At 42.7% G+C, this 107,479-nt stretch overlaps 1 protein-coding gene across 1 annotated transcript; it reads right to left on the minus strand.

Moving 5' to 3' along the window:
- Nucleotides 1-31,947: 31,947 nt before the first annotated feature.
- ETV5 (ETS variant transcription factor 5) lies at nt 31,948-87,922 on the minus strand. Its single transcript, XM_036851279.1, has 13 exons — nt 87,777-87,922; nt 84,540-84,658; nt 84,317-84,404; nt 84,137-84,184; nt 83,993-84,043; nt 60,711-60,840; nt 59,530-59,817; nt 49,092-49,351; nt 46,635-46,694; nt 42,476-42,544; nt 42,158-42,327; nt 37,373-37,474; nt 31,948-34,442 (listed from the first exon to the last, which is right to left on the minus strand). The coding sequence occupies exons 2-13, from the start codon at nt 84,582-84,584 to the stop codon at nt 34,221-34,223; spliced, it is 1,533 nt and encodes a 510-aa protein (XP_036707174.1). The 5' UTR covers nt 84,585-84,658; nt 87,777-87,922; the 3' UTR covers nt 31,948-34,220.
- Between the last annotated feature and the right edge of the window lie 19,557 nt (nt 87,923-107,479).

Raw genomic sequence — 107,479 nt, forward strand, 5'->3', positions numbered from 1 at the left:
AATGAGAAGCCCGCGCTCCACAACAAAGAGTAGCCCCCGCTTGCTGCAACTAGAGAAAGCCTGCGTGCAGCAATGAAAGACCCAACCCAGCCAAATAAATAAATAAATACATTTATAAAAAAAAAAAAAGATGTAAGTTAAGCTAAGCTCATGTAGGAGTAGGGTGGGCCCATAATCCAATATGACTGGTGTCCTTATAAGAAGAGAAGATACACAGAGAGAGACACACAGGGAAAAGGCCATGTGACAAAGGAGGCAGAGATTGGAGGTATGCGTCTAGAAGCCGAAGACCACCAAAGATGAGACACCAGAAGCAAAAAGAAGAGGCGTGGAACGGGTTCTCCCCTCCAGCCTTTAAAGACAGCATGGCCCTGCCCATGCCTTGACTTCACACTTCCAGCATTCAGAACTGTGAGACAATAAATTTCTGTTGTTTTAAGCTATGCAATTTGTGGTACTTTGTTACAGCAGCTCCAATAAACGAATACAACTTGGATATGTGCTACTGTATTGGTATATTATGCACATTATAAAACATATATAGAAATAGATATTGAAAACGGGTAAAAATGAAAAAAACTAATATTTGAAAACAATTTTATCTTGTTTCCTGCATGCAAAAAGTTTGAGAGCAATAAGACTGAATATTTGCTGCTTTAAAATTAACTTGTTTTGGAATATGTTTACATTTTCAGAAAAATTGCAAAGATAGTACAGCGAGCTCTCCAGAGCCCCCACCTGGTGTGGACCCGGTGGGTGGGAGAGCACAGTGCCTCCCAGATCAAAAGGCAGCTTGACACCCCCGAGCACTGACCTTGGAGTAGCAGACCAACGTGAATGTCTAACGCAGCTGCCCACCATCTTCCTACCTCTGTTTCCTCATCTGAAAACAGGGATGATAATACCTCCCTCATAGAGTTGTTGTGCAGATGAAGTAAATCCTAGCTTATCCGGTGCTAAACGACCCTGGAGAAGACATCTGACTCTTTAAGGCACAGTTTCCTCCTCTGTAAAGTGGGGAGAGTCATACCTTCCCTATAAGTTTATTAAGGGCATGCGAAGTTGTTTAACTCTACGCCACCGGCTCTTGGTTCTTCCCGTTCTTTATCCGACATGTTTTCTAGGCTTTTCCTTAAGCAGAGTACTTGATTGCGGTGCTAAAAATGCCAAAAGGCAGATCAAATATCTACATGGTATGTTAGGATGCACCAGGAAAACTTTTGTGAGACATACAGCTTGTGGCACTAACAGTACTGAGATGTGTGCATGTCGGGTCGGGGGCGGGGGTGGGAGAGGGAGAATGGCGCCCCCTTAAGGACCTTCCAGTCTTGAGATTCTTTGTACCTACCAAGATAAGCCAAATCCAGGCTTGATGCTTTTATGCTGGGAGTAGTCCTCAGCTCTGTCTGGAAAATTCCAGGAGGAGGCTTCTTCAGTATATATGTCTGAGAAGAGCTGATTTGTTCTAAAACGAGCAAGTGCGTGGGCTGCTACGCACCACTGCTCCTCGGCACCGCCCCGCCCCCACTTCTGCCAGCGCCAGTCTTGCTTTCCGCTGAGGAACCTCTGCCACCCCCGCTCCTTTTCCCCCTGGACTCCCTCAGGGGGAGGGGACACTCCCAGGGTCTGGACTTCAGCCCTTTTCTCCTCCTTTTTCCATGATGACTAAGATCACAGAACACTCATTTTAGAGCAGGTTGTTCTTAGATCGTTTAGTCAACGTTTCTCAATCCTGGTTATACTTTGGAGTCTCTTGATGGAGCTTTTAAAGCATACACACTCCTGGGTCCCACCGTCGGAGATGCTGGGGAGAGGCCAAGGCATTGGTATCTAAAAAAAAACTCCCCAGGTGATTCTAAAGTCCAGCCAGGATCGAGGACCAGCCCAGGGTTTCAGGCCACCTCTTGCTGAAGGCAGATGTCTTGTCCCTCTTGTTTACCACTGTATCCCCTAGCAACACAAATATTTGTTGAACGAATGATCAAACTTACTCCTTGGAGCCCTGGGCAGTCCCTTGGATGCCATGGCCGGTTGGGGAGATGAAGGCCAATTTCCTGGGCTCCACGCCCTCATTTTTATCTGTTAATTTTTTAATATATACTTCCAGGTAGGATATGGAAACTTGTCATTTACTATCAAGTCTGGTGGTTTTAGACAAAAAAACCCAGAAAATTTCTCCTGATGCAGCAAGATGGCCTAAGAACAAGCGTTCTCATGATAAAACTCCAACACATGTTCATTAATAAGAATAATTTAAGTTTAAGAATAATTTAATTACACATTTATGGAGTTCAATACAACACTATAGCCATTTTTCCTACTAGACTTTATTTTTTAGAACAGTTTTAGATTTACAGAAAAGTTGTTAAGACAGTACAGAGTTCCCACATACCCTGTACCCAGTTTTCCCCTACTATTAATTTTTTACATGAGTAAGGTATATTTATTATAATTAATGAACCAGTATTGATACATTATCATTAACTAAAGTTCATACTTTATTCAGATTTCCTTAGTTTTTACCTAATGTCCTTTTTCTGTTTCAGGATCCCATCCAGGACACATTACATTAGTTGTCATGTATCCTTAACACTCTTCATGGTTGTGACAGTTTCTCAAATTTTCCTTCTGTTGACGGCTTTGACCAGTTTTGAGGAGTACGGGTCAGATTTTTATAGGATTCCCCTCTATTGGAATTTGTCTGTTTTTCTCATAGTTAGGTTGGGGTTATGAGTTTGGGGGAGGAAAGCCACAGAGGTAAAGTGCCATTCTCATCACATCATATCAAGGGTATGTACTATCAACATGACTTATCACTGTTGATGTTGACCGTGATCATCTGGCTGAAGTAGTGTTTGTTACGTTCCTCCACTGTATGGTTACTCTTCCCATCCCTGCCCTTTTCCTACTGTATTCTTTGGAAAGGAATTGCTATGTGCAGCCCACCCTTAAGGGATGGGTAGTTAAGTAACCTTGCTTGAGGGAGTATTATCCACATAAATTATTTGGAATTCTTCTACTTGGAAGATTTCTCTCTCTTTGTTCTTTCTTTCCTTCCTTCCTTCCTCCCTTTCCTTCTTCCTCCCTCTCTCCCTCCCTCCCTTCCTTCCTTTCTACTTATTCAATCATTTATTTATATCAATATGGACTCTGGATATATATTTTATACTTTAGGTTATAATCCAACACTTCTTTATTTATTTTTTTTACTCAAATTGTTCCAGCTTTGGCCATTGGGAGCTTTTCCTGTCGGCTCTGATAGATGACCAACTTTTTTTTTAGTACTTCTTTACTCTCTGGCATAACAACATGCTACAGGCTCATCATGCATATTTCCTGCCAGATTGTAGCCATTTAAAGTGTATTTGAATTGTTCTTGTGTACTCCTTAATTTCAGGTTAATGTATATTTTTCTCAGAATAATTTAAAAATTTAAAAAGTATTACAGGGAGATTGGTTCGAGATTGTGGAGTAGAAGGATGTGTGTTCACTCCCTCTTGAAAGAGCACTGGAATCACGACTAAGTGCTGAACAATCATTGACAGGAAGACACTGGAACTCACCAAAAAAGATACCCCACATCCAAAGATAAAGGAGAAGCTGCAAAGAGACAGTAGGAGGGGCACAATCACAATAAAATCAAATCTCATAACTGCTGGGTGGGTGACTCACAAACTGGAGAAAACTTATACCACAGAAGTCCACCCACTGGAATGAAGGTTCTGAGCCCCACGTCAGACTTCCCAACCTGGGGGTCTGGCAGTGGGAGGAAGAATTCTTAGAGAATCAGACTTTGAAGGCTAGCGGGATTTGATTGCAGGACTCTGACAGGACTGGGGGAAACAGAGACCCCACTCTTGGAGGGCGCACACAAAGTAGTGTGTGCATCGGGACCCGGCGGAAGGAGCAGTGACCCCATAGGAGACTGACCCAGACCTACCTGCTAGTGTTGGAGGATCTCCTGCAGAGGCGGGGGGTGGCTTTGGCTCACCATGGGGACAAGGACACTGGCATCAGAAGTTCTGAAAAGTACTCCTTGGCGTGAACCCTCCCAGAGTCCACCATTAGCCCCACCAAAGAGCTCAGGTAGGCTGCAGTGCTGGGTTGCCTCAGGCCAAACAACCAACAGGGAGGGAACCCAGCCCCACCCTTCAGAAGACAAGCAGATTAAACTTTTACTGAGCTCTGCCCACCAGAGCAACATCCAGCTCTACCCACCACCAGTCCCTCCCATCAGGAAGCTTGCACAAGCCTCTTAGATAGCCTCATCCACCAGAGGACAGACAGCAGAAGCAAGAAGAACTACAATTCTGCAGCCTGTAGAAGGAAAACCACATTCACAGAACGATAGACAAATGAAAAGGCAGAGGACTTTGTACCAGATGAAGGAACAAGATAAAACCCCAGAAAAACAAATAAAGGAAGTGGAGATAGGCAACCTTCCAGAAAAATAATTCAGAATAATAATAGTGAAGATGATTCAGGACCTCAGAAAAAGAATGGAGGCAAAGATGGAGAAGATGGAAGAAATGTTTAACAAAGGCCTATAAGAATTAAGGAACGGGCTTCCCTGGTGGCGCAGTGGTTGAGAATCTGCCTGCCAACGCAGGGGACACGGGTTCGAGCCCTGGTCTGGGAAGATCCCACATGCCACGGAGCAACTGGGCCCATGAGCCACAATTACTGAGCCTGTGCGTCTGGAGCCTGTGCTCCGCAACAAGAGAGGCCGCGATGGTGAGAGGCCCGCGCACCGCGATGAAGAGTGGTCCCCACTTGCCGCAACTAGAGAAAGCCCTCGCACAGAAACGAAGACTCAACACAGTCATAAATAAATAAATAAATAAAAGAACGTGAATTTCTAAAAAAAAAAAAAAAAAAAGAATTAAGGAACAAACACCTAGAAGAATTAAAGAACAAACAAACAGAGATGAACAATACAATAACTGAAATGAAAAATACACTAGAAGGAATCAATAGCAGAATAACTGAGGGAGAAGAACGGATAAGTGACCTGGAAGACAGAATGGTGGAATTCACTGCTGTGGAACAGAATAAAGAAAAAAGAATGAAAAGAAATGAAGACAGCCTAAGAGACCTCTGGGACAACATTAAATGCAAGTTTTAATGCTGTCTACAAGACCCACTTCAGACCTAGGGACACATAGAGATTGAAAGTGAGGGGATGGAAAAAGATATTCCATGCAAATGGAAATCAAAAGAAAGCTGGAGTAGCAATACTCATATCAGATAAAATAGACTTTAAAATAAAGAATGTTACAAGAGACAAGGAAGGACACTAAATGATGATCAAGGGATCAATCCAAGAAGAAGATATAACAATTATAAATATATATGCACCCAACATAGGAGCACCTCAATACATAAGGCAACTGCTAACAGCTATAAAAGAGGAAATCGACGGTAACACAATAATGGTGGGGGACTTTAACACCTCACTTACACCAATGGACAGATCATCCAAAATGAAAATAAATAAGGCAACAGAAACTTTAAGTGACACAATAGACCAGATAGATTTAATTGATATTTATAGGACATTCCATCCAAAAACAGCAGATTACACTTTCTTCTCAAGTGCTCACGGAACATTCTCCAGGATAGATCACATCTTGGGTCACAATTCAAGCCTCAGTAAATTTAAGAAAATTGAAATCATATCAAGCATCTTTTCTGACCACAACGCTATAAGATTAGAAATGAATTACAGGGAAAAAAACGTAAAAAACACAAACATATGGAGGCTGAACAATACGTTACTAAATAACCAAGAGATCACTGAAGAAATCAAAGAGGAAATCAAAAAATACCTAGAGACAAATGACAATGAAAACACGATGACCCAAAATCTATGGGAGGCAGCAAAAGCAGTTCTAAGAGGGAAGTTTATAGCGGTACAATCCTACCTCAAGAAACAAGAAAAATCTCAAATAAACAATCTATCCTTACACCTAAAGGAACTAGAGAAAGAAGAACAAACAAAATCCCAAGTTAGTAGAAGGAAAGAAATCATAAAATCAGAGTAGAAATAAATGAAATAGAAACAAAGAAAACAATAGCAAAGAGAAATAAAACTAAAAGCTGGTTCTCTGAGAAGGTAAACAAAATTGATAAACCTTTAGCCAGACTCATCAAGAAAAAGAGGGAGAGGACTCAAATCAATAAAATTAGAAATGAAAAAGGAGAAGTTACAGCGGACACCGTAGAAATACAAAGCATCCTAAGAGACTACTACAAGCAACTCTATGCCAATAAAATGGACAACCTGGAAGAAATGGACAAATTCTTAGAAAGGTATAACCTTCCAAGACTGAACCAGGAAGAAATAGAAAATATGAACAGACCAATCACAAGTAATGAAATTGAAACTGTGGTTAAAAATCTTCCAACAAACAAAAGTCCAGGACCAGATGGCTTCACAGGTGAATTCTATCAAACATTTAGAGAAGAGCTAACACCCATCCTTCTCAAACTCTTCCAAAAAATCTCAGAGGAAGGAACACTCCCAAACTCATTCTATGAGGCCACCATCACCCTGATACCAAAACCAGACAAAGGTACTACAAAAAAAGAAAATTACAGACCAATATCATTGATGAATATAGATGCAAAAATCCCTAACACAATACTAGCAAACAGAATCCAACAACACATTAAAAGGATCATACACCATGATCAAATGGGATTTATCCCAGTGATGCAATGATTGTTCAATATATGCAAATCAATCAATGTGATACACCATAGTAACAAATTGAAGAATAAAAACCATATGATCATCTTAATAGATGCAGAAAAAGCTTTTGACAAAATTCAATGCCCATTTATGGTAAAAACTCTCCAGAAAGTGGGCATATAGTGAACCTACCTCAACATAATAAAGGCCATATATGACAAACCCACAGCAAACATCATTCTCAATGGTGAAAAACTGAAAGCATTTCCTCTAAGATCAGGAACAAGATAAGGATGTCCAGTCTCACCACTATTATTCAACACAGTTTTGGAAGTCCTAGCCACGGCAATCAGAGAAGAAAAAGAAATAAAAGGAATACAAGTAGGAAAAGAAGAAGTAAAACTGTGACTGTTTGCAGATGACATGATACTATACATAGATAATCCTAAAGATGCCACCAGAAAACTACTAGAGCTAATCAATGAATCTGGTAAAGTTGCAGGATACAAAATTAATGCACAGAAATCTCTTGCATTCTTATACACTAACAATGAAAGATCAGAAAGAGAAATTAATGAAACAATCCCATTTACCATTGCAACAGAAAGAATAAAATACCTAGGAATAAAACTACCTAAGGAGGTAAAAGACCTGTACTCAGAAAACTATAAGACACTGATGAAAGAAATCAAAGATGACACAAACAGATGGAGAGATATACCATGTTCTTGGATTGGAAGAATCAATATTGTGAAAATGACTATACTACCCAAAGCAATCTACAGATTCAATGCAATCCCTATCAAATTACCAGTGGCATTTTTTACAGAACCAGAACAAAAAAGCATAAAATTTGTATGGAGACACAAAAGACCCCAAATAGCCAAAACAGTCTTGAGGGAAAAAAACGGAGCTGGAGGAATCAGCCTCCCTGACTTCAGACTATACAACAAAGCTACAGTAATCAAGACAATATGGTACTGGCACAAAAACAGAAATATAGATCAATGGAACAGGATAGAAAGCCCAGAGATAAATCCACGCACCTATGGTCAACGAATATATGACAAAGGAGGCAAGGATATACAATGGAGAAAAGGCAGTCTCTTCAATAAGTGGTGCTGGGAAAACTGGACAGCTACATGTAAAAGAATGAAATTAGAACACTCCCTAACACCATACACAGAAATAAACTCAAAATGGATTAAAGACCTAAATGTAAGACCGGACACTGTAAAACTCTTAGAGTAAAACATAGGAAGAACACTCTTTGACATAAATCACAGCAAGATCTTTTTTGATCCACCTCCTAGAGTAATGGAAATAAAAACAAAAACAAACAAATGGGACCTAATGAAACTTAAAAGCTTTTGCATAGCAAAGGAAACTACAAACAAGCCGAAAAGACAACCCTCGGAATGGGAGAAAATATTTGCAAACGAATCAATGGACAAAGGATTAATCTCCAAAATATATAAACAGCTCATGCAGCTCAATATCAAAAAAACAAACAACCCAGTCAAAAAATGGGCAGAAGACCTAAATAGACATCTCTCCAAAGAAGACATACAGATGGCCAAGAAGCACATGAAAAGCTGCTCAACATCACTTATTATTAGAGAAATGCAAATCAAAACTACAATGAGGTATCACCTCACACCAGTTAGAATGGGCATCATCAGAAAATCTACAAACAACAAATGTTGGAGAGGATGTGGAGAAAAGGGAACCCTCTTGCACTGTTGGTGGGAATGTAAATTGATACAGTCACTATGGAGAACAGTATGGAGGTTCCTTAAAAAACTGAAAATAGAATTACCATATGACCCAGCAATCCCACTACTGGGCATATACCCAGAGAAAACCATAATTCAAAAAGACACATGCACCCCAATGTTCATTGCAGCACTATTTACAACAGCCAGGTCATGGAAGCAACCTAAATGCCCATCAACAGAATGGATAAAGAACATGTGGTATATATATACAATGGAATATTGCTCAGCCATAAAAAGGAACGAAATTGGGTCATTGTTGAGATATGGATGGATCTAGAGACTCTCATACAGAGTGAAGTAAGGCAGAAAGAGAAAAACAAATATCGTATATTAATGCATATATGTGGAACCTAGAAAAATGGTACATATGAACTGGTTTGCAGGACAGAAATAGAGACACAGATGTAGAGAACAAACGTATGGACACCAAGGGGGGAAAGCGGTGGGGTGGTGGTGGGAGGAATTGGGAGATTGGGATTGACATATATACACTAATATGTATAAAATAGATAAATAATAAGAACCTGCTGTATAAAAAATAAATAAAATAAAATTCAAAGATTAAAAAAAAAGTATTACAGAGGTGTGTCAGACAGTTACAGATTTTGTGATGTTGGTCAGCTTTTAAAATTCCTAACTTGTGATTTCTTTCCATGGTTGAAATAAATATAATTTTTATACCTAATTTAATATTCATAATTTTGCATATTTTTCTTTTTAAACATTCCCCTAATTATAAAAGTTTTAGACCCTGGTGAGCCCATGGTGCCCCTTGGCTGCATAAGTGAGCCAAGACACTTAGGAATTAAGTCTAGGTCTTTAACAGTCAGGGTCAAGAAAAAGAATGATGAAATATGGACATGGGAAAAGCTGGCCATCCCATGGGCCAGGACAGCTGAGCCTTCCCTTAAACAGGTTGCTGACCATGGGCCTTTGTTAAGATAAGATCTGCTTTGCCAATAATGTAACTTCAGTTGTTGTATTTATTTTACTAAGCACATGGTACTAGTGATTCATTCAATAAACATTCAGTGACAACACTGCCTATGTGTTAGGCATCTTGCTGGGCATAGCTGGAAATAATAAGTAAGACAAAATCTTCAACTCCAAGGAACCTACACTGCAGAGAGTGTGATAAGATAGGGAGGTATATAGATGATTACCAATGGAATGCGACAGGAGCTCTGGGGCCATAAAATTCTTCAGGAGAGACTTATTCTTTCTTGAGGGGTCAGAGAAGGCTTCATAGAGAAAGGGATATTTGGATTGGGTCTTGACATATGAGTAGAAGTATGCCAGGCAGAGAAAGGGTCATTTCTGGTAAGGGAGTAGGGTGGCTGTATTAGTAAGACAGGGTTGTGAAAGGGCCTGCCAGGGACATCAGGACACCTAGGGGATTCAACGAGGCCAAAAATGTAATTGTGATTCTTCAGTATCTTTTCCTAGATTAACAGTTCCTGTGCCAGATTCATCTTTATAACTCTAGCACCTTGACAGTTTACAGTGAATAGTAGGTGCTCAAGAACAGTTGTTCAGTGAATAAAAGAAAACATGCAACACTTGTTCTAAATTGACTTCTTCAATGAATGTGAATATTTGGCTATAAAGATGTCCAGTATAGCATCATATGTAATAATAAAAATCTCAAAAGAATCTAAATTTCCAGGCAAAGTGGATTGGTTAGACAAAGTGTGGTATATTTATTAATACAATAGAATTCAAAGTAGCTAATAATAACAATAAAGTTATATTTGGTAATATGAAACAGTAGTTATAGTATATTATTGAGTGGGAAGAGGAGATTACAAAACAAAATAAACAATATGAGGCCAGTTTTGTAAATTATGTGTATGTGTGTCTGTGTGTGTGTACACACACATTCATGAATGTCTATATATGAAAAATTTGGAAGGATTTTTATAAATAAATTACAGATTATTTCAATTTTCTCCTTTTCCCCCCTAATTTCTCTATAATGCATATACATTAAATATATAAAAAGAAAAATGTTTTTCGAAGACTCACATTTTGGCAAAAAATGTTTATTGAAAAAACATAAAATAGTAACTGAAAGAGTTCCCTATTAAAATGCTGATACTTGTGCAGGTACGGGTGTATGCATGTGTATACGGTGTAGCTATATCAATATTTTAACACCTTGTTGACTCACATTGAATGGTCTTTTCCTACGCATCGTCTCATTTAATCTTCACTACATGCCTGGGTTAGAGGCCAGGATGGCATTATTGTGGGTGAGAAGGAGTAAGTGTTGGTAACCAATGCTCACAGCCTCAGTCTTACCTGTGTGCAGACAGCTGGTAACTGATTGAGCTGGAACACATCCATAAGCCTCTTGACTCCAGGGGCCAGAGCATTTTTCTTTATTATTCTAGAGATTATCCTGGGAGAGGCAAAAGATAGCCATATTAGTAAACCAGGGCTTTTTCCTGATGTCATAGCCCTTAAAAATCATGCTGTAGAGTATTTGATGATATGCAAACATTTCCATAAAAATTCTTAAGTGAAAAAAGCAAATTACAGAAGTATGATCCCATTTTAGTAAAAAACTAAAATGTTTGCATAAACACATGAAAAAACTTGAACTAGGATATATTGTCAAGTGCAAAATGCTAGATGCAGTACATGTAATATGCTGCCTTTTACAGTAAGAGAGGTGTAAAATAAGAATTTATGTTTGTATTTGTATCTTCATTAAGGAACAATAGAAGGATACACAAACGACCAAAAGTGTTCACCTACGAGGGTGGGAGTGGGAGAGAAACATGATAGAGGGAGGAGGGGTGGAGACAACACTTCTTAAGGAATATCTTTTAATTAATTAATTAATTTATTTTTGGCTGTGTTGGGTCTTCGTTTCTGTGCGAGGGCTTTCTCCAGTTGTGGCAAGCGGGGGCCACTCTTCATCGCGGTGCGTGGGCCTCTCACTATCGCGGCCTCTCTTGTTGCGGAGCACAGGCTCCAGACGCGCAGGCTCAGTAATTGTGGCTCACGGGCCTAGTTGCTCCGCGTCATGTGGGATCTTCCCAGACCAGGGCTCGAACCTGTGTCCCCTGCATTGGCAGGCAGATTCTCAACCACTGCGCCACCAGGGAAGCCCAGGAATATCTTTTTAATACCACTTTGATTTTGAACTATTCAAAAACCTAAAATTTAAAAAATCTAGTAAACATACCAAAATGCATATTTTTGGGTGGTGGAGAAACATGTAATGTTTATTTCCTTCTCTTGGTACATCTGTATTTTCTCAGTGTTTTACATGTGTAAGAAAAGGAGTTATTTTAAAACCATTTCTTCTAAACTTATTAAAGTCTTTGTACCCTTGGTTGAAAAGAGGACTTGAACGAGATTTCTAAAGGATTTTGGGAAAAGGGCATTCTGTAGTATACTGTAAATGTGAATTCTTTTTTCACCTGAAACTGTTTATTACTTTAGTCTGCCAAGATACATTCTGGACCTGGTTTCCATTGTAAGAAAAGCAGTAGTCCCCAGAACTCCTCCTAGAATTACATTCAAAATATGGCTCCAGCTGAAAGATGAAATGCAGATTTCCCACTGAAGGCCAGTCCTCCCCACCCTCCACCGCTGCATGTTGATTCAGGTAATGCTTTAAAAAAAAAATCCCTTCCCACTTATTCTCAGGGAAATGGAAGAAGTCTAATCCAAAGATATTCCCTGAGCTGTTAGCATTTTTGATTGATTGTGAATTTAATATATTTTTAACTCAATTCAAGTGCTTTTCTCTCAAGAGACTGCTCCTCTGTTTCTGGTCTGTGTTGCCTGAGTTGTAGGCAGTGAAGTCTGGCTGGGTGTTTGTGGACACATTTTCTGGGCAAGACTATTTGAGAAATACTGACATTTCCCCTAGCTTTCTACTTAGGCATCAACCCAGTTTGTCTCCCCATTCCTGTTGGGGCTCCAGTCTCTTTCTTGGAAGATAAGAGTCTGCTTTCGTCTTCACAGTCTCTCTCAGATTTTTTTCTTTCTCTCCTTCTCCAGACTTGTCTCTATTCCACAGCCTGGGTCTCTGCCCAGCCAGCTTCCAAACCATGCTGTCTTCCTAAGCACAGAGGCCTCTGCTTCAAATTTGGAGGGACCTCAGAGACTTTTTAGTTTGCAAATCAGGAATTTCCTCTACCACATCTTTGCCGGAGAGTCCTCCAATGTCTCCTTAAACACCCCTAGTGACAGAGCTGACTACCTTTCAAATCAGTTGTCCATCCATCGCTGGTGTCAGAAAGCTGTTTTGTAGGAAGCTGAGAGCAAGCCTGTGGTCCTCTTGTTTGTCTTTAGTTGATTTCTGATCTGGTCTGAGAGAAGGAGGAGGGGAAGAGAGGTTGTTGCCCAGCCTGACCCAAAGGGAGCGGGCCCAAGACTGGCACTTGTCCACAAGGCAATGGGGGGCAGTGGGGAGGGGACCTGAAAAGAGCTCTGAATTTGGCCTCAGGAGACAAGGCTTTGTCCCAGCTCCATCTTTCAACTACTGACCTAGTTATCTCGGGCAAGTCATTTGTACTCTGAATCTAGTTTCTCTCATTTATAAAAGTGGAGTTGTAGAAATAATGATGTCACAAGGTTAATGGGAGGATTGAATGAAATCATGCAGGTGAAAATGCTTTGTACCTAAAAAGAGTTTTACAAACAAGAACACAGTTACCATCTAAGATGCTAGATGCCTAGCTTAGTGAATCTGTGAACCAGCCCAGCCCAAGGAGTTTACAAAGTGGAGAGTTTTGGGATTTACTCTGCCTATACCTGTGTGTCATTGGCAGAATCAGCTCATGGCCACTGTTGGCTTTCTCTGAGGGGCCAAGCACATGTGATGACAGAATCTGGGCAAGTCAAAGACTGAAGGATGTGAACTTCCATCTGGTATAAAATGTTCATTTTCAAGATGAATGAGAAGGATTGGTGACTTGCCCAGTCACATAGCTCAATAATGGTGGGCTGGACCTTGATCCCAGGAGTCAGATTTCTAGGCACAGCTCCTGGAAGTTTTCCTGACAGAAGGGCATTTGGTGTTTTGGACAGTGCTCTTTTCATTGTTCAGGTCTTCCTGGCCACTGTAGCAAGTTTAACATCTGTTCCCCATCCATTAAATGGCAGTAGCATCCCCTTGTCTTAAGACAATCAAAAAGGCTCCTACACATCTGCTATGGCTTCGAGGGGACAGTACCTCCCCTGGTCGACAACTTCAGTGATAGCTCCTATAAAACACTGAATTGGGGGTTAGAAAATGATGTTTGCCATTAACTAGCTCTGTAATCTAAAGAACTTTAAGTCTCCAAGCCCTAGTTTCCTCATCTAAGAAATGAGGGAGTAGGCCTAGAGGCCCTCTGGAGTCTCCTGCATGCCTCTGTGCTCCCGGCCTCCCCTTAGCCTGCCTGCACCTGAAATACCTCCATCAGTGAGCCTTGGTGGTTAGGTCTTAATAGCATGAATGATTTGTGTTTGTATTTATATAAACCGTTCTGCATTCTACATGTATTCTACACGTATGGAATGTGTATTATTTTCACAGTCATAGTCATTTCCTCATTCTTTCTATTCTGTTTCATTTTTGCTCTTTCTCACCCTCTTGTTCTCTCTCCCCTATTCTTATGCTGTCCCCTCCACCGACATCTTCCCATTGGTATTTAACTATGCTCAAGTTTCTGTCGTTCATAAAACCAAAAAAAAAACCAAAAACCCCCAAAAACCCCAACCTTTGACCAACTTGTCTCTTTCCTCATCACAATCAAAGCTGTTTAAGAATTACAAAAATAGTACAAAGAATTCCCACATACTCTTCACCCAGATTTCCCAAATGTTTGCATTTTATATTTGCTTCCTCTCTCTAATTTAATATAAACGCATAAACATGTTTATATTTATATATATTTTATTTTTCCCTTTCTTTCATTATGTCTTTGATTTCTTCTTATTTCCACTATTTTTCCAATGTGTTTTCTAACACATGGATTTATTCTTATATATATTTTCTTGAACTATTGCACATAGGATGCTCCTTTACCCCTACTTAATTTTCTATAAACATAAGTACAATTATCAAAATAAGAAAATTAATATTAACATATTATTTAATCTGCAGACCTTATTCAGATTTACCCACTGTCCCAATAATGTCCTTTATAGCAAAGGAAAATTCTGGATCATGCTTTGCATTCATCTGTCATGCTTCTTTAGAAGAGTTTTTGATTTTTTGTTTGTTTGTTTGTTTAAATCAAACAGTTCCTCAGTTTTTTCTTTGTGTTTCATGACACTGACAGTTTAAAAACTGTAGTGGCCAGGGGTTTTTGTTTGTTTGTTTGTTTTTGGTCTGGTTGTTTTTGTAGAAAATCCCTCAATTTAAGTTTGTCTGACGTTTCCTTATGATTTGAATAAGGTTATACTTCTTTGGGAGGAATACCACAAAAGTGATGCTGTGTTTTCTCAGTGCATCATACCAAGAGGCACAGGATGTTGATCTGTCCTATTATCGGTGATATTAATGTTCATCACTTGGTGGTGTTAACAGGTTTTTCCACTATAAAGTCACTACTTTTTCCATTGTAATTAGTAAGTATCTTTGGGGAGATACCCTGAGACTTTGCAAATATCCTGTTAGCCCTCAAACTTTTCACATACTAATTTTAGCACCCACTGATGATTCTTAGCTTGAATTAATTATATTACCATAATGGTTGCCAAATGATGATTTTCTAATTCCTTCATTCCTTCTACATTTATTAGTGATTTAAATGCATGCTCTTTTACTTTTGTCAAATACCTTTTCAGTGTCTATCATATTATTTTTCCTCTTAGGTCTATTAAATTATACTGATAGATTTGCTAGTATTGAACCATCCATGCGTTCACAGAGTAAAACTCGCATAGGCTTTATTATTATTTTTTAAATTAATTAATTAATTAATTAATTATTTTTTAAAGTAAATTTATTTATTTATTTATTTTTGGCTGCATTGGGTCTTCGTTGCTGCACGTGGGCTTTCTCTAGCTGTGGCGAGCGGGGGCTACTCTTCGTTGCGATGCACGGGCTTCTCATTGCGGTGGCTTCTCTTGTTGCAGAGCACGGGCTCTAGGCGCGTGGGCTTCAGTAGTTGCGGTATGTAGGCTCAGCAGTTGTGGCACACAGGCTCTAGAGCGCAGGCTCAGTAGTTGTGGCGCACGGGCTTAGCTGCTCTGTGGTGGCATGTGGGATCTTCCTGGACCAGGGCTCGAACCCGTGTCCCCTGCATTGGCAGGCGGATTCTTAACCACTGTGCCACTAGGGAAGTCCCAGGCTTTATTATTATTTTTAAAACTGCTGTTGGGTCTATTTGTTAATATTTTATTTATGATTTTTGCACCCATATTTATAAATTAGATTTATTTATATCTTTTGTATATTCAGTTTGTTATTTATGTGTATCGATATTATATTCTTATTATGAAAACCATTTACAAGGTTTCTTTTTTTTTTTCCTAAGCTGTGGAACAGTTTAAATAACATTGGCATTATCAACTCGAACGGCTGGTAAAAATTCCCTGTGAAATTCTCTGAGTGTGCTGCTTTTTGAGGGAGTAGCTCTCTGATAAATTTCTCACCTCTTTTTCTGGAAATTGGTCTATTTTTATCTTATATCTGTTCTGGGGTTGATTTTAAAGAATTGTATTCTCCTAGAAATGTATTCATTTCATTCAGGTTTCCGAAGTTATCTGCATAGAATTAACAAATTAGTTTCATGATTTTTAAATTTTCTCTAATGCTTTGTTGATTTCTCCCTTGTCACTTCTTATTTTGTGAATTTTCACTTTCTCATTGTATCAGTTTTGTTGTTGTTGTTGTTTTTCTGCTGTAACAAATTACCACAAACATAGTGGCTTATTATCTTATATTTCAGTAGGTCAGAAGTCCAACTTGGGCATCACCAGGCTAAAAATCAGGATGTCCACAGGACTGTGTTCCTTTCTGGAGGCTCTAGGAGAGAAGCAGATTCTTTGCCTTTTCCAGTTTCTAGCGGCCGCCTGCATTCCTTGGCTTATGGTCTCCTCTTTCCATCTTCAAGCCAGTAATGGCAGGACAAAGTCTCACATGTCTCTCTGACCCATCACCCATTGTTACCTCTCTCTCTGGCCTCAACCAGGAAAGGTTCTCTGATTTTAAGGACTCATGGGTTAGGTTGAATCCACCTGGATAACGCAGGAAACTCTCCCCATCCTCATGTCCTTCACCCCAATCACATCTGCAAAGTTCCTTTTGCCATGGAAGGTAACATATTCACAGGTTCTAGGGATTAGAGTGTGGACATCTTCGGGAGGTCATTCTGTGTGCCATACACTTTTTTTTCTTAATAAGATTGGTTAAATTTTAAGCTATTTTTTAAATTTTATTCATTTCATCTTGATTTATTCTTATTTCTACTATTTTCAGTTTCCTAACACATTGGTTTATTCTCTTTCTTTCTACTTTTCTATTCTTTATTTTGTTGTTCTTTTTATAATTTTGGAGTCATATGCTTAAATTAATTTCTCTTCTATCTTCTCTATCAGTACAAATAAAGATATGGAATCTCCTCTGCACATTGCTTTAACACTAGGTTCTGATATGTTGTTTTCATTATTATTGTTTCTAGATAGATTACACATTTAGTTGTTATTCTCCCTTAAGCCTAAGAAATGTTTGACAGAATTTTAACATTCTTTTTATTTTCTGAAGGTGGAAGGGTCTTTTTATTTTCTGATTTTCTTATTGTTACTGGTTTTATTGTACATTGATCTGAGAATGCTTTCTTACAGCCTAACACTTAGTTGAGTTTTGTAAATGTTTCATGGGCCCTTGGGGGGGCTGGAGAAAGTATTCTTTTTTTTTCAGGGTACAGAGTTGAAATTTTATCTACCAGATTCCTTACTAATAATTATATATATATAAGATCTTATCTATCATTGTTTATCCACTTGACCTGTCATCACTGAGAGAGGTAAATTTTCCTACTAATGTGTTTGTATCTATTTCTTCTTGTATCTTTTATAATTTATGGTATGTAATGGTTGTTATATTACTTGGTATATAGATTTTCATAACTATTATGTCTTCATTGTGGACCTTTCTTATCTCATTCAGTATGATATTTTTGATGTACAAAAGCTTTTAAGGTTTTACGTGGTCAAATTTTATCAATATTATCCACTACGGTTTCTGTGTTTTGGGTCATGCTTAAATAGGCTATCTTTACTCTCAGCTTTTAAAATTATTTAGTCATGCTTTCTTCCAGTAGTTTTGTGGTTTTGTTTTTTACATAAAAAATTTTTTAAATCATCTGGAATTTATTTTGATGTAAAGAGTAAGTAGGTGCCTCCCTTCACTCCCCAACCTTAGTCTTTTCAGATGGCTTATCAGATGTCTAAGCATCTTTACTGAATAATCAGTTTATAGAAAACATCTGTTGTTTTTGCCTCCTGCCCAGAGTCCTTTGACTCTTCTTTTAATAACAGGCCCTCGATTTTCCTCGGGGAACCACCTTTCAGTCCATACGATTTGTTTGGAACTGACACTAGCTCCTGCTCCAGGGTTGGGTATATAAATCAACCTTGGTATCATTTCCCTGGCCATGGTTATTGGTTCAGGGCTGGGGTATGATCCAAGCTAAGACGATCAGAGTCAAGATGACTCAGCATTAAGACTTTTATTGGTATTATTTCAGAAGAGATAGTCTTTACTGTTGGACTTGAAGCTGTAAAAGTGTAAGCCTGGGCTTTCAGGGACTACCACCATGTGTAGCCCAAGAATGAAACTAACCCAATGAAAAGCAGAGTCTGTGTGATGGAGACTAGGTACTGATGAAATTATCTGAGCCTCTGGATCCAACTGTGTCTTACCCCTGGACTTGTCAGTGATCTGAGCCAATTTATACATATACAGCTGGAGTTTTCACTTGCTAACAGAAGACCCTCTAAATGAAAAAAAATCCGCTAACTTGAAATAATGTTTTTTATCATATATAAAGTTCTGATATGAGCATATCCCTCTAATCTGTTCCATTGACCTATTTATCTGTTCTAAGTTTCATAAATTAGAGGAAATTTGTTTTCAGATAACTTTTGTTTAGTTAGCTCAATGTTTAAAAACATTTTGAATTTGAATGTTGCTGTGAGTGTTGGCTGGTAACTGATTTTGGCTGCCCCCTTCTTCAGAGAATCATTCTCGACCAAATAGGAGCCCTCCCACCATGGAGGCTATGCCCCCTGGCCACCCCAGACGCTGCTAATGACTGACTGGTGGGCGTGGCATAAAAAAAGGCCAATTCTCTTTTCTCAAAGTGAGACTGTGTTCTAGAGCATTCTTGCTTAGCTTTCTCCCTTGCCCTTTCCTACTGCCTTTACTCCTCCTCTCCTGAGAATACTTCCCAATAAATCACTTGTGCAGAATCCCAGTCTCAGGCTCTACTTCTGGGGCACCTGACCTAAGAAAGAGGGAATTCTTTTCAGCTATCGTCAACACTCATTCCTATTCTCAACACTCACTAACTGGAAGGAGTAGCCTCTCTAACAACTGAAGCAATGCAGATTAAGGATGTTAATTTTTAAAAATGTATCTCAAAGTTTTCTGGATCTACTCATCTTTCAAGGCATACCAGAAAATCAACATTGGACAGTGGCCAATGGGTATATTTATTTATTCAGGCAAGATTTTCAGAGGATGATCAAACAATTAGGCGAAATTTAGTTGAGGAATGGGCTGCTTATTAATTATGAGTAGGGAAAGAGTACTTTTTGGCATCTCTGAGTTAACCAAGTGACCGAACTCAGCATCAGTTACATCAGGGCAAATTGACATCATGTGCCTCTTGAGGTGATGTGATGATAGGAAGCACACAATAACACATTAAGTAGCAGTCCTGCCAAAAATGTTTAACCTGAATGCAATCATGAGAAATCATCAAATTCAGCTTGTGAGACTTTCTACTAGACAATAGGCTCAGAGAATGTCCTTTCGCTCAAGAGCTTGCACTTTTCACTTTTCGTTGAAAAGTACATACATAGGTAGGAGGATAGATGAATTTAAATATTCACATGTGTTCATTATATTATTCTTACAGCTTTTCATAGACTTGAAATAAAAAAACAAATTTGCAAAGGAAATAAAGTATTTTTCATATAAGCACACAAAAATGTATTCTATTTAAAAATCTCACATGCTTGCAAATTTGGTGTCCATCATTCAATTAAATAGTTAAAACCTATTTTGTCAAATCATATTGTGAAATGTGCATTACGATTATAGTCAATACTCATCTTATTTCAGCTTATAATAAGATTTTCCAGCTCCTATTAACAAAAAATAAAATTATATGCTAGCTGCCAGACCAGTTAGTTTTGTAACATATATACCTTTCTTTTTAATTAAATACATGGGAAATTTAATCATAATGTCTAATGAAATAAATGGAGCTATTTTGGCTTTTTAATGCATTATTTTATTGCATTATCCCCAAAAGCTTTCCACTAGAGTTCAATATTCACATGAACACACATTTACTGAAGTGTGAAGTACACATTACTTGCCTTCGGTAATAGTCATCCCGTTAATAATTGATAACTTTAGCCACATATCACACTGGATAATTAGAAGATAATGAATACTACCATTATCATCTTGTTTTGATAACTCCAATATGATTAATTATATTCGCTCTGCATCAGTTTGATCTTGACCTGACTGCTTTTAGTAATCTTTCTTACATTATGTGCTACAAAATATATTATTCCAAGCTTTTATATTGTTTCTTAAAATTTTTCCTAACACATTTATTTGATTTGAAAAATGACATCAGACTCCTTCTGACAAAAAGTAGTACATAGTTGGGTTTGGCTGATAGGTTTGAACATGAGGCCCAGCTTTGCCAGAGGTGTTCTAGTAAACATTTTTCAGAATGTTTAGTACTGAATGATCTAAATGGAACCTCTGAAGTTTTGATAAAATAGAGGTAAAGCATGCGATAAAACAAAAGCATTTAAAAAAAATACTGAGTAATATGGCAGAGTATGAAGTGGCACCCATGATCCCTGTTTCCTAGGATTCCTGCCTGTGTGTCATCCTCTCCCCATCCCTCCCTTGAGTGGGTGTGGGACCTTGGGATTGCTTCTGACCAAGAGAATACAGCAAAGATGATGGGATTGAGTGATTGTGTTAATGTGATTATGTTAGATGAGGTTGTAGCACCAGTTTTGTTAGGAGAGACTCTTTCCCTTGTGTTGAAGAAGCAAGTGGCCATGCTGGGAAGACCCGTGTGGCAAGGAGCTGAGGGTGGCCCCTAGCTGGCAGACAGCAAAGAACTAAATGCTGCCAACAACCACGTGAATTTAGAAGTGGATCCTGTCCCCGTTGTGCCTCAGATGAGACTGCTGTCCCAGCTGACACCTTGATTGCAGCCGTGGGAGACCCTGAAGTAGAGGACCCAGTTAAGTCATGCCTGGACTCCTGACCCGCAGAAATTGGGAGAAAATAAATGTGTGCTGTTTTAAGCCACTGTGTTTGTGGTAATAGTGTTGTGCACTAACAGATACCTAAAACAAATGGCAAAGATATGTTGAAATCCATATTTCAATATTTAAACTTTTGGAAACTATCAGATTAAGTACAAGTCCAGGTGAAAGAATTACAGACATAATGAGCAGCAGTGATTCTCAAACTTGAGCATGCATCAGAAACACCTGGAGGGCTTGCTGGTAAAACACAGACCACTGGTCCCACCCCCAGAGTTTCTGATTCAGCAGGCCTGGGGTGGGGCCTGAAACTTTGCATTTCTAACAAGTTGCCAGGTGATGCTAATGCAGCTTGTCTGAAATCCACACTTTGAAAACCACTGATGTAGAGGCATTTGGTAGCTAAGTCTTGGTAAAACTTTTTTGGTATACTCATCAGAAATTGAGAAAATGATTAGATTCTAGTAACTGGTAACTTTTACTTTTGTAAGTTAAATTGTTTTCAACAGACCTAAGGAGCTGTGAGTTGATAGATCATTTAAAATAATTTCTGATGAAAGATCAGTATGTGAATTTTGGCATATAACTTGGAAAGACTTCCAAGAATGGAATGGCATTTCTGTTAAAAAACACATACACACAGCTCCTTCCAACTCCTTCCATTCCTAAGTACTTGTTTAAGTGAACAAGGTATATTGGTTGGGGTAGGTTAAACTGCTGTTTCAAATGGACTCAAACATGGTTCAAACATCGCCAATGTTATTTCTTAATTGGCAGGTGTTCTGCATGTGGTGAATCAGAGACCCTGGCTTCTTCGACTAGAGGAGAGCATGGAGGAAGTACACATGCTTTCTTAATAGCCCTAGCCCATAAATAGCACACGTTATTGTCCCTCAGTGAGAACTAAGTGACATGACCACTGTAACTATCTGGGTCCAGTCAAGAGAGAAACCACGAAGTAATTTGAATAGGAAGAATTTATTAACTGTAACAGGAGATTGGAATAACAAGAGATTGGCAGTTCAGAAGTAAAGAAATAGCAGATAAAGAACAGATACTACTCACAGAGCTGAGATAGGGTGCCCAAGGAAGGGTCCCTCCTTCTCCTCCACCCTCAGGGCTGAGTCACCCTTGTTGGAGAGGTGTATTTGAGAGCCCTCAAAATCACACTCAGGTTCAATGATTTGTGAGAAGGACTCAAAAAACTCAGAAAAGCTCTTGTACTCAGGGTTATGGTTTATGAGAGTGAAAGTATATAGACTAAAATCAGCAAGGAAAAAGGCACTAGGGCAGAGTCCAGGGGAGACCAGATACAAGCTTCCACTTGTCCTCTCCCAGTGGAGTCGTATGGACAGCATTTAATTCTCCCAGCAACGATGTGTGAAAACATTTATAAAGTACTGCCAATGAGGGAACCTCACCTGAGCCTTGCTGTCCAAGGCTTACTGCCCACATGTGTGACCTTACTTACTCAGTCTCCAGCCCTTCCAGAGGTCAGTTGATACTGTGAGGTCCAAAGCCTCCCCTCACTCTCCACATAAATCACATTGTTAGCATAGACTGCCTGCATGGCCCAAAGTCCTAGTTAAACGAAGTTACCCTTCTCAAGCAGAATATTCCAAGGACTTAGAGGTTAATTCCCAGGAGCCAGGCAAAGGTCAAGCTTTTTTTGGAATGTGCAGGGTTTGGACAATGTAAAACTGCAGTAGAGGTCATGGCTATGGCTCATTGAAAGGCAGAGGAATGTCTGGCTGGTGGAACTTGATGGAAATCCACCCTTTTGGATGCCAGAGAAAGCTGCTCAAGGCACTTTGCTACAAAACTGCCTGGGAGGGTATGATGCCAGGGGAGCTGCTCATTGCTGGGTGCTGCTGGCTACTGTGCATTGCAGGAGCCCTCACAAGAACTGGAGAAGCTATGAGCATGGCAGGGGGCAGAGGCACTCTGCTACAAAATCACCCAAGATAAGTGGCACCAGAGAAAACTGCTGGAAGCTGATTGCTGTGCACTGCAGTAGCTGGACACTGGAGAAGCTGTGGTCACATCAGCAGTCTGCACACAGGATCTAGGAAGTAAACCCTCTTCTCCTTTAATGTCACACCAGTGCCCTCTACTGACAAAGCTTCAGTGCCAACTAGCAAAGGAAAGATGTTTAAAGGGCCCAGATCCATTTCACAGAGCAAACAAAAAGGACGAATTTGAGCTGAGAGGCAATAAATTGACAACCGGCACAGCCAACTACAAGGGATGCTGGGGAATGTAGTCCAGCCAGATATCTGGCTGCAACCTTATTACCAAGAGAGAAGAAGAAAAATGACTTTGGTGGACAGCTAGCACTCTGTCACATGATATTTCTTAGCACTTACTTGAAATTGAAAATCAGGAATAGAATTGATGCTAAACCCTATCTCATTCTTGCAATGAACAAATGGAAAAAACAATAACACTCCCACCCCGATGAGATCATCGAGAGATTTATTTCTGATAAATTTTTACTTTTTCTGTTCATAATATACATCAGATTTGGGCTATATATTTATGTTGTCTTGATCAATTATGAACTAATAGTTACAATAATCACTCAATACAGAATAATATTTAACTTGTAAAGCCTTATCATCAAAGGAAATTATTTAAAATAAATTTGTTGTGTACAAGTATGATAAGTAAGATATAAAAGCAGGATAAAGACGTTCCAAGCATAAAAATATATTGGGATAAAATTTGGGGGGTGGGCACACATGGAAATATGGATCAAGAATAAAAAGGAATGACAAAATTCGGGTTAAGGAAGAGATTGTGTATTTTGGTGATAGTTAATGGTGATAATTTAGTGATGTGTGGTAATTACATTGCTGTGTATATAGAATCCATTGTTAAATTGGACTAATTATAGTTTAAAATGTCATAATTTGCAATATATTGGAAATTATATACTTTTCAACTTTTAACAATGTGATGGAAAATATTAAATGTCACTTAAAATAGTGCTAAAGGGTGCCTTGCTTTTCAAAATTCTTTTAGAGGTATGTAAGCAAAAAAATGTGAAAACTACTGATCTAATTCATCCACCTTGGTACACGGTATGTAACAGGTGCTCAATAAATAACATTTGAATAAAGAAAGAAGAGACGGGAATGGTAAATAGATGTGTAAATGTAAATAATGCCCAGTGTAGACAGAGGCTGTAAGAACCAGGTAGTCCCCTACTGATACAGGTACAAATTAATACAATCTTTTTGGTGGGCCTTTTGCAATTCATATAAATAACCTTAAAATATGCCTACCCTTTGCCCAAACAATCTATCTTCTGGGAATTTATCCTGAAAGTCACATATGAATAAAGATGCATATTACTGTATTTACTTGTTCAATAGATATTTTACAATCATCTACTCTGTATTGGAGAGAAAGCAGTAGCAAAATAGATATGGTCCTGCCTTCATGGAATTTATAGTCTATTGGGGAAGACAATCAACTAATCTTTCAAATAAGTGAATAATTCAGAATTGTGAGACGTGCTATGAAAAAAAGATAGCGAGTGCTGAAAAAGTATACAATGGTAGAAAAGAACATATCTAGGAAGGTCAGGCAATTAAAATTATTCACTTAGGACTTCCCTGGTGGCACAGTGGTTAAGAATCTGCCTGCCAATGCAGGGGACACGGGTTCGAGCCCTGGTCCAGGAAGATCCCACCTGCCGATTCCTGCCTCCTGACCAACACTGGTGCTTCCCCATGTGGCCTTGTGTGGCCTGCTATGCCTCCTGCTTCTAGGGATCTCTCTATGGATAAGAGAGAACTTTAAGCTAGGAGCCGTGTGGACGAAAGGCTCTTGGTGCTCCAGCCAGGCATCAGGGCCGTGCCTCTGAGGTGGGAGAGCCAACTTCAGGACACTGGTCCACAAGAGACCTCCCAGCTCCGCGTAATACCAAACGGCAAAAATCTCTCAGAGATCTCCATCTCAACATCAAGACCCAGCTTCACTCAACGACCAGCAAGCTACAGTGCTGGACACCCTATGCCAAACAACTAGCAAGACAGGAACACAGCCCCATCCATTAGCAGAGAGGCTGCCTAAAATCATAATAAGGCCACAGACACCCCACCTGCCGCGGAGCAACTAAGCCCGTGCACCACAACTACTGAGCCTGCGCTCTAGAGCCCACAAGCCACAACTACTGAGCCCACGTGCCACAACTACTGAAGCCCGTGCACTGCAAGGAAGAGTAGTGCAGGCTTGCCACAACTAGAGAAAGCCTGCACGCAGCAAGGAAGAACAAATGCAACCAAAAATAAAAAATAATAAATTAATTTAAAAAAATTATTCACTTATTTCCTGGATTAGTAGATTGTCTTCAGCTGCGGAGACCTTGGAATTGGGATTAAAGTATGTGTGGAGGTTGAGCTGGTTGGAGGTTAGGGATGGACTTGGAGGCAGTGTAACATTTCAGGTCCAGGGAACAGTTTGCCTCAGGGCTGGAGCAAGAGGGAGCAACGTACAGTTGAGATACCAGAAGAAGGCCAGGGGCACTCGAACAAATAAGGGAGAGAATTGTGCAGGGTGAAGCTGAAGAGATAGGCAAGGACTTGCCTTGTAAGGCCAAGTTAAGGATTTTGGTTTTATCCCAAGAAATGACTATACGTATTTTTTGGAGGAATAATTAATGTAAAATAAAATGCCTACCCAACCCTTGCTACCACTTTCTGATCTCTATCACCATAGTTCATTCTTTTTTTTATTGCTGAGCAGTATTCTGTTCTATGGATACCACATCTTGTTTATCTGATCTCCTGTTGATGGACATTTGGGTTGTTTTAGTGCCTAGTGTGAATAAAGCTTATATAAATGTTCTTGCAGAGGTCTTTTTGTGAACACATGTTTATCTCTCTCATGCATAAATACTTAAAATAGAAATTGCTGGATCATAGAGTATATGTATTTACTTTGATAAGAAATTGCCAAACACTGGAGTACTGCCACACTGTGTCATGCCACATGGCTTTCGAGGAGCCACTAAAACTTTCTGTGCCTAGACCTCCCCATCTGTAGAATGGGGTCAATACCACCTACCTCACAGGGTTGTTGTGAAGACTTAGAAGAACAATGTCAAATGGTTTTACTACTTTGGCGAGAGAGATGGCATAAATGAAACCACTACTTCATGAGTTACACAAAAATGGACATTTGGTTCACTGTACCAGATACCGGAAATGTGTGTTCAGAAAAGCATTTTACCAACTCAAAATATTACTTATTTGTAGAAAAAAGAGAAATTGCCAGTTTTCCAGAGTGGTTGTATCGTTTTATAGTCCCACAAGCATTGCATCCTTGCCAACATTTGGTGTTGTTAGTCTTTTTAAATTTTAGGTGTTCCGGTGGGTATCATTAAAGTCTCAAGAAGGGGAATGACTTGGGCTTAAAAAAGAATCCCTCTGACTACAATATGGAGAAGGGGTGGGAGTGGGATAAGAGTGGATGTGGTAAGACTGTTAGGTGGTGATTGCAACAGTCCAGGTGAGAGATGATGGCAAATTGGTTATGGCAGTGACGACGGAGATGGGTCTGAGAAATATTTAGAAGGTAAAATTAATAGGAGTTGGCTGCTAGTTGGGAACACTAGGAAAAGCCCAAATTGTTATTTTTTGTTTATTTGATTTTGGGGGATGAAGATCACTTGGCTTGGTTTTGGATATATATTTGTGGTGCCTTAATCTCCAGTAAAGGGGACTGCTTAAATATGTCATATTACATATGTACTTTGGGATAGCATGCAGGCAGGTATTGTAGGAGAATATTTCATGATATGGAAAGATGTTCAAAATATATTGTTAAAAAATAAACTTCAAAACTACGTACAATATATAGTATAACCACATTTTCCATTTGAATAACAGTACAGAGAAAAGACATCTGAAATGAAGTAAAGTGTTAACTCTGATCTCCATGTTGAGTTTTCAGAGTAGTTTTAAATTTGGGCTATGTCTTTTTCTGTTTTTCTACAAAGAACATATGCTAATTGTGTAATATGAAAAAAAGTTATTTAAAAAACACTTAACATTTCAAAAAAGAAATTTAAGAGCACAAAACAAGAATAGAATCTCATAGGGATGGGAAAGGTGTTGGTAACAGCATCCTCACCTCTTCTCCTTTATCCTCAAGTGGCTCACCCTATACCTTCTGGGCAGGATACCTGGCCGGGATTCCTAAGCCTCTCTCAGATTTTGAGAATCTGAGAATGGAAGGGCTTAGTGAGAGAGACTGGGCTGAACTCAAACCCAGGATTTTGGAATCCATGGAGATTTCTCTGATCCCTGTCCCCAACTGAGAGTAAACGCAAACCTCCTTTGGATTCCAGTAGTATCAACCAGTTCTGTCTATTATCTCTCTCAATCCATGGAAATGGCTTGTGTGAGTTACCCGTGACCTCCATTGTTGCCAACTCAGTCCCCATCCTCACCCTACTTGACACATCAGAAGCACCTGTTGATCTGCCTCCTGGAAATATCCTCCTGGTTATCCCTACTTCACCAGACACTCTTTTGCAGTCTCCTCTGTTCTTCATCTCCCCAACCTCTTAATCTTGGAGCGTCTCAGGGCTTTCTTTATTCTCCCTAGACCTATTCCCTTAGTGATCTCATCCAGTCTCAGCTTTAAATACTCTCTTACATACTGATGACTCCTAATTTCTCTCTCCAGCCTGGATCTCTCCCCTAAACTCCAGACTTGTATATCCAAGTCGACATTCCCATTTGGATTTCTAATAGGCATCTCAAAGTTATTTTGTCTAAAACACAGTGCCTCTTCTTCCCCTACTCCCACCCTCCATTTGTCTTCCTCAGGCTTTTCCATCTTAGTAAATGGCAACCTCACTCTTCCCTGTACTCAGGCCAAAAACCTTGGAGTCGTAACTGACTCCTTTCTTCCTCTCACTCTGCAATCCAAAACCTACTGGCTTTACCTAAAAATACATCCAGAACATGACCTCCTCGTGCCCTGGTCCAGACCACCATCTCGCCCCACCTGGATTACTGCAATAGCCTACTCCTTGGTCTTGTTTCCTTCCTTACTCCCCTGCAATCGATTTCAACTCATCAGCCAGTGATCCTTTAAAATATAAATCAGATTATGTCACTTCTCTGCTCAAGACCTCTAACAGCTAAACATTGACAGAGTAAATGCCAGAGTCCTTAAAAAACCTACAGGGCCCTAGATGATACATCCCCAGTTACTTTTCTGACTTTCTCTCTTACTGTGCCCTGTCTCACTCCCTCTGACCCATTGTCACAGGCCTTGCTATTCCATAAATAGTCCAAGCATGTTCAAAGTCTCACGGCTTGCTCTTCCCTCTGGCTACATGCTTTCCCTTCAGATAACCATCTGGCTACTTCTGTATTTATTGTCAAGTCTTTGCTCAACTGTGAGGTCTTCCCTGACCTTCCTATTTAAAATTGCAACCCCCATCCCCATCACTCATCATATCCCTTCCCTGCTTAATTTTTCTCCATGGTACTTAACATCATCTAATGAGTACTTTTACTACTTTCATTTGTTTTTTTTGCTCCCTTCCCCAGATGTAAGATCCTCAGCAAAGATTTATATCTATTTTTTCCCCTCCACGAATCCTAGAGCAGTACCTGGCATAGAACAGGCACTATTTATTGGGTGAGTAATACTCAGTATGCTATAACTTGTATTCTAGTTTCATGCAGACAAATATTTCCCCCACTAGCCTGTGAGCTGTCTAAGGGGAGGATGGGTTTCACTGCGAGGTCCCTCTCCCCCACCCCCCTGCAGAAACGTCTATCATGGTGTCTCACAAACAACAGATGTTTAATATATGTTTGTTCATGGAATGATGGAAGCAAAGAATCACCCACCTTAAGTATGGAGACAAAGAAGCCAGGTCATGCAGGAGAGCCCTGCTAGTGTTAAAGGTGGGCATAGCGAACACCATGATGTCTGCTCCAGGTCTCCTTGGCCCCCTGAGTTACTGTATCTGCCAGCAGTGCCCAGCACACTGATACCTGCTCTTCTTTTCTTCCTGGAAGGAAGTACATTGGAGTGTTAGCCTCCCTGGGGTTGACCCTCAACCAGTAGGGGCAGGAATTGGTGGATAAATGTCCCAGCCTCCCTGGCCTCTGGTCAATGTGGTCAGAATAAGACAATGCCAGTAGTGTTGAAGTAGGAGCTGGAGAGTAGAGCATTTAAACATTTACAAGGTCAAGAACAGGGATTTATTTGAAAATGCCAGCCTAAACCTTTATTTTCAGTATCTAGCAGTGTCTGGCGTCTAGTAGGTGCTCTGTGGATGCTTAGGGAATGAACAAACATATGCCTTTAATGGTGGGACTGAGCAATCTTCAGAGCTTGCTCAAAGGTGAGAATGATGTTAACTGTTAAATCTGCCTACACACTCACACACACACACATGCACACACACACACACACACCCCCTTTGAATTTCCAAGGAACTCCTTTCTCCTTTACCTCCTAACAGATTTGGTAAGTAACAATTCATCAGTGTCCTCACTGATGTAGGAGGTTAGGCCAGGATGGCCCTCTGAGATCATCTAGTCAAATCCAATCAATCCCTGAACTGGGGCCAGAGCCCCAATGTTCCACCTCCCAGTGTCCAGTCCTCTTTCCACAGTAGCCACTGAGAACATTCCAAGAAAGTAATTTTGTAGGCTAACAGCCGTGAATATTTTCAGATTCAATTTCAGCAAAGTGTTACCATTTAAGAAAGTCTGCCAAAAAGATAATGCAGATGAAAATGTACTGTGTAAACTGTAAAGTGCTATCCAAACGTTAGCTATCTGAGGTCCACTGCCAAGGTCAACAAGGCCTGGGTGTAGAGCCAGCTCTTAAATTGGAGGAGCTAAGTAAAGGCTGGTCATTCAAGGGGCCCCTTCCGAATGGGACACTGGTGTCTTTGCTGGGATCAGAAGGACACAGTGGCTTGTCTGTGTGCCTCTTTCACCCCCATCCCACTAAGTACAATACACTTGTGCTGAATAAGATCAATGCTTACATTGTATATGTGATAAAACTGATGATTTTCCAGCTTCTTCTCCTTTTGCTTGTGTTTTAGAAGCCACACACTGAGCTCCAGCCACCTGTACCACCGGGCAACGGACTGTCTCTCCAAGGTTGCCAACTGTCTGGGTACGTGAGTGTTTTTCTCCCACATTCGTTTACATTTGTCCCAGCTGCACTACAATTTAGATTCTGCACATACTCTGGCTCTCAAAACCGCATTCTTTTGCCCTCACACTACTTCTTTGTCATCTAACAACTGAAAAAGCATTGTTTCCTTGACTTGGCTCGAGAAAGGGGACCTCGATGAAGAGTAAACTTCACATTTTCTGGGCTTTCTTATCCTAGTGCCCAACAGGAGAAGGGAGGCCCAGTGTTTGGTGACCTCCTGCATTAGGTTAACGATCTGGATATGGGCCCAGGGGGATAATGAGCCCCTGAATAATAGGGAGCTGATTGTCAAAGTCTTATCATGGTGAAGCTGAGTGGCAGAGCTTGCTTTGTCCTGGCTCCCTTGCCTTCTCCCCAAGCATCTCTTAATCTGTCGAAGCCAATGGGTTTATGTGGCAGACATTCATTCCTCACAAGCTTCGATTCAAGCGGCTGTGCACCGATTCAGGCTCAGATGTTTCTACACTTAGGGCTTGTAAAACAGTGAAAGAAAGATAGCAGATAAATTCACAGAAAGCCTTCTGTTATAGGCTTGAAAAAAGGATCTACTTATTTCTCTACTGTAACAGGAGTCTTGAAAAGCCCAAATTAAGGTGCAGAAAAAGGGTGAAATGAGAACACTAAAAGGCCTAATACTGCAGAGAGCCCTGCAAACTTTTCCCAAGTGATATATATATTCCCGAAATCATGAGTTAAACTCATTTCACCTGCATTCACTAATCAACGTGGTTTTAAGACTTACCATGTCCTCCAAGGAGCACGTGGCCTAAACAATGTTTGCCTGAGATATTCTCGGGAACTTGCGGTCAGCTGTGTGTACCTAGTTGGAGCTGGGCTGGTTAAGACCGGACAGGAGCACGGACCCTCCAACTGGGCATGCGCGGTGTCCGCTGGGTGACCTTTCGACACAGAGGGCTGAAAACTCCACCCTCAGGATGTGCAGAGGCCTATAGCCTAGTGCAGAACCTCGATTCCCGCACCTTTTTCCAATCACCTTTCGCCGTGCTCCCCACGCCTCAGTCGGCCCTGACGCTTTATTCCTAAACCTATAAATACCCCCGCCCCTTGCCTTATAGGAGATAGTTTTCAGACTTGTTTTCTCGTCTATCTCGCTGCTTTCCCCTTAAGCTCTCTTTTTGCTGCAAACCTCGGTGTCTCAGCATTTTGGCTTGCTGAGCATTAGAATGAACCTGGTTCGGTAACATGGTTCAAACTCGGAAGAAAGGTTTTTACTGCTCTATGGCTGGAAAGAACAAACAGCCAAAATCTTCCTAAGTTGTTGTTTTTGAGGGAACAACTATTAGTAAAATTTCTACTCCTTAAGGTCAAACCTTTTGGGGGGAAAACTAGGGAATGGGCGGTCTTCTTAACTTCTGTCTGGTTTTCCAAGAATCCATCTAAGGAGCTGAGCTGGATGCGTCTTGGAACTCGGACTCCTAGCCTAGTTAGTGATCTTTTCACGCAACCCAGGGCCCAAGCGTGAGCTATGCTTTAAAAAAAGTTGACTAAAAGTTGGCAAGTAGATGGGTTCAAGGAGAGGGGGTGGTGTCAGCTCACCACTGGCTAGGAAACCCTCTCTGCTTTCTCCTCTCCTACTCTCTTGGGTCAAATGTTTAGCCAGAGCTTAAGAAATGAGGCAAGAGAGCAGTTGTACACAAACCATCAACTTCCACAGTCTAAGGCTAAACAGCTGAGAGGGGGAGAGAAAGATGCCAGGTGGCTTCTGCTTGCTTCAAGATTAGACCACTGAGGGCAAGAAAGAGGCGGGTTTCAAGCACTTGGTAAACTGAAAGCAAACTTCTTTATTGTACACAGTACAGAATATAACGCAGCTTGGCAGGATGCAAACGGCCCTGCACAGGGGAAAGTATTTCAAATCAACTGGCAGGTTAAAGCCTTTCTGCACTGTAGACTTTCCACACTCTGGAAAGAAGCAAAAACAAGAACAAAGAAACAAAACCATCAGGGAGGTGCATGAGTCCGATGGGAATGCAACGGTGATGCTGCCATCCTGTGTCCCGTGACAGCACAGGCCACGTGGCTACAGCAGGGGAGGGGAGCTCAGGCTACAGAGGATTCTTTTCGTACTTGCTAAGACAGCATAAATCCATCAAAAAAAAAAAAACAACCCAACAAAACCCAAACCCGGATAAGTAAAGAAAGGAAAAAACAAATCCTATACAGCATTTACAACAAATTAACCTCTAGCCAGCTGGGGGTAAAATATGCATCTATGTATAGACTATGTGTAGGTTAGAAAGCTATAAATACCGGTTTGGAAAGTCCTTTGATTAGAATACAATGCTAATTAAGGCCCAAGCTACAGGTTCAATAACTTTGTGGGCTAATTAGCTTCCAAGATAGGAAAATCTTGTATTTCCATAGCTATAAAATGCACCCCTTATCTCTGTGACCCTCTTCACAAATGTGCTCCTGGTCACCAGGGGGACTGTTTGAGACTACAGAGCATTCCATCAATAGAAAAACAACTCAAAGCACTGTCCTTCGCATATGAAGAGTAGCATAGTCATTCTTTGTGTGCTAGGTGTCAGGGGAAGCACAGAATCCTATCAGTAGGCAGCAAGGTGCTACCACTTTCTAATTCTTTTTCCACTACTTTGAGCTTAACTTCCATATAGCTTTAGCTGGGTTATTTAAAACTTTCCCAATATAATACAGCAATCAGAGAAAACCTTTTTTTAAAGTGGCAGGAAACTAAGATGCTAGTACTGCTTTACCTGTCAGTGTCGCACATATGTCTCAAACCCTATTGAATCATATGCAGGGTTTAAAGTCCAAAAATTAAAGAAAAAGGAAAACAAAACAAACTGAAATGGAAATTGTCATCAGTCATGCCCAGGGAAGAATCCCTACCTAGGGTTTCCACCAGGTGACCAGGTTTCAAATGGACATGACATGTATTATGTACATATGCTTTCCAGAGAGGGCATGTGAGGGAACGTGGGGGACTATACACATAGAATCTAAACGGTGTGTCCAGGCTGCCCTGCACACCTCAAAAATGTACAACTCAGGTGCAAATGTTCCATCAGGCTGTCTGGTGCAGAAAGCACAAAGCAGGCAATAAAAGAGGGCTTGTACTCGGCTAAGGGGACGCCCCCAGCAAAGCCCCTTTCAAGCTGCAGCGTCTTCATAAGTTGGCACTGCCCCGTTTAAAGGGCGCAGTGCACAGTTACCAAAAGGTTTGTTTTTTTTTGCTTTAAATACCAAAACTACAAAAATCAGTTTATAAACTGTTTTTCCAAAACAACCACCAAAACAAAACAATCCCCCGAATCAAAGCAAAACAAAATACTGTCAAAAGTATTAATCACCCTTCTCCTAAAATTAAAGCCATCCACACACACAGCCATGTTGTGACTGGGAAGAGAAAGGGGACTTGCTCTACTTGGTGACCACATGGCCAGAAGGTTCCCAAGGGTAGCAATGGTTTTATTATTTGAGAACCATGGAGTGGGTAACAGCTGTTCATCCTTTTCCCCCTTCTTTCCAGACCAAGAGGAAACATTTCAGATTAAGCTGGAAGAGCTCTCTGAGTTTTAAGATATATTTGTAACCCTTCATGGTTTGAGCCTCCCCAACTTTGCCTACCTCCTGTTCTATGGGTTTGTGACATCTTTTTCAATAAATTGTGCAAATCAGAGCCCTTCTATGTAAAGGCATTTAGTAGTCCATGATCAATGCAGATTGTCACACACTCTGTCCTGGTTTGTGGGTACTAACCTGAACAAGGTATTGCTTTGCATATATTGTCCATGGGAAGGAGGCTCCATTTCAATTGCTTTCCCAGAAACCTTGTCAGGTTCAGGGCTGAGGCACCAGCCTTTTGGTGGTTTTCTGCCCCTCCCTGTTCCCACTCCCCCGCCAAGGTATCTGTCTTTAAGGGTGCCGATCCAGAGACAGCTTGGGTTCTCCAGATAATACTCAAAGGGCAAGCTTTGGGAACAGCCAGAAACACAAACAAAACCACTGCCCTCGTTTGCCTGAATGGGAACTGCTAGCTCTAGGGTTTGGCCACTCAGCTGCTCGGAAACTTAGTAAGCAAAGCCTTCGGCATAGGGGAGGCTGCTGCAGCGGTCCACATCCAGGAGGTAAGCAGGGTTGTCTTCAAAGTGGGTCAGTGGCAGGGTGTCCTCCTCGCTGAGGTGGCACTCAGACTCCGCTTTCAGGAACGGACGTTGGTTGTCGGGGAAGGCCATGGAGAAAAGGGCATCGGGGTCGCAGACAAACTTGTAGACGTATCGTTCCCCGGCCACCTGAGAGAGAAAACACACACCTTATGAGGCCCAGCTGGAACAGGGCGTGGGCCGGGGCCAGGGCACCAAGGGAAGAATAACGAGATATTTGTAAGTCACCAAGCTCTCAGGGAGCCAGGGACCAAGAGGCTCACTGGTAGCTGATTATCCAAATCATTCAGATTTATTTTGATAAACTGTGGGAAACTGTTACCTGCCAAGTGTTGACACCACAGCTTAGCAGTTGAAAAGAATATCTGAATTTCAAACTCATATTAGGTTCTTTTAAAAGAAAATCCTCACTGTGTTATACTCACAGCCTAGAAACAACGGTTATGCTGACGTTGGTGCCTGATATTACGGGAAGATATACGGACTGAAAGATGCAGGAGTCAGACCATGTGTTCAGTTCCCTCCAAAGTTTACAGTCTTCCCAGGACAGCTTTGCTCTGAAGGGCTAGGAATTCAGAGAGCTGTGTGGGAATTTTAAGTTTGTTCCAAAACCAAACAGAACTGTGTTTTGGCTTACCTGCAGTTTTAAATTACTCATTCCATGGTTCTGCTACACTGAAGGAACTGATATCTACCTTTATATGAATTTTATGCATTATAATATTACGAGAACCAAATGGTCTTGATTAAGGGTGGCAGATGTATAAAATCAATCATCCCTATTTGGGTTGTTTTGTTTGAAAGCCAGTTTTACGTTAAATCTCTGGTTCCCCGGCCCAACAGTCAGCTCACGTATGTGGAAGAAGTAGGAGGACATAGTGGCAATGATACCAGCTCAGAAGCCAGGAGCAGATGGCTCCCAGCCTTGGCTCAGTCGCTAACAAGTCTCAACCTCTATGAGCCTCAATTTTCCCTTTCAAAAACCGAGGGTATGGGACTACTGCTTTTCTAAGTCCCTCCCTAGACGGGCATGCTACCACTCTTTTATTTAGTTCTCATTTACTCATGGGTCATGTAATAAATATAACAATGATCTCTTACACTGGATAGCACATTACTATTTCTAGAATGTTTTCACATATATTACCCTTTGAGATTAGATTAGGGACTATTATCTACATTTTTATTGGAAACAGGCTTTGGAAGGTTGACTTTCCTTAAAGCATAAATAAATGGGAGTGCTGGATCTGAGCTCCCCAAGTCTCATTCCTGTGCCTTCCTCTACTTTTTGCCTGTTTTATTCTCAGAAAATTCTCTTCTACTTCCTTAGAAAACCTAGGAACAAGTTCATAGGGACAACTCGTTGCCATTAGTTCAATTTAACTGTCTTGATTACATCCCCTCAGATTGGATCTGGAGTTGGGAACAGCAAAGGAGTAATGGCCCTCCTTCCTGAGTTTAGGATTCTACCTGATGATGTTAAAACTAAAAGGGGAGAGAGTGTGTGTGAAGTTTGAGGGGAAAAAGGCAGTGATTGCTAATGGGTTCAGGGTTTCTTTTTAAGGTGATAAAATGTTCTAAAATTGATTGTGGTGACGGCTGCACTACTCTGTGCACATATTAAAGCCCCACTGACTTTAACGCTTTAAAAATAAAAGGGGGGAGGTCAGGTGGGGTGACCACCCATCCTAGAGTATTCACTCTGTGCCAAGCACTGAAGTCAAACCCTCATTCCTGCCCTAAAGGAGCTGATACTCCTGCGGCAGATACTGACAAGCCAGGGAGTAACTTACAATACAGACAGTAGGGGAAGTGATGGAGATGAGCCCAGGTGCTCTCAGAAGCAGAAGAGGGACCATGTAACTCAGCCTGAGAACTTCAGATTCTTGGAGTAAAGAGGTGATTTACTGAGAAAACAAGTAGGGGCTGGCCAGGCAATGAAGGCGTTAGGAGTGTTCTTAAGTAGGACGGTAGTTTAATAGGTATTTTTTTCATTTTATAGTATGCTTGATAACTTACATGAATGATACGTATTGTTCGGTAAACAAATATATTAAGAGAAAGATGGCTAGGCTAGTGAAAGCAGCCAAATACAAGTGAGGAAATGAGGGTTTAATGGTGCCTTGAGCCTGTATGAAGCATTAAAAAGTCTGGATCTTATCCAGAAGACCTTCCATGAAAAGCTGTTTTAATATTTTTTAAGGAGATGAGAGGAATATGGGGTCATATTACCACCTGCCTCTGAGAAAGATAAACCTGGCTTCAGCGTAGACAAGTTCTCAGCAGCAATGACCATATACTTCTGAGTGCATCTTGGCATCTACCATGTAGGCTGCTTAAATGTGTAAATGCTAGAATCTGGGCAACAGTACAGTATAAAATCTGGTGGCTAAGAGAAACCAATCAAAGATTTGCCATTCTCATCTTCTGCCTATCCACAGGATTTTAAGATTGTGGTTCTTCACCACCTATCACAATAAGGATTTTGTATTGGCTTCCTCAAAATTACCCTTCATCCTCTTTTCTGCTACCTGCTACCAGGTGATTCTGCCATTTTGCAAACCTTGGGTTTTTAACTTGAGTTCCAGTTTCTAAGGTTCTAAAAGAGAAATAAGATTTTTTTTTACTGCCCTAACACTTTTGGGAGTATTAAACCAACATATTTGGAGGTCTCGGTGTTTCAACTAAAGACTTCGCCTAAGCTCTCATGGGAGGGGGAGACCTTCAAGTCGATTCCCTCACTTGCTCCTTTATGGATATAACAGTTGGCCTAAATGTCTGGACATTTTTGTAAGTAGAGACAGTTTAAAGCAGAGGAGGCTAATTTTCCTACAGTGTCATCCACACACAACCTTTGGCTTTCACATACCCAACAGCATTAAAGGTGCTCTTTATTATCTCATTTAACTCAAGTTTTTCCAAGATGTTTTTCCTATCACAGAATTACTTACGAGGCTGGCATTTCCTCCCAGTCATCACATACAGTTTTATTTCAGAAACCCTTGACATTTTCTTTGAGAGTGGTCAGAGTGGTCTAAGCGTCTCTAGTAATCACTCACCTTCTGCATGATGCCCTTTTCATAGTAATAGCGCAGAGATCGGCTGAGCTTGTCGTAGTTCATGGCTGGCCGGTTCTTCTGAATGCCCCAACGCCGAGCGACCTGAAGAGACAGGAAAGCAATGGAAACTCATTCCCTGGGCTTAGTGGTTTTCTCCCAATCCCAGGAGAGCCAGTTCTAGAACCTGACTGCTTTGGTCAGTGACCCATTTCTCTGACCTGGAAGGAAAAGCACTTAATTCCCTCAAGACCAAACATTCAGCAAAGGTGATGATTCAGTCAAATGCTAAGAGGTGAGACCTAGAGGTGGAAAAATCCTAGCACTTTAATAAGACTGCAGAGAGCTCGGCTAGCGTCCCAGAGGAAGCAGGCTCTCTACTGTTTCTCCACATATGAATTATCGACCAATACCCATAGACCATTAGCATGTTGCCATTAAGTGCTATGGTTTCTGTAGCAGTCAATAAGGAATAATTAGAATGGTCATTCCTGAAACATTAGAAACACACTGGTGAGTTGCTAATGGGCCAGCAGAGCAAAAGTTCAATTCTAATAAGATTGGAGAGGGGCTGGGAGATGTTTACTTATAGCAGCTCATGGAGTAAAGGGGAGTCGGATCATTTCAGCCTGCTGCCATCCAATCCCCTGCTCCCAGCAGACTTGCAGAATGGACATTAAAACATGTAGCACCATTATCCACTTAATGAAAAATTAACAGGGCTTCCCAAACAGTTCTGAAGTGCATTATATCCAACTTGGTCCACCTCTGAGGTGCAGTGATGGGGGGGGTGTGTAATTGGAGCTTTGGGCAAAGAGGCCTTATAGCAAGAAAACTTCCTAGTGGAATTCAGCAGGACAGCCAAGCAATTTCTGTTCTCAAGTATCTCAACATCCCAAATCCTACTTATAAGGATGACTGTCAAGGTAAGAGAAGAATAACCTTGGAAATATGAGGTCTTTAAATGTATGCAAACCAGGGATCATGTTTTGAACATTTTGGGTCAGTTTTAGAAACTTAAAAAACCAAAATAACTACATTCCTTTTTATTAAAAAAAAAAAAAGATGACAAACATGGAATGAGAAGTAGGGAGACTGCAAGTGGAAAAGGTGGATCATAAAACCACATTTCACTTAAAGTATTCTTTAAAAGTATTTGGGGCAGAATGAAAGCAACATCTTCTGAATTCAGGATTCTAAGATGACCTTTAATAAATACCAAAAATAATCTGATAAGTAAGGAAGAATGCATCTGTCCTAATTATATTACAGTAATTCAATAGCCACGATTCCACTCTGCCTTGCAAGAAACTGTGTGAAAGTTAAATTTCCATTCGTTTGCTTTGTGCCCCCATAGCACACACGATTATCCCTGGCTCTCCCCCTTTCTCCACATTGCACCCGTTCAACTCTTTGAAATGGCCAAAAAGGCAAAATTAACCAAAAATACATCCCCTGGTTAAAGAAGACAAACATTTTATTTTAACATTATTATTTTTGGCTGCACCGAGCAGCATGCAGGATCTTACTTCCCCGACCAGGGATCAAACGCATGTCCCCTGCAGTGGAAGCGTGGAGTCTTAACTACTGGGCTACCAGGGAAGTCCCGAGAAGATAAAACCAATTTTTAATCAATTTCTATTTTTAACCAATTTTTAATCAATTTCAATATTTAACCAATTTCTATTTTTAAACCAATAGAAATAGGGGTAAGAAAGAACCTGTTAGATCAATACATGTCCTTTTACCTGTTCAAAAGAAATGACACCATGAAACTGTACTTGAACTGCTGTCAGACACAAGTGATGCAGGGACCCTTAAAAGAAGCCCAGCCTCATCATTTTACTACATTCAGTGGTGGAAAACAATTCGTGAATATGTTTCAACTTCAGCCGTGACCTCTCTTTGCTGTCACGTGCATATGCAGTAGCTTGCTGGAGAGAGGTTTTATATATGCACAGACTTCAAAGCAGCTCTGGTAGCCATAGTTACTGACTCATCCTCTTGGGCCAGGGCCCTCTGATTCAGTAGCCCTCACCAGGGCTGCTCCTTCTGCAGTAATCATGATGCAGCACAACTGCAGAGCAGCTGGGAATTAGGGCTGTCCCATTTCTGGGGGGAGGGGAGCAGGCAATAGCTTGCTACCAGATCCTCCTTTCTTTCATCTTTCACATTCGTTACTTTGATAGCATGCATCTTGAGGATGGAGGCCGAAGGAGTTTTAAAAACAAACAAACAAACAAAAAAACCTCACATGTCTCTTCCTCCCTTTTTAAGAGAGAGCAGCCGCAGCGCAGGGAGCGGCTCTTTCTAGCAGCCCGTCCTTTTAAACCTCCCCATGGCATCATTTATCTGCCACATGTTCAACAAACAACCCTACCCCCCAAAATATTCATTAATGCAGATTCACAGTTAAAATGGCTCCAGATTAAAGCCGAGTCAGTCATAATTGAGAGGGTGCTAAGCTGGATGACAATCAAAAGACATTTGATTAGGAGGCCTGCCAAAAGCAGTTCCAAAACCACAATTTCCATGCACAGTGTAATGGATATTATGGATAATTACCCAGAGTGCACTACTCAGCCACACAGCTGCCTACAATTACGGCCCAAACAGCTTCCTCCTCCGCTTCACCCTTCAAGCTTCCCCCATGACAACTTCTTACAGCTTTTTCGAGGAGTTGGTATCTTCCTGACAGTAACAAGAGTAGGGCCCTCCAAGTTACACAGGATTAGAGAGCGAAAAAATTCAAATGCTGCATGTCCCGAGGCCAAAGTGCACATGTGGAACAGAGCTGATCCTGGGTTAAGAGAATGGAATATTCGGAGTTCATGGAATGCTCGGGGATTTCAAGGTGCGGCGGAAAGAAGTACTTCCTGAAGAAACAAAGCTGTCCAACCAGCTGAGGGGAGGCTCAAGGCCACCACAGGCCTCCCCTGTGACTTGGCTGCTTGGCATTTATGTGAGCATTCTGGCTTAGTATTAGCTTCGTTATTAAGAAAGCCAGGCCCTTTGCCATCTGTTCATCATTTTCTTTACCACTGGTAGGAGAGCAGCAGATTCAATAACAGCTTTACAAAGGGTCATAACCAGGTTTACCTGCAGCTATACAGCCTGTGCTTAGGCCAGAGGCAGTGGCAATAAAGTAATAAAAGCTCCTGTTTGAAATGAGATAAATCAATAAGGGCTGCCCACATGACAGACTGACTTTCAAAAAGCCTTAGTGAGTCTGGGCGACATGCTTTTCTCAAGCCTCACATAAACCAGGCCACGTTATGAGGAAAAGAATGCAGGGCGGATGCTCTCCAGTGTGGCTGGAAGCCGCAAACACGGCTCCACTTCTAAACACGACTTAGCCAAAAAGACACCCTTAGAAAAACACAGCAGTACCAAACTCTGGCTTTGAAGGTAGACTGACTCTTAACAGAAACCGTTTACAATATGAGGTGTTGACACATTTCCATTTTTTTGTGAATGATGCAAGATCGGGAATACCATACATGTATCTTCTCTAACTGCCTTTAATGAAGCCTGCCTTCCTCTCCTATCAGTCAGGATTCTCCTTAAGTCTCCAATCCACACATTCTCCTTTGCTCATCTTAACTTTCAGGCCACTTTCTTCTTCCAAGTCTCCTGCTGTTAACCCCCATGCCCACCTGTCCCCTTGGTGTGCTCAAGTGAGCCCTGGAATTGATGGAACAACATCTACAACTGCAGTCCCTGTTCAAACTCCTTCCGAGAGCATTGGTCCCATTCCAATCACACCCAACCCAAAGATACGTTTTGCTCTGCTGGTTTAATATGTAACACCTAAGTACATGCTACCAAAAGAAGCATATGTCGGATTTTCAGGGATGTTATTTCTTTTCTATTTATAATCTCTCTAGATTCTAAATCAGACAGAAATCAAATCAACCCCTTCGGGAATTCCCTGGCGGTCCAGGGGTTAGGATTCCGAGCTCTTACTGCTGAGGGCCCCGGTTTAATCCCTGGTCGGGGAACTAAGATTCCATAAGCCGTGTGGCGCGGCCATAAAACCAAAACAAACAAACAAAAAACAACCCCTTTTGAAATATGCCAAACTCAGAGCCTGATTTAATTTACTTTGTTATACTCAGGAAAGGAGGAGTTCTATGATGTCTTCCCCCTTTGAAGAAATGGTATTGGTTCTGTCCATTGGCCTTTCTGTCAATAGTGTTGGCAAACAGACAGTAAAAATGTTTCCTTTTTCTATTAACAAAATAATGAAGGTTTGTGTCCTCTCTCAACCACTGTGATACTACATTTAAAAAAAAAAATCTAACTTCCTAAGATTGACCCATCTCTGATAATTTTATTTCTCTAGGTTAGAGCCATTTGAAATACCCAGTGGGGTAGTTGCAACCTATAGTATATTACCAAAATGTCTTACACTCTGTTCATGTAACCTCTGGTATAGGCTATGATATATGAGGGCTGACACCAAAACAAGTTGGTATCACTGAAAGAACTCTTGAAAAAGACTTTCCAAGAGAGAGAGCAGACCCTATTAGAATGTAAGTCTTCATGGCCTCCCTCCCCAGAGTTTGCAGAAGTGTTACTAATACTTTTTATATATTCTGCAGTGGAGAACTCTGTCTGTGAATTGTAAGTTGTCCTATTAATAGAAAAGGCACTGCCAAGCCCATTGGCCAGGCTAGAATCTGAATGAGAAGGAAGAGCATATTTAACACCGTAAAAAAGGCTCAATGGAGAACAGGAACAAACATCAACAAATCAAATCACCTGATCCCAGACTCCAGTGCTTACCTCCTCCGGTTCTATCAGCTTGAACTCCATGCCTCGGCCTGTCCAGGCAATGAAGTGGGCATTGGCTGGGTCGTCAAGAAGGGTAACCAGGAACTGCCACAGCTGAAGGGAACCTCGCCTCTGGTAAGGGGGCCCCTCCCGATACATGGTGGGCTCTTGCTTGACTTTGCCTGTTTGGGACAAAGACACATATGTGGTACTTTAGTCTCAAGTTTCTCAGCTGATTTGGGCAAACGCTAATTTGGCCTCAAGACCGATGAGCGTACTCTGACATCTTGAACCTTCCAGTTTCGCAACAAACTGGATGTGGCTACTTACCTTCCAGTCTCTCAGGAACAACACAGGTGTCGTCAAAGTACAACCGGGGATCCTTCTCATATGAAAAACCTGAAGGAGAATTTAGAAAGAACATGTTGCTGAACAAACTGTGTTCTCTGAAAACTCTGGATTTAAGGACTAAAACAGGATTCTACCATTTCAGGTCCTCAGCCTGACGAACTGCTCTATCTATGCCAGACTGAATTTTGGGGGGAACTTCAACTTCACCAGGACTTAGGTGTTCTGTTCTGATGCGATCAGAACTGAACTTGCGCTTCAGTCAGAGCAGTTATCAATTCCTGCTATTAGAGCTGAGACTGTAGGGAGGCACCGAGTCGCCAGAACGTTCCTTCGCATCTTGCTTACGAGGTCTGCCTGGATCAGCGTGGCCGTGACTAAGCCTTTGTATCTGAAAAGACATCTCATCTATTTCAGTTGGCCTTACTGGGTGGATTTGGTTGATCTATACGTGGTCTCGCCGTGTTCCTTTTAGCAAATATTAATTTCAACCTTTCTTACTGCTCGTCCAGGCTGCCCACACACCTCATTCAATTACGAAAAAGCTTGGAGGGTAGGGAACAATGCCAAATGAGTGAAGACTTGGGCCTGTGGAGGATTGTGACAAGCAATAATTTTAAAGACAAGTTGGAGGTATTATCACCTCCAGACACTGTGGAAGGAATCTGAAGAGACTTGCTGTCAATAAAACTTATTCGTTGTATAGACAAGAAAACAAAGGGGAACTGACTGGGTCCAACAACACATGTAAGTGGAAATGAAAGGCAGGCAGGGCAAAAAGTGGAAGGTGTCAAGGAGAAGGATGGTCTGGCATTCTAAACCCACCAACCCTTAATATGCATTCGACGCTGACCACCAGGTCACCCGGCACCCTGACAAGGCCAGCGGCTCAAGCCAAAGCCAGTTAGTAGACAGGCGTGATGGGACCACACCCTTGCCTGTGGTCCAGCCTGTTTCAGGGGGCGAGTGCTCCAGCGTACTCCCCTCTACCCGCACACTGCTCAAGAGGAAGCGCCAGGAGCTCCCGTCTGCTCGGTGGAGCTCCCTGTGCTCGGTTCTCTGATCAGTTCGTCCGGCGTGGGGTCCAGGCCTATGAGTGTCAGGTATGCGGTAGGGGGAGGGCAGAGGAGTGAAGGGCTCTGCAGTGAAGGGCTAGCATTAGATTTTGAGAGGGATTTGATCTGACTTAAAATCCTTGGGTAAAGGTGCCAAGAAAGAAGCTGTTCTTTTTCTTCACAATCAGCCCGGGTCAAGTTCTTCTTGGCAGGATCAGCACAATTTTAAAGAGGCCTGGGGTTGGGAAAACACTGCCCAACCTGGAGGAAACAGACTGTTTTAAGGTTCTGTATTATTCATTTTTGTTTCCTCAGCCCCAAGCATTATTCCTCTGCTTAACTACAAAGAAAGTATATTTTATTTAGTATTTAATCCAATAAATATATATGCCGGGCACTGTGCTAGAAGGGGGTAGACAGAAGAATACAGACGGTGCTTGCTCTCGTGGAGCTTGCATCCCAACTGGTGGAGACAGACAACAAAGTAGGGAAAAAAGAGACATGGTGTAGTGTGAAGAGTGTGGGCCCTGGAGCCAGACTGATAGACCTAGGTTAACTGTGTAACCTTGAACAAGTTAATTAATTTCTCTCAAGTTAATTTCCTCATCTGAAGACTGGGGAAGATAATAATTCCCACCTTATAGGCTTGTGAGAATTTAATGACTTGATACATATTCTGTTCCATTGACCGATTTATCTTTACAATAGAGAGCTAACAATAGCTCCTGGTACATAAGTGTGCAATACATGATAGTTATAAGAAATTAAGACAGTAAGTACTTGTACATTGTGATAAGTGCTATTAAGAGATTAACTGGATAATGTGAGAGCTTTATCTTATATTCTGTCATGGATTCTAAATTCCTTTAGGATAAGGACCATATCCTGAATATCTTAGCCTCCTTATAGCACCTGGTACATAAGTGCTCAATAAATATTTGAATAAATATGAGGGAATCTATAGTTTCCATTAAAAGATTTAAGAATGCAATACTAACTTTTAAGTTAGGGACTCAGGGACTCCTATAATTTATTTTCCAATTTGGTACTAGGAAACTGACTTATGACAAACTATTATACTTTATATTAACAAGAATTACATAATCCATCATGCTTCATGCTTTTTGCCTTGGCTACCAGGAAGCTATGTATTTCCTGAATTTCCACATGGATTTTGCTATCCAGTGATGTTTTAACAGCCTTATTATAAAGTCATTATAAATAAACTACAAAGTTTACACACCTGTTAAAATTGCCATGTTATTTTTAGAGCTTTTCTTCCTCTAAGGTAAAGAAAATACATTCACAGTTCATAGTATATAGGGAAAAAATGTAAATCTAGATTAAATTCTAGGTTTGTTTTTTCAAACTAATCAGATGAAGCCCTGCCCATGAGTATCGTTTTGGTGTACTTTGTGGTTTCTAGTCATTGCCACATGTGGTTCTCTAAAACATCTGGAAGATGCTGTTGGTTTAAGTGAAATTTAAGTCAGTTGAATTTGCACAGCAGTTACATCAGTTGTGGCCACAACCATCTAATCACTCAAATAAAGGTGGCAGGAAGGAAGAACCTGTTTGAGGGACAAAGTGGAAATGAAAGATTCAAAACAGTATGCAAAGATTCCAGGTGAACGCTAAGGCAGGATGGCTGTCTTAGTAATCACAGATGCCAATCAGAAACACTTGTCTCACTATTTCACGGGCATCTGTGGTCAAGCCCGTATAAGGAGGAGAGAAAAACCATGTCAGGGTAATTGAGAGCAACTAAGAATGCAGATCTCTTTGAAACTAATTTCTTCAATGTGTATGGGGTCAGGGAAGAAGTGGGGGAAAAACACAAGCTCGCAGATATTCTGTGTGTAGTAAGCAGCCCGATGCCTTACTAAAAATATTTCCTTTAAGAGCATGCTCCTTTCTAAATGTTGTAATCATGCAAAGTGTTTTCCTCCCTCTCTTCCCTCACTCCCTTCTAGTTCGCCTGCTGCAGACATCACTTGCTGCTGTAGAAACATTCGGGAACCTGGAAGAGAGCCCCACACAGCTGTGCCGATCATGGCCAGAGGTCCAGTAGACAGCCCTTCCTTCCCAGGGCTGGACACTCACTCGGAATATCCCCGGGTGCCCGTGGCAGCCACACTGGGTCTCTCCTCTAACCAAGTCAGTGGGAGGCAGCCACCCATAGAGACCACTCTTGTGAACCAATCACTCACAATAACCAGCCAATGCTTCACAGTGCTATTTTACCGGGTCTTTCAAACTTTCTCTAAAACTCTAGAACAGTGGTTGTCACCCTGGGACACATGAGAATCACCCAGGAAGCTTTACAAACTACTAACGCCTGAGCCCTAACCTGAGAATTTCTGATTTAATTGCTCTGGGTGAAGCCTGGACACCAGAAGTTTTAACAGTTCCCCAGGGGATTCTAATGTGCAGCCAAAGCTGAGCCTCACGACTCTGCAGTAGTTCTCATGTGAGTGTGCATCACGATCGCCTGGAGGGCTTGTTGGAACACAGCGCTGGGCCCCTCCCCTGGAGACTCTGATTCAGCAGGTCTGGGGTGGGTCCTGAGAATCTGCTTTTCTAACAAGTCCCAGGTGAAGCTGACTGATGCTGTAGGTTTGGGGAATCACACTGCTCTAGGTATTTACGGAGAGACGTATAGGACAGAAAACAGGACATACTTCTGGGGAACGTGTTCTAAGAGAGAAATCCTTCCCTGTTTCAGCGTTCAGAAGAGAACTCTTGAAGGTACCATCTCAAGCCGTGACGTAGTTCCTAAGTGCCAGTTTAGGTGATAGCGTTATCTACAGCTATGTATACATAACCTCCTTGTATGGAAGGGTGGAAACCAGACGGTTCGTGTTTTCCTCGTAAAAGTTAGGGTCATTACTATGGAAAAGGATGGCAGCCCTCACAGGTCAAGAGCATGCCTCAAACCCTGTGTGTGAGATAACTGGGGATCACAATAAGTGAACTCTCGTGTTCACAAGCTAAGGAAGGTTTAAACTATGATCTCAAATCTTAGCCTGGAAACTGAGCAACTTTAAGCTTCCTTGAATATTATTATTTTTTAACGAGCTACTTACCTTCATGGCTACTGGAGAAGTAGCCCCCTCTCATGTAGGACGACTGGCAGTTAGGCACTTCTGAAAGAGAAACAGACACACACACTCCTGTCAATAGTCTCTGCAGCTGAATCAGCACATCGGTCCAACTGCAGCACTGCGGGAAAGCCCCTAAACCTTCTCCTGCTCCAAGGTCATGTCTTTTTGGCCTTGTCTTGGAAAAGAGGTACCACTCTAGTAAGCAGCGTGGGAAACACTATAACCCACCATCTGAACGGGGAGGACTTGACTCGCAATCAAGAGAACTGGGAGGAAAAGATACTCACTCCCGTAACTTGCTCATTTTAGAAACTAGTTAACGTCGAACCTCGTGAGAGAGTTAATGGCAGAAAAAGAAACTAGCTATCAAAAGGCCAACTTGGCCTTCTGCCTGTACTGACTCAGGGGCTTTGGGGTTTGGAGGGGCAGGAAGGTCACTTTAGAGCTTTCCCAGTTTGCTCCCCTTTACTGCTGATGGTCATATCCATTTCTGCTCCAAGAAGTGAGGGTATTTTTAGGTCAAAGAGATGAGGGGATTGGAAGTGATGAAGCGAGGATAAGAATGGGCAGGAGTGAGGAACTGCGGCTTGGCAAGCACATTTCTACCACATTGTTACTGTTAGAATGGAACCCATGCTGAAGCGATCTCTTCTTCAGACACCATGTTATCAAGGTGTCCATCGAGACAAAAGACAGTGAGCTGAGCTGTGCCCGTGTGGGATGAGGCTTCACCCTGGGAACACCTCTCAGATCAAAGCATTGTAGATACGGTAACATCTGCTGGGTGTCTTGCTTTCAGGGAGTGGGATGGGTTGAAAGACTCATAGGACCGATGGAAATGTCAGTCCCAAAGGAAAAATGCTGCTGGTCATGCCTGCTCCTGAGAAAAATACATCAAAGCCTTCAGGAGGAATGCCAGTGGACATTTTATAAGCTATCGATACCTATACTTGGTAATTTTTCCATCATAAAGCAACAGATGTCTCCCTTCTGCCTACCTCCCCAGCCTTTCCCGTAACCAATTTCTGCCTGAATTGAGCAATCTATGTATTATCTCAGAAGGCCAAGAGAAAATTCTATATCCTATTCCATTTGCAAAAGCCATTGAGTACATACTGCCCCACCCCCTCCCCAGGGCCTTCAAGGAAAGCACGCACAGGAAAGGTTGATAACTGACCCACCACCCTCAAATTCCTTTAGCACCAACTGCAAAAAAAAAAAAAAAGGAGCAAAAAAGTGTCATTTTTAAAATAAGGGGAAATGAAGAAGAGGAAAGAGTTTCTAAATGTGCAAGCTGCAAAATTCCCACTCTCCTTTCCCATAATGATCTCATTTAATAAGCCTGGCCTATAAGATATGTAGTCAGTGAATGAGTGTTCGGGTGAGGGTGGAGAGGACTCCCAAGGACAGCTGAAACTTCTTTACGTTTAAGTTTCTAGAGAAGAGGTAACCCAAAAGCAAACCATAGGTGTTCTAACATGTTATACCTCTCCCTGTGTACACTGGCAACAGCTGAAGGACACAGGAATTTTCCCAGATGAAAGTACTGCAACAGAGCAGCGACTCCTATGAAGCAACCAACAGGACAAACTTTTCCATGGCGTACCCAGCACCCTATACAGCCATGACAGACCAGGCAATTTCTCAGAACACCACTCACTTCAAGAATAGAAAGAATCCCATCCTGCATGTGGACTCTCTTATATTTGTATTGGGAGTTTAATGGGTCACTGTATTCAAAAAGAAAGCCACAAAACTACAGGCAGGACTAAAATGCAGAAATAATATCCCCTGTGTCCAGTGACTCAAAAGGTAACCGGTCTTAAGAAAGGACATCGGGCTTCCCTGGTGGCGCAGTGGTTGAGAATCTGCCTGCCAATGCAGGGGACACGGGTTCGAGCCCTGGTCTGGGAAGATCCCACATGCCACGGAGCAACTGGGCCCGTGAGCCACAACTACTGAGCCTGAGCGTCTGGAGCCTCTGCTCCGCAACAAGAGAGGCCACGATAGTGACAGGCCCGCGCACCGCGATGAAGAGTGGCCCCCACTCGCCGCAACTGGAGAAAGCCCTCACACAGAAACGAAGACCCAACACAGCCAAAAATAAACATAATAAATAAATAATAAATAAAAATTAAAAAAAAAAAAAAAAAAAGAAAGGACATCACCAAGACTGGATGGCGGCAATCCTCAGGCTCGGACTCAGATGTACTGTGACCACTTCTGACTGCCTACTGCTCTTCCTACCATTTGCATGGCTCTTCTGTTTTGTTTTGTATTCAGTTATGCATAGACATGTTTGCTTTACTAGCTCCTAAGTTCTTTGAGGGCAAATTTTATAAAACTACTCCCCAAAGCCCTGCACATAGAAGACAGTCAGTGACAACCTGACAGATGAATGAGAGACTGAAGAAAGGAACGGCATGATTTTATGCTTACCTGAATCAACGCAGTAATCCCGGGGCTCCTGCTTGATTCCCATTGGTGACTGGAATCCATGTGCTGGGGGGCCCGGCATGCCCGGGACCCCATGTTCATAGAGTGGGTCATGGTATTCTTGTTTGAATCCCTGAGGGGGCGGGGGAGGTGCAGGGACGATAGGTTCTGACATTTGCCGGTGGTAATTGGGGCGATTATCTCCAGGAACTCCTGACTGAGGAGGGAAGGGGTGGCAGGGTTCAGACAGTTGTCTCTGAAATCTGCAAGAAGAAAGTAGTGGTTACATTGTTAAGTAAGAACAAGATGAATACCTTCTATGATTTAGCATTGAGGATTAGAAGTCCAGATTAATGGAATTATTTGCAAAGTACTTATTAATGCTTATTTCTGGACATCTTAGACTCTTCCCAAAATTATATCGCACATTTCAAACCTCCTGAGTCAGGGACTGGCCAAAAAAATAAATAAATAAAACAATGACATGGTAGCATCTTATTTTCCATGCCATTTTAATTTCATGCACAGTCTGTGTATAGTTGGGCCAGATTACGTATCTGAATATATAAGACCAATTATTTGCAAATATCACGTTATGCTTGTTTACTTGTTCATTCATTCTCTAACCTGTAGACAGAATTAATTTTTAAAGACAGAGGAGTATTTAACCAGAAGTTAACCAGTTAGAAAATGTAGTTTAAAAAAAAAAGCCTACATGTAATAGCAATCAAAGCCATAAAATCCCTAGGAATAATCAGGAAATGTGTAGGCTATACAAGAATAAAATCTTAAAAACTATTTTCTAAGCAACAGATCTAATGAAAGAAAATATTTAGGACTTGGAAGGTGTTCACTCACTGAAAATTATTCTGTAAAAGCAACTCCTTCCCAACCAACTTGACAAAATGATTCTAAACTTTAAAAGATTAAGAAAGAAATAATGATCTATTAGATTGACAAATATTATAAAGCCACAATAATAGGAATACAAAGAATGAAAGATAGGCATGTCAAAGGAATCCAACGAGAAGTCACAAACTGTCAAGCATATTCCAGAATATGCTACTTGTTAAGGTTAGCATTTCAAATAAGAGGGTAAAAAGATCCCTGTTTTATACCACATGCCAAAATTTTTATATAAAGATTTAGATGTGAAACCACGATAGTAAATATATATGAAAACATATCTTGGAGTGAGGAAAAACCTTTCAATACATCATACCAACAGCAAAAATCATGAAGATAAATACGGATATATCTCCTTGTATAAATTTCTGTAAGTCAATAAACACCAGAAACCTAAAGAAAAACAATAAACTGGGGGAAAAAAATCTATAATAGTCAGAAAATACCAGAAACAAGACCCCAAATTAAACAAACTGAGGAAAAATCTCTAACAGATACAGTAATGTTAATACTGTTGCTATAAAGAGCTTTTAAAAAATCAATAAAAGATGGACACGCCAACAGAAAAAATGGGTAAAGAACATAAACGGGGAAATCACTAAAGAAGGGATGCAAATGGTCATAGACAAAAAGTTTAACTTCATTAGTAATCAAAAAAAGTAAGTTTTAAAAGTTAACAATGTAACCCTATAATATTAAGGTCTTACTCTCTACTTTTAGTTTGATCCTGTTGATAGTTTTAATCAAATAATTTGAATTTGATCTGAATCAATCTGTGACAACAGGTGGCCAATAGATTTCTAGAACATCAAGACTTAAAATCTTAAACTGAAGAGATTTGTGTGCAGATAAAACACTGTTTAGATCAGGGTATAGCGTGGCTCTCACTTTGTGAGTCTTTACTATCTTACTAAAAGCAGCACCACAAGACCATTTTATAACATGAAGATCACCAAACTATTTTATATATATTTATCCTTTTATCCCAGACACCAAAAGCATCAGAATCTGCCTGGCTAATTATTTAAACAAGCTTTATGAACTCTGTAAGGTTCAGTGGGCACTGAATGCATTACAGTGGATTGTCACCAGGAGCGCAATTTTCAAGGTTGCTGTTATTTAAGGAAACCATTCTGTGGTCTTTGAAGTGTAAATTTGAAACTTGGGTTTAGGCTTGACATTTAGAATACAGGCACCAGGAGCATGCTGCACCTGATTTTTTTTTTTTAACGCAAATTCTGAAGAAGTGGGCAGAAAAGAAAGTGAAGATACTCTTTAGGGCTTTTTAAAATAAAGTACCCAAAGTTTATGCTAGCAGGAACAGTAACGAGGGCACCCACTGTCCATGTTCTCTCCCTCCCCCGCTCTGCAACCTTCCTAGCACCTTCCAAAGTAACCTCCACAAATCACTTCCTCGATGGCTCTGAGACAGCACCGAACCGCTCAGTTCTGTAACCAGAGCCTGTGCAGCTGGCAGGCCCAATCACTGCACTTCCGCTCAGCGCTCATCTTCTCACTTTCCAGAATGAAACTCTAGAGTTGGCCTGCTATGGCCCCCTCAGGAAAAGGTACTTCCAGGTGGGCACCAGCCGGCAACCCTCATCCCCTCCCCCCAGCATAACTTTAAGGATGCATGAAGCTTACAGGCCTGGGATCTGCAGAACAGATTCTATAACTGGGATTGTTTTGTCCTAGTTTGTTTTGAGGGAGCGGGGGTGGCAAAGGGGAGCTTAAGGGTAGGTCACAAAACCAACATATTTGGAAGAAAGATTCTCTCAGAGCTTGCTGCCGATAATGGCTTTTATTTGCAGAGATTAGTAAAGTGATTCAGTTCTTGTCCTCAAATACATTCTGTGAACTTTACTCACTGACCTTCATTTGAACCCCCTTCCCCTTTCTGCAATCCTTCTGAAGTATCTAAGAATGTGTTGTATACATAGCACAGCTATGACAGAGGTGCCTCTTGTTTACTGAGGCAGGCAATCATTTTCAGTGGAGGGGTGGCTTGGTTCCTAACAGACCTCTTCTTCCTCCTGATAACCACTCCCCCCTTCCACCACCCCCTCACCCCGTGATCCCAACAGATTTCAGGCCATAGTGAGCTCACAGTTGGTGAGCAAAAGGAGACTTCTGACTACTGAGCAAGCCTAAATTCAATAGGTTACAGATTAAGGCTTTTTTTCAGTGCCAGTTTATTTAAAGAATCAGTTATTTATTTATTTGTCAGATTTATATAGCGCCTTTCCTCCCAAGAGCTCACCCACGCTACCAACATTTGGTTTACATTATGAAAACCGTTAGATGCTTTTTCTGCATTTCCTTTTCGGTTTCTGCTGCCAACACATAGAGTAAACACAATCCTTAGAGAAAAAAGGAGAAAAGTGTGGATTCAACGAAGGCTACACAGTGGCAGGCTATGGGTGCCAGGTGAAGCAGAGTGACAGTTCAGAGGCTAGCCGAGAGATGATACAGAAAATTGGCTAAGAAACCACCACCACGTACTTAATATTTCCGTTAAAGCTAAGAGAAGATAGAAAGTAGAGAAGCAGCATAGCTGGGTAAGAGGCTCTGGCTGCGAAGTCAGAACACACTGGGCTGAAATCCAATCTCTACCCCTTACTAGCTGTGTGACCTTGGGTTAGTTACGTAAATGCTCTGAGCCTCAGTTTCCTCATCAGGAAAATAAGGACAGTCCGGTTACTTGTCCCAAAGATCTGTCGTAAAGATTACATAAGATACTGTGTGAGACAGGGCCCAGCACGCTGCTGAGTTCTTGATTTTATGTTACCGTCAAATGTCACCATCAACTCCCCATGCCACCCTGACCCCCACAGTAAGCTAAATTCAGAAGGTATTCAAATGTAAGGGAAGATCTTAAGGAGCTGGGAGAAGACTTTCCTCCACACAAAATAAGAGTCTCCTAGCTGCCTAGTCAGTCTCCTGTCTCAGAAAGAGAATGCTGACTTTTATTCCGGGTGGTAACATACCACCTAACTTCACATAATATTGATTTTCCTGACATATACCAAGAGCCAGGCACTGCTGCAAAACAAAACCCACACATTGTCCCTAAAAAGCCCAAAGAACTCTGAAACAGCTCTCAGGACTCTGTGAGGCCTGTTGGCATTGCTTAAACTCAAATTGGCTTAAACTCAAATTGGCCTATCTAAACTATGGTAAAACATAAAGAGATGAGGAACAAAATATGTCCTTTAAAGGCCTAGATATTTGTCTGATTTCTCATGATCTAATATGGAAGAAAAAAGGTGATGTAAATACAAGATGTTACCAGGAGATTAGATGGTGAAAGTATTAGTTTTACGTGTACAACATTAGTAAGTCTAATGATGAAAAGATTTAGGGATACAGGGAGATTTACATTTTTAAAACTTAACATTAAACAGTGAACCAACTAAAGTTTCTGTTGTAGTATCTACATCATTTAAGGAAGATTCCTTTAGGATAGTTTTCTTTATAGAACGTAAAAGTGATTTTTGAAATAAAATTGTCATGGAAACATTGAGTACTTTCCCTGTGCCAATATGACTTCATCTAATTCACCCAATGAGCTAGTATTCTCCCATTTGCAGATGAAGAAACCAAAGCTTAGAGAAGTTAAATGCCTGCCTGAGGTCACACAGATAGGAGAGACGTAAGTGAGAGAGCAGTGTATTCCAAAATTCTTAGATAGGAAGTAGCAGAGTTGGGATTCAATCTCAGGCTGTTAGTCTGTCCAACTCCAGAGTCATTGGCCTATACTATTTGTACAATTGTTTCTATAATTGTTTTTAAATACCCTCTTGATGACATTTAAATAACAGTCATATAGTCCAGGCAGCTAGAAAACTCCCATATGTTTAGAAATCAAGAAATATATATTTTAAGAACTCCAGGATTGAAGAAATAATAGAAAACACTTGGAACTGAATTTTTTAAATACCACAAATCAGAACCTGTGGGATACAGCTAAAGCAGGACTTGGGAAGGGAGATCAAATAACTGATTGTCCCAGCCATGATATTTTGGGGAGTGAAAAGGCAAGCTATTAGCAATTACTTTCATAAACCATAAGTGACCCAGAAAAAACTGAATGTTTGGTCACCCCAGCCTTAGGAGAAATTTTATTTGGTTATATGGTTATAGTATAAAGAAAGAAAGCTAAAAAAATTAATGAGCAAATCATCCAACCAAAGAAGTTAGAAAAAACAGAATAAGCAAAGAAAATAGAGTAAAACATTTTAGTAGGAGCAGAAATCAATGAAATAGAAAACATCCAATAGAAAGAATGAGCAAAGCCAGAGTTGATTTGTTGAAAAGATGAGTGATATAATCTGCTAAGACTAAGAAGGTCTAGATAAATAGCAGCAAAAATGAAAAATGGATAAACAGATGCTATAGAGGTTGTTAAAAGGACATTACGAACAGCTTTATGCCAATTAATTTTAAAACTCGTAAAACAGAAAAATTCCTAGAAAAATAATGTATTAAATTCACTCAATTAAATAGGAATCCCCAGAGCAAGACCATAAAAGGTGAAGACACTGAAGCAACCAGTAATTAAAAAATCTTCCCACAAAGAAAACATCAGGCCCAAATGGTTTTACTGGTAAGTTCTTCCAAAAATTCAAGGAATGGAAAACCCCAAATTCACACGAGCTATTCTGGAATATGTAGAAAGGAGAATACCCTCTACTCATTTGGTGAGTATAACCTCAATGCTAAAACCCAACAAGGACAATATAAGAAAGAGAAAGTATACATTATTCTTAATCATAAGTACAAATGCAGAAGTCCTAAATATATATTGGAAAACCTAGCCCAGCAATGTATAAATGATAATACATAACAAATAATTTTGCCTTATCACAAGTATATGAGGTTGGCTTCATATAACTCAATGTAATTCATAACATTGAAAAATTAAAGGAGAAAATTTGTTTGATCCTCTCAATAGAGGCAGAAAAAGTGTTTGATAAGACTCAGTATGTATGTAGTCATATTAAAAAATGTCAGTACACTAGGGAAAGAAGGAAATTTCCTTTGGCTTGATAAAAGGTAAAAAAAATTAAAAAAACCCCAAATCAACCCCCCACCCCCCAAAAAAACCTATAGTAAACATGGGGAAATGCAGAAAACAAGCTCTTTTAAGATTCAGAACGAAAAAAAACCCCATACTCGAACCATTAGAAGTACATTATTCAGTCTGTCAAAGAAGGTTCCATTAAGCATCTATGAAACTCAGTTTTGGATCCTAAAGTGAATTTGCGCTGCCACACATAACACGCTGTTAACAGGAGTGTGTGGAGAGGCATGTGTCAGACAGGCTACAAGTGTGACTCACTGTCAAGTTCTTCCCCCTCTAAAAACTACGAAATATGAAGGACAAAAATGAATAGCCATTTATTAGGGATGGACTTTAAGAGAGGAAGTAGAAGCAAGAGAAAAACTTGCATATATTACATCTCTTAATCTAGCATCTTTAGGGAATAAATAGTTTTCTATTAAATCACAATTCTAGAAAACGTAGGCTCATCCTTTAAGCTCTTAAGTTTCGATCATAACCACTGAGGGAACCTTCTCAACCAGGCCATTCACTCCTTTAGATTGTGTGGCACACAACAGACCCTTTCTTGATGACTCTGGGGACTCGGTTCTGACTATCGATTTCAGTGTGATAGCCTATTGCGACACTGATGCCCTTAGGAAGCATCAAGAAGCAGAGGATTTTTCCACCATCAGGGGTATCTCCTTAAATTTTGTCTTTTCTTGAGATTTTGCTTCTTGATGCCATGTAAGTGCGACAGCAGTGTATTCCAAAATTCTTAGATGATGCTTTTCTTAGTGGAGTCTCTTCAGTTGAATTGTGGGGACTCAACTTGAGATGGATGACAAATGGAATAGTAAAGATGAAAACATATCTGGCCAGGACTATGGGCATAACATAGGAATGTTTTCTAAGTTCCTCCACCCAGCACATGTAAACATCGTAAACAGCACAGTGAAAACTCCTGTGAGAGTGGAAAAGCTGCATGAGAAGCACTCCTCCTTCTCAAGGAGCAGCTGCTCTTTAAGGATAAATGGAACATGTCTGAACATGCCAAATTACATGGTTTTTTTTTTTTTCCTCCTCCTTGAGGGGAGGAAATAACGAACATAAATCACGGCTTTCAAACACAGTATTTATCTTCTAAAAGTGAATTTTGAGTTGTAAAGAATTATATACTAAGATTATACAAAACATTAAGAATGTACTCTTGACTGGATTATATTTTACTTGTTTAAAGTATAATCTTAGCAAACAATCGCTATCAATAAACATTGAAGACAAGATACTGAGCTAAATGTGGTTTAAACAAAGGGGTCTAAGTCATGATTTTTAAACCTCAAAGAGTTTGCTCTAGTCAACTGAAGAAATAAGGTACTCTGTGAGCAAAACAGAAAATATAGGTGTTACAATGTGGGCTTAGATAAGTGATGTGGGAATTAAGTAGGATTTTGTAGTTTAAGAGATGGATAAAGTTCTGGTAGTTTAGGAGATAAAGAGATAGATAAAATTCAAGGTCAAAATGGATTTCTCAAGGTCCCTTACTCAGCTTTCAGTAGATTGTTAGCAACCTTCCTCCTGCAAGCATAACCAAAATGGTGTACTTATATGTTAATGTTTTGGCTTCTAAGTGTAGGACCCTGTATTTGGCTATGTGACCTTTAGGAAGCCCTTTAGATGCTCTGAGGTCTGATTTTTTTTCCTTATCTGTAAAATGGGGTTTTTGTTTTTTTACTCTGCCTTGGTTACAGAGCTGTTAAAAAAAAAAAAAAGCTCAAATAAGACTATATTTCCTTCTATCCTGCAAAATATCACATTTTTGTTATGGGGTTAGTTTTGAAGCAATATTCCCTCTAATTTAAATTAAAAGTCAGCAAAGAACAAGCTACAGTTACAAACTAAAGTAATCTGCCCCACTTTCAGGCAGGTATAAGTTATTGAATATGTAATTATTAAGCTTGTAATCATACATGACTACAATTCCCATTACTTTTACAAAATCAGACTAGGGATTTTAGTTTGTCTCATTTTATGCACGCTATCCAGTATCTACAAGCAAAATCAATTGTCATGTTTTTGATGTATTCTGCATCACACAGATATCAAATCTCATTAATAACAGACAAGGGCAATAAGAACAAAATTCAGAGTATTGGGTACTTGCTGCTTAAAAAGAAAAAAAAGATGGGTTGGAGTAGGCGTGGGGGGTAGAAGAGAGGGTGGCACCATGATGTCTCAAAGTGTGACAATAATATTTCCAGGTCCTGCCCCAAAACCACAACTCCATCTCTGGGGTAGAGCAAGAAATCTGCATTATTAATAGCCCCCCACGGGGACTCCTGTGTACCCTCAGCTTGGACACTACAGTGGTCTGGGGTAGAAGCCTAAGCACCCAGTGTTGCTTGTATTTTACCTCTCTAGGCGCCTGCCCTTCACCCCAATTTTCTTAAGGATCTCTATCACTTCCGTGTGTGTGAGGTCTTTTTATTTCAGACCCACCATTCCTAAAGGCAGAGGGGAAGGGGAAGTGAGTGCAAGGCGGACAAGCAGATTTCAGGGAGGAATCACCCCCCAAAAGAAATACCTACTTTCTGGCTCCTGCCTTGGGACACCTGAGGACAGACACTCAAATTTCAGGGATCAAATGTCCTCCTTTTGGGAGGAGGCAAACCTACTTCATCACTGAGACTAAGGCTCCCTGTCTGCCAGGGCTGCAAGGGGATGAATAACCACAGCAGAACTAGGGGATTTCTCCCCCAGTGTAGTTAGCCATTGACACCATCTGTTTACACAGGCCTCTGGATAAGAAACAGAGATTGGGAGGAAATAGGAATAAAATAGACGGAACACAAAGTAATTTTCCTTTCTGTATGGTATAATAAATATAAAGTTTGTTAATTATTTCAAATACCAAACATATACCCCACCCCAACCCTCCTCTTCAATTAATAATCCCTGTAGAAAATCAGAAAGATACTGTTTAAAAACATAAAACCAGAAAAATTATTGAAATAAAAATGGCATCCAGGCTCGAGTTCACAAGCTGGCAGGCCTGAGGGTGATTCTGCCCACAGAGGTTTTGTTTAGTCTGCAAAGTGTTACTGCTGTTTTAAATTTGAATTAGTTGTCAGCTTAAAACAAAACAAAACAAAAAAACCTCAAACAAACCTGAAATTTCTACATAAAAATCCAAATTTCCAAATTTGAAAAACTCCAAGGCTATTATTACAAGGCAAGAACTAGCAAAAGCTTCGTGGTAGCTGTCTCCTTCAGATGAGCTCCCTGTGGAAAGCAAGGCCCACCACTGAGCCAGCCCCCAGTCAGCACTCTCCCCTCAGGCCCCGTATATCATTGGCGTTTGTGGCCCCCTGGCTTCAGCAGGGGAATAAACACTAACCAAACAAGTTATGTAGTTCTTTATGGTGACTTTCACAGCAAAGGGGGAAGGGAATTGGAACCAGACAAGAGTGCTTACTTTTCTACATTTCATCTAGAAATAAAGAAAGTGACCTCCAATTAAATACCAGCAGGCATCTGGGTTGGACCAGGCCAGGGGAAGAAACACTCATACATCCTTCCTCTCCTGTCCTCCTCCCCCACACCCACCTATGCAGAGCAAGAAAGACAGAGAGGACAAACAACAGTCACCACCTGGCAGCCCTTGGTAACCACAGACAACTACCCACTATGTTATCTCCTCATCCCAGAGGGACTTGAAATAAAAAAAAGACAGGTCCGCAGAATATCCTGTATAAAGGAAGGTGACAAGCATCCAAAGTTCTAGAATACTGCAGATAATGGACTTTGAAGGCTGGGACCTAAGAGGTTAAGTTTGGTGTTTGCAGAGTAGATTCCTTTTACATTTTAGTTTTTCTGAGAATGAATGACTTTGAACAAGTTATTCCTGATGCCTCAATTTCCTTATTAAGAATGTAGAACTACCTGGAGTGAAGTCAAGATCTCTATCTCAAAAGTGAAAAATTATAAATAAGGTCCTTGGGTAATCCCCTACTGTAAAAATGTGTTAAAAATCAAATGAGTAATAATACCTCCTATAACTCAGCAATCTTCCCTAATACGTAAGTAAAATGGTAATAAAGTATTTATGGGTAGCATGAACCAAAGTGCAATTCTAGCAAGCAGCATCCAATGAGGAACCAGGAAACCTGCCCTCAGCCATGGTCAATGGACTGTGCATCCTGAGCAGGCCCCTCTTCCTCTGCCTCTGCAATGGGGAGAGTACCAGCTACCTCTCCCCTACCTACTTCACAAGGATGTCGTAATGTCTATAACCCATGTGCAGTACCTCAGGTACAGGGTGATATATAAACAGGTCATATTCATATTATTAGTAGTCTTACCTCACAAGATGTCTCAATGGAATGAGAACTTTATAGGTACCTGGTAAATATGACTAACTGCTTCCCCTCTCCCTGGGAGGTAAAGGGGAGGGGGAAGGAGGCAGTCAAGGAAGCCCAGATATGCACCCACCTCTGTTCTGATGGATACTGGCTTTCAGGCATCATCTTTGGCATCTGCAGGGGCTGATGTGGCGGCCGGGGGACCGCAAAGGTTTGCTGCTGTGGTCCAGGTTCTGGAAGTGAATGAGGGCTGGGGGTGGGGCCCACAACTGGTACTGGGCCAGCTGCAGGGGCATGTGCCGAGGTGGGCAGAGTTGCCTGAGGCGGGGGAAATAGGGAATTCTGATGGGTAGGCGACAGTGGGGTGGTAGGAGGGGTTAATGGCTTGAACCCAGAGGGAGGCTTCCTATCATAGGCACTGTAAACAGAAAAAGAGAAGGAACCATTTAGCTGCAATGAAGCCATTAGCATGGTCACCAGGTCCAGCTTGCAGCCCACGGTTGCCAGGAAATGACAGCATTAACATAGTTAAATTGCTGGCAGCCCCGAGGGAATATTTGTACCTCTGAAAAGTGACAAACACACTGCGTCACAGGGACTTGTTTAACACTTCTAGTGATTCTTCTCGAAGATAATTTTAGCCTCTGCTTCCGGTTTCCTTTTTCCCCTTTTCTAAAAGAATTCTCCATGTATGCGTGTGCAGGGGTGGATAGATGAGGGGAGAAAGTATGCCTTGGGAGGAGTTTTCTGGCCCCCTCTCCAAGAATTCCAGGGTTCCCAGGAATTAGAATCTTTATTGAAGATAAATTTCTGCTGTAACATCACTTAACAACTCTTCTTCTCCCCCTTTCAGGCAGGTCTGTGTTTATCTTCCAGAGCAAAGAATGATTTAAAATTAAAGCTTCATTCCTGGGGCTTGGATATTCTTAAGTAAAGGGCACAAGCATGGGGACTTTTTCATATATTCTGATTTGAAGATTACTTCTTTGGTGCTTAAAGTTCACATTAACATATGATAGACATGAAGAAGCATATATTCCCTCCCTCGAAGCCACAGATCAAATATCCCAGCATTCAAGGTTCTTTCCCTTAGGAGGGCTCAGTACCCCATGAACTCAGTACCCCGGAGAGCCGATTTAACAGTTTTGCATTTTACGTGCAGACAAAGCCGCATTTGGACTGGCTACACCTAGAGGATCATTACACTGCCACGAAAGATGGGGTGCGCTACACTGAGCATCTGCTGAATAATACTGAAAGCAATCAGTGTGCCGGCCACTTCCAGGCCAGCCTTCCTCTGGCTCCACTTACCAATAGTTGTAGAGGCACTTTTCTCCATAATTAGCACCGAGAGCCTGTTCATGGCTACAGGACGACAGCTCGGAGGAGGGGCTGTGCAGCTCCCGTTTGATCTTGGCTGGAGGTGGGGCATGAAGCACCACTAAAATCAGAAGAGGGATGAGGGAGGAACAGAGGACAGCTGATTAACAGGGAGCACAATGTTTCCTTCTGCAAACCCTATACTAGCTGATTGTTCTTGGAACTCGTGTCAAATCACATGCCAGAGAAAGCCCAACCCTTAACACAGAGCCTACCATCTAAAACCAATGAAAAGTTCTTTAAAGTCAGAAATCATCATCTGACACTTTACATTAGCCAAGTCTGTTTTCACCAAACTTCTTTGGTGTTGGGTCTGCTTCCTAGCAGCTCTGAGGCCCTTAAAGATCCTGTAGGTGATGAAAAATCTTCAAGAAAAATGCAGGTGTGATAGAATACCAAGAATTGCAGATAAGAACAATTTTGTTTCTGAAAAGGACAAAACAACACCAAAAATATACCGGTAGACATTACACATTAGCTTATCAAAGGCTTAAAATTGCTGTGGCAAAATACAGAGGCATATATACAAATTAAATATATGACTTTTAAAAAAATACATGATTTTGAAAAGTCCTTCCTCAAGCAACTAAATATTAGCTCTGAGTAAGAAATACTCAGTTTTAGGGGCATTTCAAAATTTTTAAAAGCAAAGGAATACAACGATGGACCAAACCACAACCGAGGAGAGGTTAACCGCATACAGGAGGAGGCCTGGAAACCTCTGTGCTCGTGTCGGCTCCATGCCTGTCCTAGTACCCGGCCACGAAGGGCAGGCTCTCATAACCAATCCTTTCACAGATGGTGCCAATTACTTTTCCTAAATTGATAGCATACAGAGCTGTTGCTTTATGTTTAGAAGTCGACTGCACATTCCATACGTGATTCTGAGAGGGCAGAGGAGTAAGAGTTTTTCAAACCAAGGTGACTTAACACGCAGTGGCAAAACCCAACCAGTTTTGTCTTTTCTGCCGTATCTAGGAACTAACTCATTTTAGAGAGGGCGTTTTACCCAAAGTAGAAGGGCAAACAAACTCTAAAGATGCCGCGTCGTAAGGGTTGTCTTCTAGCTACGGGCTAGAATTGCTACTCTCTGTCCAGCATCTGGGAAGGAGAGGGAGGGGAACGAGTTAAGCTTTCCTGCCAGCTGTTCTCCACTGGATCCAAATTCTCATTAAATAGCTAACAGAGCTTAGTGCTCTGGTGACCCACTAAAGTTTTCTGTTCCACTCAATCTTTACTTATAAGCCATCTTCCAGGAGCTTGGTTTTCTTAGTGATTCTATTAGGGAGAATTAGCTAAAGGATCATCCCTTTCCTGTCTGGTAAGACTGAACAATCTTCCCACCAACTGGTTTCTCAGGTGCCTCCTCCAACCCCTGAATTCTGGACTCAGAAGTGAACAAATGAGACTGAAGACTAGATCACAGATGACAAGTTTATAAAGCAAAGTCCTGCCAGGGACTGACTGGCAAGGGCAGGTTTTCATTATTCCTTTCCTACATAATGCCAACTGCTTTTCCCGAACATGCAAAATAAGTTCAGAACTGGCAGATTATATTTAGAAGTCATTAGAGTCTCTCTTGTGATTTTTTGATGGTGACATCATGGCAGCCAACCCTCAATTGCTATCAAATGTTTTCAGACATTCAGACACAGAAAATGGCTAAGCTTGTTGTTGTTAGAATGTTGTTAGTAAACGAGAAGGGAGAATTGACGACTTGACACAGAAAACCATTTCTCCAATGCAGTGGATGCTCTGGTGGTTCTCGGCACTGCCCCTGTGTCATTGCTTCTCCTCTTACCAGTCTTCTGCCATAAAAGTTTTGGCAAGATAATGAGGGAAGGTGATGATGCCCCAGCGTAAACAGAAGTTACATGTCCTGGAAAGTACTTTTCTGACTTTATCTAAAGAAAATCATTTATAATCACTGTTTTACCGAAGTTTGGAGAGTAAACAAGTTATGGCATTATTCAATTTTCTCACTTCAGGTTTTAGAAATGTTTTGACATTTTCACAATATTGTTATAAAAGTTACCAGCTCTGCTGACAGGACTAACAACAGAGGGTAAACCAAAGTTTCCCAGGAAGCAAACTTTCATAATGCCTTCAGGAATAGTATATACCCATTTTGAAAGAGAATCTAAGCTTTTGGCTAACTGGATGTCCTGATTCCCTCAAATCTACACAGTACTCTTAGTGTGTACTACACCATTTTGGCTCTTGATTGTATGGTATCTTCTACCACACCAAACTGTCCTATACCTGGAATCTTATGTTCTCTAACCAAAGGAGGAGTTCAAGAAATAGCTGATGAGTGCTACGGTCTGAATGTTTGTGACCCCCAAAATTCATATGTTGAAATCCTAATGCCCTATGTGATATTAGGGGGAGGGGCTTTGGGGAGGTGATTAGGTCACAAGGGCACAGCTATCTGAGGACACAAGTCTGTGACCTGGAGGGGAGCCCTCACCCAACCATGCTGGCATCATGATCTCAAACTTCCAGCCTCCAGAACAGTGAGAAATAAATTTCTGTTGTTTGTTAGCTCCCCAGTCTGTGGTACTATAGCAGCTTGAATCAACTACGATAATAAGTGATTGAATGGGTTATATTTCCAATTAATTCTTAACCTTGAAGGTAGGGACCACATTTACCCTTCAAGGCTAGACACGATGTTAGTCATAAATATTCTTTCCCTCAGGAATCAACCATTCGAAGGAGGGAGAGAGAGAAGAGTGGTACAGAGCAGGAACGAGAATTGGAAGTTTCACAGATAACGGACAGGAAAGCCAGTAGGGGCCCTGTGAGGGGTTAGGACGAAGGCTCGGTCTCCAAAGGAACTGCTGGGCCAGAGGATGTATGAAGGAGCCTGACGGTGGTATGCACTAGTCAGAGCTAGTCGTGTATTTTAAGCAGGAACTTAGAAGTCCAAGGAATGCTCCTTGCTTTCAGCCTGTTCCCTCTTTGTAAAATGAGATAGGTGATGCTGCCTTCAGAAGTTAAGAAAATGGCACAGCACCTTGCAGATGGTGCTATAATGTTGTGTAATTATACACTGTGCTTTCAAAAACAGAGTATTTACCTTCGCATGGGCGACTTACTAAACGATGACAGAGACTGAGGACTATGAAGCACGGCAATGAATTGCAATTAAAAGAGGAGCATGAACTCCTTAGGAAGTTTGAAAAGAGATGCTACTTGACTATTTGAGTTGATAAACATTTTCTACAATTAGAAACTTTGAGTTTAAGCTCAGTTATAGAAGATGAGCCCATAAAGCCAACAGTGCCCTGAGAACAATTCCTGGCAAACGTGGGCCACCTTCCTTGTTGTAAAAATTTCTTTCATTCATTCATCCAGTCATTCATTCATTGAACATCTTCCATGGGTCAGGCATCCTGAAGGTGTTGGGGATATGACGGTAAACAAAACAGACATGGCAGTCCTTTCTTCAGGGCATGCATAATTTAGTGAGAGGTCTGACTTTCAGCATCTTCCCACAGATGTGATTAGAGTTGGACTAGGGCCTCATGATCCACTTAATTCAGGCCCTTACATTTATAGATAAGGACCCTGAGGCCCAGAGGAGTTAAAGGAATTGCTCAAGGACTTGGAGCTTCTGATATTGGAGGGGAAAGGAGGCAAGAGCCCCCCACTGTCATTTCAGTGATCTACCACATTGACAGCAATGGGAGATACTGCACCCACCCACTTTGTACATCAAAAATAGAGGACAGGGCTTCCCTGGTGGCGCAGTGGTTGGGAGTCTGCCTGCCAGTGCAGGGGACACGGGTTCGAGCCCTGGTCTGGGAGGATCCCGCATGCCGCGGAGCGGCTAGGCCCGTGAGCCACGACTACTGAGCCTGCGCGTCTGGAGCCCGTGCTCCGCAACAAGAGAGGCTGCGACGGTGAGAGGCCCGCGCACCGCGATGAAGAGTGGACCCCGCTCGCTGGAACTGGAGAAAGCCCTCGCACAGAAACGAAGACCCAACACACCCAAAAATAAAAATAAAATAAATAAAAATTAAAAAAAAAAACCTTTAAAAAAAAAATAGAGGACATAGACATTTTTTTCAATGAAAACAACAAAAATACCACATTACATCTGGTTTAGAGAAAGTGTTCTAGAACAAAGGAATAATGGATAAGAACTAACACCTCTGGAAAAGAACCAGGTAGACCAAGAGAGAGGCAGCCAGACAGACCCCTTATCATTGGCTTTGACCAGTTTGTTTACATACATTATTTTATTCAATCTTCCCAACCCAGTGAGAAAGCTACTTTCACTGTCTCCATTTTAGAGATGAGAAAATCAAGGCTCAAAAGGTAAGTAATCTGCCACAGTCTCATAGCTGTAAGTGATCAGGATACTGTCCTAAACAGTTGTTAGTCATTCCATCATATTGCTTCCCAGAGGGAATCTGAGAGAAAAAGACTAAATCAAAAAGGGATTAAAAGAAATACAGAAAGAGGTCGAGAAAGAAGACAACACCAGAGAAGAAGATGAAGGAATACTATTTGCCAATTATCAGGGTCTGTGTCCTCATGTTTACTCTGCACTCGCCAGCTGGAGGCACACCTGATACACCTGAATCCACTCAAGGGCTTACACCTTCCCCATCTCTAGGCCACCAAAATACCCAGGATCCCTGCCTCACTCCTACTGGCAACTAACATCTCTTGACTCCAGTGGCCTCTACTTCTTACAGTCTTTGCCTCCCATCCTAGTATTCCATCTAGAAGATCTCATTCTCCCTTCTATATCCTGCTGATCAAAATCTTCTCATTCAGATAGCTGCAGGCACTTTGGAAGGCCTGGCATCTTCTACAGCCAGTCACTGACCAGCCAGATGCCACACTGTTGCCATGGATACCATCTCGCACCCCAAATGCCCCACCCCTCCTGAAACTGCTTCTTGACATTCCCTCTTAATGCCACCTCTGAGGCAAGAACACTTTGAGTGAGCTGTCTGGACCCCTATTTGACTATAAGAACTCTGTTAAGGATTCATGCACAAATATATGAGAGTCTCTGCTTGTCAGGGGCAGGAAAGACAAGGGTGGCTGGCTGACAAGATACAAGTCCATACCTGTGGGCATGCATTACAAAGTACAATGTGCTGCTTTGTAGACCATCATAATACCATCTAAAATTTAGATACGATGTTCAGAGATCAACCAACTTAACTTCACAGTTGCTTTTCTTACTAGGGAACTCCTTGGAATATTTTTCTATCTGACACAGTGATCAAAAATCAAGCCTGATCCTAGCCAATGCAGTAAGTTAAGAAAAATGAATAGAAGGCAAAAAGATTAGAAAGAAAAATGTAACTCTCATTATTCACAGATGGCCTGGTTGGGTACACAGAAAATATTAAAGAATCCACAAAGTATAATAATCAATAAGCTAATTTACCAAGATCATTGGCTACAAGGCCAGTACATAAAAAGAATGATTTATATACACAGTAACTAAAACAACGTGACATTCAAAAAATACATTTACAATAGCAACAGATAACATCAAATACCTAGGAACACACCTAATAAAAGACATGCAAGATATCTAAACTGAAAACTATAAAACCATGAGGAAAATCAAAGAACTCTCAATAAATGGAAGAATATATTATGTTCATAGGTTGGAAGGTTGATACTGTAAAGATATCAATTCTTCCCAAATTTATGTATAGGCTCAATGTAATCCCAAACAAAATTTCACTACTACACAGAAATGAGAATGAAGAAATTACAATCACACTTAACAACACGGACTCATAAATAAAAGCCAGACACTACAAAAAAAGCCAGACACTACATGAGCCCATTTACAATAACATTCAAAAGGAAACAAAATTACTCTATGGTGTTTATAAAGTCAGGATGGAGGTTACTCCTGAGTCTGGGGGTGGTGCCTGTTCAGGGGGCACATGGAGTCTCCTTGTATTTTGATAAGTTCTAGGTCTTGATCTAAAGGCTTGTATAGTTTGAAAATTTATCAAGCTGTACTCTTATGATTACTATGTGTTATTTCAATTGTTCCTATTTAAAAAAAAAAAACAGCCCTCTCCTGGTCAAATAGCATCACTGAGTTAATACTAAGATTTCTCAAACTTTAGAAAATCTTTCTTCTGTGATGGTGTAGAAGCAGTCTTTCAAAGATATAACCCAATTGTTTCAAAATAGAAAAAAAAAAATAGACAAACTAGTCCATTCAAGAGAAATAATAATTCCCTCTGCTGACAAAATCTGTTTCCTGCCCACAAGTACAGGCCTGTGGATTCTGTCCAAGGCAGCTACCCCATGCCAGTGCTGGCAGTGAACTTCACTATTACAGCACAGAGGATCAAAACAAAGGAAAACACTTTTGTTGAATGTTATGATGCACGACAGTTTGAGTCAAAAGGAATTTTTTTCAGAAAGACAAAAACCACCTTGTCTAATAATAAGCCTTTCCTTTGGTGTTTCGTGATCATCAAAATTTCAATTCGCCACAGCCTTTGTTGTGAATACATACAGCATTTATGTAGTCGCTGAGTGTTAAAGAAATTGCCAATCAGTTATACCGCGGTCTGCGCGGGAGAGAGACCAAGACCATCCTACTTCTCCTGCATCACACACGGGCTCTGCCTGCCTTCTGTCGGGTGCCGCCGCTCTGATTTGGTTTTGGGGTTTTCCTCTCCACCTTCTTCAGTTTCATTACTTGCATCTGGAACAGACTCATCCTTCCCAAATTAGCTGTGCAGGCATGACCTCAGGGTAGGACCTTATGTGGTCACGATTGACAGCACGATCTTCTTACCGTACATGGAAGGTTGACTTTGGGCATGTCCATGAGGCTATGTGGCCAGGTGGCCAGCCCGTGTCTCCAGAGCCTCTCACAGCACTCGTGAACAAACGTGGTGTGGATGTACACGGTCATGGCTGAGACACTTCTCAGGATTCCAGAGCCATAATCCTAAAGGGAAGGTCCATTCCTAAGCTTACTACTCCCTGTGCCACCAGCTTTGGGTCACTGTTCCTCTCTTAGGCCACTACCATCCTGCTTCATTTCCCTCCATAGTATGGAATACATACTGTTTAGTTCAAGAATGATGGTGGGGAGGAGCCCGAGACACCTGCCTGTACTGCTCTTTGGCTGTGGCTGTCAGTAGAACTCAAGGAGAGGGCAGAGGGACACATGAACTTAAAAATGACACTGGCAAAACAGAAATGCAGAAGCCGTCTGGAAGGAGCAGGTGTGGCCTCTTCTCCCCTGATTACTCTTAACTTGTCAGGGTACCCAGTTGGCAAAGACCAGAGGGCTTTAAGTCACCAGGTGCAGTGTCCCTTGAGTTCTGTGCACAACAAAACCAAAAGGCTTACTTTCCAACATACTGCTGCCTTTCCTTAGTGCTGGCCTGTTTTGGACAAATTCTGAGACAAAGCATAGATAGCTAGTGAGTAAGAAAAAAGGGGTAGACAGGCTGAGGCTTATTTTAAGTTCTACCATACTACTAGAAGGGGTCAGAAATATGTCTTTATTTTAGGCCTGAGTAGATTAGAAATTCATTTCAAGCATAAAATATATTCCTAGTCTCAATATTCTTTGCAATTGCTATAGCAAATGACAAGGACATGAGATAATACCCTGGTCTGGGAACCAAAGAGGTTTAAGGGAGATGAGATAAGTGGACAGGTTCTGGCACTTAAAAAGAGTATCTGGAAAAGGAGATGCCTTTTAGATTTCTAAACCAAATAAGAGACATGCTCAAACCCGTTTGAATGGATGGTTAACATTGATTCTGCCTGGCAACAGTTGCCAAAAATAAAAATTTGAAATGTTATCAAATTTAGTTAAGGGGCACAAGTACTAAAAGCAGAATTGGTGGAGATATGGGGGACTATGCCATTTTCTTTAATATCTGATACAGCTAACCTTTGTAAACATAAATTCAAAAATTGAATATAGCAAAAAATCATCCATAAATAGTAAAATCAACTATTTAGTAAGCTTTGCTAAAAAATTGTAATGAATCCCTCAAAAGCCCTCTCCTTTTGAGGGATTCATTTACTTAGTTATATGCATGTTTAGTTCTCTCCAGGAACTAAACATGCATGTAACTAAGTAAACATGCACAAACTCTCTCCATCTGATTCACTCTGTTCTTCTACCAGTGTTTCGAGGTCAACATAATAACATGGATATGAGAGGTGAGAAAACCCAAAACATAGGGAATTTCCAGGCCTAAGGTCAGCATTTCTGTATGTTGTTTGCATTTCTACATATCCTTTAGAAATGTACCCTAAAAAAGTCAACAACTACAAAACAACTGGCCAGGACCCTGCAAAAAAAGTCAGTGTTTTTTTTTTTTAAATCTGTATTGGAGTATAATTGCTTCACAATACTGTGTTATTTTCTGTTGCACAACAAAGCGAATCAGGCATAGGCATACATATGTCCCCATATCCCCTCCCTCTTGAGCCTCCCCTCCCATCCTCCCTATCCTACCCCCCTCTAGGTCATCGCAAAGCACCGAGCAGATCTCCCTGTGCTATGCTGCTGCTTCCCACCAGCCAACTATTTTACATTCGGTAGTGTATATATGTCGATGCTACTCTCACTTCGCCCCAGCTTTGCCCTCGCACCCCATGTCCTCAAGTCCATTCTCTATGTCTACCTCTTTATTCCTGCCCTGCAACTAGGTTCATCAGTACCGTTTTTTTTTTAGATTCCATATATATGCGTTAGCATACGGTATTTGTTTTTCTCTTTCTGACTTACTTCACTCTGTATAACAGACTCTAGGTCCATCCACCTCACTACAAATAACTCAATTTCATTTCTTAAAAAAGGTCAATGTTATTGGGGGGAGGGGGCAAGGTAGGCAGATTGTTATAGATTGAAGATAAAAGAGGCATAACAATAAACATAATGTGTGATTCTTAATCAAATCCTATATCAATAACAATGTCAATATCAGTTATAAAAGACAGCTGGGGAATATTACTGAACAAAAGTTAATTTTCTTGACTATGTAGAAGAATGTCCTTCGGAGATGCACACTAAAGTATCTGGGGGGTGAAATGTCATAATGCCTGCAACTTACTTTCCAATAACTTGGAAAAAAAAATCTATACACAGAGAAATGAAGTAAATGTAGCAATATGTTTTAAAAATAAATTGATAAAACAGCTATTATATCTCATCTCCTCCAAGATACTTGGAGAAAAAAATTATCTTACGGTTGACTAACAGGTCAGTAGACGTGCTAAGAACTTCAAAACCATGCATTTACACACGAAGGAAGTCACCCCTGGCCTATTACCAAACTGGAAGGAGACTGCCCTGTTTATACTGTACATTTACCATGTTTGGATAATACAGCCCTGGCAATCTAAAATTACACAAGGACAAATGTTGTCATACTCTAACATCTAAGCCAGTGATTCTCAAATATTTTTTTTGCCCCTGGCCCACTTAGAAAGGAGAAGGGAACACCCAAGAGAGGGCAAAATGAAAACTGCCACTACTATCACCATGACTACTGCCCAGTGCCACCTCTACTATGGCCTGGGTAAAAAGACAGCAATTACACAAGTACAAAATATTAACAAAAGTACAACTGATCAGTAGTTCCATATACATATTAATACTCATATAACAGGAACAAAAACATAAGCTCAACTCAAGATCACAAAGCATTTTTGGACAAAAAAAAAAATGGAGAATGTCCACTCCTTGTGAATGTATATGCACAACAGGTTTAGAACACTACCAGAACAGATGAACAACTCATTAGATTTCACCCCGAGTCCTCAGAAGGGCACAATGCAGCCATCACCAAGCTGTGAAGGCTGGCAGAATTAAAAGGAATTAAAGTTCTCTTCCTCGCGGTTCTCCTTCATTCTTCCCTCCAAGCAGCTGGTTTGGCTCCTTCTGCCCATACAGGCTGAGCAGGGCCAGGGCCAGGAGAAGAAGCTTGAAATGGGTGGCCTGGACTTTTGGTGCTCTGAGCCTTGGGGAAAAAAGGCACAAGAGTTCCTGGGAGCTACAACTGGTCCAACCTAGCTTATTAAGCTAAGAGATCAGAAAGGAGTGTGGAGCTGGAGACCTAAATTGTGTTCAAGTCTGTTGGCTTGGAGAATCCCCTGTGCATTTATGTTTTGGGAATCAAGAATGGCAGCAGGACTCTGGTATGGAAACAGGCTCTCCACATAACTCATGGGAAATATGACAAACATCTGGTACAGCCAACATCTGGGTGAGCATACCACATACAGGGGCTGAGATTTCAGGGTAGGTTCATTCTGAATCTCAAGTGGCAAGAATAGCTGCATTTGTCCTGGGCAAAGTCCTACATGGAGAAAGCAAGGCTTCTGTTCTGGGATAGAATCTGGTATCAGTAGGTATAGGGAAAGATCTCTTCACAATTGTCACAGTGGCAGTATTCAAGATTTTATTTATTTAAAGTAACTTTTGTTTTCATCACACTAATAGATTCACATAGTTTCAGAAATCAAATAGAACTACAAGGTTTATGACGATGAGTAACAGTGGTAGTATTCAGGGTTTTAGATTGGAGATTAATCATGGTGGTGGGGGGATATGTTGATTATTCCGGCTTATTCTTTCCTTACTTGTCCTGTTTCTCAGTAAGGACCAAAGGACTGACTATCAACCTGGTGATATATTTCAGGGCCCCAGGACGTAAGATCAACCATGAAGTAGCAGAATTCATCAATTAACAATTAAAGAAGTCCTCCCTATACGGCCAGTATCATCTTCTGTACAATAAATAACGCAAGAGCCAAATTAGGAACTGATAAAACTATTTCCTGGAACATCTGGCTCCAGGAATCAGATTTCTCCCAAGCAGTGGGAAAAACCTACAGTCAGCAGAAGAGAGGCTTCAGGAATTGGTGTGTGGACAAAAAAACCCACTCTGTTTTTCATGATTTAGAGCTAGAAACTTGGGGTAACATAATCAGCTCAAGAAAAAAGCCTTTGAACTTATCATGACATGGACTATGGGAAAAGACTGTCAGATCCAACAAATAGGGTTATAATTACATTGGTATTGGAACAGGACCAGCCCAAGAGCGAGATTCAAATCTTGATGACCCTGCATGAAGATGGCTGGGTAATACCAGAGTGAAATAATAACCTACAAAACTAGAGCCAGGTCTTGCTACAGTGGGAAAAGAGGCGAGGGAAGAAAACACCTCTCTTAATCATAAGAGTAAATGAGGTTATATCAAGTATTTGGAATTCTAGAGCTGGAAACTTTGGGGGATGCAAGCCCAGGAATATTTTGTTGGTGAGTTCCTATAAAAAATGATAGGCACTTAACTTGAAAGATGGTGTGGATTGGGAGTTTGGGATTGACATGTACACACTGCTATATTTAAAATGGATAACCAATAAGGACCTACCATATAGCCCAGGGAACTCTGCTCAATACTCTGTAACAGCCTAAATGGGAAAAGAATTTGAAAAAGAATAGATGCATGTATATGTATAACTGAGTCACTCTGCTGTATACCTGAAACTAACACAACACTGTTAATCAACTATGCTCCAATATAAAATAAAAAATTTTTTAAAAGGTGGTATGGAGACTGTCTCCAGAGAGACCCCTCTCAATTCACAAATGGGGTGGCAGAAAAACAGGGTTCGCAGGGACATGAGACGATCACTTCAGAATTCTGAAAATGGAAACCTAGAGGTCTTGAATACAAGAGTTAGAAATTAAAGGGAGGAAAAGGAGCTTAAAAAAAACTGGCCCAACTTTGAAAAGGTATAAATAGCATTAGTAAAGAGTGGTATCTGAAACTTCTGAGAGGTCACCTGCAAAGGCAGTGGAATTTCTCCCAGGAGACAGGAATTACAGTTATTGATAGAATGTCTCCCACCTGGGTTTTAAATTAGACAACAGAATTGATACCATGAAGAAGTTAAAACCATGAGGCCATGCTCTGTAGGCCTCTCTTCCATTTTGTTTACCTTGGGTGACCCTAAATCTCTGCTATGGACTCGAGCTGACAAGAGCAACATGGGTCTAGGTTGTGCCCCAGATCAAGTATTGGGCTTGTAGAATGCTGCTTTCTCAGGGGGAAAGGCTGGCTGTATGTGAGATTGGTGCTTCAATGACAAGAAGCTGCAGTGTTCACACTGGCTCTGGGAAGTGAAATGTTGCTAAATTTTGTTTGGATGGGCCTGTGTTATGGTATTTTATGCTCTTACTGCTCCCTGGAATGTGGAATATATGACACAAGATAGATTCAACAATGGAGAAACCCAGCTCCAAAGATGCCAAAGCTCCAGCTTAAGGGGCCCCGAGGTTGTAGCTTCCTTTAGACCCCCAAACAAAGCCCTTCTGGCTAGAGTAAAAGCAGGAAGAGATGAAAATGGTGGTTTTACACTTATAAAGGGACTTAAATTTCTCTGTGGAAAAGAGGGACTGACTGGACATGGGGGTTATACTTTATAGGAAAGGGCTTTATTGGGGGCATTCTTACACTGCTGGGGTCTTATATGAACTAGAGTGTTCATATTATCTAGTAACTTCATAGAATGGGGAGGGGAGGTGGGTGATTTGGAGGTTTGCTTCTGCTAGGCCCAGCTCCATGATATCATCCCACAAAAAGTTTCCTCCCTCCCCTGCCCCCTCTTCCACTGCCTCTTCCAGCAATGGCAGCCACTGGTGGCACAACCAGGACACGGTATCTCAAAATCAAATCACCAGCTGAAATACTATTGGGCAGAAGATGAAAAACTAAATTTTGCCCATGGAAGTCAGTTTGGCAGGTCACTGTATAATGTACACTTGCAACCCAAAAGGTAGAACAGTACCACCCAGGCTGACCACTCAAAATGTGGGGGGCACTCTAGCCTCCAGGGGGTGCCCCAGGCTTCCCCTACCTCTTTACCCTGCCTCCGGAGAGGAGAAAACGTGACCCAAGACAAGGGTGATGCCCAGGTCCTAAAGCGCAGACAGAGCGAGGATAGCTTTGGCTAGGAAGAGAAGTGGTCCTCGAGGCCATCTATTTGCTACTTCTGCTACAAGGGGCTGGAAAGGCTGGGAGGGTGCTGGGAAGAGGTCAGGGTGATGGGTCTATACACAGGGAGGCCTTAGGGGCCAAAGAGTCCTCAAGGGGGGGGGACCTATGGCCCAGTGGCAAGTTTGCCAGGGTAAAGAGGTTGGCTGGTCATGTCCTTGGTCATCAACTAGGAAGAGCAGTTGCTAAATGGAATTTATAGGACATTGGCCTTATCCTTTCTTCACCTCTACCAGTACTAACAATAATGACAGGTGATTTTTTTAAGGGCTTCTATTCTAAATCTGGCTAAAATAGAAGGAAAGAGATTCTTTGTATTAATGCTTTCTTTCTCCTCCCAAAAGAAGTGGTCATGTTAGTAAGAGGAACCCACCTTGGCTGAATGTACTAAATCAGGAATGTCCTGACTCAGAGGGGAACTGCAGGTCAGAAAGAGGGCCTATCACGGAACAGCTGCCTCTCGTTGAAACTGCATCTTTCAAACAGTCATTTCTAAATAGAAAACTGGTTACTCAAATAAGGAAGATAATTTAATGCCAATGGTAGTAGAGAGGTTTTTTGGGGTTTTTTTTTGACCCAGATGAACTAGTTTCAGATTTACTTCAAGTTTACACTCTCTCCACACTTTAGTATTATTCTTGAAACAGCTTGGATTTGTACAGTTCATTTTCTTTCAGGGACTCATTCATCCTAACAATTTAGGATTGTTATTTTAGAATTCCAAAAATGGAAACCCAGAGGCCTTGAATATAAGAGTTAGAAATGAAAGGGAGAAAAAGGAGCTTAGAAAAGATCTGGCCCAACTCTGACTGAGGTAGGCTTGTGTATTATAATACGGGGCTCTGCCATGAAAATATTTTGTACAGAACGAATATTTCTAATTGCATCAGAGTGTCACATCCCAAAACTCTAGGCCACAGAGAAACTACTATGATAGACAACTTATTTGCTTAACTTTTACCGTGGAGAGAGAGAACTAAATAGAGCCCTGTTCTCCCAACTCGGGTTCGGTTAGAGGTGAAAGGCTGGCTCCCCCCACTGTGGGCTTTCCGTCAGCCACAGCAAATTCTACCACGAAGGGCTGCTCACGGCAGAACACACCATCAGGGAAGGGGGGGAAACAGCGCATTCCTCCTGAATGGAAAAAAATGCAAGACCAAACCTCACACCCCTTCTATAATTTATTCCCAGTTTATTTGATTTTCATCTAAACTGGCATTAAAGCATCAACAATATTTGAAGTGGGATTTAATCACTGTGGAAAATTTTACCTTCAAGTTTAAAATTCATCTTAAAAGTCTGACGGGAGAAAACTCAAACCCTAGAGAAATAGGCTTCTCCTACGAGAGAACCATTCCCTTCTATTTATAACCCCGACGCTCCTGAGAGCAGAAACGCACCAAGTGTGTCAAGGGTACCTAAACTGTGACTTGTCCCCTCACACATACAGCCTTACTGGGGAACAGCATTAGCCACACAAAGTCTAGATGCAGCCTGGGAAGACCTGGCTAGTGTATGTGTTTAAAAGAGGAATCAGAAAATGAGAAATAGCGCTAGCTAGTTTTTTTCTATCACTAAGGTCATCCCACGGGCTTTCAGAACTCATGTTACAAACTTACTTCCCTGCAGGCTGGAGGCTGGTGTTGGGGCCTGCTGAGCAACAGGGCGGGGAGGGAACAGAACAGAGAGCGGTGGTGTGCAAAACACTCCCCAAGTGTCGGCTGCGCGCAGAGCGTCATGCAACGGCTCAGGCAGACGTGAAGAAACACATGACAGGGGTTCTCTGCTTTTGGACACACTTAGCGCCTAAGAGAAACTGTTTGCTTCTTGTTTCGACAGGAATGGAAATTGGGAAGCAGAGACCTTGTTTAATATGTCAAAATACAGAATACATTAAAGCCCTACGCTGTTTTCTCCTTATTCCCCAAGAAATAAGATCCCAGGCTGGTGCGGAAGGAAAGGAAAGAGAACGAAGTTGAAGAGGAGCAGAAACGTTCTGACTCTGCTGAGGCCCCCTCAGCACAGTGACATTATCCCTACGGAATTATTCTCTGTTAAAATTCAGATTCGGAAACTTGGGGTAGGCCTTCCAGGATCTGGTCTTTACCGTGGGCAGCCAAGTAGAAGAGACATCCCCCCTCTTCTATTCTACCTTTTCTATGGGAAAAGTATAAAAGACCCTCCTTAAGTGCCCTTTCAGGCAATTACAAAGCATTTCCAGGCACTCAGCTGAAAAGTGTTTATGTAAGCGAAGTCCTCCTCAGCCCCTCTGGAGAAGCACAAGTATCAGCATCCTCTTACACAGCCAATATCTAGGGTTACCTCCTGAGAGGTTTCAAACTCTCTCACAAAAGGACAATCTGCCCAGGCCTGTTCTTTTTTTAATAGGGAAGGGAAGACATTCTTGCAAGACCAATTTACAGCAAGGGAAACATTTCAGGAAAAAAAAAAATCCTTACAGCAAAAACACAAATGCAAACAGCCTTGTTAGGTTGTGAGGATGAGAAGCAGGAACTAAGAAGAGCTCTTAATTTAAAACCCTGAGGAAATGGCACCGGATCATTACTATTAAGTTTTGTTTTTTTAAAGGATTGTCCTTTTTATGCTTATCATACAGCCCTGGTCTAGCCCACATGGCCCTTTGAGGTGGGGAAGGGGGGGGGGTATGTCTGCGAGCTGTTAGCCAAGAGGTTGGAAGATGTTTAGGGTGGGCGATCCTGAGTCAAGTGTACCCCTAGAACCTGGCCTAGTTTGGGGGTGAGAAAGCCACTCTGGTGTTGGGGTTCCTCAGAGGCTGGGTTCTTTCTGGTACTTCCTGGGATGTTAATTGAGGAGAAAAGGCATTTGATGAGTACCCCATGGGAGGGTTGCTGCCATAGTGAGGCTCCCCCATAGCTGAGGCCCAGTCTGGGGTCATTTTAAAATGACAGGTATCTGACCACAGTGCGAAATTAACCGGGAGAGAGAGGGCCAAGGAGTCGAGAAATTACAGCTAGGTCCCTCCCATGTTAAAATGTTAAGTAGAAGTGCTATAGCAGAAAATCACCCGTTCTTCAGGCCTGGAGTAAAGACTGGAGAAGAGCAGGCAGGACTCTTCAGTGGGGAGATAAAGCCACAGCCCCACGGGAACCAAGAGATAAAAGGGTAATATCCTCAGATCAAGTCTCAACACCTCTCTCTCCAGGGAAGCTTAAACCACCCTCTCTTATTATCACTCCCTTTAGACAGCTACAGTCTAAAATGGGAGACAAAGAAAGGGGGGGCGGGCCCATGGGTCAGTAGCAGCCCTTCCCTAAGCCCAGGCCCCCAGCTTGGCAGTTGGAGGGTTAAAGTCAGCACTTAAAAGAAAACTCAAACCCCATTAAGCCCAGGCTTGGAGAACAGGGAGCAGCAGGGAAGCCAAAGGAAACTAATTTTGGAGGTTCTCCAAACTGCCAATCACCAGCATATTTCTAACAGTCCCAGTGTTGTTTGAGTTGGTTGTTTTTCCACAGCCTGCACAATGGGGTCTGGTTATTCATTGAAAAAGTCTGCAAGGGAGCCCCGCCCTCCATTCACAACCAATTTGGAATGCTCCATTCAGGCCAGGGGGGGTACTCAGCAGCTCAGCTCACTGGGGCCGACGGAGCAGAGCCCAGCTGTCGCCGCAGGGACGCTTGCTCGCCCGGCGCGCTGTGTTTATGTAAGAAATTCAGACCCTGCAGGCGTGCTCTGCACTCTCCCTGATTCAGATGGTCAAGACGCTGGCTGAAATCCGCAAGGGTGTGCAAGTCAGCTCCAAGTGAGGTCGGCAAGTGCCCTCTGGCAAAAGAAATCTGTCTTGTGCGGCCCACTTCAGACTCTGACTGTAGCTACCAGCTGAGAGAAACAGACTTCAGCGGTATTTCTCCTGCCCTCAGGGACGAACTGGTTTGCATTAGAGGACAGCTCCCTATGGAAGCCAGCCTTTCCAGACTCCTTGCTTTTCCATTCATTGCCAATAGCTGTATCGGGAGCCACCTGGCTTCCTCCCCAAGGGAGTGGGTCTCTGGAGACACCCACTACTAGATTCTGGCTGCAGAGGGGGAGGGGTCGAGCTACCTATTATGAACAGTTTCACAGTTCCTTTTCCTGGCTTTGCATCCGGCCTGAAAAGTTTATAATACCCCCCGGGCATGCTCATGAGACATCAAAAGAGAAGGGCAGGAGATCTGGGGGTGGGGGTGGGAGTGAAATCTACTCCAAGGACAACGCAAAGTACAAGGCTAAAAACTGGTTGGGTTTCTATTCTTCTCAAACCTTCAATAATCACCCTAAGTGTGATCTTATGAAGCCAGTGTGACAACTAGACTTTATTTCAAGGCAGAATGTACTACTTTAGGAAAATTTATCTCCAGGAGATAAATTTTAGCACATGGGTTTTTCTTCTTTTTCGAAACCTATTGGACTATTTTCAAATGTCTTATGTGGACCTCTTCTCACTGCCTGCCCCCATTCCCACAGCCAGTGAACTCAGATAGTGACACCAGAAGCATTTCTCTGCATCTTTCTAACTACAGACTCTCCATTCAACACCTTGAGTGCTCTGCAGATCAGTCTCAAACTCCTGGCCTTTTAATAGCTAGATCTTATCCTGCTCCCTGGAATCTTCACCCTTGGCTGCAACTTTCCTCTAGATGTTTCTTTCTGTTAGGCAGGGGAGCCTCCTTCATGAGGAGGCTCTTCTCAACTTTAACATCTGAGTTGCTAACATCTGTCATTTACCTGCCAAGCCCAAAGGTGTACTTACCTTGTGATTACACACACACACACACACACACCCCTGTGCGGGCATCCACCCACAGACACACTCGGGGCTTAGTGTCTTGTCTCTCCTTTATTTTAAGCTGAGCCACTTAGAGGGATGGGACAATGATAGAAACTGACGACCAAAGCCTCTGTTAAATGAGCTTGATGAGTTCACAAAATGAATTTTTAAAAAAGAAACCTAATCCGGTACTGGCATCAACATGCCTGGCACTTGTCCAAGAGCTGGGAGCTGCAACATGACAAGACTCTGAGCTCCTTGGATTCCAAGTGGAGAAGCACTGTGTGCCAGGGCACAGATGGGGCCCAAGCTGCCTCAAGGGCAGCCATGTGCCCGAGAGGGGGCTGTCAGCCTCTGAGCCCGGATGTGCTTTACCACCATGAAAACCGCAGAAACACGTGGAGGGAACAGTCTCTGGGTAGAGAATTACACACCCCACCCTACCCCACCAGCGGTAATATTTTTTTCTAGGATTGAAATTAAAACAATGATACTACTAGATGGTTGAAATGGCAGATAGTACAAATCCCCAGCTTTATCAGTCTACCCATGTCTTAATCTTATAAAGCCGAAGAATGCTGAAAAACAGGGGATAGACTGTAATTTCTTGATTGATGCCAGGATTTTGTTACCTCTGGAATCTACAAAAGTGATCTGCCCGGCAGACGTAGATGTAATTCCCCATTCCAAGTCTTTTGCGCCAAACACAAATGATTGGAAAGGATACTGGGTTTTATTAGAGGACTGAGAGCAGAGAGACATAGAAGAGGAAGAGAAAAAAAATCTATTGTTTTTAATAAGCCTAACTGAATTAAAGTCAGATGAAAAGAGATTTCGTGTAAACATATGGCTCTGTTTGATAAATGGGAACACTAGGTCTTGGGTCCTTAAGAGTCCAGCATCTTAGGGATCTTGGAGGCTATCAAAACAGGAAGGATTTCAAATCATTTAGTCCCTTCTCAGTGGTAAGGTGGTGAGTGGGCTAGCTAACAAAGACTTTGAAAGGTTTGTAAAACTTGGAGTCAAATAACCTCCAGTTTTCATCCTCTTGCTTTAGCACGCTTGTTTCTTCTCCCTACCTTCAGAGCTACCAGCTCTGGATAAGGATAAAATGATAGGCTTGACTCCCTCAAGCCTCTTATTTTTAAAGTGCCTACTGTTTTCTCTCTTACCTTTTATAACAAAAAGACTTTAGGATGCTCCTTTCATACAGAAATGGCCCAAGGACACAGAGCAAGTAAATGTACAGTTTTGCTACATCATGTCTGTGGCCAAAATGATGTGCCCTCTGCCAAAGGAAGGCACTCCCTCTACCATATCAACCTCCTATGCAGTAAAGAAACAAACAAAAAAACCAGATGAATAATATCATATAGAAACAGGATTAAGATCAATGTATTTTAAGCTCAAGGGCTGCCATAACAGTTAATCCTATTTCCCCAGTCATCTATTGCAATGTATTTATGAAATGTCGATTTTTATCAGTTAATTAGCCAGTCCTTAGGCAATTACCCTTACTTCCTCCAGTCGGTCCATTCTTTTTGAAGCACAGATCTAAAAAGAACACTTCCAGGGGAAAATAAGGTCATTCAGATTTTAAAACAATTCTTCAAATTATATTTGGTACAGAGACCATCTTTTAAAATAAGATTTTACCACACCTTCTCCCCAGCATAAAATATTTTAGTTATTCAAAATGCCGACAGGTAAAACAGTCACAATATCACAATTCAAACAAATGAGTGAGATTTTTAAAAATCAGAACTGAAAGCTGCATTAAAAAAAAAAACCCATTTATATATGCTAAAATCTAGTAATTACCCTAAGGTGCCCAAACAGTCAGCTCAGAAAAATGAATGTTGACTACCCACCCCTACCCCACATCTAAGCACTTTGAGTTCCATTCTTATCCATGGTTTTGATTTGCAGCTAATTCTGTGAAAATGTGTAGTAAAAATGTGTGTTACACATCTATCTACTGACCCAGATTTCGTGGTTTCGTAGCTCTGTGTGTTAAGGCACATGTAGCTACACACACATTTATAATATACAGGATATATACTCATAGTTTTATCTGTATACACACTAATGTCTTCTAGGAAACATGTGTGTTTCATAATTTTTCTGTTTTATAATTTCTCTTTCTTCCAAATCCTACATGAAAAAACTCAAAGCACCAAGATACTGAATTGGTTTCTTGGGATTGTAGAATGAAGAGAACTGTGGGTTAGACTGGGCAGCCAGCGCTCTCCCAGGCCTTCTTGAGGGCCAGCTCCAGGTATCTGAAATAATGAGGGAGAGCCCTGAGCAGCCCTGACCGTGACAGTGCTCCCTGGCTCTGCAGCTTTGTGAGAGCTTCTTCAAGGATATGATTTTATACATTTTCCCCCCTCCTTTCACTTAACCCCTCCCAGTTGCCCCCAATCACTAGTCAGTCTCCCCAGCTATCTGGACCTTGTCATAAGTAAAATGAAAGGGTTAGGCAAGACCCTTTAGTAAAATGAAAGGGTTAGGCAAGACCATCTCTACAAGGGACCTCTAGCTCAAACAATCTGGGATCTTCAGGATTATTTATCAGGATCAAGGGACGATGGATGGCATTGGCAGAACGCCTATGTCTATAGGTTAAACTTTCTATTCCCTTGAATGTAACCTTTAGGAGTTTCCAGGTGGGGGATACTTTACTAATGTCTGAATTCGTGATGTAAGGGGAAATCTATACAACTAGAAGTAGGCTGGGCATTTCTATAAGACTTATAAGAACAGTGGTTTCATTTATTTAAATCACACTTATAGATGGATGTCTATGGGTAGGAACCCAAATCTAGAAAATTTACAAAATATAATCTCTTTAGAAGTTGAGCTTACAGTGTTTATCAAAAAAAAGGTAAGCCATAATCTTCAAACCTGACGTTCTAAAATAAAACGTTACCCACATTACTTGGTATTTCTTTTTCTCTCTCACACACACACAAAAACTCTCACACATACAAGATGGAAAATTAATCAAATCATCAGTAACAGGAAAGGTAGACTACTACTTGTGGCAGGCCACAGAAGAATATTTGCAGAAACAAACGTTTCTGCTACCCTAGGGAAGAGGTTTGCTTTACCTAGCAAGTGTGAGTTTGGTTCATAGTTCATTGATCGGGTGATTCAAATCAATTCATAAGATTTCATTAAATTTAAATGAGCTTCCCCCCCTCCCCTGGAACAATCATGGGTTCTTCCAGAAGGTGACTGGAGTGGAAGCTGATCCTCAGCAGGAGGTTGTGAGATGCACTCACAGAGATTCTGCCCAGCCCTGGGCTCTGCCAGCTCCCATGAGTCTACACTGCCTGTCTCAACTGCAGTCAAAGCAGTTACACATGTAACAGCAAGGATAAATGGCTCAAGGATACACCTCCCCACATTTGTGTTCCTGCCTAACCTCTGTTTGAATCGATCCTTCTTGAAGCTCCATCTCCAGAAATAAGAGTCAGACAGGGGGAAAGAATTATTAAGAGACTTTTTGAGGCTACTCAACCATCTGCTTTATCCTTAAAAGACAGAAAAGCTCAACCTTAAGAAGTTAAAGCAAAAAGCAAACAAAGTAAGAAACACATCACACTTGGTAAGCAGAAACATCTCCCAAAGCAGCTCCATTTTAGGTATGGCACTTTAATTAAAGAAGTTAGCACATTCTATTTGCTGAGCAGGAATTATTTCTAAGGAGCCAAAACACATTTATTGATTCCTTCACTTTAGCTTCTTCCTGCAGATAAATATCTCTCCAAATATAAATCTTGTTTGCTGACATCTTTCTCTAAAGAACACACCTTTGATTCAGCACATGAAATCAACCTGAATGCAGTCATCTCACCTTCCTTTTAACTCTTTTGGGTTACAGAGAAACAAAAGTGTCATAAAAGCATTACCTCTGCCAAGAAAGCCACCTCCCAAACAGACTGCAGTTTATGCTGCTCTGAGCAAGAACCGGAAAGGCTGGGCAAAATTGTCAACAAGGAACGAAGTAGGATTACAAATCCTGTCTTTTATCTTGCAAACACACACACACACACACACACACACAATTTAGGTTATCTTTATTTAGTCTTTTAGTGGCAAGCTTCCCAATCACTTGAAAGCAATCAGAGGGCAATAATTAACACGCATTTACTCTCCTATAGAAAACATTCACAGCAAGCTGTGACAAAGCTAAGGTAACCATGCATCTGTGGGTTACAGTTTGTTCCCTTTCAAAGTTTCCCAGCACTGCACCTTGAATACGAGGCCTATCATTAAAGAATGTTCAGCTGGTACCTCTGGTCTTTCATTTATTGATTTAGAACACCCAACTTTTACTTAGACCCAAAGATATGCTCTCTCCCAGTGGCATTTTTACACACACACACACAAGATAAAACAAAGCTGGAAGAATGTGGTTGGTGCAAAATGAGAATCGAATCCTTGCCTGGCTCAGGTGCTTGCTATTATAAAACTATGACTAAGACACGAATTTCTCTATGATGCAACTCTCAAGAGAGGCAGCATTTTCTCCAGGCCTCTCTTAAACCTGCTCATTTCGCCAGTAACTAATGCTCTCTAGAGCTGCCCGTGCTGCTCTCAATTTCATCAGCCAGCTTTGTCCTTGATAGCTCTTCCTGGACCATAAAATCTCCCAGACCAGTTGAGGACAGCCCCAAAAGATCAGTGTAATGCGAACCGCGCCTGTGCCAGCACAGAGAGCCACCTTTTGAGCTCCCACTGCATTTGTTATCTCAGTGATATGAGCACTTAAAGACCATTTTAAGAAAGTTTTTACTCTTCTCTGAATGATAAAGTCCTGACAACTACATGAAAAATAAGTGTAAATCAGGTCACTCTGTGACCACTTTTTGTCAACTTTGAACTAGAAACAAAACTGACAACATGTTTGGTGAAGCGACAATTAACTGGAATCTTCCATTAACTATTTTCTGCACCTTTAAAAGAAAAAAAAGTCAGGCTCATGATTTGCATCAAGGATTTAATTTATAAAACAAACCCTAAAAAACCACTGTAAAAGGAAGACTGATTTATGGATGCTTGGTCCAACAACTTATATATTTCAATTAATTTATCATTTGGATCTTGAAGCCTTGCAAAATTCTTAGGCAAAAAGACATTTTAAGATAAAATCATGTTCAGTAAATCTCACCTGCAATACAGTAAAAGCACTTTAGAAGTAATTTCAATAAGGAATGAAACAAATTCGGAGGGGGGTTAACTTTGAATTATTAAAAGAAACAAAACACATTCCACTGTCCAAATATGCTGGCTACAACTGGAAAGAGTATTCTAGACTTGGATGATCCAAGACCAAACAATTTCAGAACACATGTGCCACCACCAGAAAGGTACTTACAGTTATCAGACTGAAAATCTGGGACAAACTGTTCGTCATCAGGAACTTGTGCTGGAAAAGAGATTTTTATTTTAGACCTTTAAGTTTTATTAAAAAGCACAGTAAAATGTTTTATGTGGAAAATAGGACAGCCAAGAAACTTGCCTTCAGCTAACCAAGCCTCTTGAAGTTGACTGAGATCCTGAAACAACTCTGGAATTGAAAACAGAAGACACCAGAATGAGGAGAATTCTTCTGCTAGGGAGAAGAGGGAAGAGCTGGCTGCATGCAGCTTTCGCGGGGAGCCATGTGAACGAGCCACAACAGAGGGGAAAGCTTCACTACCTTCAGAATCATGAGCCAGATCTGTGTCCAAAAACTTCCTCTTTCTGTCAATCACAGGCCGCCCTCTACTCTCCTCTGACCGAGATTTCTGAAAGAGGCCAACAGACAGTGAAGACTCAAGTGTAATAAAGGGGTCCAAAGGGGGTTGTGCCATAAACCAATAAGGAGAAGACTCATGTTCGAAGAGGGAAGACAAAACAAACCAAAAGCCACATAAACTTACCCCTGGGACCATAAAAGGGACTTGTTGATCATAAAAACCATCCATGGTGCTTCCAATGTCTCTAATGTCACTTTGGAAGGTCTCAGCATTGAGTAATTTCTGGGGGGAAAGGGGTCCTCCTGTAATACGAATTTGGGAGATTTTAACCGAGAGGGGGGAAGAAAGAGAAATGAAGTAATTTTATAGTGCTTGTCCTTTTAGGGCCTGTGCAAAATCACTACCTTTCTCTGAGGTAATTAAAGCCCACTTCAAGGTGTAAGCTTTACAGACTAATGCTGGGCTTGATTAAGGGCATCAAAGATTCATGGTGTACTTAGTCCCAAATCCATTCAGCTAGTCAGTCTTTTAATCTTTTTCTCTCTCTTTTATTTAGTCATTAAAATTATAGGTTTACTACTACCTGTCTCCTACCAAAAAAAAAAAAAGGCCTTATTTTCATTAAAAAGGGCGATTTCAAGATTCTCTCCATAAGAATATTCCCCAGGGTGTTTGTAGTGTTAGGGTTTTTTTTTTTTTTTAGACATAATTTAATTTTTGACAGTACAGTGACAGGAAGGAGAAAAACTGGGTTTAAGCATTCCAAATTATTGCAATTAAGAATCTGACATACATAGTGTTTCTAAAAGTATTTTGTAGGTCAGTGGTAAAACACTAAAAATAGTTCCAGGAATACAACGATCAGTGGTATACTTATCTTCATACACAACTTTTTATTAAAACTTAAACCTTCTGTCCAAACAGCTGTAGTGTCTGTAATGTCACAGATATCTCCGTGGCAACTTACAGAGATGTCTGTGATATCTCCAACTTCTTAAAGAATAAAGTAGCTATGAAAAGTAACACATAAAGTTAACTAAATTCCACTGCACATATTTTAAATGCATCTCTACCACAGATCTTTAAAAAGCATTAAGAGCAAAAGATCCATGGAAAGAAAAATGAGTTTATTATAGTGAAATTATTTTTTCTCAAACATGACCAAAAAATAAAATTAAACTTGTTTCAGCACTGTCAAGTGTTGGGGCTGGGAAGGGAGGTTGGGGGTCAGAATGGAGAGGAGGAACTTTTCTAATTTGAGAGGTATAAACTAACAATTTTAGGAAAGTGCCATTTCCCAAACACTGTTTTATATTCTTCAAACAAAAACGCAGTTAGTCAACAAAATGGGGGAAACATTAATTTCACTCATCCCAGCTCTAAGCAATGCGAAACACTTCAGGATAAATCTTTTCTTTAACTTGTATAAAATTTTTAGATAGGGAACTTTTTCTCAGTGGGCAATTCCATCCAATTTGTTTTTCACACTGTGTGAAACATATCCAATTTTTGTAAGTTAGCAGGATACGAGGAAACCTTCACGGCCAGCCTCCTCTCAGCACTTTGGTCCAAGTAATAAGATATTTTCCAAGTCAAAGAGAAAGAGGGAGAGGAACAAACTGCACACTTCATAACTTCCTAGAAAAACCACTTCGGCTAGCCTGCCTGCGTGCCTTCCAAACAGCGCTAAAAACGTTCAGAATAAGCTTCTTTCCCAATGTCACCAACCCGTAAACAAATCTGAGGGCATCAGCAGTGAGTTGAGGGGCAAGAAAATGAGTTCTCTGCAGCCTTCAAAAATCTGTCAGATTAAATAAATCGCGGCCTTAGAAATTCTGTAAATGTCCTATTGGGAGAAGGGGACAACGGGTAGGAGATCGGAGGGAGAGAGATTTTCAAGAGTCTCACGATGAAATACGTTGCAAAAATACTTCACCATGAAGAGCAAAAATACCTTTTAAAAAATTAATGAAAGAAAGAAGCGAACCCAAAAGAGGGATCAAGGATCTTTAACGCAGCTCTCAAAGTTCAAGGGCTAGAAAAATCGTGTTCAAAGTGTAATTTTTTTTTAAAGCCTTAAGGGAAGGCTCGAGTTCATCCAGGAGTTTTAAAACCACTTCCTTTGTGCCCCCCCCCTTCCCGGGGCCCCCAGGAAAAACTTAACACAGCGCAGCGGCGCAATCGAGGCCCCACCCCCGCGGCGCGCAGCGGGCCCGGTTTTATGAATGAGAGAGAGCCGCGGCCCGCCACATCAGGTAAAGGCTGTAACTGGATCCCTCTCACTGGGTCCCATTCACAAAACAAGACACACTTCCACCCAATTCCCAGCCTTCTCCATTCAAGAAAACTCCTTCAGATGCGCCCCCGCCCCCACTCCCAAAGCACGCCCAGCCTCCGACGCAGGCCCCTCACCCCAGCGTCCTAGGAAGAAAGCTCAATGCTTCATTCACAAAAAGGGAAAGAAAAAAAAGCCGCAGGGAGCGGCGAGCCAACGAAAGAAACCCGCTTCATTCATAAAGTCACCCACATTCATAAAAACGAGCTGCGGCGCCAGGCGCTACCAACCGCCTCCAATAGCCCCCCCCCCAAAAAAACACCCTTCCAAACATCTCTCTTTGGCACCCCTCCTCAATCAGGACTTCGGCTCCCCCAGAGGTCCCCTCCCCTCTGAAAACGCGGTCAGATCCCAAATCCAGCGCGAGGCTCCAGCATCTCTCCATCCCCCGCCCTCCGCACCCATTTTTTTTCTTTTCCACCATCCCCAGGCCGCGGTTCTGATGCTCTCCTATTTCTCGAGAATCGCCATGCAGCCTGACGCCCTCAGTCTGCTGGGGGTGGGAGTGGGAGGACTGGGTGTCCGCTTTCCACAACCTGAAACTTGCAAGGCCTTCATAAGTTCCTGGCCGACCCCCAACCCCGGAGGCTGCACATGCCTATGTCACTTAACCCCTCCAGGTGCTGGGGTGGGGGTGCATCACTCTCAAACATTCCCCCTAAGCTGCTTCAGCCCCCTCCTCCCCGCTGCGAAGATCTGCCGAGTGCCTCTTCTCGCGAGCCTCCAAGTCCCCTCGGGGCTCTCAGGTCTCTAGAGACTGTAAAGCCCGCAACTCCCCGCCCCTCCATCTCCACCCGGGAGCCTCCGCACCTCGCGCTCCCGCTCGCCTCCCCCGCGACGTGCGGAAACCCGCTCTCCGCTAGCTCCGGAACCGTTAGCCGCCCCCGCCCGACGCATCCCAGGAACCGAACCGGACCCGGCCGCGGGAGGAGGGGGTGGTCAGCCTCGGGAGGGAAGGGGACCCAACCCCAGTAGAAAGTGCACCCGGACTCTGAGGATTCTGAATCAGCCAGTGAACTCTCGCCGGCTGGGCCCTTCCTGGACACCCCCTCCTAAGCCCCCTTGTCTCCTCGACGCCCCCTCACCTGAGGCAGTGGCTCTCCTCCCCTTGCAGCGGCCCCGGGGCGCAGGCGCGCTCACGCACGCGCGCACCGGGCCTGGGCGCCTAGGCTAATGGCTGGGCCGAACCGCTCCGGGGACGCTGAACCGCTCCGCGAACCAGCCGCTGGACTCTGCGCCGCAGCTGCCAACCAGGCTGGAGCGCTGGCCCGGCCCCCAGCGGCCTGCCGCTCCGCCCTCTGCTATTGGCCCGCGGCTATAGCCCAGCAGCGTCCCCATTGGCCCGAGGCCGCTCCAGCGGCTGTCCATCACCTCTTGTTTACCCTGTCTGCGGGCAAATCCAGCCAAGCCGCCCCATCAACTCCGGCCCCCATTGGTCAACAGCGCGTCCCTCCCCCCGTCTCAGGGGTCTGTTTTACATAATTTATGCACCGGGGGCCATTGGCCAATCAGCACAGGCTTGTTTATATAATGAATGTAAGGACGTTTTTCATTCATAAAAAACGCGACCTGAGGGGGGAAGCTTAGCTGAGTCAGTGAAGAACTTAAAGGGGCCGAGGGCCTCGAGGAGCCGCAGTTCCTTCCTTCCCTGCAGCTCTCCCAACTTTTTACCGAGGCTTGGATCTTTCCCCTTCCCCATTCACCCCTAACTTCTCTCCCCACCCCGCCCCCCAGCAACACCACTGCCAGGACTGGGCCGCTGGGCGCCAGTCGTTTGCAGCTGCAGCACCAAGCGAAGTTATCATTTTAGAATTCGGGCTACAGGAATCCGTCATTCCACCCGGAGAGAAACTCGCTGACCGACCTGGGCGTTCGGCCCATGGAAACACAGAAAACGGAAACCGACCGCTCTAATCTTAGTTACCTTTAAGAGAGGCCTTAATTTCCTTTAACTATGTTTCCAGTGGGGGAAGAATTAGCACCATCTCCCTTTAAAATCTGATCTCTCAAGCAGACTTTAGTTACTATTTTATACTGGCCGGCCAAGGCCCAACCAAATCCCGTTTTCTCCCCACGTCTAATTGCGGTTTATAACCGCCAGAGTGGGTTTTGGACCCGAGATGAGGGAGGGTCGGCGCTCAAAGAAATCTTCTCCGAGGACTGCACCAACCAGTCCGCAGACCTAGAAATAGAAACATAAAGCCCTCCGAAACGGGCTTGCAGAGTTAGATCGCCTGCCTCCCTCCCGGGGCTGCTGTTTTCCATTTAAGTGTTGAATGCAAGATGGTGTGTTTGCGAATTAGATCCCGTGCAGCTGGGAACGACGAGAAGCTACTCCGCTTGCCAAACGACCGGGCACTAACTGCAATTGCTGAGATTCTTAACAGGGTGTTCCAGGAAACGAATAAGCAGTCCTCTCCCCTCTCCGCCCCCTCTGCCCCCTCCTGCAAGGCCGTGGGGCGGCTCTGTGCTCTCCCCCAGGATGCTGGGGCTTGTGAGGGAGCTCTTCTGTTCTCGTTCTGTTCGTGTGCCCTGCCGTTCACCCCCGTGTGCCGGCGGTGGGGAAGAAACACGCCAAGTATCAGGGGAGTGCGCCTAGAAAAGGGAGCCCCAGGCAACTCTGGGGTTGCCTCATACCACTACCATGGGGAATGCAGTGTGGCTTTCTGGAAAAAAAATTTTAAGTAAAAATTTGCCCACTTTCTTTTCTGCTTCTGCTTATGGGTTCTTGGTCTGTTTATAGCCAAGAAATGTTGGAATTCACCAAAGGAAACCGGGAGTTTGGAGGCCCAGTGCTGACCAGGCATAAGACTTTGCAAGAGAGTGGGGTGGGCATGAGCGGGTGGGTGGGAAAGCGCTCTGAACTTTTAACAAGCAGTTCCATGATATTTAATTTCCTAGGAGAGCAATTTGCTACCTACCCCAGCTCCAGTGGAGTTTTCCCTTAGTGCCTCTCCAGGTAGTGCTATTTCTGTTTGGCGGCTAGAGTACAGCCCTAGCCCAGCTGTGCTCCCAGTGTGTTGCTGAGGGCTGTCTCCCTGGCTAGACTCGGGGCCCAGATTAGCTCCCCAGTCCTCCTCCTCCCCAGCTTGTCTGCCCCCATCCTGCCCCACCTCCTCCCATCCATCATCTCTCTCTGCTCGATCTAGTTTCTCCAGAAGAGCTTTTGAATTCCTCTTCGCTTCAATCTGTCTTCAGGCCTCAGCCTGGTAGGCCTGCAGCCCATGGGGCCACATAAACCTTGGTGCATCATCACACTGGCTATAGAAACAGTGCAGGACACTTCACAGCGACTTCCTCCATGGGGTTGGACTTGAGGCCTGGAGTGTGACTTGGATGACCTTTGCCTCGAGCCAAGGCTCTCCATCCCACCTTGGGGAGAAAAGCTGATATTTCTGGATTAAGTAGTAATAAATAGCAGCTTAGTTGGGGGGAGGGGAGGAGTTGAGGGAGGGGTTTTTATGAGAAGATTGTCACAGACACGAGATCATGGAGGGATTTACATCAGAGTAAAGCTCTTGCCAATTAATTATTTAGTCATTCGGTAAACATTTATTTTGTACTCAATACTCGGCCAAACCCTGTGCTCAGCAAAAAAGTTACAGAGATGAGTAAGATCCAGTCTTTGTCTTGGAGGAGCCCACCATCTATTGTACCATTTCAACGGCTGAAGTTTACTTAATGTATAGCCTGTTCATGCCATGTACAATTCTCTACAGATTATCTCATCTAGTCCTCATAAGAATAGAACTGAAGTGGTCTCTACTGTTAATATCTGCACTTTATAGACAAGAAACGGAGGCACAGAGAGATTAAGTAACTTGCCAATAGTTGCACCGCTTGTAGGTTTCTGAACCTGGATAAGCACTAAGGCAGGCAGGCTCCAGAGCCCATAAGTGGCCCACTTAGCATGTGCCTCTGTTGCTCAGAAAACCACCAGGAAATATCATTTGAACCCCAAATGGTAGAGGGCAGAACTGGTTGAAGTCACAGGGAGGCAGATTTTTAGCTCAGTATCGGGTTCGGAAGAACTTTGGAATGTTTGGAGTGGCCCCAAAAGGAATACTGCTGCTGGTAATGAGTCTCCTATCACAAGAGGCATTTACACAGAAAGATTTAGTGCAGAGATACTACTGCACTGGGTGGTGTAGATGAACTCAGAGGATTGCTCCAGCTCTGAGAACATGACTCGTGTTGGACAGGGGTTTAGGCCCTGGGCCCAGGCACCTTGCCTCTGCTGTGAAATGTGAGGGTATAACTCATGATGAACTACCATGCCAGACTGACGCCTGGGCCCAGAGTTTGTTCCTTACTGTTAAGTGTTTATGATGTTTTTTTTTTCCACACCTCTTCTTTCTTTTCTTCTGCTTCTCCTTCTTAGTGACTTACCTCCCCCGCTCCCGTCCCCATCCCACTCCCCGTCTTCTTGAATTATCTTTGCCTTTAAAAAGAGTTAAGGGTCGGTATTTAGAAGTTCTTTGTTTAGTACACCGAGTCCTTCCTCCTAAGAACATTACTTACATTGGAGGATTTGTCCAGCCTCTGTTCTGATGTACCATTCCCTCTCCTTCAGGAGAGAAACGGGACTGGAAAAGATAACAAAAAGAGAGACCAGCCCTCTGGAACATTCATCTAGTGTCAATCTAGCCTTTGTTCTCTGGCAACAGCAAAACTCAATCACAGTAGGATAACTAGCCCCTTGTTCTTCGATTTGCAGTGTGTTTTCAGAGGAATAACACAGAAGGATAGAAAAACAAGTCCCTTGCCCCCAGCCTGAAAGCTTCTGTTTCCCTTTAGAGGACTGCTCTTAAAGTCTTCCCCTAAAACCCCAAAAGCGAGTTAAAGTATAACGCAGGTAACCCTGCCTTGAGCTGATCACCAAGATGGCAGTGGGAAATGTGGCAGCATGGTGATCTTGGTCTCTCTCACAGTGGGACAGTGCCTCCCCTTCCTCTGATCGAAATGCTGCAGGGAGTGTGGCCCTGTCTGGAGGTGAGGGTGTGGGCTACATGACCCTGGCGGGGGTGGTCCTTTCCCATTCTTGTATAATACAGGGGAAGGGACTCGAGGACTGCGTCAAAAAGGTGCAGCAACGTTTTTCTTGTCTTCAAGGGATAAAGGATTCTATCTGGTTGTCACACCTTCCTTTGTAAAATTCAGATATAAATACCCTAAAAACTGAGGCAAGAAAAGAAAATCTTTTAGATTCAACGTCTCTTCAAACGAATAGGTGCCATATTGTCTTCAGGGTTCTTTGTAGTCAGGGAATAATAATAGCTGACATTTACTGAGTGCTTAATATGAGCCAGACACTTTTCCAAACACTTCACATGTATTAGCACGTTTAGTCCCAACAACAGCCCTCTGAGGGAGGTACTATTATTATCACCTACACTTTTCACAGATGAGGAAGGTTAGGTGCAGGGAGGTTACATAAATCGCTACATGGCTAGCACACAGTCAGAGGGAGACTGTATCCACGGGACCCCCTCCAGAGTCCGGCCAGTAACCACTCTGCTGGGCTGTCTCAGCTCCAGAGAAGGTGTGTGTGCTTAGTGACAGTAGCTGACACCAAAAAATCATGTTACTGCACCAGGCCATTTAGGGGCTTTGCCTATACTAACCCCCTTGATTCTCCTAACAACCCTGTGATGTAGATACCATTATTATCCCTATTTCATGCATGATGAAACTGAGGCACAGAGAAGTTAAGTAACTTGCTCAAGATCGCATAGCCAGTAAGAGTTGGAGTCAGGAGCCCATCGCAGATCTTGTACAGAGTCCTTGCTCCGAAACACTTTGCTGTGAAGTCTTAGCCCCAGCCATCTTCCAACTCTGTCAGTTTCCCTCATCTTGCCTTTGGGGCTCTGGCTGCTTCCTTGCCATTCCCCTGGGAGTCACGGTGCTTCCTTGGGAACGTGCTCCAGCAAATCCAGGCAGACTTCTGAATTATTATCTTGGGCCAGCTCGAATTTGTCTTCATTAGAGCCATGTCAGAAAGAGACTAGAAATTACCTGTACTGAGCATCCCCTAGATGCCAGGCTCTGTGCTAAGACACTTCACATACATTGTCATTTAGTGCTCCCATTCCTTCTTGGAGGTGGTGATAATACCCAGTTTGCAGATGTGAAAACAGAGGGTCAAAGTGAGATTTTAAAAACCATGTCTGAGGCTTCACAGTCAGGAAGGAACAAGCCAGGCCTCTGATCCAATAGGTTGACCCTGTGACCCACTGGCCTAGTGGGGCCTCATTCCTCTCCCGGCTCATTTCCTGAGATTGAGGACACCCTCTCTCCTACCTCTTTCTCCTAATTCTCAACTCTTAGACTTTATAAAACATCCATTATCAAGAAAACTTGGGGGGCACATGTTATATTTAGATTCCTGACTGCTGAGGAATTTCTTCCTTAAGCCCCAACCCTTACCAGAACCGTAGGGTGAAAATCTTTGGAAACTTCCCATGGCTTCTTATTGCCTTCAGAAAGGAGTCCAGCTCCAGAACAGGATCTTTACTGCTCCCTGGTGACTCCGCAGCATCTCCCGAGCCTCCTAGACCTTGGGTCCGGCCATGCAGGACAGAGCTGCCTGTTCCTTGAGCCCGTCACCCATCAGCATCCTGCTCCACCTCTGAGGCCCCTGGAGGGTCCCTGCATGAAAGAGCCTCAGACTGCTGGGCTTCTGGGGGATCCCATGTCTGATCTTTAGAGTTTTCCTGCTCCTTTTCCATAGTAGGTTGTCAAGTGGAACTTCTCAATACATTAAGAACACGCTTTTCCAGCAGCCCCTCATGTTCGCTGGGATTTTCTGCCTCCGATGTACCATGTGCTTGGAAATCAACAAACCAAGGGAGTTTGAAACGGGCGTCCACGGGTTCTGAGTGAGAGCTAAAGGGCCCCCTCCAATGAGGAAGTGGATGAATTTGAATGTGTAGACTTAGCAAAATCTATTTTGACCTTTCGGAGTCCTCTTTTTGCTTCCTTCTGTGCCGTTAGTGGAGAGTTTCCTATGGCCAGGGGTTAACCCTTGCTTGGATGTGCTCAGATTTGAGCCCCTGAAATCTGAGTAGCAGGGTAACCTAGAACTTGCCCTCCTCCAGCTGTGAAAGGCTTGTGGCGTTGCCCCACCATCCTACTGGGCGAGCAGGCTGAGGGGATGGTGGGGCTGGGAGGTGCCTTCTCTCATGGGCCTGCTTCACCGTGGCAGCTGGAGAGCGGGTGGTGAGGCGGGTGGTTCTTTCAGCTCTTGGCTTGGTTTGTGAGTGCCCACCCCCGCTCGGGCTCTGTCAGGCCTGTGAAGGGGGCTGTATTTATTTGGAGTTGGACAAAGGGAAGATCAACTCTGCCCAACTGGTAATAGAGCCCTCAGGTGAAATGCTCCACCAGTGTGGATCCTATCACAAGGCTTCAGATGGGGCGTCCAGCCTGCCCGTTCACCCTGCAGCAGTCTCCCGCCTATTGCCACCTGAAGCCAAACAATCAGCGTGTTTAAAACAAGTAGGTGGCTTCTGCTGACCTTTCCCCACCTAGATTCTTGCTAATAGTCTGTCTCTGGCCCCCAACCTCTGGGACGTAGGGCAGCTTCCATTTAAACCAGAGCCCAGGGGCTTCCCTGGTGGCGCAGTGGTTGAGAATCTGCCTGCTAATGCAGAGGACACGGGTTCGAGCCCTGGTCTGGGAGGATCCCACATGCCGCGGAGCAGCTGGGCCCGTGAGCCACAGTTACTGAGCCTGCGCGTCTGGAGCCTGTGCCCCGCAACGGGAGGGGCCGCGATAGTGAGAGGCCCGCGCACCGCGATGAAGAGCGGTCCCCGCACCGCGATGAAGAGTGGCCCCCGCTTGCCGCAACTAGAGAAAGCCCTCGCACGAACTGATGACCCAACACAGCCAAAAATAAATAAATAAATAAATAAATAAAGTAGCTATAAAATTAAAAAAAAAAAAAAAAAAAACCAGAGCCCACCTGAAAACCTCTCCGCACCCCTGTTCCTCTCCCTTTTTTGCCTTCTCGCCCATTAAAAAGCCAAACTACTTGGCTGGAAAGGTAGACTCTGAGCACAGCATCTCGTCCCAGGAAAGCTCTGGCTGCTCAGCAGCACAGAGGTGCCGGGTGCTCTGCAGTCAGGCTCTGCCTCTGGCAGGACGCAGGTGCTCATAAAACCTTTAGGGGCCATGGTTTAGATGCCATCTCCCGCTGCTGTGCCATCGCTGGATATCTAGGAGGCTAGAAGTTCGGCATCTGACTCTTAAGAGGGATTATCAGCTTGATGTAAGCGAATGCTCAGGCATCTCATTTGTGGCTTATTTCGTGTGTTTGTTTACTTTTTACTGAAGTATAACATACATACAGGAAAGTACACAAATCGTAAGTGCGGAGCTTGATGAATTTTCACGAAGCAAGCACCTCTGTGCATCTAGCATCCAGATTACAGAATATTTTCAGCTCACCCTCCCAAAGGACCCCTCATCCCCTCCTCTAGTCTAGTGGCTGCCCCTCTTCCCGCTCCACAAGGGTAGTCACCGTCCTGGCTTCCAGCATCACGGATCAATTTTGCCTGGTTTTGTACATTATATAGACGGAATCATACGGGACACACTCTTTTGTATCTGGCTTCTTCAACATTATGTTTGGAAGAGTCATCCGTTTTGTAGTGTGTACTTGTGTTTTGTTCTCTTTGCTGTACAGTGTCCCACTGTATGAATATATTACAACTGATTTTTCCATTTAATTGTTAATGGACATTTGGGCAGTTTCCAGTTTTTTGCTATTATTAACGATGTTGCTTTGAACACTCTAGTGAGACTCTAGTATATGTCCTTTGGTAAACTGCAACCTGATTTTCATTGTTCATTTAAGATATAGTCACAGAATTCATTTTCTTGTCTTCTTTCTTTGAAAAGTGGCAGAGACTCATGACAAAAATCTCAAGATCACAGAAAGGTACAGAATGGAAAATAAACACCCCACATCACCTCCTAGCCCTACCCACTCTTCAGAATCATGCACTATTAACAGTTTCTCAATATGTTCTACTGCCTAGACAATCATATCTAAGTATATGCATTATAGCCTTTAAAAAACCACAAATTGGACTTTACCACACTGTTTTTCTGCCCCCTGCCCTTGCTCCCGTCACCCATAGCACTGTAGAGGCCAGGTAATAAGTGGATGGGAGTGTTTGGCCATGAAAGGCAAACGACCCTTCCCACCTCTTAGACTAGGCTGGGCTATCACTTTTAATAGGCCCTTACCTTATTAAGGTAAGACGCACGGGAGTTTACACAGCCGTAAATTTCATTTCCACGTCCAAAAACATTTGTTGAGTGGCCAGTGTCCTCGGCGTGAGGCTTGTCCGAGAAGAGCTCCCAGTCTGGTGGGAGGTGGGTGAAAGGCACAGGAACAAATAGCTATTATACAATGTTTGCAGGTGTCGTAACCGAGGTCTGTAAATGGGTTCTGGGAGTACAAACGAAGGAGCAGTGAGTACATCCTGTTCGGGTCAAGGAAGGCACCAGAGAGGCTTGACATTTGGGCCAACCCTTGAGTGATTAATTACTAGGACTTTGCTGGGCAGAGTGAGGAGGGAAGGGCCTTCCAGGCAGATAGAACAGTGTTCACACACACCGAGGCCTCGCGGGAGGGTCCAGGGACTGGCAGTTGTTCACGTGTGGCTAACTGTAGATGTTCAGGCCGGGACGAGATGTGACTGAGAGGGGGCTAGAATGGATACTTGGGGACAGGGTGTCAGGCGTCTTATATAGTCATTCGAGGGGTGATCCTTCACACTTTGGAATCATGGGATACACCTCATAGATGCTTACAGATATCAACCAAAAGGCACACGAAGACTGCTTCCAACATCATACCTCTGTATTGCCCTCCATTACAGCATATATCACATTGTTCATGTGTCCGTCTCACCCATGGGACAAATTCCTCTAATAGGGACCCTTTGGACGCCTGTCTGAATTACCCAGCCCCAAACATAGCACCTGGCACTTAGCAAGAGGTCACCAAAGGATGAATGAACATGTGACTATGCAAGCGATTTCTACTGAACAGCAAACCCTCTGCTCGAGAAAGGGGGTGGCTGGGTTACCCTCTGTTGGTGGATTTGTTTTTATGCATGGCCTGCTTCGGCCTGCCCACCTGGTAGGCGAGGACTGAGAAGCGGGTGACCTGGGCTCTGCCATAGCTCAGGTTGTGGGCTGAGAGAGGTGCTGCATTTTCTTAGCAGCAACACCTGGGCCCTGGGACACTGCGTTTGATTTCAGCCAGATCTGGGGTGACATGGAGCTTGGTGGGACCCTAAAGCCTCATCACGGCCCTTAGCAACTCAGAGCAATTCATACTGCACCAGAATGCCCCCATCTCCCATTTGCATTTTGGAAATCCAGGCCTTGTTCAGAAGGAGGGGATCAGCCTCTTCATCGACTTGTTCAACCCAGATCCTCCCCAACAGGTGCCCCCTTGCCCATTGGGCTGGCAATCTTGAACAGCTTTCCATTTCTCCTTGGGCCTGCCTGCTCCTCCTAAGTGTGGCCAGCTTTCTGGGATAGACTCCAGGGCACCTAGACCATCTCCTTTAAGCAGGCAAGAAAGATCAACATTTCAGTCTGACCACTGAGGAATTTTCTTCATCAGGTAGCATCCTGGTTGGGAGGATTTCATGTGCCCTTTGACTTGAACTACCTTTGAAATCTTTCTTCACTCTTGTTGCTCCTCTCTCCATAACCTAATTGCTTCGGATAGTTATCTGGGTTTCAGCTGGACCTTCCCACCTAGGAATGTTCATCTTGAACCAGGAAACTGATCTCAGGGTCTGTCCTGACAAGGTTGTCTCTGCCACAATAGAATATAAAAGCTAAATATGGTCTTCCTCTTCCTCCCTATGTGTTAAACTGCCTTCAATGACAAGATGTACTTTCTCATTACGGGATCCATGTTTTATCCTTTCCAACCCACGCATCCTGACTGGAATGCAGGCAGCATTCATTTACAACTATGTGTACACCTTGCAAATGTAAATTGTAACGAGGTAATCCATATGGTAATATGGTAATAGCTCTATAGACTCCCTTCTGGAACCAGTTCTTGATTTATTCAAAGATCTTCAGTGGGTTAAACTACCTCCCCCTGCTTCCCAGATTCACAGCCTTCTCTTGCAGTTACTAAGTTACATCTGCACTCCTTGTGTGGTGAATCGAGGGTGGACATGAAGAGCCAAACCCCCATTTCTTAGCTCACCTCCATCACTACTAACTGACACAGGCTGGGACCTGGGACCCTCTGCTGCAGTGCTTGCACCTGGACAAATGTCTCCTCGAGCAACAAAATACAAAGAAACCATAAGGGACTAAAGATAACAGCGTGCATGCGCTTTGGGGCAAATTCTTGATACAAGATACAAAAAGACCAAAAAAACCCCAGCTGCCGCTTCTGAAGAGCTGGAAGCAAAAACAGGGTGTCCGGAGCAAAAGCAGGGCACTGCTCATGCCCCCTGCACTCAACACCACCAAAGGGGTGGGCAGACCACCTCAGCCACCCCTCTGGCCTGACCCCTGGACCCACCCCTACCCTCGCCCCATATAAGGAACCAGCTCATCAACCCCCTTGGGGAGTGAGCAAGGGAACACGTTACTTGTTTTTGCTCCCCCTCTGCTGCAGCAGGGACCCCAATAGAGCCTTGCAGGAATTTCTTGTCCGGCCTCTAGTCAATTTCTCTTGATTGCGGAAGGCCAAGAACCCTGGCCGGTATCACAACTAGGTGACTGTTGGCAGGCCATTTCACTTCTCTGCACATCAGTCTCCTACTCGAAAAAAGGGAATCACAACTCCTGCCTCACAGAGCTGTTGGATTGTTCAGGGACAGCCTGAGTGACGATATCCAGTGCCTAGTAGGTGTGGGCAGTGAACCCGGATTTCCCTCATGGCTCTGCCACTTGCTCAGTGGGTGAATTTGGGCAAATTCAATCTCTCTGAGACTCAGTCTTATCGTTTGTAGAATAGAGATAATGCAAACCTTAAGATTTCCGAGGAGGAATAAATACAATATTCCAAAAGCACATAACGGAATGTCTGGCAAGAGTAAAAACATAATACATCTTCTCCCTCCCCTCTTCTCTGTATGAATGCAGTCACTAGGTGCTAACCTTTCATGACTACTACTGACTCTGTCAGTATCTGCCCCCACCAACCCTGGTAAATTAAAGAGTTCCCGACATTTTACTTCTCAATGTATTATTTCCTCCCTTGTAGATTTCACGTAGTGTTTTCTTCTTAACTACTTTTCTCTGATGTCTAGTGTTTCTTCTTCATTGATTTCTGGAGGAACTAAAGGAGTTGGGTTGTATCTCGGGACAGAGGGCAGAAAGCCTTCATGAAGGCTGTGCTGTTTGAATGGGACCTTGTGGAATGCAGAGGGGTTTAGAGATCATAGGCGGAACAGTGTGATAAAGGCACAAATGTGCCTGAGTGTGTGATATGTTGGTGGAAAAGGGGTGTCATGTGTCTGAAGCAACGGTTTTTAAAGTCACCCAGGTGTCCTGGCTCATAGCAATCATAATTTTCTTAGCAGACCACGAAGATTTTTTTTTTTTTTAAAAAAAGACTACCACACCTAGAAAAATGGTACAGATGAACCGGTTTGCAGGGCAGAAATTGAGACACAGATGTAGAGGACAAACGTATGGACACCAACGGGGGAAAGCGGCAGGGGGCAGGGGTGGTGGTGGTGGGATGAACTGGGCGATTGGGATTGACATGTATACACTGATGTGTATAAAATTGATGACTAATAAGAACCTGCTGTATAAAAAAATAAATAAAATTCAAAAATTCAAAAAAAAAATAAAATAAAAAAATCCTTAAAAAGACTACCACAAAAGCATGTGGTATATAATTCTATCACATGAACCAATAACAATTTTATTAGTAGAAAATGGGAATTTATTTTACGTGTACATATAAAACCACAAGCATGAGCACATGTCTGTGAAATAAACAAGCTGTTGAAGACACGTGATGGGCTCTTCCTGAGGCTTTTCCATGAATTTTCACCAGGGACTTGTTTTTTTGCTTTGCCATCTGTAGGCTCTCACTAGCGCTAGGCAGAGCTGCTGGTGCCAAAGGTTTAACAAAAGTTGATGGGAGAAAACTTAACATTGGGGAAAATTGTATCTTTGAGCACAATTTGGACAAGACTCCATTATTCCATTTTAGTAAAGGAACATTTCTTTCCATTGGATGGGACTTCTGAGGGCCACTGAAATGCAGCCTGCCAGACCGGAGGGCTGGGCTGGATGCTGGGGTGGGTGGTAGGGAGGGTGGGGAAGGTGGAGGGCAGAGGAAGGTGAGTCTGGAGGGAGCTGGGTAGGGACTGTGTGTTGGTGATCTGAGGAATCTGGATCTGATTCCATGAGCAAGAGGGAGCCAAGGTAAGTAGTCCTGGAGTAGGGGAGGGACAAGTGGAGAGGGGAAATCTGCAGAAGACAAATCAAATGGGTGAAGGGTGGCTTGAAGCGCATCAGAGCAGAGAGGTGAGAGGAAAATCATGCAGCTTTAAGATGAAGAGATAGGGGGATCGGAAAAGCATCTGTTAGGTGCCTTCTTGCCCAGGGCCAGATCACTCCAAAGTGCAAATAAACAGGACGGAGTCCACAGGAAGGATGGGGAAGGCTGTCTATGGGCTGCTGGTGCTCTGAGTGCCTCAGAATGACTGGCATCAACCCAGCACACCCTTCTGCTGCTGCTTTCTGCCTCTGCTGGCTGGCAGAGACGAGGGAGAAAGGAGGTCTAAATTCCTTCAGTGAGTAAGTGACTAAGCACACGCCAGGCTGGGGATGAGACTCATGTTTGCTCCTCCCCCCTGCCTCCCTGCCCCCCACACACCAGGGATTTCTTCCAGGGGCCCTTCATCAAGCCTGACCATGAATGGTAGAGGTCAATTCAAGCTGTTTTCCACCCAAGTCCACCGTTGACAAGTAACAGAATCCTGCACACTGTTACATTTGTTATTTTTAAAGACTTGGTACATTATTATTTGTTAAGGGAGTGGGGATCAGAAGTAGAATTTGTTCTTTTCAACAGGCAGGCATGCATATCTATCATGATACTTAAAATTTTTAAAAATTTATGGCCTAATTCCAATCAGAGAAATTTTGGATATTTAATACTTGCTTTTTTAGTAGTTTCCCTCAAATTGTTTTTAATTTTTTAAATGAGTCTTCTTAATTCACCCAAACTGGGAATTTCATCTTTGAAAAGTTTTTAAAACATTACAGATTATAAAATCATTATATACCCATTGTGTACAATTAGAAAAATACAAAAAACAATTAAAAATAAATGAACAGGTACCCATAATTCTAGAAATGAATACTGTTGACATTTAAACATATTTTTTCCCTGTCTTTTTTTTTTGGTCGGGGGGAGGGCACTGTTTTGCATAATGGAGACTTTTTTTAACAGAACTTTGCATTTTACCTAGCATGATATCATAGACATGTCCCCCAGGGCATTAAACATTCTTCATAAATTCCATTTTTAAGTTTTGCCTAATGTACCTTCTTATGGCTATAACATCATTTACTTGTTCCCCTGCTGTTGGATATTAGGCTGTTTCCAATTTTTTGAGGTTAGAAACAACACTACCATGAACATTGTGTGTGTGTGTGTGTGTGTGTGTGTGTGTGTGTGAGTATAGATGTGACTGTTGGAAATCTGGCCATACTTTGTTGCCTATCTCAGATGAGGGTCAAAGGCTCCCTCCCACTGTGAATGACAGCTGTCAGGCAAAGGGAGGGCTGGGCCAGAGGCATCCATCTGGCTCCTGGGAGAGGCAATAAGACTCAGAGCACAGGGGTGTTATCAACATCAGGGAGGTCTTGCAGTTCCACTTGGTAATGGGGGAATCTAAAAGACAATTTTCAAAGGAAACATAGAGGTTTTCAAAAAGTCATTTGAATTGATTGGGTTAGTATTGTTTGGCTTTTAAATTACATGTGTTAAAAGATAGAGGATCTAATGAGTAGAGAGTAGCAGTTGTTTTGAATAAAAACTGGTAGGAATAGGCAGACATTGTCTTCTGTTCAGGCCGGCTCCCTTGGTGAAGCGGTCCCCCGGGAAGGAGCTTTGGGGTCAGCAAATCGGAATTCTGACTCGAGCTGAGCTATCTTGGGGCAAGTTGCTTGGCCTTTCTGAGCCTCAGATTCCTCACTTACAAACTGAGGTGGATGAGGACACCGTCATGGCTCACCTGCAGTTTGTTGAGAGGAACTGAACACCAAGTAAGGGGGAGGAAGTGATGGCTGAGGCTGTGCCCAAAGGAGTGGCTGAGGCATGTTCTTGACCCAGAATTCTAAATAGATGTGCCTGTCCTCAGGACAGCCCAACCCAGAAGACTCCCGCTTAACAGGACATGGAAATGAAAGGGGAGTCCTGGGTTATATTTTCAGAATCCACTGCAGGGATCTTAAGCGATCTCTCTTCAGGCGTTTAATAAATGGTTTAATTTGCGCACACTGGGTTTCCATAACTGATAGTTCAACGCTGTGCTTCCCACGCCTGCACCGCCCGCCCCCCCCCCCAGCCTGGTGGGGGACAGGGCTGGGCTAAGAGAACGCTGAAACATTGCATTCCTCCCTCAGACACTTTAAAACCCTGCAATCAAAGCTGAGGCCTTATTCGGAAACAACTGTATCCGATGACAGCTTATTATGGAAGGTTCTGAACTTCTAAGAATTCCTTAGTAGGAAACAAACAAAATACAAAGATCTCTTCCGAATTTTCTGCCACTAAAAATTTTTATCTTTCTGACTTCTCCAACCGTGCTGCATGTTTGCTAAAACGTAGGCACCCAGATACAGGGCATGTGATGCTTGGGTGGGCGGAAGGCTAGCTTCGGTGGGCCAGGGAGCTGGAGAAAGTTTGGTTCAACTCCCACGATTCCTGGGAGGTAGATTTCTCCATTAGCTCACCGTGGACATCAAGTAACGATTTCTGATGGGAGTGTGTTGGCGTGTTTTCAGATCCCAGGCACTTCTGAACCTGTAGAATGATAGGAAAGAAAATCTTGATCACCTGCCAGGTATGGGATGCTGACAGGCCCCAGGAGGTTTTATTTAGAGATATTCCAGGGAGAACTTACTATCCTGGCTTCATCTGCTCTTCTCTCTCAGGAGGAAAGAGTTACGCTTTTCCTGCTCCCACCCTGGACGTTTTATTTTCACAGTTCTTTGAAGTGCCCTCAGAGAGCTAAGCGTCAGGCTGAAGGCTCTGTGTATCTTTGCAACAGATTAGAACACATTCACATTTTATTTGTTCCCAGAGCAAATATTTCCCTTGGAATGAAACCGAGGCAGCGGAACAGGATCAGGCAGGACCGGCCACCAAAGAGAGCACCCCCCCAGCCCCCAGGGCCTACACAGTTGGTTCTCCCCTATTGGCTCACTTAGGCCATAGAGACCCATATTGATTCCTTGATTCATTCAGAAATAATCAGTGAGTGCCACCCATGAACCAAGCACTGTGCAGGTTACAGAAATAAAAAGAGAAACAGATTCTGTCCTCAAGGGCTCACAGTCAAGTAGAGGAGATAAGAGGTGTTTGTATATGAATGACTCTAATCTAGGTGAGAAAGAAAAAAGTCTTCAGAACTCAGGAGATCAAATGTTCTGAGGTGGGTGATTATTCTGTGTGTGTGTGTTAAGGGTGGGAGGACAAGCAGAAGGTTGTGATGTGTATGTGCCTCTGTGTGTGGGGGGCTGTGTGTGCATGTTAACGGGAGTAAGCCTATGTGTACGTAGTAAGTGGTGGTAGTGAATGTGGGTGTGACTGTGTGGTAGTGGAGGTGGTATGTATGCGTGTGTGCATGAGTGTGTGTGTGTGTGTGTATATTGATCATGCTGGTGGTAGAAATGAGGTAGGAAAGACTTTTAGGCGAAGGGGGGTGGGTAGGAAAAAGATGGGTGGGGTGCATGTGTATGGTGAGGTGTGTGTGTGTGTGTGTGTGCGCGTGCGTTGTCCTCAGTCGTGGTAGGGCTGAGAGAGGGAAGGTCTACTGCAAGTGCAGACGGGGAGGAGGAGGAGGGCCCAGCAGGCAGAGGAGTGGGGCCAGCAAAGCCACGGAGATGGGGACGGCTCGGGGGGGCACGGGCAGGGGGAGGGTGGGTTGTAGGAACTACGCTAGGAGGGAGGGTTTAGTTTTGATAAATGCTTTCTGATCAAGACAATGACCATTTGGCACACACCAACTGTCCCTCATCCTAAGCTCCTGCTAGGATCTTGGGTTAAAGGAGTCTTTCCTTCCCTGAAGGTCAGACCCAGCTAGAAGTCAGGCCTCCTGACTGAATCTCCGAGCGTTCACCCGGGCCCCTTCTCAACCTGCACTGCTGCACCAGGGGTGCTTCTTACGGTTTCTAGCCTCCCGAGACCTCAGGATAGCGAAGGTGGATTCTACTGGGCTCGGGGCAGAGGAGGGTTAAATACTAGGATCCCTGAGGCAAAGGTTAGAAACCAGGCAGTGTGTGTAGCTACCTGCCAGCAGAGCAAGGGGATCTCTAGCACCCTCACATTCACGGGCTGCCTGGGCTAGGATCTGCATTTTGTGGAGCTTTTAAAGAACAAACAAGGAGGCAGATGGTAGGAAGCTGGCTCTCTTTCTCAAATTTGGTTTGCTTTTCATTACTTTCCCCTTTCTAGATAGGGTCAAAGCTTGCTGCAATGATTAAACCTTGGCCAGGTAAGAATGTTTTATTTCCATTTAATTAGACAAGGAAAAGAACTAACATTTATAGAAAGTCTAATATTTGCAAGATACATGTCCTCTTCATAGTTCTCTGAGAGGTAATATCATCATCCCTCATTTAGAGATGAGAAAATTAGGGCTAAGAGAATTAAGGTAACTAGCACAAAATCACTCTGATAACTTCTGTAGTGAGTTCCCCATCACTGATCTCCTAGCTGAAGCTTGAACCTGTCTGTTTGGCATAAAAGACCATGCTCTTTTATAATGCTTCCTGAAGTTTAGGTGGCAGCATGATATAGTGAGGTGATGGTGCATTTTATCATCAGATGGACATGGTTTCAAACCCAAGCTCTTCCCTGTACTGATTGGGTACGTGAGCTTGTATTCCTTCCTTCCTTGGCAAATATTCAAGGGCCTGTTATATTCATGTTAAGCACTGAGCTGGGAACATATCAGTTAACTCCACAGTCCCTGGCCTCTCAGAGCTCCAGTGTGATGGATAGTGCAGACCATGAAACAGGCAACTGCGGTGTAGTTTGAGAAGTGCTGTGATGGGGAGGGCACCAGGTGCTATGGGAGGTTCTCTATCCAACATGGTAGCCACTGACCCCAGGCTAGTGCTGCCAATGTAAAATAAATACTGGATTTTGAAGACTTAGTATGAAAAAAATAATGTTAAGTAACTCATGAATAATTTTTATATTGAGTACGGGTTGAAATGATAATATTGGGTTGGCCAAAAAGTCCGTTTGGGTTTTTCTGTAACATGAAAAACCCGAACAAACTTTTTGGCCAACCCAATATTTGGGATATGCTGAGTTAAATAAAATATTTGATTAAAGTTAATTTCACCTGTTCCTCTTTACTCCTTTTATGTGCCTACTAGGAAATTTAAACTTACATATGTGGCTCACATTATATTTCGATTGAACAGCTCCACTCTGGAAGAATAAAGACATGGGATGATATTTCCTTAGTGCAATGATCTAAGAACACTTATCACGTGACTGCCCCAGGAAGGCACACAAGAGTTGCTTAACAAGTAGGAGTTTCTTTCCTTTTCCACATCATCTAAGTGGCCACTGTGGAAAGGGTTGTTCATTGTGGGACCCTCAGTCCTCTGATGTGAAGAGGGTGTCAGGCGACAGCTCCAGAGCCTCTAGTTCAGCCCCCCTGAGGATTCCTTAGTCTTTGGGTCCTACTTCTTGAGAGGTAGCTGTTGTAATCTTTCTCTCCCCGCCCCCCAATAAAACCAGGGCTGGCAATCAGATGAAATAAATGTTGCTTATTGCCATGACCCCAAGCCATCTTTGCTTTTCTTTATTTTAGCAGAGGAAAGTCATGTGCAATATTTTGAGTCTGATGTTCAATATCTTCATTGAGTTGAAAGAAAAGAGGAACTGTTGGATTAACGATAAGGTCTTTTTTACCTATTACATTCATAAAACTGGGAAAGGTCTTGGGAATTGACTAGTCTCACGGAGATGCTTGCTTCTCAGAAAGTGAGGCTCTGAGAGGCTAGGTGGCTGGCCTTGGGTAACAGCCAGCCAAGCTGGATGGGACCGGGGACCCACTCTCCCAATCTCCCTGTTCAACACGCATCTGCCACCCCACATTACCCATTCTTCTCTGAAATACTCCCTTCCAGCTCCTGCCTCCCAAAGGCTCTCCCTGTTTGGCACTTCGTCCTCTTCTGCTGCCTTCTCTCTCTGACTTGGTGTCTTCCCTTTAATGTCAGGGGTTGCAGAAATGGGAGTCAAAAGATGGAGATAGGATAAAGGATGGGAAGAAATTAACAAAGTGGAACAGAAAAAAAAAAAAAGAGATTTTGAATAAACATGAACAAATGAAGCCAGGGAGACTTTCTTGGCTTTAACAGAGGTTCAAGTGAGAAGACAACATGGGTGTGTTTAGAGGAGCATGGATTTGGCTTGAGCCTGGCCATATGGCTTTGGAAAAACCTTAGTTTCCTCATCTTTAATCAACTTCACTGGGCTGTAGTGAGGAGTAAAATAGACCATGTTTCTGAAAGGACTTTGTGGTCTGTGAAGCACCACACCCATGGTCGTTATTAGCACTCATTAGAGGATAGGAGATTTCGGCTGTGAGAGCAGGATGAATTAGCAGGGTGATACAGGTGCCAAAGAAAGCTAACGTGGCATCCAGAGGGAGGATGCGGCTCTGCACTTGTCCACCCGTTTCTGTGCTGTGTTCAGTTCTGGGAATCGCAGTTTAAGAGGGACCTTGGCAAACTGTTGTCAGTCGCTCCACAGAAAGTTGCAAGAATAGCTTAGGGTCTGGGAGTCATGACATATAAGGGATGATTCAAGGATTTAGAGGATGTTTAGTCTGGAGGGAAAAAAAATAAAGAGTTAGGACAAAGGAGCTGTTTCCAAATATCTGAAAGCTGTCCTGGAGAAGAGAGGAGAGATTTATTGTGTGTTGCTAGCGGCCAAGTCAGGGCCCAACGATGGGAGTGAATGGCCGGCGGATTTGGGTGCAAGAGGAGCCTATCTAAGGCTCGGAAAACCACTCCCAAATGGGCTGCCTGGGAAGGTGGTGGGCTGCCCATCAGCGGAAAATCTTCAAGCAGATGTGGTGCGCACAGACAGATGCGGTGCTGGGGAATCTGGCTCTGGCTGGAGGAAGCGCTCAAGTGCTCTCTGGGATGCCCTCCCATTCTGAGACCACGACCATGTCCTTCTGATCTCGCTGATCTTTCTTTGCTGCTTCCATCACCACTTTTGCTGCCTTTTGACTTTTTGTCCCCCTGTGAATGGCTTTAGAGTTTTAGATTCAGAAAGATTTCTGAATAATATGTGATAGTCTGGTTTAATGGAAAGTAGGAGGGAAGAACATCTAAAAACAAAGTCAGTTTTGTTACTTTTAAGGGCACACAGTAACCTGTTATGTGGGGGAAGGAGCAGGAACGTGGTCCCCTGTGTTAGAAAATCTTGTAAATGTTAACAGCAAATGGCTCATTCTTCACTATTGTTTAAAACACGAACACAACTGCTTAAGGCCTTTGTTCTTGAATGCACCAG

Source organism: Balaenoptera musculus, chromosome 4, assembly GCF_009873245.2.
Source record: "Balaenoptera musculus isolate JJ_BM4_2016_0621 chromosome 4, mBalMus1.pri.v3, whole genome shotgun sequence".
Taxonomy (NCBI): domain Eukaryota; kingdom Metazoa; phylum Chordata; class Mammalia; order Artiodactyla; family Balaenopteridae; genus Balaenoptera; species Balaenoptera musculus.

Coding starts and splice junctions, on each gene's coding strand:
- ETV5 (XM_036851279.1), bottom strand. CDS start 84,584: ATGGATGGTTTTTATGATCAACAAGTCCCTTTTATGGTCCCAGGG. Junction 60,841..83,992: donor AGATTTTCAGTCTGATAACT/GTAAGTACCTTT, acceptor TTCTGATTTTAG/TGGTGCTTCATGCCCCACCT. Junction 46,695..49,091: donor GGATTACTGCGTTGATTCAG/GTAAGCATAAAA, acceptor TTTCTCTTTCAG/AAGTGCCTAACTGCCAGTCG.